A 144,179-nucleotide genomic window follows, 5' to 3' on the forward strand; every position below is an offset into this window, starting at 1 on the left:
TTTCCAAAGGTTTTTCTCAAAATTCAAATTGAAATTAGCTTACAAAAACCTTAATTTGCATCGTTTAGTTTGCATATCATTTATTAATTCCCAAAAATCCAAAAACATAGTTGTATTTTGCATAATCATTTCAAATTCCAAAATCCAAAACATTTGCATATCATATCCCATAGTTGTATACTTGCAAACATCATAATCCTCCGAAGTCCAAAATTCATTTAAAAACCAAGTCCAACTTTGACAAATTCCATAAATCTTTTTGAAATACCCCATAGCAACTTGCACAGTCCACCTTAATTCCAACTTGCGTTTTCCACAACTACTTGTATACCTAGCATACATTTTCACATCCATATCATCCAAAATTCAAGAAAATACTTTACATAGCCTAAGTCTAAATTACATTTCATTGTTGTTGTTCATTCAACTCTAAGAATTAAATCTCAATAAAATTTCTTAAATGCCTTATAAATATTTAAAAAATCTTCTTCAAAAATTACTTCCTAAAAATTTCAAAAAAAATTTAAAATAAAATACATAAATAAGAAAAATCCTATCCCAAAAATATTAATTGTTAAAAATAACTAAATATCAATAGTCTTTTTTATTTATTTTGATATTTCTCATTTTATTAAATTTTTTGAGTTAAACTTTAATATTTTTTCTTTATAATTTATTTTTATTTTCAATATTTCCCATTGCCTACCTCTTAAAAGTTGAATTTCAAAATTATTTTTTTTCCATTTTTTTTCGTATATATATATTTTTCTATACTCTCGTTCAAATAAGCTTTAATAATCATTTAACATTATTTTAATTCTATTTTCCAAACATTTAGACAAGAACTTTGCTGCATTTGGTTGGGATCGTTTTTTTGTGTGTAAAGGCGATGATGCGTGGGAGTCATTGAAAGCGGTTTATTCTTCCTTGAGTGTTCAACCTTCCAAAAGATCTAAAGACGGCACGAGGGCACTAGAGAATCTGAATAAGCAATCGCCCTTTTTTCGGCCGGGAAGAATTCTATCGTTACCATTGGGCGATCTTCTTCGACGGCATTGAAGTTTCTAGGCGCTGAATACACAGTGACTGGGACGAGATAAACTATCATTCTAGGCGCGAATTTCTGCCCCTTCCATTTCTACTGGAACGCCTGAGTGATTATTGTTCGAACAGGCCCAATATTGGGCGATTGCCTGTCACAAACCACTGTGCAGGGTTCTTGGGATAATGAAAAGTCATCGTTGAAGAACTTGGCGCGGAATTCCAACATACCTAATTCTGTTGCAGACATTGTTTAAGGACCTGAGCATTCCTTAACAGGTTATAAACATCATTAATATTGCAGGTTGATTCTATCACTTTTTGAAAGTCAATTTCTACAGGAGAGGCTTAAGGAACCGAGCTTGTTCTAAAGACTATCAAACACTCATTGCAGTTTTGGAATTTACACAGATTAAGGTCAGACATTTCAATATTTCAGTCTCAATTCTGTTACTGTCAAAGTATGAGAATTATTGCTGATGAAAAATGCAATCAGAAATTTTGAAATAACGACCCGAGTTTCATCTATCTGAATTAATTGAATTTTCTATTACAATATCCAATAAATCACTGTTATATCGTTATAGAGCTTTGATTGTTTATATATTTCTTTAAATACCAAATATGTTTATTGCAAACACACAAAATAAATATGCATATTTGAACTAATGTGAAACATATAACTCCGCAATCAAGAAAACCCTGTATTTTCATAGTGAGCAAAAGCTTTTGACGAATTGCATTGAAGGAAAGAGTTGAAATGTAGAAAAAGCCGCTCGTAAGGGATTTACATGGTTCATATTGGAAAAATAGTTGATATTGAGAGAACTTGGCTCTAAATATTTAATTTGGGGTCATGCTTTAGGGAGCATGGTTTATGTAATACCATTTAGCTCTTAAATGCAAACTTGTTTATATAGAAAACACATTTGAGGTTGGGGCGGGTAACCTTTGACTTGTTGGCTAAGATTGGATCGAGCATCACTTGTAAGTTGCCTATGTGGAAGCATGGATTGGGATGTGTGGCTACATGGTTTTGCACATGGAGAAATGCAGCTAAGCTGATTGATGCTTTAGAAACTTGCACACGGACCTTGTAAGTTTGTTGTAATTTTATTCCTCAAGACAACACATTGAGTTGTGTGGATATTTAAAGGTTGGATTTTTCTTTTGAGTGTTTTTCTAGGGTACATCCGGTGTTGTTTTGTGGTGTGTTTGTCATTCTTTTGCATTTTGGGATTTTGAATATGTTTTTGGCATATTGCCATAAAGCTTACTTTATGTCTTAGGTCAATTACGCCTAGTGTTGCTTCCCCATGTACATTAGGATGCTCAATATTGGTTCCATGTTGACTAGGCACATGCACTAGATATAAGTATTTGAATGATACAAACAAGCACAACTCATTAAAGAGCTTAAAAAGATCTTTTCAACCCTTTAAAAATAGGGTCAAATGAAATGTGGTATGAAAAACTAATGCTTTGTCAAAGTTTGTGAAAAATAATAACCATAAATAATGAAATCCTCAAAATTTAGCTCGAAAATAGGTAATCCTCCATGAACATTTGGAACTCTTAGTGTATGATAACCCCCCTCCCCCTTCCCCAAACAATAAAAAATATGAAGTTGATGTTGGTGACTGGTATACTGTAATATTGACGTGGGACAAGCACTTTATTTTCAGTAGCATTGGAGAAACATAATGACTATATAGGTGCAAATAGCAAAACACTTGGTTTCTGCAAACACTCAGACAACTGTTTACCATCTCAAGCTCAGCTGAATCAGAGAATGTCAGATATTTCTAGCATTGGTAATATGAACTGTCACATTGTACCCCTTGAAGTTGCCATGTCACAATAACCTTATTTTTACATTATGGCATAACACCTATAAGCTGCCATGTTATCACACATTAATGGCACTTGAAGACCAACTTAGTTACTATCTCAGTTCTAACTCAATTGCCATCTCTGTGCCATGTGATCACAAACCCCAGTTCCAATGCGTTTTAGGTCACCATGCGACCTAATCAACAAAGCACAGAAAATATTAAGATCAGGTGTTGAACATGTGATCTTGGCATGGCAAGGAAAATGCCTTGATCAAGCAAGATAAGCTTTGATTGAAGTGCAAATTAGTATAAGGACTCCAATGTTGAATTCGTCAAAACAAATCCCATACTTCCTTAGTGTGAAATTACAGTAATAGTTGTTGGTACATGCACTGAAATTATGTAAAGCAATTCTTAAAGGTGCATTCTAGAGTTGTGAACAGTATAGGATATGTTAAAGCATGTAACTATAAACAAAGAGCTTAAAAAATAGCTATACAATGAAAAATAACTGCAATATAACCTGCAGAAACCCAAAATGGTGTTAAAACACTTCTTCAAGCCAATATGGTGTGAGCGGGTAAAATAAGTTATGGCCTAAAACAAGGCCTTTAAGGACTTCTTGCTGCACGTGTAGTATCCCACATCATACAAGCTCTCCAATGCTTTCACTCTTCCCAATATCGTTGCAACAACTCTGTACAGCTCATGCCTTAGTTGTAAATAGGCCTTCAAAATCAACTTTTGTAATGTCCCCTAGTGAGTTGTCTATGAGTAAATCCCTTATGTATTATCTTTATGAGAAATATTTTAGAATTAATCTATTTGTGAATTAGAGAATTTAAGCTATCTTGATTATATTACTGAATCCCGAAGAATGTTGAGATATAGTGGATTGTGTGAAGTCAACATCAATAGCCTTCCTCAAGGTTTCTGGTGATCCAAGCCCTTAATCCCATCTTGGAATAACAAAGCAACTTAATCCCGTCTTGGTCAATCCTTAAGGCATCTTACAGGGATGCTGATCCTTACCCATCTCAGGGTGATCTATCAGTTGGATTAAACAGTTCTACACTATATCCTTGTTCTTTTAATTCAGAATGATAATGAGTATGATGTTATTCATCAAATTAATATTGATGACAGAGGGTGTGTGGGACACTTGCCTTAATATATTATGAGTGAATGGAGCATCTGCTGTGCAGTTTATTTTCTACTCTTAAGTTTGTCTGTTTATACCAGGCAGCGGTACTTATATTAGTTTGGGATCCTGCCGTTCATTGCAGTCTTAATGATCTGCACCACAACAATATTGCTCTTGAACTCGTTGATTCTATTTTTAGCACAGAACGGTATTTTATTGTTTTGTATTTCCTGTTTTCGATGTTTCCAATTATTCCCGTTTGTCCTAATATGTTTCTCGTGACTCCTGGAAAGAGTTGCACCTGTCCACCCAGGCCCGTTTGCTTGCTTTCTAATCACCTATTTGTCCATCGTGGACAGCCCAGGCAGCATTTGGTTATTGACGTCTGACTTTTGGGTTTGCCTGTCCACCTTAATAAGGTTTTATTATTTAATAGCTTGGTTTATTATTAATGAGATTTATTATATTTATTATTTTTTAAATAATTAAAATAGTGCAACTCATCTATTTGTTTTTTTAATTTAAATGTGAGATAGCAATGTGCAATGAAATATTAATCAATGGAATTTATTCAATTAATTATTAACTAGTAACTGTTTATCTAATTACTATGGGATATGCGTTTATCTCAATATATTATTTTAATTAATTATTTGATAAATTTATTTATTGTCAGATTTTAGGACTGGTACATCACAACTTTAGATAAACAATAAGGAAATTTTAGATGAATTCCTTCCAAAAGACCTCCCTTGGAGGGTTTTAACAAGAATGAGTCACAAGAAGAGTTGAGTAGGAAGCCTAAGCATCCATATAGCTATGAAGGAATCATTTAGACATGTTTCAAAGCCCTCTGACCTTTCAGGCCTTATTTCTATCTTCTTCTGCAATGTGTTTAACTGTAGTCAAACTAGTTGTCACATATAATTGTAATAGGACAGAATATTTTTTTTCGAACTTATAAGATTTTATTGGCCTTAGTTAACCCGTCACTATTGTCTCTAGAGTCTAATCCTTTGCCAGATTAAGTTTCTCTAAATGTTCAGGTCCATGAGTTCAGCTTTCTTTGTTTATTTTGACAGTCAGCTTCTACAGCTCAATTCACATGTCATCTTCCATGAATGGGCCTTGAAGTTGTTTTAGTATAAGGGATTAATTTCAATAGGAACATAATTTGACCAAGTTAGCCAACTCGACTAACTTTACTGCCCCAGTTTTGGATCGTTGCACACAATCACTATTTGTTGCTGTAAAAACTTATGGCTTAGCCACTAGGTCAATGCAAGTCCTCTCTTCACATGTTTTCTGCTGCTCTTCCTTGCCTGTGCACCTAACTGCTTTGCTGCATCAATTGGTGACAAACTTGCTGTTATAACCTTCAACAATAGGTCACTAAATAAATCAAATAATTACATAACTGCCTCAATCGGTAGAAAACATGTTGTTATGACCTCTCCAAACATGCACAATTCTGAGCTACTCATCTGAGTCTGTTGCCTTTGACTGCCTCTATATCCCACCAGGTGAGTCATGGTTGTAAAATTCTCTGAGGACCATTTACTTCTGTCAACAACACATTGACAATACAAATTTTTCAGTCTTGTGTTAAACACCACTGGATGCTGAGAGGTGTGGGAGAGGTGGGGAGGAATCAGCATAAACAATTGATTAATAATTCTGCCACAGTTCTCAGTTACTAATTATTGATCCAAATAATTAACAGCAGAAGGTATGGTAATGAATTCACACACACATGAACACCAGATTTATGTGGAAAACGCAATGTGGGAAACACAGTGGCGAGAATCTTACTATATGAAAATCAATTACAAAGTTTTAGACCAGAAGCCAAGTAATTCACTGTCCCTGATGTTTTAGGTACACTGCCAAGAATCTAACTAACGCTGAGAGAACTTTTCCAACAAATATAGATCTTCAAAATATTGCCAAAAGAGCACACAGCCTTCCAGCAGGCCGAGAGGAAAAATAGGATAAATAAAGGATCTCCTGATCTGCTTCTGTGAATTTTCTATCTAATTCAGCAACTTGCACTTTTGCTCCTTTATTTGTATTACTCAGTCTTCGCAATTGATCCAAATATATTTTGTAGTTATGTTGTACACACTCTTGCTCAACTCATTCATTTCCATTCATATATATAGTGAGTTGTCCATCAAAAACACCAACAAGGTTGGCCAAAAAGATATAAGCATTATTAATACAAAGTTAGCTGTCTGGAGCACAAATACTCAATGTGGTCCACCCCAGGAGATAAATGGGACCAAAATTCATCATAACAAGCCCTCTTCAAATGATATATTAACGCACACACATTGTAGCATCCTCCAAAATCAGACCCAAACATAATGTGTAGAAAAGCATTACAAACAGGTTACCAGCTGGCACAAAGACAGCCTCCAAAGCTGAACACATTTTGAAGCCCAGTACGTCACACCATGATCATTCTTGATCTCTCAACTCTTTTCTTAATCTATGTTCATACCATTAATGCTAAAATCCAGTTACCACAAAAAGTTGAGTTGGCTAGGTGCCAACACAGACATTATTATCGCACCTGTTACAACAAATCTCCACCTGTGGAGTAATTGATCAAAAGATATCTAAACTAAAACACTGCACTGACCATCTGACCATGTCCACCAAACCACATACCTTGAAATTTCAATGCGGAGCATTCTCCGTGTCTGTCTAGTTCTTTCCTGACAGCCTACCATAGTGTCAGCCAACAACACATCATATCTTTGTCAAAAGAATAGTTGGAGACCTGAAAACACAATAGTGCAATATTATTCACAGTTTCCAGTCATTGTTGCCAGAATTGTAAGGCACCATCATCTTATGCAGAGGAATGCAGAGGATTTTCCCATAAGGTCTTCAAATACTCTTTCTTCCATATTCCCGCCTGTTAGACTTCCATTTTCCGGATATACCTTATATCACCTTAGAATTAACATCAGAAAATCAATACCAATCACTTACTGTCCTTCAAGCACACATTCCATCATGTCATGCAAAATATACACTTTTCTGCAGAGCATTCTTTAAATCTTCTTCATCAATCAATCAATCCCTCCGATCCTCTTCATTAATCAATCAGTGATACATCTTTTATCAGCTTCTCTACCTCAGCAGCTTCCAGCTTAGTTTCCTAAGCAACTTCTCAGCCTCAGCAAGTTGACATAATGACATCACAAAGTATAATGCTAGCATCTTGTTGAGATTCAATAGTCATTCAACATGGACTTTACCTAAATAACTATAGTAACTATAGTACTTCATTATTCCAAAAATTTGAATTTCGTATTTCAAACTTTCTGGTGTTCAGCTCCTCTTGGTTAACTGTATTCCCAGATAGCACTATAGTCGTTGTCACTCACAAAGAATAATAGTAATACAAAATCTGTAGCCTCTATAGTCCCTCATGACATGTGACACATGCCTATAGTTTAATTTGCTTTATTCTTTTTAGGTATTCAAAGCAACCCATCATTGTAACAGCAATAAACAATTTTAGCCACATCTGTTCCATTATAAGACCAACATGTATTTCAAACCAAACTTAATTTGATGCAAGTCAAACATAGAAATGTTATCGTAAAACAAGAATCACACATCTGCATTCCCACCATATATATTCTAGTTGGATCCATATGTTTGTAACTTTGCATGCATATAGATGTGTGTGCGCGCACGTGTGTGCATGTATAAAAGTCCTTATATGAAGGAAGAATCTTGAAATAACAGCTCATGATTATATTGACCTATGTTCCATGCTACTAACATTAGACGATAATGCTTCTATGCTCTTGTGATATTACCTTTGAAGGATACCACAAGGTGCAATATCAATATATGTCTTTTTATATCCACACACAAAATGCAATCACCTTGGAGAATTTACATTATCTTTTATACTTCCAATTTTGTAATCAACAACAAAGTTTTTATGTCTTTCATTTTAGGATTGTATAGAAATGAAAATATGTAGGTGGTTTATCTATAGTATTATACTATGTTCCCCTGAGTTTCCAGTATGGGGACAGTGGGATGAGTTTTCGGGACGGCAATTTTTTTTGGCAATTTTGGGGACGGGGAATGGCAAATGGGGATGACTATATATATAGGGAAATTTTAAAATATACATTGAAATTTGCAAATATACATGTCATTCATATGAAACTAAGCACAAAGCATGTCATTTAAACATTATAGAACCACAACATATAACATTTGAATGCCATCTAGGAAATAATATCCGATTTTAGTACCCAATTGTCAAAATGCATATCAATATCAGTGAACACTAAACAATGAACATTAACAATATCATAATGATGAACATGATAAATCTGAAAATCAAAATCTAAATATGCCCAAAGCTATAGGCCCAAAGGCTAGAGGGCTGCCATAAAGTAATAAGTATCAATGTATCATAATCATGTTCACATTCAATATAAAAAACAAAACATAGAAAAATGAAGCAGACTGCTGCTCCTATTTTGCCTCTTCCGCTATGGCATCAAAATCAGAGTCCTCACTATCATCCTCCATAGGTAGCGTAGTTTCATCTAATGGAACCCCAACCAATCTTGGTGTTTTGTAACCCTCATCTATCTAGGCCACATCCTTAGGTTCAACATCCCACCACAAAGCTGATATCTGCCTATACTTTGGAGTCTGACGATCCGCAAGTCGAAGAGCATGATGCACTGTCACTAGCTTCTCCGCTCTTTTAGAGGTAAGTCTGTTCCTCTTGATAGAGTGGATATATGAATATGTGGACCAATTCCTCTCTGCAACTGAGGAACTAGCAACTTGTGCAAGGAGGCGATTGACAAGTATTTTTAACTCAGGTGTATCTCTCCCATGTCAGGTCCATCATCCAATAGGATCTCTCTGTGCCAAAACAACTCTATCCAATCTTGCTTTTGGCTTACCCAAGTTTGGGTCACAAATGTTGGTGAAGTCAAAGAATTGTGAACGAAGAGTAGAGGCATCTTGAGCTGAATACATCTTATCAATTGCTCTTGTGAAGCCATCCAATACCTCAGGATCATCACATGGGAGGCCTCTTCCGCCCAACGGTGCATACCATCTGGGTTTTAGAGCAAAGGCTGTCATATGAAGCGGGGTATTCATCATGTTCTACCTTTGCGTCACAGTAGGCCTAATATGCTCCTCATAAAATTGCAATTTAGGATCCTTTGCCGCAACAATTCTCTTCATCTTCCCCAACATGCTGTCAATAGTCTCATAGATCTCTCCCAAACTAGGGGAGTCAGTATCAGCATATCTAATGACATCTACAATGGGTACTATGATAGAGCAAATATCTCTACAAGATGCAAACAAAAATTAAAATCAAAATTAGAATTTTAAGATTTTTAAGACTGTTAGTAGGAAAATCAGCAAGCAAAAGACTAGCATTAAATTTAAAAATCAGCAACTTACCTCATTGTGGACCACCAACTCTCATCAAGGATCCTTTGCTTCACTGCTTTTCTTTTAGAGGATTTAGAATTAGACCATCGTCCCCACTTTGGATTCACCACCATCAATTGAAGGGCCTCATACACCTCAATCATCCTCTCCATCAAGATGAATTATGTGCAATACCTATAGCAACAATTATAAATTAAAATATTAATAAAGTTAAACTTAAACACTAATGATTAAAACTAAAAGCATCACATGTAAGTAAACTTATAAATATATATTTTTAAATAACTTAAAGTTAAAACAAACTAAAAGTAAACTATAATTAAAATTGACATACCTTGTCTCGGTTGGTTTGAGGAACTCCTTAGAGGACCTAAATAGAGCAAGTGAAGTGTGGTGATTGAAAATAAACATGTGCACTTCTTTAGCTTCTAGCACTGCTTGTTTTAGTCATTCAATCTTCCCTATGTCCTTCAATGCATTGTTCAAGGAATGAACACAACAAGGGGTCCAAAAGATGTGCCTATAAGCACCCTTTATCATCAAACCAACTGATTTGCACATAGGTACAAAATTTGTGATAACCTGTACAACATTAGACAACCCATTCTCCTCTACGACATCTCTCAAAATGGTGAACTGGAATTCTTCATCCTTCTTCTTTCCTGAGCAATCTATGGTTTTCAAAAAATAAGAGCCAGCAGGGGATGTGACAATGATATTGATGAGTGGCCGATGTCTAACATCGGTCTACCCATCCATCACAATAGAGCAACCCATCCTAACCCAAGTGCATTTCATATCCTCAATAACAAAGCAACCTTTGAGTACTCTTCATCTAGGATGGTGGTTTGTAGCTTATGCTCACCAAGGGGTACAAATGAGGAATTCACGCTCAAAATATCTTTCACCATTTGTTTATAATAAGTGGAATCGGATGCATTATATGGGATACCATTAGCAATAAAGAATCTACCAATGGATGCCTCACACTTTTCCTTTGCCTGTGCATTAAACATACTTTCCACCGAGCCCTTCTCACCACTACTTATCTTTTTATTCCCTCTAGACTTTGTAGGATTGCCACTAGTATCAATGGCGGATGACATATGCCTAGATGATTGTGAGGGAATAGATGGTGATGTCACTGTCAAATTGTGCCCCTCCATTTCAACTTCTAAGTGCAATCTTTGACATTTTAATTTTTGTTCATCAGTCAAGTTAGGACAAGCTTTGACTCCTTGGCATGAAAGACTTAAAAAGTGTGACTTCACCCTTGTATAGGTGCTCCTAAAATCATCAAGACAAACATGGCAATCCCACACCCTAGTCCCTCCTGAATTCTTTTTATCTTTTGCCCTAAGTGTGACATATTGGAGAAGAGGTTTTTTCCTATTGAAAGGACCTTTTGCAAAATCCTTCATAATGGTGGAAGGGCATGCAAACAAATCAGATTTAGGATCAGCTTTTTTCCTAGTCTCACTACTAGCAACATCAACCACAACCACATTTTCTTCATCACTACTACTATTAGTACCTAAGTACTCCCACTGCTGCTCATTGTGCTTTGTTTTGACTCTTTAGGTTTAAATATGCAATAGATATATGAGCTGAAACAATGAAAAAAAAATCAGACTTTGCAAGCTGCAAATGTATTTAAAAAATGATAGATGGAAGCATAAAGAGTTCCATACTTACTTGGTGCACAAAATAGAAGATCAAACCCTTGGTCAAGCTCTTGGAAGCAAAAATATCACCTCCTCTTCTTGCAAAATGAAAACTCCAGCCAGCTGCAACACAAAATGAAAACCAAACAAATGACAAAACAACTAAAATGTGGTGAGTTTAAACCTTTTAGGGCATTTGGAGGGGTGGGGCCCAGCTGGGCGACCTAGTTGGAGGCTTCAAAATGTTTATTTATGTTCACTTTTTTAATTTTATGCATACAAAAAAAGGGGGGTGACTGGTTGTACCCAGTACGGTTGGGGGACGTCCAGATATCCCCTTTTCGTACCGGGTACGGCTGGCTGTCCTCCTTTTTTCCTCAGGCGTCCTTGAGTTTTGGAGATGTCTCCTAGAAATTTTCCCTTTTTGGGGACGGTAGGGGGACATCCCATACCCGTCCCCCCGTCCCCGGGACGTCCTTGTTTTTGAAACTCCTATTTTTAGGCCGGGTACACGTCCCCAGGGAACGTAGGTATTATATAGAATGATAGTATGTTGGTGTTGATTAAATAATTTTGTAGTTGGTTATGTTTTGTTGGCATTAGGCAGTGTAATTTTCAATGTCAGGTGGTTGATGGTTGTATAACCAATAACCATATATATTGTGATTAAAAAGAAAGTCTATTATAGGGAAGCTATGCCGGTTTTGGGCCTTCCAGTACTTAACAATTGTAAAGACACTACCTTTATGAAAACAAATGCTTATTTGACATCTTGTATTCATTGTTACCACTGTTGGTTTTTATATTGCTGCGATCCAGTAGTTTAGAATTGGCAGCAAGCGTTCCAGCATTCTCAGTCTTCATAAACCTGGGTCATCAAATAGTGGGTTATGAAAAACTTAGTCAATAACTAGTGACAAAGACTAAAAGGATAGCAAAATAAATGGACCAGCTGATCAGTGAAGTGCTTGATGCAGACAATAACACTAGAACAGTGTTTCAAGGAACTCTAAATTATTGTGGGATCTTTTGTACTTGGAGGTAATGGAAGCCATTTTGATACAGTACTCGATCACCTATCCCAACTCCTTGCCTAACTTCACATCATATTAGAAGATCTTCATGCTGAATGAGATGTGAAGAACAATGGTAACATATCCTACAATGCCACAAAGAAAGGGGTTGCTGATGAAAGAAGAAAGATTAGAGCATCGATTTTGCCATTTGAAGATTAAATGTCATTGATCCCAAAGAAAAGCATGAGAATAGACAAATTGGTTTAGCTAATTATTTGAACAAGAAGATAGAAGACTAGGTCTATGAGAGGCATCCTCCCATAGGAAGTGAAGGCCACAAGTGGTAGACATTAGCAGAAGCTAAATTGTGAGTAGAAGCTAGCGCCAAAGCTGAAACAAGGAAATATTCAGCTAATAGTGGAACACTCTGCACCACCAGTAAGCGCTGAGTGGGTGGAGATTGCACTATAGTTGCCCCTTTAAAAGGAAGAATGTGTAGGTCGTTGTACCTGTACAAAAAATTGTATTGCATCAAGCTTCAAGTTGAAGTCATTGCCTTGAGTGGTCTAAAGTGAAAAAGTCTTTCATAACTTATCTTGTTTGCAATGTCTTGTTGTCCTTTGTCCTTATCTAATATTTGCAGGCTTGTAGATTTGAGCATTCTAAATTGGAAGGAGAATGTTCTTGGAAGAGAAAATTCGATAAAGGGTGCACTTGATCATGTGAAGTTTGTTTTATCATTGCAATTTACAACCATTCATAAATATGTATCTAGAGTTGAAGGCTTGGCGATGGATCTGCAACTTTATGACAATTTTTTATAGTAAAGAGTGATATTTAAGGATTTTGCATGCATGGGAGAATCTATACAAAGCATGACTTTGTAGCAATAGGTGCACAACATGAGTTGAGAGCATGCCTAACTAAAGAAATGTAGGAAAATGATGAAATTTTGCACCTAGGTGTGCATTGAGGACAATCTACCCATTTGAAGGTTGTATAATTACAAAAATTTGATGTTAATTCAATGGTGTGCATGAAGGGTTAGAGATATTCTTATGCAAGGTGTGTATGGCTTATAGGCAAGTGAGGAGATGTATAGCAATGCCTCAGTTAGAATTTTTTTTTGTAGTTTAGGAGGCCAATGCATATGGATGTGTCATCTTGAGGAAATTAATGTGTCAATATTACATTTAAACATATAGATGCACTTGGGAAAGTATGTGTTTATCATAAGGAAGTTAATGTGAGTCTAATCGCATTTTAATGTCTATGTGCATGTGTAAGCAGGAAGACACACCTCAAAGAAGGACAATCAACTTTTTAAAAACCTATTCAAGTCCATGCTTGAGTTTGAGGGTGCACATTGTAAAGGGAAAACATGATTGGTTTGCAAAAGCCCATATTAGGGGCTCACCTTTATAAAGAGGGTAAATTTGTCAAAATACATTATTTATTTGTAAGTTGAGTGTTTGAGCTGGGGGATGCACCTCATAAAGAAGGCAAATTCATTTTAAAGATTCAATGCCCAATGCCTAGGTGTGTGCTTTGGATGAGGGGCGCACTTCAACAAATGAAAATTCAAACCAAGTCCCATCATTAGGTGTTTGCTTGAGGGCGAGGACACACCTCAACAAATAAAAAAATCAGCACATATTAATGTTTGAAAATGCCACGGTGAAGTGAATGCATGGGTAGAGGGGTGCAACAATATAAAGGGAAAATCAGATATATTAAAGAAAAGCATACTTATTAGATGCACAATTGGTGATAAAGTGCACACTTATGTAGAGGAATCAAAATTGCAAGTATATAAGTGCATTTTATAATTTGTTGGTGTGTGTGCAAAGCAAAAATACATGCCTCAAACAGATTTATATCATCAAAGTGAAATTTAAAGTTTTTGTAAGAAGGCTAGCTATTATTAGGGGAAAAGTTATAGAATCATCAAAGTCATCCTAAGCTGCTTATCTAGAGGTCTACTTTTAGGCCACACTTAAATTACTTGTTTGTCATCTTTTTCAAAGAAAGAGAATATTTTGCTATTCAGTAGTAATTTTAAGTAGTCTCTGTTTTTACCATAATGAGCCTATACTAATTTTAGCCTTATGGTGGTGTTATTTATGTTTGCTATACATAACGGGGAGTCAATTATTTGTACATCATTTTGTAGAGTCAAAAATTGCATACCCCCATTTGCAATTCAGGCTACACTTTTGTAAACATTTTAGTATCCATTCCCTTGGCATTTGTGTAGGTCCATTTGAGTCCTTGCATCAACATTTGCTCTTTCAGGATGCTCATAGTTCTTATTAGTAGTTATCTTTCAAAGTCACCTTTGCATTATCCACATGTTTCCTTTGCCACTTGTTGCTTTTGAGTGTGATTTGTGACATCGTAGTGTTCAATGTCAGTCCTGTGCATGCTTTCCACTTGTAACTCACTTTTGTTGATGAAACGTCCTAGAATCTTCTAGAATGGCCTGAAAGCCTCCTTTTCCCTCCTATTCTTTTTTTAAATTGATATCTTTGCTTCATTCAAGCTCCCCAAAATTTCTATACTATATAATCTCTTTGAGTGATCTCTCTCTCTCTCTCTCTCTCTCTCTCGCATTGTCTTGGCTTTCACAACTCTCTTGCTCTCTTACTTGTTACAACAACAATCTCTTACAACACATTTGGTAACTATAATATCCTTCTATCTCACTTGTGTCTTTGAGATCTTGGGATTCATCATATCCGTTTCTATCAATATTAATTTATCTCATACAACAAGGGTTTTCCTCCATTAGCAGAGTTTGTTTCTATTTGCATATCTCATGTAATAGGGTTCTCCTCCATCTAGCAGGGTTTGCTTTACTACGTTTTCATTTATTTATGATTTTTCTTTGATTCAATATATCTATCCATCAGGCTATTGTGAAGGTGTTAACACCAAAGCAATTGCTTGATTGAGAGAGGTCTGCAAACAACCTATTGATGTGAGTTTTGTTCCACCACAACATGCAGAATCAAATACTTAATATTTTGAGGATAAACACCAAACTCTCAATCCTCTCTTGATATAAGGTCATCTTTCATGCTAAGCTTGCAAACTAAGATCATGAAATGACTTCAAGATTCCTTCTTAATTGAACACTTCACTCAGATTTATGATGTGATATGCTGGTTATGACAAAGGGACTTACGCTATTCATTCAATGGATATCAAATCTTGCAATTCTAAAGATTTTGCTTCATAATGTGCAATGGAAATGTAGTTTGATTTTCCAAATTTTCCACTTCAACTCCAACTTAAACATATAACTTCTATTTATACTTTTAATTGTGAGTGCAAGGAATCATGGATGGCTTGGAATCTACTAGATGTAATCTCACTAGTGGCTCCGCCCACCTAGTGCAAGCTTCTAAGGAACACTCAACTAGCTTTCGAATCACTATCTCCTCTCCAATCCCATTAAATGGATGCAAACTAAAGATTCAACATCAATTTAATTTAAGTGCATTCAATCATTGGCTTACCATGCAAGGCACCCTTACCATTAGCAAGAGGCTAGCGGCTCAGATTTGTTCGAGTCAAACAAGTAAACATCCACAACAACTTCCACTCAACTAAACTAATTCTACATGAAAATAGATCTAATCCAAATGAAAGATTGAGGAAACCATGCAATACTCCAAAGCAATAACAAGTAATTCACCATGACGAACTAACAATGAACTATCCATTACTTTGAAAGCATCATAGCAATAATTTGATCAAGTCTCTTGATTAGCTATCCTACTCTAGTCTAGCTCTCTAATCTCACCTTCTAAACTAATGAATTACAAATGAGAAGGCCTTGGCCTTTTATTGTGTTTTCCATTACAACAAAGGGCCAAGATCGATTCAAGATCAAGGGCCGAGATTCTGACCACAAACCCTAATTAGGGTTGCCAAATTTTGAACCAATTATACGAAGGCACCAATTCATGAGCCAATAAGAAAACTATAGTGATTTATCGAACCAATGAGAAAATAAGACACTTGGCATGTTGTGATTAATTGTGGTTGAAATTTAAATTTTCTAATTGGAGGAGACAAACAATTGCCACACCATCATTCTTATCCTATGCCTGGAGTCTTGGCTTGTAGAAGGTGTTTGTTAAAATGGCAAATATTTCTTGCTCGATTGTTAGAAAGTATCTCTAAACGTTTGAGATTTTGTCCATCCTTTGAAATTTCCTCATGCAATTGACTTGAATCACTTGCATCTTCGTGAACCTGTGCATTTGATCTTTCTTGATTCTCCTTGCATATGTCCTCATGTAGCTGGATCTTGTGTACTTTCCCAAATTTTATCTGGATTATGATGTGAATTTGCAGATTAATAGCTTGAAAATAGATCTATCCTTTTCACTTGAGTCCTTGGGCTTGCCTTGCCTTCTTTGTATTTTGGATTTGGTTCTAGACATGCTCCCACTTGCCACAACAAAATACAAAGTAGACTTTATTCTAAGGATCATAAAATAGACTAGGAATCGTAGAGCGTTGAAATGCTATTCAATTGTTGATGCTTTTGTGAAAATATGAGTCTTAGTTTCTTCCTTTCAAATAATTTTTTTTTATCTCCCTACACCTATCCTATGTTCTGAAGTAATTCAGATTCCCTTTTAAACCATCGAATGCTAGGCATTTGAGTGATTATAATGGCCAAAACTTACCCTATTAAGCTCTTTAAAATCTGAAAATGCTTACCCCCGAACTCAATCAGATCATGTCACTCTCTCCATGCTACAGGCAGAATTTGATGCTATAGGCAGAAGAAAAAACACTGCTATTCCTTGGGAAATTTGTTGCTAAACTCAGAGGAAAATCACTGCGAAACTGGGAGGGAATTCGCTGCAAAAATAATTCATGGCTGGGCAGTTTTGGCAATTTTATGGGTAAGAGTTGGCTGGTGGAAATCCTAAGGCTAGAGGATTTTCACCAAAGGAAAAAAACTCCTTTTAGATTTGCTCACTTGACTACAAAATTCCCTTCAATCAATCTGCCCATTCAATTTTGCCTTCCTTCTTGCACGAGAGAGGAAACATATGGTTGAAGGGGAAAAAGGGGTAAATTCCATGTTGGGAGGATTATTGTGGTGGAATTCCTTTGGAAAGAGTATTTCCACCACATATGATTTTGCCTTTTTCCATAGTTATTTCAAACTTTTCTCTTATTATCATTAAATCTTGCCATAAGCGGCATCCCCTATCTTCAACCTTTGTTTAGAATTAAAAAATGGAGTGGTGGATTTCTTGATGTTGGAGGATTCCATTGGTGAAAATCCTGAGCTCAGAGGATTTGCTCGGTAGGAATCCTCTAGTCGGAGGATTTCCACCAAATTTACTTAGCGCTTCATTTCCTTGCGTCCTTCCAAAACTTCATCGTTTCTTATCAATTCTGCTTAAACTTACCTTCCTTAACCCAAATGCTTGCTTGGAATCAATTTTGGTACAAAGTAAAAAAGTGGAAATTTTGGTTTGAGAGCATTAAGGCGGTGGGAATCTTTTGGTCAGAGGATTTCTGCTAAACATAATTTCCTCAAAAATTATCCCATTTTGATTTTCTTTGACAATTTCTTGCTTTATTTTTACTCATGATGTTGAGTTCATGCCTTAGATTGGATTGTAAATGCCTTAGAGGGTGGTGGAATTTCAGGCTTGGGAGGATTAACATGGTGGAAATCCTAAGCTCAGAGGATTTCCACCGGTGGGAATGCTCTGCAGAAAGGATTCCCACCAAACATGGTTTTGCCACTTAGACTCCCAAAAAACTTGTTATCTCACACCCTTATCCTAATTCTTTCACTTATAAACAAGGCATACGTTATCTCGCACCCTTATCCTAATTCTTTCACTTATATTCAAGTTACTATGCCTTAGCATGATTTCGCATCAATTTTGAGTTGATGAGAAGGTTGGGAATCCTAAGGAGAGAGCCTTTCCCCTGGTGAAATCTTCTAGTCAGAAGATTTCCACCACATATGACTGCGACAATTATCCTTAGGAAAATTACCATTTTTCCTTCTCTCCATCGTTTTAATATTGCATCAATTAGTTTGCTACCTTGGTAAGGATCTCTTACAATCAAATTTGCATCACATCCCTTTGTCCTAAGGTGAAATCTTGAGATTTCAAGGAGAAATTATAGCTCATGGAAATCTTGGAGTTAGAGGATTTCAATGGGGAAAATCCTCCGATCAGAGGATTTTTCACCACCTTTTGAATTTGCTCAGAATCCTCCTATCTCCCAAACATATAAACGTTTCTTGCTTAGACTAAAACTCTACCCTTCCACTAAGACTTAGGCTATGAAAATATCTCAAAAGGACATCAAAACCCTCACACAAACCCTAAACAAATATTACTTTCTAGCACGCAAACATTTCTCAAACTCACCCTCAGACTTGGAGACTTGAAAATGTTGCCAATTGAAACCCTAAGGCAACGACTCCTACTTGCTAAAGAAAAAAGAGGGGGTCCCCATTTGCAATGGGGCGATGGTGTGAAAACCTCAAAACACAACCTTGAACATTTTTCCTCTCTTGCGTGTGTATAGGTTTTTCAGGAGCTTTCAACTGCACAAAGGTTTGCTTATATTTAATTAGCTAGTTGATTTTCATCTTTTCTATATAATATTTTTTATTATATTTCTAATTCTAGGTTGTGTAGGCTATTTGAAGCGCACATTTAAGTTTTCTCCATGTTTTGAGCTTTTCTTGTCACGGTCTGTACGAGACTACAATGCGCTACATAGACATCTGCGCACCACGCTAATGTCCATAGCTGCGACACTTAGATTTGGACCAAAGGCTCTCATTGTTTGGTCTTCCCATTTCTGGAACCAAAATATTATTGTTAGGATTAACCTCAGAAAGAAATAACAGTTACATGCAAATCTAACCAATACCAGAAAATAGTAGATCGTATAAAAGAGAACACAAGACACCAAGATTTAACGTGGTTCACCCAATCCCTGGGCTACGTCCACCAACAACAAGTCCAATATTATTATTATCCAGTTATTACAACCTGATTACGATCCGTGATCCCTTACAGCTCAATAACGCCGCAAGAAGCTACAATATCACCATTACATTATGAAATCCCTAACCCTAAGCCTTTTTATACAAGCTTTTGCCGCTTTTAAAATTAGGGCTAGAATAATAGAAAAATACTAGCCGATGCCTTTTACAATATAAGGACATTTTTGGCTTTGGGGGCACTGCCTCTCGACCCCACCTTGTACCTGCGATAGGGAGTGCACTTGGGGCACTGCACCTTGACCCCATCTTGGGGGCGCTGCCCCCAAACCCTCGTAGAAATAATTTGGAGGAAAACCGTGCCGAATAAACCTCTAAGTCTGATTAGGCTCCACATCACAACAATTATTTCTTCTACTTATAATAGGATATTTCCACTGGTCTATCTAGTTGGAGATATCTGAATGTATGTTATGAACTTGGCTTTCAAGGAAAGATAAGTTTCCTTTGGCATGGGCAAATTTACTCCATTACACATCTATTATTAGACCCCTTTCCATGTGGGAGATTTGAGTGTCAAAATATAGCTTGTATCAAATCAAGCTACAACTTTAAGGTTGGATGGTGCTGGTTAGAATTAGTTGATAGGATTTTGTAATAAAAATTGTATTTCACACAATCAATTTTTCAACTTCTTAAGAGTATAAGTAATAGTAGCCTTTTATTTATTTTCATGCAAGGGATTTGTAAATATTATAATTAAGTGCTATATTGGATTTAGATTTGTAATGGTAATTTGGAACCATTCATTTTGGCGAAATTGTTGTTCAATGAGTATTTGTGATTATTAATCCAACATTCAATGTTAATTGTTCAATAGAACATTATGGTCATTTTTTAGGGAGTATATGTGAATATTAATCGGAAAATAAATGTTTATTTGTTCAATAGAATATGTAATGCCCATTTTTAGAGGGCTTGATTGATGATATTATTGTAAGAAATGAGGTCGACTATTGCATTTTATGCCATGAAGACTTAGTAATAGGTGTTTGAGCATTATAGGACAATATTAATCCATGCATCTTTTGGTACTTACATTAATCACCAATTAATAGTGTGTGAAATTGCCAAGTTGAGTTAAGCTGCTACTTATGATAAATATCTTTTGGTGTTCATAATAAAATTATAAATATTTTAATGACGGTCTCATCAAGACCACAACATTTTTGAAATCTCTGTGTGATGTTTTGTGTTTGTCATTTGAGAAGTACTCTACAGCTGCATCTATATTAGGGGACTTCAATGAAAAAGAACCTTAAAAGTGAGACAAGGTACGAAGGGGCTAAAATGGACTTGACGCATTTTGAGAGAGATTTTTGGCTGATGGTATTGCCCTAGGAGTTGAGGTCGACTATCACTTTCCATTCTCGGTTTTATATAGGTGTTTAATCATCATTGAACTAAAAACGTTCACCCATGCATTTTTGGGTACTTTAGTAACTACTATCTAAAAATAAAAATAAAATCTTAATGTGGTTACTATATTACAAAGCATGTCTAATCCCATTACATCAAATGGAAAATTCTCCTAGAAAATAGTTAAAAATCTATATTTCTAAATGTTTCACTGCCCATGCCCATAACAAAAAATAAATTCAATAGTAAATATGAAAATAGTAGTTTGCAAAAAAATTTATATCTTGTTGATAGAATTATTCTTGAACACTTCCAAATTTCCAAATACTAATAGAATTTCAAGCAGGCAACTCTACTTCTTTATTTTTTAAATAATCAGCATCAGTTTTGTGGAAACTGGTGGCTGTTCATTTGTTCATTTATCCAAACCCTGGAATTACAAAGCTTTACTCCAGACACCAAGTTACACACTACAGTAGCTTTTTCTGAAATGTGTATTATTGATTGAAGACTAGCATTCAAATGTCATTGTCAATTCTGCTGATAAACTGATGGGATTTAATTCAAGGAAATATTTGGCATTGGATAAACTCTTATCTCTAGATTGTACATTTGATGAGCAAATTTATATCTTTTGTCTAAGGTTTATTCAGGGACAGAGCCTTTCATTTAATAAATCCAGCATGGGATTTTACATAGAATTTTGAAATTTGAGTTGGAATTTGGCTTTTTGTTTTGTTTGACGGGGAGTAAAATCATTAAAGTTTGTTCGTTGCTATTTTCACTGTCTGAACTTGTCTGCTTTATGTAAATTGTACTGCCCAATTGTAAGCAAACTTGCCAAAAATCTACACCATATATTTGTAGCAGTGGCAAATGATAAAGAATATGGCTTTTATTTCACTGTAATTACAAACTATGTTTCTCTTTATGGAGATAATGGTCTTAAAATTTATATCCATAAAATAGAAAGACTTATTAGGAGAATATCACTCCACCTCTCAAACAAAAATTTTAATTGTAAAAAACTAAATAACACCTCTTATTACAGATAGTATATTATCATTGCTGTGATTGTCTATCAATATTTTGATTCCTTTATCTCATAATTAACCTTTTTGTTTGAAGTTAGATGTTCATCTTTTATGCTTTTAACTGTGTATTGTGGTATCAATATAAATTATTTAATTTGAATACTGTACATCTAATTATAAAAATGATGAATTCATTTAAATGATTGTTAAAATAATATATGTTTTAATAAGTGTTTATTAGGGCCATAGCATTTTAGGTCTCTCTCTTATCATGCATTGGAAGGGCATAATACCTGTTTCTAGTTGCTAGTTTACTGCCAGCTTTCAAACATTTAACACTTAAGGTTAGCCTATCAAGAATCTCTGGTTTGTTCTGGTATCTTTTAAATATGTGTAAATTTTGTAATGCAAGAAGTATATATTGTAATCACACATGGTTCTTCTTATGATCAGAGTGGCCACTTTCTATATGCTGTCTTGAGTGCACAAGTTATTGAAGGAAAGAAAGAGGAGCAACATGGGAGAGCCAAAGCAGGATGATGACACAATGCTTATTGAATTTTTATCATCACTCATGGATTACACACCAACAGTATTTTTCACTTGACTTCTTTCCAGTCTTCTCTTCGTGATATAGCATAGATATTCAATTTCTTATTGACTAAATGCATCTTTCTTTGTAGATCCCAGATGAATTGGCAGAGCATTACCTGACCAGGAGTGGATTTCAATGTCCAGATTTAAGAATGTATAAATTCCTTCTTCCTTGATTTCTTCTTTGATTGACAGTTGGTATCTAGTGGAATTTAATTTACTGAGTTCAATACATTTTATAAATCCGTGTGGGTTTGATATGGTTTTGGTAACAGCTGATGGTTAACATCTGGGTTGGTAAATTCATGGTTTCAATCAATCAAATGCTGCTTTTTATTCATGTAGAAACTTATTTGAACTTTATATCAACATGATAGATCATATGCCTATATTTTAGTACTAACCAAAGCTTATTAAAACTAAATGATGGAGTGCTTGTTATTTGTTTGAAATTGCTATTGTTTGTTTTATTTCCAAGATTGTCTGATTTTGACAGTAGTTGGGATCCCCGAAACAGCTTTTATTACTTCTTTGGGAATATCACTCAGTTTTCTGGTAGTTTTTAACATATTATGCATAATAGTTCTAATCACTTTTCTACGCTCTCTTAGATATGAAGGTGGAAATTAAAATTATCATGAATGATATCCCACAAAGACAAACTACATCACAAGTTGCCAATCCAAAGATTAAATCATAACTTGATTATAGATTTTCTGGCATTTTGTTTGAATGTGGAGATCTTAATAAAATTTCAATCTTCAGAAATTCCTTTACCACATTTTGAGATGCCAAGATAAATATGAGGAGACTTGCAGGAAATTTCTAGTTCGGAGAAGGTGATAATGTACTTGACATTTTTTCCCTCTTTTCACAGCCATGTATTGCTTTCCTCGAAGATTTCAAATGTTAAATATTGAGCAAAGACTCAAAAGACTACAAATGTTGCTCGTTTGAGCATCATGTTAACAAAACACCAAAATCAGCCACATTATGTGTTCATCAGACTATTAACCACAGTAGTATCCTGTGGCAGACCAAAAGAATAAGACCAGTTGCCTGCTTTCTGAAGTTCAGACATTAACAGCATATGAGGATATACAAGTTTGATGTCATTACACATTCTGTTATAGGACCGAGCAAAAACCATATATAGTCTGTGTAAAAAGAAATACCCTTGTTATGCATCCTTCTTGTTCTTGGCTTTGTTTTTAGCTTTCAACATTCTTGTCTTACAAGGAAATTGTTTCAGCAAGCTAGTCTTTGGGATGCTAGATCGTAAATTCAATATATACTTGAAGCCAGCCATGTGTGTACAGACTGCTACAATCTGAAAGGAATAGAGAGCAATGGAGAACTGACCTTCTAACCACAGTCAGAAGAGGTCTTTACAGAGGCAATAATGGAAAGAAAACGACAGTTGCAGAGTTTATGAGCATTTGCCATGGTTATGGGGAGACCTGTCTCCCCTCTAAAAGTTGCATCTTGGAGACTTTTTGTGTCTCTGGAGACCTCAAAAAATGTTGGAGACTTGGTGATGAAGTCTCCTGAAGTCTCCCAATCTCCTAATCCAAAAAGTGAAGTCTCCCTGAAGTCTTTTGATAAAATATAAATATAAAAATATAATATTAAATAATTTTATGTATTTTAGTCCTCATCTTAATGTTTTCAATGGAAAAATTAAGACCAATGAGATACAATATTGTGATTATGTGTGTTTTGAAATATTTGACTCTATAATGTGACATTACTATTATTATTTACTTTAGTCTTTTAGTTTTATAGTATTACTATTTTCAAGTTTTGTATTTAATATTAGACTTTTTAAACTATTAAAAAATAAATTTGTCGTCTCCAAGTACCCCTTTCTCCAATTTTTGAAAATTTGCCGTACTGGTACCAGTACCAGTACCGGAGATCTCCAAGTTTTCTCGTCTCCCTTTGCAATGCAGTCTTGCTTTGCAGTTGGTGCTAACTTTATGGGTTTGTGTCAGCCTGATCAAATAGGCAATTTGATGTTACTAGTGAGCTTAGATGGTTTAGTGGCGTTGTATGACACTTTCAAATGTTATTTTTGGCTCCCGGTTTGGTCTCCAAGAATCTTGGAGAGATCATCTATGAATGATAAGTTGCTTGGTTAGCTCCATTTGCCATTGTTTTTCATTAGTTTCACTCTAGTGGAATCTTAATTCAGTTCCAATTTATTTTGCCAATATTCACAAATTTGGTTCATTAATGACTTTTTTAAAATCTTTTTACTAAAGTTGCTAGAAATTTAGTGGGATAGCTTGCTAGAACCAGGGTGATTTTTTAAAAATCTGGGCTGCATAAAATAGGGAGCACTTTGAATTTTCATTAGTTTTATATAGAAGGTTTTTTTTGGAGCTAATAGTGAGTTTAAATTAATAAAGTGATTTTATAATGGAGTTTTCAGAAGGAAGCTTATACAGTGAATTTTGAGAGCTTATTTGGTATGTTGAAGATTTACGTTATTTCTATCAGGTGAAACCCTTGGTGGTTTGGGATTGAACTTGGTTCGATATAGTTTTTTTGGGGATGGAAATGCCCTTGGAGACGATTGACTTTGGTGATGGAAGATCTCCAGGCTAATGTTTTGGTAGCTTCACTCAAAATTCGCTGTTGGATTCAACGATGAAAGTTTGGATATTTGTGAAGTCTTGTTTGTTGCAGGGGCATCCTGAGTTCATACATTTTGTTTTCATTTTGGTGTTTAAGGTCCTGTTTTGTGTTGGTTTGGGTTCTTAGGGGCCCTTTGGGTCCATTTGATTTCTTTTAGATGGATGTTGAACTCTAGGAATTCAAGTCCTTGAGTTCCCGCCAAAACTCAAATTGGAATTTTTAGTGCTATTTTGGCTTGTACAACAGTGGATTTTGTTTTCTACGTTAGTTTTAAGTTGTTTTGTTTCAGTAAGGCCCTCTTGGGTGTAGGCCTCAGGTTGTGCAAAATTTGAGCAAGTTATAAAAATTGCAAAAAGAGTTGCAAACTTGTTATAACAAATGCAACTTTGGATGCAATTGATGGGAATCAGCTGGGGAAGTTAGAAAATGGTGGAAATTGATGTAAAAGGTCTGATATTCATGAGAAAGGCAGTTTTTTGAGAAGTTTGGAATGCAAGAAACTTGTTTTTGAAACTTGAACAATTTGTTTTTGTGTGTTTTCCTGCTCTCACATTCTGAAACTCAATATGTATGGTTTGTACAGATTAGGGGAAGCCCTGCACACAAGTTGAGTTGATAGTGCTTTGTCTTAGCTTTCATTTGCATTTGGTTTCACTAAATTTAATGGTGTTTTGAATAAGATATAACAATTTTTGTGTGCACTACTCCAAAGAGTCCAAACCCTACCTAGGAGTTTTAGTGAGCATGTTTATTTACAACTCTCGACCTTCCACCATCGGAAACCCTTGAAAATTGGTGGAAACTTGATGCTGGTTTGTTTGTAGAAGATATAAATGACTGCTATTCACATTGCAGGGTTGCAGGCCTAAAAAGAACCCAAGTCAAGGAGGGTTTTTATTTGTTGTGTTTTAGTTTGATCAGTGAGAGTCCCAGTTGTAGAGTCTCTAAACACATGATGTAACGCTTGAATAGGCCTAGCTTTATATGGGAAAAATTCAATTTGGAAAGGTATTGTTATTATGCCCGTGTATAGGCAATATTCTGACCTTGGCATTGAGGACTTGATATGTTGGTGCATATTTGGGTTGTTTAATGTGAGAAATGTCTTGGAATGTTGTCAAATGTAAAGGAGGAGGTTTGATCAGTCTAGATTGAATGGTATTGACTCTTGAGCATTGATAATCATAATGGGCTCCTAATAGGCCTAGTGACAAGGTGTCTAGGAAAGAGCACCTAGGATGCATCTAGTTGCATCAAATAGTCCATTGTGTCTGTGTATTTGTATGGTTTAAAGTCGTTCGTCTGCATCATTGTTCCACAACATTCACAGAGTTGTTTGCAGGGTACAGTGTTTTATTTATTACTATTATTTGGGTGCCCTCCTTGCTAAACTAAATCACATATTTCCATATGTTGTCAATGGGTGATTGGGCTTGAGTTGGGCATCTGGTTTATGCTTGTGTTGGCATAGAGTTTGGAATCTTGAATACCTTTTCTCGCTGGTCGATTTGAGATTGACTAATAAGTCACAGTTTAGGGATGTCTTGTTTGAATATTTGCTAAGCAATTTGGTTGAAAATTGAAACAAATAAAATATTGTTGGATCTTTCTTGTGGTATGAGAGCTTGAGTAACATAGCTGCCTCATTATTCTAGAGGATGTGAGCACCTTTTTGGAGCTAGGCATGGTTGTGTTGGTAGATGTTTGGTTCTACTTCAGCGCTTATCTCCTTTTTTCCAAGCTTGGGCTTTATTTATGCAAAACATGGTCCTTACTAGATAAGGACACCTTGTGGATAGAATCAACTTCCGAAGAGCTGGTTCTGTCTTCTAAAAACAGAAATTAATAGTTTAGCAAGCTGTTTACATTAGAAGGCATGGGCTCATACCTCTTTTCCGCTGTTAAACTCATTGTATGCTTTAGGGTTAGTAGTACTATTTCCGGAGCCGATTATATCATTTTTGGAAAATCCATATTACAGCTGTTCCTTGCTGGGTGCTAGGAGACATTGTGCATCTGTAAAGTGTGAATTTATTGAAGTCCTTATTTGCTGCCATACTCTTCAGATGGATGTATAACTTGCAGAGGAATATCACAAATTTACAAGAGATCAGATATATGTGTGTGTGTGTGTGAATATATATATGTATATATATGATTGTGTGGGTGTATATGTGTGTAAATATATATGATTGTGTGGGTGTATATGTGTGTAATTTTTATTGGCTATTGTGATAAAGGAAAAAATTTGAATTATGTGGGATAATATAAATTGCGACTATTCAGTCTATGTCTTCTTAGTTCTTTCTATCAGTTTGCACACTATCCATCATCACTGGACATCTGAAACAATATATTTCACTATCAAGCAAACTATTTGGCTCAATGCGTTCATAGCTGAGTTGGTGAAATAAGTGCGAAAAATTGATGCAAGAGTAGGGGCAGCATATTACGGTGGTATTAGAGCTAAAATTTCTGCCAACCTGTTAGCATTGCATCAAGAGACAGAGAATGGTGAGCATAAATACAATATGAAATTGGTAGTACACGCAATTTGAATTTTCAACCAAGAAATGTTGATTTAAAATATCTAAAAAGATAGAAGAGTGTTTGATCATTGTAGAGTAGTCATGTTGTGAGTTGATGCCAATAGCTCTTGCTCCTACAATGACTTCCTTGAGTCAATCCAAGTTAGCCAACTTGTTAGCCAAGCTCTTGGAACCTGGTGAGTTGGGGACATTGAAGTCTATCCTCCCCAAGATTGCTTGCCCCCAAGCAATCACAATCTTGGGTGCTGAAGTATATCCTTAGGCTCCCACGTGGCATCCTAATCTGGAAGACCTTGCCACTTTACCAAAGACTCTTTGATGATCTGCTGACGCAAGAGCCTCTCCCTAATATCCAATATTACCCTAGGGATTAACTGTAACCTCTTATCATCTACTGGAGATAAAGTAGATGGGACAACATGTCTACCTAGTACCTTTTTGAAGCGTGATACATGAAATACATTATGCACTCTTTGTCCTCTAGCAAATCAAGCTCATAGGCTGCCTCACCCATGCATCTAGCCATACAAAAGTGTTAGGATCAACCATAGACATAAATAACAATTACATGCAAATATAACCAATATCAAAAAATAATAAATCGTAGAGAAGAGAACACAAGACACAAAGATTTAACATGGTTCACCCAATCCTTGGGCTACGTCCACCAACAAGTCCAATATTATTATTATCTAGTTATTGCAATCCGCAATCTCTTACAGCTCAATACCGCTACAAGAAGCTACAATCTCATCATACATTATGAAATCCCTAACCCTAAGTCATTTTATACAAGCTTTTGCCGCTTACAAAATTAGGGTTGGAATAAGTCATCTAATAGAAAAATGATAGCCGACGCCTTTACAATAGTCAATTCATTTTTGGCTTCAGGGGTGCTGCCCCCCAAAACTCCCGTGGGGGCATTGCCCCTCGACCCCACCTTGTAGTGGGGTAGGGAGTGCGCTTGGGGTGCTGCCCGAGGACCCCGTCTTGGGGGCGCTACCCTCGAACCCTCGTAGTAATAATCTGGGGGGAAATTACGCCGAATAAAAGGGGAAAAATTAACCTCGGAGTCTGATTAGGCTACACAACACAACAAAAAGGGACCATAGTAGTGAGGTTGGAGCTTCTCAACTCCACTCTTCCTGATAGATGACTACGTGTAAGGTTGCAACATCATATATGCCATATCACCCACTTAGAAAGAGCGAGCAATCCTCTGCTGATCAGCATACTGCTTCTGCTGATTCTGAGCCTTCTGAATGTTGTCCTTCATAGTGCTCATAACATCTTGACTATCCTACATTGGCTGCCCTATTGCCATTGAATAACAAATCCATGAAGCTCGAGGGATCATACTTGTGCAAGAATCTAAAAGGGGACATCTGAATGGTCATCTGATGAGTAGAATTATGATAGTACACACAAAAGTATATCCACTTTACCCAGGTTCGCTGTTGTGTTGACACCGTTTTGTAGATAACTCTCCACCCAATTATTTACAATATCAGTTTGGCCATCAATTTGAGGGTGGTAACTAGTGCTCGGAGCCAACTTTGTCTTCCAGAATCTGAACAACTCTTGCCAGAAGTGACTCATAAATTGACTATTTTGGTCATTAACCATGCTCTGGGGTAAACCATGCAACCTAAAAACATCCTAGAAGAACAACTCGGCTATTTGTGTTGCTGAAATGTAGTGGTGATAGGAAAGAAGTCCCTATATTAGGTGAGATGATCCACTACTACAAAGATACAATCCTTGCCTTGGGCTTTTGACAAGCCCACAACAAAGTCCATAGATAAACACTCTCACTTCCTCTTAGGATTGGGAAGTGGCTGAAGTAAACCTTTTGAATAAGTATGCTCTTGTTTGTTTTGCTTATAAACAAAGCACTTTTTGACATACTGTTGAACATCTGACTTCAGGCCCTTCCATGCGAACTCTCTTGAACCTGTCTATAAGTCTTGAAGAACCCGAGATGTCTAGCCAATTAAGAATCATGAAAGGCTCGCAACACAATCTGCTTGACACTCGATCTTGGGACCAATAAAATCCTCCCCTTGTAAATGATCAACTCATTTACAAGTGTATACCAGCCATCCTAAGTATTGCCATCAACAATACTAGATGCCCATTGTTCCCTGCCATACTCAATAGTGACCAAGTGTCTCCAATCCTCAGATATCTCTATGGCAAAACATAAATGGGGCCTTCATGAGAGTGCATCAACAAGTACATTCTATGCACTCTTAATATATGAAATATCAAAGTCATATGACTGAAGCTTGCTGACCCACTTTTGCTGCCTCTTATTAAGATCCCGCTGTCCAAGGAAATGCTTCAGGTTATTATGGTCAGTTTTGATGCAAAACTTACTATTGAGTACCACCTAAACTTGGCCAAAGCATGGATAATTAATGGCCAAGATCTCCTTATCATACGCACTAAAAGCTCTCTCAGAACTCCTGACTCTCAAATACAACAGGGTGGCGATCTTGTGAAAGAACGACACCAATGCTCTCACCTAATTCATCACAATGCAACTCAAATGGCCTCAAAAAATCTGGCAATGCACATCGGGCATGATGTCATAATCTACTTGAACTTCTCAAAGCACTCCTGTGCTTGAGATGTCCACTCAAAAGCACCCTTATAGGTCAGATTAGTAAGGAGAGTTGCACGACGAGAGAAACTTGCCACAAATCTATAATAGAATGTACACAACCCAATAAAACCTCTCAGCTGTGTTAGGTTCTCCAGTGTAGGCTAGTCTAAAATAGCATAGACTTTATTAGGATCCATGTGAACTCATTGTGCACTAATAATATGCCCAAGATAAAGTAACTCTGTCATACCCAAGGCACATTTGGAGTCCTTGGCATACAAGGAAGCCCTATTTAGAATGTCCATCATTGTATCCAAATGCACCACATGATCATCCCACGTCTTATTATAAACAAGTATGTCATCGAAGAAAACTAGAACAAACCTCCTCAGGTGACTTTGGAAGACTCTAGTTCATGGTTGACTAGAATGTCAAACCAAAAGGCATGACTATGAACTCAAAGTGACCACAATGACACCCGAATGCTGTCTTCTCCACATCCTGCTCTCTGGGTTCGATTTGATGATACTTGAACCTCAAATCAATCTTGGAGAAGTAGCATGCCCCATATAGCTCATCAATCAACTCATCAAAATGTGGGATGGGATACCGATTCTTATTAGTCTTTCTGTTCAACATTTGGTAATCAATGCATGTTTGAATGTACAATCCTTTTTCTTCACCAAAACATTTGATGAAGCAAAAGGGGACTTACTCAGCTTAATATGTCCTAGAGTGGGCAGCCCCTAAGTAGTCTTCTCTATCTCACTTTTAGGTGCTTAGGGTGCGGGTAAGGAGTAATCAAGATGGGTTTAATGCCCTTCTCTATCTCAATGATGTGCTCTGTTAATTTTTTAGTCCTAACCATTGCTTAGATTTTTCGAAGTCATGAGAATTTTTTTAAACTTGCATAGGAGGAACTCTTAAGGCGTCATTTTCATCATGAGAAGAGTGGAAATATTTATGTTTGTTGGTATAATTAAATATTACTAATTACACATTACTTAAGTTCACTTACGATAATGCATTTTCATATTAGTTGTCATGTAGACACTTAAGGAGTTCTCTCTTTATTTGAGCGCATGTTGTCTCACACATCTCTTTGTGTGATACACCTTTGTATTTTTATCCTCTCATTGTTGCACATACTTTCATGCATAATGGAGGATAATCCACCTTTGGTGGACATGTGCTTAGTTGTTATGCTTATCATTTGCAGGACTCCTAGTTATTTTGCGTTGTCTATATATTGAGGCACATCTACATGTATTGAATCTAAATCTGAGAATCTGATTTGGGCATCCATTGGCCATTATTATTTTGATCATCAATAAATCAAGTCATTGAGCATCATATCATTTTGTCTCTATTGTGCTATCAATTGAGCTTCTAGATCTTGGTATTTCATTCTTTTCCTTAGGAAAATTCTTACATGGTATCAGAGCCAAAGGAGCGTATCATTGCATAGCCATTAGAGAGCGTTTTGCTTCATATTTTGGAGGGTCATGATTCAGATCTGGGATCAACATTCTTGTGGGAGCATCTAGAGCAAGATCGGACCTCACCATTGCGTTTGGGTGGTTGTTTCGGTGAATTTTGACTATAAATTTGCCTATGTTGGGAAAAAGTCAAATTTGAGGCCAATGGTTTTTGCAAATCGGACTGGGACAACCCAATTCCGAATTGGTGGTGCGAAATTCAAAGTTTTTTATTCAATTTTTTTTTTGAATTTTCGTTATTTTCCACTAATATTCATTTTTGCATATGACCTTTGTATGAATTGGTCAATGTGGAAAAGCGACACATATAACCCCACCATTTTAGGCGGCGGAAATTATTGGTCACAAGGTACACACAATCAACTTCAAATAAAAAGCCACACAAATTGGCTATTTGAAGACTTGCGTTACTAAAAGTGGAGAATGTGGGACTAAGTCGCACATCCTTTAGAGTGCCCACATTCTATGCTTCCACATGCATGGAACTTTACTAGCACAAACCTGACATTGTCGACATTGGAGTCTTAGATCTGCCCTCCATGTGAGCATCTCCGCTCAGCCCATGTGAAACCCTTTGTGTTGCGACCACCTATTCCTCAACACACATCCAACTGATAGTGGATCTGCATGCAAGCCAACATCCATTCAATTTGGAGCCTTTGTCATCCACGCGGCTCATGCCTCTGGCCCAACATTGCTAGCCGAGTTGCAAGGTCCCTCCGGATAGTTCATTTTTGATACCAAGCATGTGATCCACCCAACTATCATCTCAAATATTGGAGAATTGTGATTACGATATTCCTCGTCTAATCCTAAGATCGACATTCATCAACCATTGAAGCGCGACGAATTACTCTCACTTTGCCTACGAAAACTAGTCCAAACCAAATCAAACATCTTGGATATTGCATTCACAACAATATTGAACCACATAGATTTGGTGGTCAATGTGCATCTTGAACATGTTTGTGACATCCCTCATCAGGGGTCTTTTGCAACGTGAGCCACAAGCATCCGATTTGGACAAGAGCTCGAGCCACATTGGAAGTCAAGAAGGGCACGCTATTCTGACCTTTGTAGACATCGTGGTAGATCAGATCTGTAACAAGTTGCGCTGCGATTTGATCCTCGGGCCTTCAACCCTTGATTTGACATTGGATCAACAGAAACAGTGCCAAGGTGATTGCGCAAACCCAAGCTTGAGGGCTTGCGAGCATAGTTCGCCCTTCACCCAATAGTCTGACATAAGGTGACAACACACCATTTGAGTGTTTTTTTCCACTAGTTGGGCATTTGCACTTGGAAGCTTGATCCACATTCACTATTGATCATTGAACATTCACTATTGATCATTGGAGGCATTTGGATCTACATTTGATTCACTAATCTCAACAGGTGATTTGAGCTTCACAAAACTTGACATTGGCACATTGGCCAAAGCTCCTATGCCTGACTTTGCACTGAGTGATCTGAGTCAGATCATTAATTCTATTCTAGCAATTCAAACAGATCCTTTGTTTTTTGCATCTGTGAGCCAAAACATCAGATCTGACCAATCCACCGACCTTTTCCTGGCAAAATGCGGACTAACGTATTAGACTCTGCAACATCAATAGAGCCTAGTTAGTAGTCTAACCGCCCCTTTTTTGCTATGACTTCCAACTTGCCTTGGTAAAATTGATGGTTGTTTGAGCTTCAAACATGAGCATTTTTGTTTGCCATGACAGCCAAATAACGATCAAATTAAGACTTGCAGATGGCTGAAATCATCAGATGTTGACTTTTCTACCCCCTCTTCTTTTGCATTTTCGATTTGGTAGTCCAACTTTGCAGGGCTATATTTTGGTCATACTGACTCCAAATCAAATGCAATTTTTTTAACTTTGTTTTGGCCTAAATTTCCTATGTTACCCGGAAACGCGTTTCCACCTCTAAGACATAGGTTTCGAAAACGGGGACAGTTTCAGGGATGGGGGGACGGCAAGAAACGTTTCCAAGACGTCCCCACCTAGATAGGAAAATCGGAAATGCGTCCCCGAAACACAGGAAACGGTCAACGAGTTTCGGAAACTTGTTGACTGTCCTGGGGACTGCATTTTCGTTTCCTAGAGGTTTCCGAGACTTCTAAAAAAGTTTCTGATTTTTACCACAAAAATTAAATAAGCCACTTGTGGACCCTGCAACTTCAAATATATTAAAAAATAAAACTTTTAATGTTTTTTATATAGACTTAGGTTTGTTAATATAATAATAACTCAATGTTTTCATTTCCTATCTTAATGTTTTATTATATATAATCATAACCTTGCGTCCATTATTATATGTAATCATAACCTTGCGTCCATTAATAATAATAATAACTGTATACTTCTGCTGTTACATGATCCATTATCCCCATGGATATCATACAGATCTCTTTATCTTTTATGGTTTAATTTATATTACAGATCTAGTTTAATTTAAAAGTTTAATTGTTTAAGTCTTAACTTTTCAATGTTTTTATTTTGTTGAAAGTTGATGTTTTTCATTGTCTCATTTGATTCATTTCATGACTTACTAATGGTATTGTAAGTACTTAGATGATGATTGAAAGTGATTATTTGAATTTTCTTAGATAATTGAAAATGATGCTATTTAGAATTTTGATTTTCTATGACGACTCAATTAGATGCTGATTGCTATGCCATATGATCATTGATGAATCAATATTTGATGAATGGAATTGATAATTTTTAACTATGTTGCTGTGATGAATGTAGAATTGATGAATATTTTTGAAAATTCATATATATATATATATATATATATATATATATATATATATATATATATATATATATATATATATATATATATATAGCTGTCCCCTGCCGTCCCCTATTCCTGCAAAAAAAAAAAAAAAACGTCCCGGAAACCCGTTTCCCCGTCCCCCCATCCCCTCGTCCCGAAAACTTGGGTTAACATAGTAAATTTCCTAGTATTTTCAATGGTACAACTATTTTCTGATTTTGGTGGATAGAGTTTTCCAAATTTGTAGTGTTTGGCGATTGTACCTGTCCAATCCTTGATTTTACAACTTTAGAGGCTTCGTTCGTCCTCATACAAATACATTTTCATGTGTCATTTTTTTGAAAGTGCATAATTGTTAGAGAACAATCGAGATTTGCTATCATAGAATAGGCTTATTTGGATGGAAATATCACTTTCAAAATTTGGTCTATTTTGGCCTTTTGGGTACTTGTACTTTGTGGGCCCTTTAGAGATCTAGTGTCCTAATTGTATTGAGTCTTTTATTGCTTTATAGTTATTGTAATAATCACAATCAGAAGTCCACTTTGCCAGATTGAGCAAGCAGAAAATTGTACTCGCACTACATATAAAGTGCCAAAAGCATCTATTTAGGAGGGGAGGGGTTCTTTTATTTATTGCATTTTGGGAGTTACATTATTGATGTAATCATGATACTACATCTGATGCAGTGCAAGGCTGACGAATCCCCAAAGGAGATGTCCAAACCCCCAACAAATAACCACACAACAGAAACACAACAACAAGCAACAATAATGTAAGATCTGATACCAAATCACAACTCTTCATTCATAAAATAATTGATTACATGCAATATGCTCGGCTGTAAGGCCTTTCGGGTTAGGGCCAAATACAAACAACAATTACAATATCAGTTCTACAAGATCCAACTTACAACACAAAACCCAATCTTAGCTAGTCCAGATCCACAACTGGATAAGAATTCCAAGAAGAATCCACATGTGTACCCTTAGGTCCACCAAGCAATCCTCTGGTTCTCAAGCCACAACTGCTAGCTCTTCAAAGTTCGCATCTACCGTTCATCCTTTTCTCCAAGTTGGATGATAATAATAATCTTAAAGACTCCACAAAACCCCCTACTTATAACCAACCAAGCCACAAGTCAGTCTAGTTCATTACAAACTAAATTAAATCCCTTACATTAAATATATGTTGAGCCACAAGTCGGCTACAACACAAATTAAATGCCAAAATTCGGCTCATAGACAACTTGGCATCAACAGGAACCAAGACCAAGCCGAGTCTTAGAAAGACCAAACCGAGCATCAGCAAATTCCCAAGCAATGCCGAGCTCCCAGAGCTTGCTGAGCACCACAGTGCTTGTTGAGCTCCCAGTGCATGCTGAGCTCCATAGAGTATGCCGAGCTCCCAATGTCTGTCAAGCTCTATAGAGTATACTGAGCTCCCAGTGTCTATCAAGCTCCACAGCCAAAACTATGCCCAATAACGACTGAGCATCACTCCTTTGGTGACCGAGTCCACAACTTCACGCCAAAATCCCTCCAACATGCAGGATTGCCAACAAGCCTAAGATGCTCCTACATCAACATTCTACTGTTATAGAGTTAACTAGGTTTAATTATGCATTATGGGCAAAAGGCATCATCACACATTGTAGATGGTATAATGTCTTGCTTCGTCTTTATGGACTCATTCTCGAGCCAAAAACATATTGGAAGAGAGAAGCTTAAATGATTAAAAATGAACATATTAGAGGTGTGCTTGGTTTAACTCTCATGAATTGGAACATTTTAGAGATCTAGATATTCCTTCAGTACCAGCTGATCCAGTTGAATTTAGTCTCATTCCACTTAATGATGCAAATAATATTCCCTATGATGATGACACATTAGAGTACATCAAAGAACTTGTAAAATATGAGCGTCGTGCTGATCCAAATCCTCAAGTCGCATCTCCTACTTCTCCAGTTGAGATCACATCTATTATTGTTCATGATGATACTTGCATTCACACATCCATGGATTCAAGTGATTATGTGCAGAAGGACATTCCTTGTCTTCCAATTACACTCCTTGGGATGACTTCTTGATAGACATTGCAGGATTGTTTGTGGAGTCCTACATTAAGGATTTGGTAGACATCATTGTTGAGGATGATCCTTCTCAGTTGTTGCAAGGGAACACTTTGACCCTCATGATTCTCCACTTGTTCCTTCTTTTGAGTTTGACATGATTGTGGAAACTTTCTTATAGCATTTGGAGGTCTCTTTTACTTTAGAGAAGACAATTGAGTCTTTGGAGATTGGCATTCACGAGTCTCAAATTTCACTTGAGATGTCTCATTGCATAGTTGATAATACTCATGTGTTGGAGATTCCTATTTAGTTTCCTGAGACAACATACATCCTGAGCATTCTTCCTACTAATTGGGGAGGATTCTTTTAGACACCTATGGCACCGTATCTTCCTAGAGCGAAGAATATATTTAGTTTTCTTGGTGCAACTTCTACATTGATTTAGGAGCATCTATCATGGCTGTAGATTTTACATTGAGGGGAGGGCGAGAGGCTTCTTTGCTTCTCTTCTTTCTTCATCTTTTGAGGAGGCATCTTGGTCTTTGGAATTTGTATAATGTACCCATTTTTAGTAGGTTCCTATAGTTGTCTTGGTCAATTGACCATCACAACCCTCGTGAGCTGACAGTGGGATTTGAGGTTCTCAGTTGTGGGGTTACATGCTTTCCACCTGTGGTGTGTTTTGGCTCCGTTTTAGAGAGTTACTATTTATAGTAAGTCAATTATTGGTTTCGATGGGCTCTGTTGAGTTAGAGGAATTGAGTGATGCTCTCAGTTTTTATTTTGGGCTTTTGGTTTGGGCTCCAAGAGTCTTGTAGTAAGCTTCTATTTATATTAAGTCACCTCGTCATGTTCATTCATTGTCTTTCTTCATTATGATCACTTTGGTGTTGTCAGTTTTCGATTCTAATGCTTCTACAGTTGTTTTCGCAAGATGGTGAATTATTACTATTATTAATATAAATATGCCGAGGTTGCTATTTTTGTTGGTGTTTTATGTTGGTCACCTCAGTATCATAGCTTGTTGGAACCGGGTCGAAAAGATTTCAATTGTGGGCACAAGAAACAATGGCCTTGTGGGTCAAAATATTACGTTATGGTGGAAAAGGTCATTTTCGGAGCCAAAAACAATTAATAAATTATATTATCATGACACTTTATTATATTTTAATGTTGTGGAGCTTATTTGGGAAACTTGTGCCATTTCGAGATTATAAATATGAGCCCATTTGATGAGAAAAGCATCTGATCATTTGATTATCTTATTTTTCTTTGTTGTCTTTGTGACACTTCTAAAGTTCTAAATTTGTATGCCCTTGTTGAAGTATAAGGGTTTGGGATCTACAACTAAAGTATTGTAGATTCAATTTTTAAAATTATTCCGAAATTGCTTGACAAATTGTGTTGAGGTATATGATTTGTCATTCCTCCTAATTGTTGCTATTGTTTCTAAGGAGAGTATTTTAGTTGGCTGAATTTGTGAAGAAAATTGGAGGTATTATTGATACTTGCATCTGCTATATCTTGATTTTCTAAGGATCGCTGCAAATGTATTTGCACTACCACAATGTTTGGTATATAGTTTCCGAATGGCAACATCCTCTTGTATTTGTATGAGGAATAAACCAAGAGAAGAGACATGACCCTTCATGGGACATGTTTATTCATTAATATAATTAATATAATGGCAAACTTAATTAAAGTTGTGTGTGTGTGTGTGTATATATATATATATATATATATATATAGGAATCATTGTAATTATATTAATTTTTCTTTGATCTCATAGGTTTGTCCTACTAAAGCTACCAAAACATCACCACTCCCTCTTAGCCAGTGAGGATAAACATAGGGTACGTATTACACCGTTGGTAATATTAGGTATGACAAATTTTAAAGATATCTTTGATCAAAAGATATCCACGATTTTGATATCACATATGATATCAAAGTATTGGTCTTCAAAATATCAACATATGATATTCACCATTTTGATATCACATTTGAGTATTGGTCTCCAAAATAACAATATATGATATTCACCAAATACTCTTCGAGTAATGGCCTGCAAAATGTTGAGATGCAAGATATTCTCCAAGTACTGTGAGTAATGGTCTCCTGAACATCAAGTTGCCGATATTCACCAAGTACTCTGTGTAATGGCCTCTAGAACATCAATTTGCATTGCATTCACCATGTACTCAAAAAAAAGAAAGTCTATAAGGTACGTGCACACACATTCTCAAAATGCTTACCATATAAACATTCACCATGCAACGTATAATCTATCATGATCTGCATAGACATTGTAAGATATCCATCATAATAGAAACTTAAGTTATTGTAATATCGTCACCTTTCAATAACTTCTGCAAATACAAGTGACGATCATTTGGAAGTTGTCACTTCCTTATGATGTACACAAGGGATAGGCCCATTAAGGTCATATAGTCACATACAAAGACTTTTGAACTCCCTTTGAAGATCAATCATCTGAGTCCTCAACCAAAGTTACCTTTGATGAAGTGTCATACACTCCCTTTGAATTCGACAGTCAAGATCTTCAAAGATAAACTGATACATATCCTCTATGTGCTCATTCAGATGGATGTGTCAGATTCCCTCTTCCTGCAAGAACACACTCGAAGGAAGAGATCAAGGCAAATAGTTCTTGGTGGGATGTATAGAAATACAAATAAGAATGTTAATTAGGCTATTAGAAATTTAATTCTTGTCTATTACTAACAATAACATAAATGAGTGTAATATTTTTTTTATATTTTCAATAATAGAAGTAAGAACTTAATCTTTCATATTCCCATATTAGATCTCACAATCATTATATCAAATTATTAAATATCATTTTGAATAAATATTTGATTCAAATGCAAATACAATTACACACACACACACACACACACACACACACACACACACACACACACACACACACACACACACACACACACACATAATCTATTTGCTTGACCAAAAACATTCCACATAATCTTCATATAACTCATCATAGTACTACATCCATAAAAGTTAGTATTCATACCTTTTAATCTTTTAATTACATATCACCTTACATGTTCACAAGGATCGAATGCACCTCTGGCAAATTTAGGGCTCTAATGCTTCTCTTGGTTTCTATTAGATACATTAAGCATGGGCCCATCCATAACTATTTGATTAAGTTTCCATGCCATCCACGCCAACCCCTTAGTGAGTGACGAGCTTGTAATTATGAGTCAAGGAATATAATTAATTTTACGCATCGGGTTCATTTCCGCTATCGAACAATAAGGATCCACATTTCAGAGCGAGTGGATTGTTGTCGGCCTTGTCTGGCAATATTTTCCTTCAGCTGATGTCCTTGCATAAAAGGAGTAAGGTAAATTGATGCCGTTCATGTGGATTGGTGGTTGTGAGTGGAGATGTTGCACTAGATTAGAATGGGATCATGCTGAAAGGTTCCTCTGCTCATCTCTGCCTTTGATTATATCATTTTCTTATTTCTCTTCAGTACAATGGTTGACAGAGCGTCCACATTCCTTAGAGCATGATAATTGTCTATGTGCTTGTTGTAGTACACGTCTGTAAGTCTTGGTTCTTGCTAGTCAACCTTCTTAATTTAGGCCAACCCCTCGATAAGATTTCATGACATAGAAACTTCCCATGACCAATAGAGCATTAATATAGACTCTTATCTCCAAGAACTCTACAATAGGTGAATCTGGATACACAGACAGTCTTCCCCAATGAATTTGTTGCTATCAGGCTTATCCAATCTATGAGATTTGTACATTATAATAATATCCTTTAAAGCTCATCTATAAACCATTTTATTGTCTCTGCTACCCTAACACATCTGACTGGAATCCAGTTCATTACAATTGATATCAACTCAACCAATTATATTCATTTCCGTGAAAGTCTTCCCATGAAAATTGAAAATACCTTTCATATTCCTTATTCCTCACATATATATATAGTTTGTATTTCCTTCTAGACTGTATGTCTCACATGTTCCCCAGCCATGAATCGATTTGCCGTGAATAGAGAAGCCCAATGATATATATGTAATGCATAGTATGGTCTTTGATGACACAAGGGTGGGTTTTCAATATAATCTTGTTATTCAAATTAGTATCTCCCTCTGGATAATATTTCTACGACTATATAATTGAGCTGCGAGGATGCTTCAGATTCTTCTTACTGGTGACTCAATTTCCTTGCAGACTATTCCCCCATTTTGTCGATATTGTCCACATCATATCAATCCCCCGCTATTCTCAATTTGGTTGCTGTCATGATTCTTCTGATCACTGTCAGCTTTGTGTTTAATTGCTATAACTGAAGAACTGATGGCAATGTACTTTCTGAAACAAATGGAGAACATATGTTTCCCTTCTTATATCTCCAACTGTTACATGTGTTCTTGCATACAGACTACAACGCTGCAGCACCCAAATGGTATTTTGGAGGGATTGACATTTTTCCATCTATCATTCACTTATGGTGGATCTTGTGTTTTCAGCTTTCCAGTCTAGCGATGATGGTAACAGAGAACACATGAGGAGTTACTGTCATAAAAAATAGATCTGCTACTTCTGATTTTTATTATAGGATCCCTCTATGAATAATCTCATTATTCCATTCTGGCTTTTATACATCTGCAGTAGGCTCTGATACGATTTTGGTTTTATGAGGATCACTGCAAATGTATTTGCACTGCCATAAAGTTTGGTATGTACTTTCCAAATGGCAGCGTCCTTTTGTATTTGTATGAGGAATAAACGAAGATTTATTAATATAACTAATATAATGGCAAACTTAATTAAAGTTGTGTGTGTGTATATATATGAATCATGTTAATTATATTAATTTCTCTTTCATTGCATAGGTTTATCCTACTAAAGCTACCAAAACATCAACACTATATAGAGACACGTTTTGGGCATTTCACATCTCTGTTTTCTAGCGTCAATCTTTGCTGCATATTGGCATTGGGTTTTTTAGTTTCTGGTGATACATATTGGGCAGCGTTGGATAGCATTTGTGTCCTATTTTTTCCCATGCAACTGTAGCTTTCAGACGGCATTATTGGCACTTTCCCAAGCTGCTGCAATCGCAAATTTGGGTGTCTAGAAACTGATAGAGCATCTGATTTTAATGCCATTATCTCGGCATTTAAAGGGATGCAGTATTGGTGTTGTTGGTGACTACTGAAGATGTGGGCCTTTCCTATATAGGCTGTGATTGGTGTCATTTGAAGCTCAAGGTGGAATGTGTTCAGTTTGCTACAAATTGGAATTATATCAAACATTTCAGGTTCCCCTTATATTTAATTGTAATTTTCAATTTGTGAAGCAATAACTTTGCAAGTCATTAATTGCAAGGTTGTTCAAAATTTGATATTTGGCATTATTAGTTGTGAGTTATTTACTTGCATATTCCAGTATTTGATATACACCAAAACATTCATATATTCTGAGAAAAAACACAAATTGCAAGACATTTTAAAACAAAAACAATCTTATCCAGCATTACAGTAGTGTGAGCCAGTCGAGTTATTACAATGGTCTCAAAGCAGTTTCCTGCCATCCTGTGGGGTAGTAAATATATTATTATTTTAGATCTTCTGTTGTATATGGAGTGATCAACACTTGTTGTTTCCAGTTATGGACAAACACAGGAGGCCAAGTAGTTTTAGGAGTTGGTGGAGTAGTGAGGAAGGTAGCAGGAAACTAAATGCCTTGAGAGAGAGTATAGAGAAATTTAAGCTTCATCAACAAAGATGACATAGAATCAAAGAAACGTGAATCGGAATCGGATCGGAATCGGCAAGGTCGAATCGAATCGTGAATCGGCAATGAATCGGCGATGAATCGGCAAATTTGAAAAAACCCGTTAAATTTAAAGATTTTAACAATTTAAAACTTATTTCATGCACCCTTTATTGAATATAACTTAAGCACACTATAACATCATCAAATAGAAGTTAAAACTTAACATACATAAACATGAAACATAAAATCCATCACATACGTAACTATGTTATCTAAGATTCTAAAATGTAAATTGTAGGCTAGCTGAAGTAAATAGAAATCAAATGATCATAATGATTTAAATCATAGAATGTATGTAAGATGATCCATAAGACATCAAATCATAAATTTATGTAAGAATCTAAGATGAAGATCCATGAAAGTTTGAAACTTTGAAACATATGTCTATCAATGATTCAGTATCAATATCTGTAAACAAAATATAAAAACAAGGCTCCAGCTCAAGCCTCAGGCTCATAGTCATCATCATCCTCAACATCATCCTCAAGCTCGGCTACAGCCTCAGCCTCAGCCTCTGAGTATCCAGTCTGCCTAGTAGCAAGGCGTCTAATGTAGGTCCTAGAGGACTGTCGAGCCATATCTCCCGCATATAAGATGGGCTCACGAATGTCGCTAGGGCCTGTGTCTGTGCGTGCACGTGTGCGTCTACCAATGCCTGAAGAACGCGCTCTAGCTGCCTCAGCCTCTATATCCACCTGGTCAATCCACGCACGGTCTTCCTCAGTGAAGACTGGATCTACAACCTCTGTGAGCCACTCTGATTCTGGATCAATCTCCTCCAGAATGATCGGAGAGGAGTCAGTGCCCAAAATCTGTCTGATCCTAAGACGGAGGTTGTAATGAACGAAGACAAGATCATTCAACCTCTGCACTGTCAACCTGTTTCTCCTCTTCGAGTGGATGTGCTCGAACATGGACCAACTGCGCTCACATCCAGAAGCGCTGCTTGGCTGACTCAGAATACGAATGGCAATTTTTTGAAGTTTTGGGGTTGTGGCCCCAAACATTTGCCACCATCTATCTGAAATAAGGGAAAATAAAAATAATTAGTCTCATTTACAAATTACAAATTACAAGTTAACTCTAAAATTACATAATCAACTTTAAGTTTAGAATCTAGATTCATGAACATTGAATATATTATTTAATTTTTACCTGGCTGTATTGTTTCCCGAGCATCTATGGCTACCCTGCTAGAGAAAAGTGGCCCTTCTTTATTATTGAACTTATCAAGCTCAATAATTGCAGCACTGCTATCCTCATCAGTACTCAACCTCTGGATCACTGTATATAATCCGGTGAGAACCTCCTCATCCGCCTTGAAGTCAGGACGGAAACGAAATGCCGAATTCAAAAAGTAAGCTGCTGCATGGATGGGTCTGTGGAGCTGATTCTGCCATCTCCTATCAATGATGTCCCAAATAGGGGCATACTTCTCCTGCACTCCTGCATACTGAGCTTTAATGGCCTCCTTGGCCCTATCCATGCCCTCATATATGTAGCCCATAGAGGGCTTCTCCCCATCAGCAGTTCGTAGGAGAGATACAAGAGGCTCAGTGGCCTACATATAAAGTAAAACAAAAATTTGAGTCAAAACTTAAACATAGAATAATTCAATAATATAAGGTAAAACTAAATCATTAAACAATTAGCATAGTAAACTGTAAAATATTAAATGTTAAATTGCAATAAAATTACCTTAAGTATTTCTCTAGCAGGTTTCCAAAAACCATCATCATCAAATATGCAATCCACCACATCTATCCCTGCAGTGGTCGTAGCATACGAAGATGAAATCCACTCCCGCCCAACAAACATGCTCCTCAAATCATCCCTTGATGTCAACAAGGACTGCAAGGTGATGAAATTCGAGGCAAACCTCGTGATCCCTGGACGAGCTAACTCTTTGTCTCCTGTGTACTTCCTCATTGTGCTAAGGACAAATGAATGATTATAAATAAACTTACATATGTTTTTTGCCCTTTCCACACATGACTTGACCCACTCAAGTTTGCCAATTTCCTCCAACATGAGGTCAAGGCAGTGTGCTGCACAAGGGGACCAAAATATGGTGGGGTGCCTCTCCATCAAAAGTTTGCCTACAACAATTTTAAGATAATTAGAAATTCAAATTTCAAACATGTTAGAACTTAGAACTTAGGAAACTTAGAAATTCTAAGTTAGAATTAGAAAAAGTTCAAAATTCAAATAAATTTATTTTCAAAACTTAAAAAGTTAAAAGTTTACCTGCAGCAACATAACTTGCTGCATTATCCGTCACCACTTGCACCACATGTTGTTCCCCCACCTCTGCTATAACTTCCTCAATAACCTCACATAAGTATGTGGCGTTTTTTACATGAGCAGAAGCATCAATGGATTTGAGGAACATGGTATATCCTACAAGTAACAAAACAACGAATTATAATTACTATTAGCAATCAACAAATCAAAATTTGAAATAGTCAATCACGATTCAAAATTATGTATGTAGGAAAGTAGAATGATCAATCACCTCCACAGGATACAAGAAAATTGAGGAGTGTTCTTCCCCTCCTATCTGTCCAACCATCAGTCATGATGGTGCAACCCTTTTCGATCCACTCCTTTCGGTTGTCCTCAAGCTCATGCCTCATATCCTCAACCATTTCCTCCAGGAGGTATCCACTCAACTCAGCCTCAGTTGGGGCTTTAAACCCCGGACCACAAATGGCAACTGCATCTATCATGTTCTGCCAATAAGGAGTCCTGTCACAAATAGATAATGATATTGATTAGAAATTTAGATGTCAAAAACTAAAATCATAAAACAAGTAGATATAATTAAAGTTTTACTTTTACTTTTAACTTTAACTTTGAAGATAACAAAGAAAAAAGAATCAATTACCTGGCTGCAATAAATGGAATGTTGCAAAAGTACCAGAATTTGCAAATCTCTTTTCTGGCAGCATCATGAATCTCCTTGTTCAAACCCATGCCCTCAAGCGTGGGTTGGGAGCCAGGAGTAGTGCGGGGCACAAAGTAACTATCCATTCTGCTTTTCCGCACTCTAGGCCGCAATAGGTTGGTGTTGGACTCTGTCTCAGTATGAGACCGACTACCACTAACACTCACATGAGCACTAGCACTAGGATGAAAAGGAGGCCTAGAAGAACCCTCCCCAACACAACCTACGGATGCGGAAGCTGATGCAGATGTAGATGCGGTTGCGGATGTGGGAGCACGGGAGCCAATACCTCTTAACCCTTCAAGTTGCATTTTCTTAGTCAACTTGTCTTGTTCAATTTTTTCTAATGCCACTAAACAAGAGCGTTTTGCCTCAGCGGTTTGTTGAGTGCAAACTGTGCCATCATGGCCAGGTATGCCAGCAATGTGGTATTTCAATCTATAGATACCTCCCGAATTTATTTTTTCTTTGCAAAATATACATTTTGTTTGATATTTGGTTCTCCCAAGAAACTCTTCATTATATTTCCAGCATTCATCTTTTTTACCCATTGTGGAAATTGGAAAATGAAAGCAAAGGGCTGCTGCAATAAAAAAATTCATGTAAAAAATCAAAGTTTGCAACTAATAAACAAAAACTACAAAACAACAAACCCTAGTTTGCAATTTAGTAAAACTAAAAATAAAAAACATTCAAGATTTGCAAATGAACACTAAAAAAATTTAACAAAAAATGCATACTACACTAACATGCAAAAAAAAAACCAACACTTACCTCTTGCAAATGAGTTGAGGAGTGTTGATATTGACTCCTTAATGCTCCCAATGCAATTTATGGCCTCCCCAAATGGACTTCTGATCTCTTTGGTGCTCTTCCTTCTTGCCGGTTGGAAACCTATGGATTCTCTTTTCTCTTCTTCTCTCTCACTCTTCCTCTCTTCTACTCATACTAAGCAAATAGAAGGCTCTTTAGGGTTATAACAAAGAGGAAAGTCAACTTAGAAAGCAAATAAAACATGTGTTTTTTTAAAAAAATTGAACTTTCTATCCTTGCTGCCGCGGCCGATTTCTGGCGATACCCGATGGCGATTCTGGCGATTTTTTCCATGAATCGCCGATTTTGGCGATTCAGGCGATTCATGCGAAAAAATCGCCACCAGCGATTTCCGATTCCAAAAAAATCGGGAGCCATGAATCTTATCGCGATTTCGGCGATTTCATGGCGATTTTTGGAACTATGCATAGAATATAGTATGACACCCATCAGTCCTATTGAGCTTCTAGATCTTGGCATTTTCATTCTTTGCCTTAGGCAAATTCTTACGGTTCTCAATAGGAGGAATATCATTGGTAGGCATGTTGGTTACATCAAGATTCCTAAGAAACAAAGAGGACTTGGGATCAAAGGAAGTCATAAGTCTATGACTTTTCCTAACCAAAATGTTGTAAGACAGACTTAATCTAATAACACCCATGTACTAAAAGATGAAAAAGAGATTAATCTAATATAAATATTAACTTTGAAAGAGATAAGCAAACATCAATTAAGTACAATTAATGAAAATCACGTCTAACTATCGAATCAAATATGAAGTTTTAATGCATATAATGGAGTAAATGTAATGGATAAAAAAGAGATCTAGACCCCAAATTGGAAGTATATAAGAAAAGTTGGGTTTACCAAGATGTATAGTATGAATAGGGAAGCATTCCAAATAGGGAGATCACCTCTCCTTTTCAAGATTGCACATTTGGACGGAAGATGTTGCACTAGGCTTAAGAGGTGACTTAAGCGTTGCATTGGGTTGTGATCCTTCACTAAATATGTAATCTTGAAATAGGAAATGATAATGACATAAATGTAGATTAAGAAAGATTTATATGCACTTAAAGCAACAAATGAAGTAAGCTACTTTAGATCTAAATAACTCATAGAGAAAGTCTTGTAAGTATTGGTAACTAAGATCCCAACATTGTAACTTGTCTGCTAGTCAAGTTTGAGCATATTCTAGAGGGTATACAATGGCCGAGCCAATCTATACCCAGGTACTATACCTTGGGTTTCTACTCAATTTTCAAAGATGTTTTGACAGTTCTCGATCTACTTGGAAAAGTTTTGACAACTTTGTAGCTTGTTTCTGTACACAAAAAAATGGAGAAAAAAGCTGGGTAAAAAGGGCAAAAGGCAAAGCCCGGTGTAGCAATCAACCTTGAAAATGAAAGAAAATTGCATGAAGATAAATGTTTGATTCAGCTTGCATAAACTCTCATGGACAGATGTTGGAATAATTTATACCCGTGAAGATGCTAGAAACTAAGGAATCAAAGATGCCTTCACAATTCAGCGATCTACGTACACCACTCTTAGATTTTCAATGTAGACATGCTTGATAATTTCTTGCAATGAAGGAGAGATAAATACAGACAGAAGGAATAGTCCTCTTGCTTGATTGAGAATTCCTCTACTTGGGCATCGTGGGAGGAAACTTGCTTCAATGGAGAAGATTGCCTTGGAATTAACTTCAATGAATTGGAGAAACTAGATCTTGGATGGTTGCCTTCAAATCTTCAATCCAATTGCTCAATAGCTCTTAATTGCTTAAATGCTCTTGAAAAGTGAATTGCACAATTGCAGATCATGAAAGTATAATAATGGAAGCCAAAATGAGGAGAGATAGGGTGTTTATATACCTCATCCATCATTTCAGGATTCAAAATTAATCTAGGTCAACTACTGGTACTTCTTCTCCATTAACACCTCGACATAGGGCCCTTGGTCAATTTTGGGCCTACATCCTTGGGTGTAGAATGACTGAGTTGTTCTCTACATAGGATTTCGATCTTAAATTTGAACTGGGTGTCAAGATGGTGGAAAATAAGCAAGAAAAGAAGAATTAGGTTGCTAGATTGAGCATAACGAATAGTAGACTTCAAAATCACCAAATTGGGCCCTAATAGAGCATTCAACTATGGGTGCTAACTTTTTACGAGGGTATAGGTATAAATTAATATGCACACTTTAATAGGCACACATATATATTAATTTTTATATATTAATATGCATATACTAATAGTCATTTGTTTACTTATATATACTAATAGTTGTTTATGTATATAAAACTTAATGGTTTTGATGTTTTCTAGTATCATATTTATGTGAGTATGTGCATTTATGTTTTAGATTTTTTCCCTCTTTATTTTTGGGTTGCTTCTTTTTTTAATCTAATTGGTATTTAACTGTTTTGTTTCTTGTCCAATTCTCCTATTTACCTTTGTTATTTGTTATTTTTGGTCCTTTTAGTTGCCATTGTCTTGCTCTTTCTCTCTCCCCTTCCAATTCCCCCCCAATCTTTTAATAGGATTTAGGTCTGCAACTCTTCTATTTTTTTCCTTATGTTCTTTATCATCCCGATGAGGGATCATGGAGTGTAATGCCCACAATGCCCCCACAATTGAGTGCAGAAACATCAACTGGATATGTATAGATTAATTATTAATTATTAGTGGAACTATATGCACATTGACTTATAATTGTTTTCAATGTTAGGGTTTTCAATAACTATGCCCATTTTGAAGTGTAAAATGTATATACTTTTGGTTATTATTGATAGTTTTAAAAGGCTCTGAAATCTAGCTTTTGTATTATAAATATTTTGAGACATGTTGGAGCACTTCTCAATTTTTTTAAAGGAGGAGAGCCTTTAATAGATAGAGACTAATATGCATGTTACTAGACAACTGCTAATTGCGTACTTCAAGAAGGATGTTATGGAAGACTTTTGGACGTGCCAAGTTAAATAGTTGGACAAGGTAGGAACTAGTAGCAATTGCAATTTCTCTCTAATATATACCTCTTGATAAGGCCTCTGCATTTTTGCCTCTGCAAAGGATTCACAAATATTGAGGAACGAATAGAGAAAAAGTGACATTTTGGATTTTCTTGAAATGGGTTACTGGCTTTAATTGGGAAGATGTAATTGCTAACTAAAAAGTAAATTGACATTTTTTTCCGACAGAACTGTTTCCAAGAAATCATAGCTTGAAATTGAGATACATTTTGATGTAGTATTTTTTTTGGATTGCATATAAACTGAAAGGAATAAAACTCATTAAGCTCTTTTATGGAATTAATCTTAAGTGTTTTTTAGTTCTTTTTTCAATTTATCATAGTTGATTAAAAATATATAGGCAGTGTGATTCAGGATTTTGTTATTGCATATAAAACCTACATGATAAACAAATCTAATAGATTTTGTTTTTTGGCAGAACTAGGCTGGTGTCAATTGCCACACAGAAATTCATAGCAGAGATTGCAAGTGATGCTTTTCAGTATGTTCTTCAAGATTCCTTAGTTTGGGCTTCATCTTGATTTCCTTTAGATTTTTTCCAGTCACCTTCATTTGCTTGCATGGTATATTAGGATTCAGTTTATAGCACTATAATAACATTTATATAAAAAATTGTATTGGCAGCAATTAAAATTATGGTGTTGTCAATGTTATATTCCTTGCATTCTCCTGATATATTTTCTTGATGTTTTCTGTCCTATTTACTTTTTTTTTTCTATTAAATATAATCAAAGCCAAAATAAAAGATTAACATCAACTCGAGAGAGTATATCAGAGTATGAACAACAACATCGGAAATTGTATCTAGGATCTGGGCCTGTTCAGATACAACAACATCGGAAATTGTATCTAGGATCTGGGCCTGTTCAGATCATAACATTACTTAAACATCAGGCCATCAAACATCAAAAAGAGATGAAGCAAAAAGTAACAACCTAGAATGTCATTCTGCCATTGAGGCAGTCCAAGCTAAGGCTCGCTCTGACCAGCTGAACCTCAGCCCTCCTTGTCTGATGATATTGAATGGATTGTTGAGTATAGCTGCAATAGGAATTGGAATTGCAGGAGGCCTGGGAATTGGGCTGACTGTAATAATAGGTCTCCTTCCAGCTCTAATCTCAGAAGCATTCTGAACAGTAATCAGGGTATTCTCAGCTCTGTTGTTAGGGATCAACCTATTCATCACTTCTCCAATTGTGATATGATTTTGATCTCTGTTGTCTTCTGCTTTGATAATCTGTCTTGGTACCGTTTGCATAGGAGTAGCTGTTATTGGCTCCACATGTTCAGCAAGGGGTGCAAGGTTTGCCACTCTTTTCTTCACAATGATCTGTTTTAACATCCCCTGCAATGTACAGTCTGCCTCTTCTTCCCTTTTATCTTCAGATTGATGTCAACTGCTAGATCTTCTCTCTTGAAGATCTCTGTGCATTCCTTAATAACTTTGTGGTATTTCTGCTTCTTAACCCTGAAGCTAATGGAGACCTGCAAACACATATGTCTAATAATGAGTCTCTGCAGAGACCGAGTAAGAACCCTATGTCTACTCTTGAAGATATCCTCATTTCTAAGAATCCACAAATGTCAAACCAGTAAAGAAGAGAAAGTAGCCCAGATTGTGTTAGAATGTTTGGATAAGTCATGAATGTGACCAGAAATAACATGAAAGAGGAAAATGTGCTGACCAATACTAATACCAAACAGCTTCCAAACCCCTTCATCAAAGGAACATTCAGAACAGATATGTTCAACCGACTCAGGAAGGTGACAGACAGTGCATAAGTATGGATTACCATCAGCCATAGAAACAGGGATTTTATGTCGCAAGCCTGACCAACTAAAACAAATAATTTTGGGTTCCACTGATCTGTGCCAAAGAGAATGCAAACATTTAGTCCAAAAGGCTTGGTCAAGGTTGGAATTCCGTTTGCAATTGAGATGGTTAAAGATAACATCAGAATCAGACAACAGGCTGTAAATATATTTAGCTTTCGTTTTCACTATGGGGTAGCCATCTGGCCATTTCATATCAGTTAGCCTGTTATTGGTTTCTCCACAATCAAAGGGTAGTCTGGCTTGGGTCCAGGCTTCTCTCTTAAACATTTAATACTGCAGTTAAGTTTTACTTTATTGTGTGTGTTTGTATGAAAGCTAAACAGAAAATGCATTTTCTTTTCTTTGTTACTGATGTCTCTCTTTGTTCTTCCCTTCCTGTAATGTTAAAAGTTAACTGATTTCATGGAATTGTCATTGTCTAAACTGGTATATGTTTATATTAGAATTGGTGGTATTCTTTGGGGTGAGCAGACAGAGGCACTCCAGGAAACGTTTAGATACAGCTATTTGGCAGTTTATTTATTGAGGAGCAAGGCTAAAATTTTGCAGATTTCTTGTTAGCAGCCTATAGATTTACTTTCTTAGAGAAGACAAAGAAACAGTGATGTTTCTAACTTGGATAAATAATGAGCTGTACCATTTGTTAGAGTTTGTGTCAAAAAACGACTATGCCTAACTATTTGGCTTAGCACAAGTTGATTAATAGACCATTTATTCTTTTATATTGGCTTGAGATCATTGCATCCAGAGTAAAAGGTATATCAGGATGAGTGACATTGATCATTCAACTTAAAAGATTGAGGCTTTTCCAATACTACAAGCACCACCTCTAAGTTTCTCACAAGATTTGTAACAGTGATAAAAAACATAGTTTCCCATGTATTTTGGGTTTTACATTGCATGCCAATATATTGCAGCTAATTTATTCTGAGACTAAACCATGCATCCTCTTTTACATGAAGTTCCATAGCGTGTTCAAGTGATGAGAATATTATCTATATTGCAGAAGAATAGCCTATAAATCAATACGGTAAGCTTTTCAATAATGTTTAATCCACTCATTTTTGTCTAGATTTGATAAGATTCTATGCAATCTTGTATTCCTGCCTCAGCATTCTATGTGCTTTATCTCTGCGTTCTCATACTGATCCACAGTCATTATGAATAGGTATTAGGCGATATTTGTGACTAGTCATCTCTCTCCATTATTACTTTTATAAGTTTGTTATTATGTCATTTAATTATAGCAGTCTAATGCAATCTTGTATTTCTTAAGATAGGAATGTTTTGAAGATGCTTAGAAAAGTTCTAAATATTTTAATATTCTTATGGGGATTTTCTCACATAACTTTCTCCCCCTTTTATAAATAACTTTCCTTAGATAGACAAAACTCCACTCTACTTTTTAATGATAGAAAAATCAACAATTTGTTAATCTAATATATTTGCTAGTCTTACACTGGAAGTGTTGGATGCTCTTCTTAAATAGAAATATTGACAAGATGGGCATCCCCAACTGTCATATGATAATAATAAATTACTTTTACTCTGTCAAGAGTTGGAGAATTTCTCTGGAACAATATTTCTTGTCACCTTACAGAAGTTGTATCTGCTGCACAAATAAAATAATTTAGTATAATGTTGTTTTTGTAATAGAAAAGCATACCTGCAAATATCAACATGTTTATATATTCATTGATTATGATAATCATTTTCATATAAATAGTTTCAAGGAAAAACAAATACGTGTGTCAAGATCATAAAAAAATGCAAAAATTTAAGCAAAATAAAGATCAGTCATGTGTTACTAAGTGTTGGATTAATAATAGGATGTGTAACACTCTTAAGCAAGAATGCATAATAAGTTTGCTTGGGCTCTTTGACGTGCATCATGTACCTCTCTTGCTTGAAGTCTTTTACAGTGGCGTATTCACATAAGGTGGTGGCATATAGACGACTTCGCTCCTTTGGTGTTTTCTCATCTTTTCCCTCATGTTTCTTCATTAAAATGGCGATGAGACTGCGTTGGTGGTTTCATTATTTCTTGTTGTTAGTGAAATGACCATGCCACAATTGAAACTTATATTACAAAAATCAAACACACATTGAAACCAATAATGCTGAAGAGGAAACTCAGAGATAGAAATATTTGATTGATAATGAAATAAAGAGAGCCAAATATCTTATTAGAAATGCAACACAATAAACCTTAAACTAAACCCCAAAATAATAAGTGTACCTTAAGCTGCATTATGTTACCAAATTGACTTATTAGCAGTGTTACCCCAAGTTTCCGGGACAGGTATGACAGGGGACAGGGGGAGGAGTTTTTGGGGCAGCAAATTTTTTTTGCCAATTTTGGGGACGACTATATAACAACAGGGAAAATTAAAATATACAGAGAAATTTTAAATATTCATATGAAAACATGGAAAAAGCACGCACTTATACATAATAGAACCTTAAAATATAAGAATTGGCAGAATTCATATGCCAAATTTGTGTTAATTTGAGAGCCAAAGTCAAATTTGTTCTGGAAGTCATAGTCAAAGTGCTCTAGGCAGCCCCAGGGCCCAAGGGCATTTCCTGTTTGATGGCTGGAAAAACATGGGTAGCACTACTAATTAGTAAAAGTACCTAAAGTATGTATGGCTATTGGAAACAACTAAATGACCAGTATAACAATATGACACTAATTTCATATAATGTAAAGACCCCCTATCTGTAATAAGTATTTATTTAATAAATGAATAACTTAAGTAATTGATTTAAAAAAAGTATATTGAACATATTGATCAAGCATCAATGTGTTATTAAATAAATAATTTAAATTTACTGATCATTTGATAAATAATTGTCATTAATTAATAAACAAAAAAATAAAATAAATTTATATGATTAAATCCATGTATATACATGTGGATCATTCATATAAATAATGATTTTTAACCAATAAATAAATAATGATATATACGAGCTAGGAGATTTGACTCGTCAATGAGCAGTTGGACAAAAAGAGACTCTTGCCGATGAGTCATCTTGGACTAAGCCACGTAGGAAGGAGCATTTGGGAAGTGTGATTATTGTAAACAAGCAAATACCATTTATCAGGTGCTGACATTGATATAGTAAATAAATCATTGAAGACAATGATTAATTAATGACAATGCACATTTAAGGGAATATGGAGGAGACATGTCTCAAGCATCTCATCTTCTCAACCAATGAGAGATATAAATTAAACATTCACCAATGCTCCAAAGGGTATTGATCAAGGGGAGAGACTCATAATTGACCAAAGAGATAATAGAGAATATTAAATACTCACCTAGTGATAATAGATATAACACACATACCCTATATTATAGGGATAATACCATTTTGCAAGAAAAGCTGTTTTAGATTGTAAGTTTGAAACAAGTGGCAATAATAGTAGTTTATTAGACAAGACATAAACTACAACATCTATATATTTCTATATCAGGTATATACAGAAACCTGAAACTGTTGTTAAATAACTAATGAATATACTAAAGACATACAAATAAATAACTCTAATCATGTGCAACAACCTTATTGAATCCTTTTTACCATGGATTAAGAAGGGAAGGTTGTGATGTTTCCAAGGAGGGACTTGTCTAAATCCATGTAATGGCATCACTCCTAAGATGGGGTAGGGGTCAATATCCCAGAAGCTTTGAGTCCAAGTCCCAAGATAAGATACAAGCTTGGACTTGTAAACTTTGAGCGAGCCCATTGTAGTTGGTATTTGGGCAACTTGGATAACACCTACTCCTTCCTTTATTGACTTGTATTAGTAACAAGATTGGATATGGGGTATTAATGTTACATGTAGATAATTTAATCTAGTTAGATGAATAAATAATTTTTCTTACTACGAATGTCTTATCTCGAATCATTGCATCTTAGGACATACAATATAGAATGAGTTAAATGTGTAATAACTATGTTTAAACCTATCAGGGGACATTACAATTGGTATCAGAGCTTTCATCCTGCCATCCTGTTAATGCAACAAACCAAAGGGAGCAAAGAGCCTTGGGAGAGTAAGTGATGAACTGAGAATGTTCATGGAGATAACAACCAAAAGATTAATATAACAAAATGAAAGAGCCCAAGCCCTCATAAAAGCCTTGCAAAATATCAACAATCAATAAATGATCTTAGGGATCCTAGTGAGAAGAACATTAGTACAAATACCTTGGAATACATTAGTCAGATGTCCACACCCAAAGTTACGAAACCATCCTTCCTACCCAAACATGATATCTTGAGTGAGGAAGAGGGAAACAATCATGCCCCTAGCTATACAAAGGAACTAGCAGAGGCTTACACAAAATGAGTGCTGAAATATGGAGAAATAATCTTTCAGGGATTATTGTGAAGCAAAAAAATTAGAAGCTCTTAGGAGAGAAAGTGGGGTGGGGGGTACAACCTAATAAGCACTTTAAACAAAAGGTAAATAAGGTCATCATTATAAATTTTGATGGATATGACAGAATCATAGCCCATGGATGGTTGCAAAAATTAAACACTTACATGACCCTCTTTCCCATTACAAAAGAGGACACAATTCAATTTGCCATCATACACTTGGGAGACTCAACCCACGATTGGTGGTACCATGGTATCCTCACCCAAGGGTGGCAAAAGATAACCTCTTATGAAGAATTCTCATAGAAATTGATTAAAAGGTTCAAATGTAAACATCCCTAAAAGGATTTCAAAGAGTTGACTTAGCAAATACAAACAAGGACAGTGGATGAACACATTTGTAGGTTCCAAAGGACTTCAATATGAGTCATAGGGTTAGATGAGGAAAACCTAACCTATCTATTCATGGATAGGTTAAAAGAATCAATAAAGGGATTGGTGGCTGCTTTTAAACAAACTACTATAGACGATGCAATAGAAACAACCCTAAACATGGAAGCTTAATTCTCGGATAAAAAAGTTCCTAATGATCATACAAAGATTTTTCATGAGAAGGACAACCACTGTAAAGATTACCTAGACTAAGACCGCAAGGATGACCTAAAGAGAAAGGATTTATGTTTCACATGTCAAGAGCCATGGGAAAAAGGACACCACTGCCCTAAGAAAAAATCATGTCTAGATGCAAGGAAAGATGGGAACCTAATGCATCTAAAAGCCAGCCCACCAATTTAGAAACAACTTCCTAGGAAGCGAATGAAGAAAATCCCTACAAGAAGACCAAGTATAATGAGGGAAAGGTTGAGGAATAAGACCATTTTGGAATACCTAACCAAATGAAAATGTTTTGTCGAAGAAGATGGAACTTGAAAAGGAGCAGAAATTTTGAACACCCATAACCTTAAATTGCTTGAGGACAAACAAATTTAGGATGGGTGGATTGTAATGACTGCCTATCTGTAATAAGTGTTTATTTAATAAATAAATAAATCAAGTAATTGATTTAAAGAAGTATGTTGAACATATTGATAAAGTATCAATGCGTTATTAATTAAATAATTGAATATATATTGATCATTTAATTAAAAATATTATTAATAAGCAAATAAAATAAATAAATTTATATGATTAAATCATATACCATATATATGCATGTGGATCATTCATATAAATAATGGTGATTAACCAATAAATAAATAAGTAATGATATATATGAGCCAAGAGCATTGACTCCCATCAATGAGCAGTTAGACAAAAAGAGACTCATACCGACAAGTCATCCTGGACTTAAGCCACATAGGAAGGAGCATTTTGGAAAGTGCAATTATCATAAACAAACAAATACCATTTGTTAGGTGCTGACAGTTAGTATAATAACACAAGCATTCAAAACGACGATTAAATAATGACGATGTGCGTTTAAGGGAATATGAAGGAGACATGTCTCAAGCATTTGTTAGGATTAAACCTTAGACATAAATAACAATTACGTGCAAATAAAAACAATATCAGAAAATAATAGATCACACAGAAAAGAACACAAGACACGAAGATTTAACGTGGTTCACCCAAACCCTTGGCTATGTCCGCCAAACAACAATTCCAATATTATTACGATCTAGTGATTACAACCTGATTACAATCTGTAATCCCTTACAGCTTAATACCGCCTCAAGAAGCAATTTTCACATCACACCTTACGAAACAATCTCTAACTCTAAGCCCTTTTATGCAAGTATTTTTGCTGCTTTAGGGTTAAAACTAGTTACAACATGTCGGCCATAAATTGGCTAATATAAGCAATAGCCAATTGGTGAATATTAGCCATTGGCAAATAGTAGTCCTGAACCCCAAAGAATTTATGAAGTATGTATAGTACTTCCCTGATCAGTCACCACAAACTAACAACATTGCATCTCCTCCACCAATGGGAGATATAAATTAAGCATTCACCAATTCGTCCAAAGGGGATCAATTAGGAGGATAGACTCAAAATAGATCAAAGAGATAATAGAGAATATTAACTACTCACCAAGTGATAACTGATATAACATACACTATTTCAAGTATGTATAGGAATGTGAAAATTCTTGTTAAATGACTGATGAATATACTCAAGACATACAAATAAATTCCTATAATCATATTCAAAAACCATATTCAGTCCTATTTATTATTGGCTTAAGAAGGGAAGGTTGTGATATTTCCAAGGAGAGGCTTGTCTAAATCCAAGCAATGGCATCAGTCCTAAGACAAGGTAGGGGTTAGCATCTTTGAGGGAGCCCATTGTATTGGTCTAAGATAGCGAAGAAGCTAGTTGTTGTACATGGTGTTTTGTGTATCGTTGATCGCAAGACACGTGTAGAAAGAGAGCCCAACAACACGATGGGATATAGAGCCAGAGGACACATTTAAGATTGATAAGGATGAGATTGCAGCAGAATCAAATGTAGAGTTGGTGTTCCTTTGGTGGAACTTGAGTCTTAAGGAGTCCAATAGCTCCAGCGATGAGGACTTTGGCTTGGGAGATGATTAGAGGCTTCCCATTGTTTCAAAGCAGATGTGAGCTTCATTGCTACTAATCAGACATTGTGATGGCATGTATAGTTCATTATAATTGTAATACTTTCATTGTAAATGGACAGTTTGTCTAGAAGGTGGATTTGATCTTCACTCTCGAGTAAGTGTGCTCTCTTTTTGTTTTAACTCCTAACAGGGTTGCAAACCTCTATTAGGGTTGCAGACCTATAACAAGGCCTTGTCCTTTAATAGGGACCAATGTACTAAATGTTATGTAACGACTCCTAACAGGGTCAGATCTCCAAACAAAGATATTTTTAGACCAGTGCATCATCTTGTGGGTTCAATCCCCACCGGGGTTTCCCTTGCCTAGGGTTTCCTCGAGAACAAAATCTTGGTGTCATGAGTTCTCTTTTGATATATGCTTTACAAATATGCCTTGTGAGTTGTCAATGCTTATGGTTAAGTTATAAAGTGTTGAATTAGTTTAAAAGTGTTGCAACACTAATTCACCCCCCTTCTCAGTGTTGCATGATCCTAACAATTGGAATAAGAGATTGGTTCCTCGGAGGAAGTCTTACAGCTCGAGGCGGAACTTGATGGATACAAACAACTTATAGAGTAATTTTGATACAAGACTTGATGATCTGGATAAAGAGAACGTAGGTAAGGAAAAGTTGAAATTGAAGCTTAGAGATGCACAAAATTACATTAGAAAACTCAACGACCAGATTGATATTTCAAGAGTAAAGAGGAAGGAACTTGAACAAATCAGTGAGCCTAAGTTAGATGAGAACGAGTCAAATCTAGTGGAGAAACTTTAGAAGAAGAAAGAAGCACTTCGACATGGATTTGAGATTACCATTCTTTAGATGGCAAATGAGATTGAAGATGAAAAATAGAAAAAAGAAAAACTTGAATCAAATTTAAAGAAAAAAATAGATGAATGTCATGATTTGTGTACTCAGCTTGGACAAATGAAAATGGAACTTGAAGATTCAAGATCTAAGTATTAGAAACTTGAAAAGTATACCAATATTGATAAGGGTGAACTTTTTGAAGCAAAGTTACATCTTGAGAAACATTATTCAAGTAGTGATGAATTTGATGAGCAATTGGAGCAACAAAGACCTAAGGGCAACATGATTGGAATTGGTTACTATAATGGCGAAAGTTCTAAGGTAGTAGAAGAAAGACCAATATAAGATCCTATTTAGATATCTATTCAAATTGATAAGCCTAAAGAGCAGACCAAGAAGATCAAAGGATGGACACATAAAGAAAGATTGTAAAAGTAATACTGATACTAAACCTTTTACAAGTTATTGTTTCAATTGTTGGCTTTATGGACATAAGTCACATGAATGCAAAGATAAATCTAATCTGAGGACAAATGAGAGACCTAATCCTAGATCTAATGCTAGAAGACATCTTGGGAATAATTGTCATATCTATTGGAGTTACATGTTATGATTGCAACTTTGGACATATTGCTATAGATTCCAGACTAGAAGTAAATTAGAATGGACTAAGGTGTGGAAAGTCAATTGTTACATGTTTCAAATGTAATAATCTAGGGCATATAGCTAGAAATTGTAGATTTAATGAATTTGTGAACAATAGAAGAATGCCTAATGTCAAAAGGAACAATTATAATGGAAGAAGGAATAATGGATCAGATTTGTGAAGGAAAGCAAGAATGGAAACGAGAAAATATGGAAAGAGAAGGATTGGAATGTTTCATTAGATAAGGAGAGTCAGTGCCAAGCACCAAACCGTCTACATTAGCTTGAGTTGGCTAGCATGGCATTAGGGGAGCAATTGTGTAGAGAATATCTCACCCCGAATTCACAGAGTTAAGAGGTGCAAGCATGGTTTAAGGTGAATCAAGGATGAGAGATACAATATCTCTGATTGAAGGCCTTGATGTGTTGTTCTGAGATATTGCTATGAATTTTCATAGCTACTGTCTCCATAGTAGCTTTTTTAGGATGCGACTTAACACATGAATTGCAAAGCAATTTGTGATGATTTGATGGGTATATTGGAATCATTTGTCACTGTTTGCATTTCTAGAACTTGAGCATAGTGCATTAAAGGAGATTTGAGTAGTTGAGCAAAGGTTGTCAAAGCGTTTTTGCAAACCCTAGATGACCTAAAGTATTTAATCCAGTCTTGCAAGATTTGTTTTAGGTCGATTACTATTGGTTAATGCATTAAAGGAGATTTGAGCAATTGAGCAAAGGTTATCAAAGATTTTTTGCAAACCCTAGATGACATAAAGTATTTAATCTAGTCTTGCAAGCTTTGTTTAAGGTTGATTACAATTGGTTAAGCATGGATATACCTCAAGTTATGAAATTAAGGAAAGATTAAGGTATCATTTCAAGAAACACCCGTTTAAGTGTAGGGAGGATGATCCTGAGGGTGCATCCTCACAAATACCTCGACCGAAGACTTCATGTTGAAGATATTAGAGCGGACATGTATTGCAAATATGAAAGTGTTGGGAATATTGACATTTGGAATGATTTGAGGGACATATATAATGAGGGCAAAACCTATAAGACATAACTCAAATATTTAGAAACCCTCAATATGGTTCAAATTATGGATTTCAAAGAATTTGAGGAACTTTAGTGGATTAAGATTGTCTTGAGTCGAATTCATGATCAATTCTTCCGGTTAGGAGACTAGCCTGTGAAAATTAGTAAGGAGCTAGCTCATTTTGTAATTTGTTTTGATAATGCTAGTATCCTATCTATTGTGATGAAGCTAATAAAGAAGGAAGTCGAGAAAAACACATGATCTAAGTGGGACAAGCGTGCTATGGCGCTTACTGATATTAGGCAGAAAGATGTGATGTTTATTTCCAAGATCATGGGATATAAGATGCACTATAGCAGCAAGCACAATTTAGTTTCTGCAAGTATTATCCATACTGCTTATAAGATGGTAGTTGCAGATGAGATTCTAAGGAAACAATTGTTGGAGAACATAAGGAGGATTAAGCATGATAAATCACAAGTATTCAAGTTTGTGTCACTAATCTTACACATATTTCTCCATATTATTCATAAGTTTCCTAGCATGCATCCTCATGCATGGAGAGATGACATACCAACAACACTCCTTATCATTGAGCATTATAAAAAGCAAGATAGGAAGTAGATAGACGATAATTTGTTTGGACTATTCAAAGGATTTCAAAGAGAAATGAAGCAAAGAGTAAGGATTTCTAGGGGAATAGTAGAGAAGTATGCAAACACAATGTGTTTCATGGTGGAAACAGATAGCACTTGCATGGAAGTAGTTAAACCAAGGGTTCAATGGATCCCACCTATGGGACATGAAGTGAATCCATTCATAGTTGTACAACATGGAGATGCCATTCTTGTATATGGGAAGGAGAAGTATAGCAAGGTGAGAGAAGAGCTCACTAGAGGTTCCAAGAAGAGGAAAATGTAGAAGATTGTTGATAAGATTGTAGAAAAAGAAAGAATCACCAAGGAATAAATGGCTGCTCTAAGGAAAGAGAGCAAGGTAGCTAAGCAAACAATGATTGAAGTCTCTAGCCCTAAGAGACCAATAGAGGAAGAAAGCACTAATATACAACCACTTGAGGTGCCAGATATACCATCAGAAATCATCACAAAGTCTAAGGACACTCCTGTATCTTAGAGAGCCACAAGGAAATCTTCAAGGATAACTCCACTTGCCAAGGTAGATAAAGTTAAAGAAGAACCTACAACAAAGACTTCTAGGACTTCCAGACCCAAGGCTAAGGCTAAGGGACTTGGTTGAAGGAAGGCTAAAGTTACAAAGGCTAAGAAGGCAACTAAGGGAAATGAACCAACAAAGACAAAAGCACAATCAGAGGCAAAGAAAAATGATCAAAAGAAAAACTTGAAATCTGATATAAAAAGAGCAACAAGGAGGATTAAAAAGGATGGTTTGATCAATTAGTTGAACAAATACTATGACAGTTATGAGCCCGAAGATCAAAAAGTATTAGAAGAGTCTGTTATTTCTTATTTCTTGAACTTGAAGAGGAATTTGATAGAGATTTAGGGAAGCATCCTAGACAAGTTTTTTGAGAGGCTAGAAGTTAGAAGGCAAAGAGCATTAGAGGATGATCAAAGAATTAGAGAAAAGACACTTCATGATTTGTGTGCTCTAATTACTGATGAAGTGCATAATATTTTGAATAAGGAAAAAGGATAAAATAAGATAAAAAATGAGGATTATCAAGCTTATAGCAAGGATGTATGATGATATTGGCGAGGAAACAAATAGGGTGATCTCTAAGGTACTGATGGAGATTGATTATTAGGGTGTGCCAACACCCACAACTAATCCTAAGGGTATCACAATAAAAGAACAGACTGTTGTACTTGTAGATTAGAATACTAACACAAATGATGTTAAACAATTTTTTTAGTACAGTGCAACAATCAGACTTCTTTGTTTCAGGCATGCCAATAACCTTAGAACCTTCTAAGGAAGAGCAAGAGAAGAATACCAAATTTTATTTCCAATGAAGAAATTAAGGAAATCATGCTTGAAGCCCAAGATATGGCTTAGGAAGTAGAAGAAGGGGAAGAAAAAGAGAAAGAAAAGGAGTAGAAGGAACAAGAAGACATAATGACAAAAGTAGAGATTAGAGAGGTGATCAATGAAGGTAAACCTTAAATGATCACAATTGATGAAGCAAAAAAGGACAGTATTTAGTTGGAACATTCATCTCAGCAACATGTTAATCTTAACATTGACCCTACTTATAAGGGTAATGTTCTTGAGAACATTGAGATTACAATTGGTGAAATGGAAAGTCTCATGAGACTCCCACTACTTCAGATAGAACTTCATTGTTGCCAAGTGATCTTAGCAAGGCACTTGTGATTGTTGACAAGGAAGGTGACTTAAAGACATTTGATGAGGATCAACTAATGAAGATATCTATGATGGGTTTTGCTAAGGAAAATGAGAGATCTGAGAAGAAAAAAAGAGTCCTAAGTAGAGCACTTGATAGTTTTAACAAGACATTGCCTATACCTTATACATTTTAGGGAAGTGATGTGGTGGATAACTTGGATTAAGTACTTGGTGATACTCACTTTCAGTCATTGTGGCAAGCAGCTGAGGCGAAGACAAGCAAGGAATATAAAGCATAGAGATTCAATAAATTATGTGCCTCCATCACTAGTGATACTAAGTTAGTTGATGTGCATATCAAAGAAGTGAAAGTCTGTATTTCTGAAGGTAAACAGGTATATATTCATTGCATTAGATCAGCTAAGTATGTAGCTGATGTTAAGAAGATGATTAAGGAGGAAGAAGAATATTTAGATAAGTTGGCTACTGTATATGAGAAATCTAGTCGAGTAGCCACTGATTATGATAAAGAATTGAATAAAGTTATATATAAGATAAGTACTCTTTAGAGAGGGGAGGACAAATTTTTGAGAAGGTTTGCAAAGATGAGTAGTCTCATTATTCCCAAGATTGAGATCATGCAGAAGAAGCTGAAATTTCTTGGAACAACCCAAAAGTCTTATGCAATCTTCAAACCTATTGACCTAGAGGCAATTGAGATAGCAGCTGATGCTCTGTTTGAAGAGATTCAAGTTGCAGAGAGCTTGAAGAGGACTTGGGACACTGACTTTCAGGCATTGAAAGGCCATTTGCCAATATTCTGAGGTTTGTGTAGATAAAGTTTGCCTAGATGCAAAATTTTGATCATTGTACATAAGTTTTGGCATCTCACCTTCACCATTGATGTCATATGGGGATTGATACTATGAAAAATGGTACATGTATAATATATTGTAAGGGGGAGTATATTTTGAGGTTGGAATGATAAATCAAGCTATTAAGAGCATTTTGCTTTTGTCATTGACACAGTCATTTTTCACTAAGTGTTCCCATCAATGCCAAAGGGGGAGATTGTTGTAAAGTGAGTATGACTGAGAGTTCAGATGTTGTCATTGATGACAACACATCTCAGTCACATAGTTGCTTGGATTAACAATTAGTTTTAGTAAAGTTTGTATATGAAAAATGCCTAAGTCCAAAGAATACATACACAATACAATCATACAATTTTGGCTACAACTTTGGATAATGATATAAACAGTGTATATGGGCTTCTGGTACGATCACTTGTGTTCATATGATGGATAGCATGAGTCTTGGTGACACAAAGTGTAACAGGTTCAATATAGCAGAGTTATAGGATAGATTACATGATTGGGCAAATTTGGCCTAGCTAATTGAATTGTTTAAAGTTTTGACAGTTCAATTGCTTGGAAATAGAGGGGTGACTTCCAAGGACTTAACTCTCGGACAGTATGGTTCTATTTTGCATATTGATATGTGTGTGGACACATTTAGTGAAGTGTTATGTAAGCCGACAAAATACATTATTCTCAAGGGTATAAAGGAAGGATTTATTTGGAATGCGAGCATGGGATAAGTGATATGTGATGTATGTGATATATGATGTGCGCACTGATGCTGGATCAGAGCAGATGCGAGCTTCAATAGGACTAATCCGACTGATGTCTTTAAGGTCAAATTTTGGTTGAGAAACACAAATATGACTATTAGTTTGCCAAACTTCTACACCTAAATAGTTGTGTAGGAGGCGTAGATTTTCATGTCAAAAGTGGAACAAATTTTTTATTTTATTTGTTCAATTTCTTTGATGTTATTGTCTATAATGATGATGTCAGCAACATAAACTTCAATTACCACTTCGCCATCTGTGTGTTTGGTGTAGAGTACTCTTGAATTCTTGTTTTTTCAAGTACTTATAATAGTTATGTAACATGTAGTAGGTGTCTATTCTAGTCCATAAAAGGTATATCTTTGTGGTTGGTACATGTATACTTCTTCCAGAAATTTTTCATTTAGAAAGGCAAACTCCAAAACCAGAAACTCAACCAAAAACCAAGATTTCTCCTAAGTAGATACACTAGAATAAGGTACCACACAAAAGCAATTAAGATCTAACAATTTAGAGAGAAGATTTATATAGAAACCTGTTCAAGAGAAAAACTATGAAGAGGGTTTGCTTAGATCTACTATCCTAATCTAGCCGCAACGAAAACAATCTTAAAATATTTGTAGGAACAACCAACTGGAGACACTGATCCCCACTTATAGAATTTGCAGGCACAAACCTACTGGAGACTCCAATCGCCACAATTGAGCACCAATTCAACAAGAGACATCAATCTCTTTTTTTAAAAGGCACCAACCACTTCTGTGAAATTTCATCTTTTGGACGTTTCTTCTTCAATGCATGAACATTTTTTTTTTGCACTTTCACACTTACACAATTTGCACTCGGAAGTAAATCTGCTCTACTTCGTAGTCAAATGATAAAAGCTTTTCTCGCACATCATACTTACATACATACTTCACCTTTTATACCCCTTAGGCCCCATATAATTACATAAAACACAGTGGTCAACTCTACAAAATTCAATCATAATAGTAAAATTTAATGAGTCCACTTCCAATTACACATCCTTCAAAATAATAAGACTCAACGAGTCAGTCCAATTACATGAAATATTCCCACTCAAAGGATATCGCAAATATTAATCCAAAAAGGACTTACAGTCTTAATTCTAAATTTCAGAGTATTATAACTCTTTAACAACTACATGCTTCACAGGTTATAGAAAATCCACAAAAGGAAAGACAATTCGTTTTTCACATCCTCAAGTCTGATACAATAACACGGTCTGGCATGGAACAAATTTGCTTTTCATACAAAAACATTAAAAAACTGGACTCACAAATTCATACAATGAGGATGTGTATACACTGCTTCATGAACCTATCAGATGTGAGTCGATGTTACAAAGAAATCTTGCATTCAAAAGCACTAGCAGTAAAAGCCTGGAAACTTGTGATCTTCAAGGAGCCTCTTGCCTGCATCACTTCAACCTGATCAAAACCCTATATTTGCCCTGCCACTCGAATGGCAATAAGAGTATCTGACTTCTGCGACTGGAAAATGACTAGCTTCTTTGCTCCTGCTGCCATCTTGGACACGTAGGAGGAAGGCTCTTGTTCCTCTATGTGAAAGCTACTGCTGGAAAGCTCTTGGATTCTCCTCCAAGAAAAGCATTCATTTCAAGTGCCCAGGAATGAGAGACTCAGATAATGAATAGATGTTTGGCATCCTGTCCAATCTGAACCCCTGGATTAGTGTACATGAGCTCCATGCATTCATTTGATGCAACCAAAACTAAGTTTTTCACTTTGCACATATATTTATATACCAATCTAAACCATCACAACTTGGGCAAGGAGTGCTTGAGGGAATAACCACCAAAAGGGATTTTACCCAAGAAACTGATTTAATAAACTTAGCAGTTAAACTCTTGTTATAATTTTATAATTTATTTATTATTTAGATTAATTATTTATAAAGCACTAACAAATAAAAGGAAGCCTACCCTCCTCACCAGGGACATACATTACAACTCTTTCAAAACAGCAAAACTCCACGAGTGCCTCTTTAATTATTTATAAAACAAACACTAACAAATAAAAGGAAGCCTATGCTCCTAACAAGGGACATACATTACACCTCTTTCAAACACAAAACTCCACGAGTGCCTCCAATTAAAGAACACAACAAACAATCTCCCAAATTTTAACATCAAGCACCTTTGTCATCACTGACAGTATTTCCAACAATCTCTCTCTGACATGTATTACCATATTTCCAACAATCTCTCTTGAACAAAACACACTTTGACATTAGTGACCATCTCCAACAGCCATTATTTTTCTTTCCTAGAGGTAATTCTGTAAGAGCCCGAGATCTATTCTTTATTAAAGTCTCATTTTCAGCTTACATACCCTTTACCCACTCCGGTCTTCCTTTGTGTTAAACATATGCTTGATGTTCAAAAGAGTATTGCAAATTAGTTATTAAAGAACAATTTACTATTTCAGCTGATTTACTTCATTTGGGTCTTCCTTCTGCCCTCATAGCAGGCATTTCATCCCAATGAAAATAGTTACGTGTTGTACCATCATTTGGGTCTCTTCTTTTGTTTCTTTCTTGTTGAATCATAATTATAATCTTTCTGATTTTCATAGCGTGTAGTGGCAGCTCTGCTGTAGTGCCACCATTTTTGTGTCTCCTTAGTGCAAGTCTTCTAGCAGGATTGACCTCTTATCTGGGTTCACGTAGGCCAATGTATTGCTTAGGGAGCCCACCCAAGGGTTGCAGATTCACAGGACATCTTCTGATTGTATTTCAAGAGTTTATTTGATGTTGCCAGGGGTCAAAGGTAGTCTCCTAATGTTTAGGAGGGCCTCCTATTTTATAGGAGAGGGGCTAATTTTGTGGAGACTGCAAAAAGCTCTGTGAGCCATTTTGCCAAAATATGTTTGGGACCCACATTTATTACTTCTGCTAATGTTTACATCAGGGAAGCATGGATATAATTGCTAGGCTCAAAATATTGAAGTGCCAATGTAATAATTGGCGCACTTTGATGAAATTCAACTCCTCAGGCCTGGCACAAATTCATCAAGGTTCATATCAATAAAATCTATTCTGTTGGCAAGTCTCAATATTGCTTGAGCATCTATTTGCAAAGTTTCTACAGTTTGGATATGGTGTTTCATGGATTCTATATTCTTCATGCAATCTCAATTTGTACTTGTTAGATTTTTGTCATGAATGTTATTATCTCTTTCTTTCCGACTATTAGCATTCTCCATATGTTAATGTGTTGATCCTTGTTTTCCCTCTTTCCCATTTTTGGAATTCAATATTCTTAATACCTCATGAGTTGAATGGCTGAGACTCTTGAAAAGTAATATTATATTATTATGTTAATAAAACATTATATTAATATATATCATTGTATACTGATAAAAAAGATAAAATTATTGTATTAATTAATATTATATTATCATGTTAATAATAGATCATATTATTATATTGATGACAGATTAAATCATATTATTGTTATTTATTATTTATTATATTTATATTTAATTTAATTACTATTTTTATTGTGATCATACTAATTTATTATTAGTTTATTTATTTTCGTATTTTCATATTAATTTTATTATCGTTATTTATTTAATAATATATTATGTTTAAAATCTATTTGAAACGAGGACATGACATGCTAACAAATTGTTAGAGGAGAATGCTGGAAAATGGACCTTGAAGTGTTTGAGATTGATTTAGGGAGGTCTTTTAATGCTTCCTTTACCTTTCGCATAAGTGTTTTTTCTCCTTTACTTTACTGCTGTTGAAGAATTACAAGAACACTTGGAAAGTGCAGTATAGTGGAAAATTATACGCTGAGTTTGGGAAGAAAATAAGTTCTGAATCATAAACAAAATGTTTTTCTTCATAATTTAGCTCTTTGGTTCAAGTATAGAGCAGGACCTTTGAATGTAGGACATGTTGATTCCTTGCTTGCTCCCTTTGGAGTAGTGCTTTGCTTATGCAACTTGGTTGTTGTGATTACAGGTTGGATGTATGATGTATAGGCACTAAGGGTAGAATATTTTACTTGAACAGAATATTTTTCTCGTTTATGGGGGAACAGGCTACAATGTGCCCCTGAAAAATATGTATTGGTTGACCATGGTTTATTAATTTCTATTCAATTTTTAGTTCTGTGATGAGAGATATTTAGGGATTGAAATTAAATTTCTATTCAATTTTTCAGTTCTGTGAAGAGAGATATTTAGGGATTGAAATTAATTTTCTATTCACTTTTTCAGTTCTGTGAATAGAGATATTTGTGGATTGAAATTAAGTATATATTATTTATGAAATAACACTAATTAATGTTGCGCTCTAGCCTTCCATTGGAAACCTTGTTAACACTTTCTATAGGATGTAGCCAATTGATCCTGTTCTGGTTGGTAATGATTTTGTTTAATGAAATATCTCTGACTCATTCATTGCAGATCTTATTTCCTTTAGCCTCTAATTCTTTTACTTATAAGGGTTTTCAACTTTTGCCCTTTGTTTCAGACTCTGCAAAGCTAGGCAGGCAGGTGTATCGAAGGAAAAACGAGACAAGCAACAAAAGGTAAATCAGGCGATAAGAGGATAAATTTTTAACCAGCATGATAGATCATAGGAAAAAGATTTATTCATTCATGATATCTTCAAAGCATTTGTAGATTGCAGACATCAAGTGCAGACATAATTTTTTCAGTTATTGTGTATAAGTGACAAAAAAATGATGATAAAAACTTGAGTTCGTCTAGAACTTTTGTCTATATTTTATTGAATAGATCAGCTTTGCTTCGTTCTTTAGAGCTACCCTTCAGGTGTCCTTATTTTGAGTTTTTCCCTTCTTTTGTCTTTTTCTCTGTTTTTTCATTGTTGCAAAGTCCACGAGGGGCTACTTTGACTTAGCAGTACCATGGCAGATAGGTATTTGTTTCGAATAATTTGAATTTCACTCAGGATCTACCTCATCCATTTTACAAGAACTCTATTGATGTGAGTTTTAGGCCACTACATCATGTAGAATCAAATACTTAGCATTCCAAATGAAATACTAAATTTCCAACTCTCTCTTGAACAAACACACTACGTATGCTAAAGATTGCAAGGAAAGATCATAGAGGTGACTTTAAAGTTCCTTTTATTTATGGATACTCAGTCTGTTGTAATGATGTGATATGTTGGTATCAGAAATAGACTTTTAATTCACTAAGGCTTTGTCAACTTGACTTTTGTAATGTCCCCTTCTCTGCGCTAGCCTTAATGGCACCTAGTTGGTCTATCTTTCCATCCGGATAGGCTAATGACTTACATTTTAGGATGCCAGCTAGTCACAGGAGTTTGGGTTTCAGTTGAGGAGATTTAAATAGGAAATCCTAAGGTTTTAGTCACTTTATTTAATTGGATTGAAATTTAAAGTACTTTATTATTTAAAGTCACTTTAGGACAAATTGACTTAAGTGACTAAAAGACGAAATAGTCTTTTATCCCACATTGTTCAGTTGTTTGATAGGCTAATGACTTACATTTTAGGATGCCAGCTAGTCACAGGAGTTTGGGTTTCAGTTGAGGAGATTTAAATAGGAAATCCTAAGGTTTTAGTCACTTTATTTAATTGGATTGAAATGTAAAGTACTTTACTATTTAAAGTCACTTTAGGACAAATTGACTTAAGTGACTAAAAGACGAAATAGTCTTTTATCCCACATTGTTCAGTTGTTTGGATCTCCCCACACTTCGAGGTGATAAAAGGAAGCCTTTTGCATTGGGATTCACACAATGAATATGATAAATATTAAAGAATGTTTCAGGCGGTTGCTTTAATGTGACTGGTAACTTTGAGGATGAAACCCCTCGGGTTGTGTGAGGAAGTTGGACGTCACCCCAGCACCTCATTTTTGGGTTAGCATACAAATTCAGGCAGATATCGACAAGAACGAAGTAACAGCATCTAAGGAACTGGAAGTAAGTTATTTTGTCAGATTATACAGTGAAACCAAAGTCGGCTGTATCGGTCTTTCCTTCATACTGTTGCACGGCTGTTATAGTCGGCTAAGAGAGAATGGTAATGACCAGAACAGAATCCAGTGGGTATGGACTGAATGCATGACTTTACACTGGCAATCAGTTGGGTAATCTGTAGCAGAGCAAGAAGAGTGTCGAGTTGTAGCCACAGTCTAGCCGTCAATCCTGTGCCTAGCAATACACGGTATCCTCCCCTTACACCAGTGAAGATCGCTTGGAAGAGAGGGTGTAGTCTGCGAGTGTAGATTAACAGACGTTGTGGGTGTAGATTAACAGATGTGCAGGAGTTCCTCCGTTCGCAGTAGCAGCCATCGGGGTGGATCACTCATGGCAACAGTATCTCACGTCCACATCAAGCAAGAGGCCACGGGTTGCAGTCAAACAGTGTAGTCGGCATTATCTTGGTGATAGCAGGTCACGTGGACTGTCACTTTCAGCAACCAATCTCCAGGTTCTTTAGTTATTGTTTTGTAAGGTTATAATCAATTGTTGTAAGTACTGGTATTGAATTAATTCTACTGCCCTTGCCATACTTCAGTTATTCTGTTGTAAACAATAATAAACTGACTTCTTGTTCCTAGCATTGCTATTGTTATTGAACATCTTCTGAAGACTATTGGCATACATTATTGGAGTCAGTTTATTACCAATGGCCTCATAATGTAATACAACATGTGTACACCAACTGTTTGATAAAATTTCCTTCAGCACGAGTTTAAATTTCTGATCAGATTAGACATGGAACATTTCAATGGTATCAGAGCTTAATACCAAGATTACATTCCAACTGTTTGCCAAAATATCTCAAGTCAAGATTTAATTCATTTTGATCATATTAAGACCAGATCATTACAACTTTACAAATTCATGGCTTTATGAGTGCAAAGAATAATTCTGATATTCAACTTGCAAAATGAAATCCAAATGAACCTCTAGGTTGCAAGGGATTGTGAAAATCTTTGTGACTGTACTAGGCTTCGTCTTTTCATCAACTCAACCAAACTCAAAGGTGAATGAATGATTTTCACATTACTACCCCACCACTAACACCATCCACAGATGCATCAATGTTTAAGCAATAATTGAAGTTAAGCTCTTAATATGCCATTCAACCATGCAAGGAAAACTTATATGAACAAGTAGCTAGTGATTTGGTCTAAACAAGTTCAACAAAGAAACATCCACGATAACTTTTATCCAACTAAACTTCTTGAAGCAAATTCTAACACTGAGCACTTGAAATCAAATTCGCTATTCTAAATGAGGAATGTAAGGAACCATGCAATACTCCAAATGTCACAACATTCACCATGAAAACCAGCGATGAAGAAAGAAGAACTTTTGCAGTATTATAGCAACGATTCTCCAACAAATTTCTCTTACAAATGAGGAGAGCAAGTCTTATGTAGGCAGTTTTAGTACAATGAATGGCCAAGATTAAAACAAGATCAATGACCAAGATTAATCTGCTGAAGTCCAAATTAGGGTCTCTACAACTACCACTAATACATGTTAAATGCTAACACAATTACATCAAAGCACCACCTTGTGGGTCAATAGAAAAATTAAATTACTTTGAAGAGCTAGTAAGAAAATGGGTTAGGTAGGAACGTATAAAAGAAAGCATCAATCACTTGGCCAATGGTAAAATGCCACATTTGCTTACAATAAATCTTCTTTTAGAAGATAATTTTCTTTGACTTTTTCCCTTTTAGGCAAATTCAATGAATTTGGACACAATATTGTTCAGCTCTCCCATTGGGACACTTGCCACGTTCTGATTTGTTAAAGATGACTAGGAGCCACCTCAGCTTGTTTATCTTGTAGACTTGATAAATATCTCTTGATGCTCAACATTATCAAGCTTTCAGTTGCGATGGCTCATATTCTCAAAATTCTTCATGCATTCCTTCCTATCCCTTAGAATCCTTCACCTTGAAATCTCCTCATTGACATCACTTGAACTTGCTTGTTCTTGAATTCTTGATGTCATCTTTGATGTTCCGATCTTGATTTGACACTTGAAGAAGCGGTGAGGTCCTTCATACTTGAATTATTGTTCTTGATTCAATCAAAATTGGATTCACGAATGGAATTCAAGTTGATGATAATTCCTCTTTACTTGTAGATTTGCCCATTCCTAGTTTTTGTTGTCCATCCTTAGCTCCTGCCATATCTAACCTGCCATGCAACACAATCCTTTAGACATTTACATTTTAATCTTAGTGTTACTAGGGTTAGTACTTCAGGAATCAAACCTTCGATAGAAAGGTTCAATGATTTCCATGTCTTCAAAATTCAGAATTTATCTCAATTAATGAAGATTTCAGGCTTAAATACAGTGTTACATGGAGATTTGTCTCCCCCACTTGGAGATAGAGTCATGTCTCAGAGACTTTTAGCGTCTCCAGAGACCTCAAAAAAGGTTGGAGACTTCATGACGAAGTCTCTAAGTTTCCTAATCCAAAAAGTGAAGTCTCCTTGGAGTCTCTTGATTAAAAACTAAATTTAAAATATAATATTAAATTATTTTATGTATTTTGGCCCTAATAATTTTTAATGCAAAACCAATGGCAATATAAATGATTAAATGATTTCATTTATTTTAATATTTTATTTAATAACTTAGAAAACATTACAAACATTTTTCATTTTCATTCCATAAATCTTGAATCCAACCCAACCAACAATCATTAAAAATATTTTATTTTAATAAGTTAAAGGATAGTTGAAATATTTAATTTAATAAACATCATTCGTTATTTTCTAAGAAGCTAGATTTGTCCCTTGTTGCCCAGATTCGGGTCTGGGTTTGCACGGGTCCGGATTCGCCCTCAGGTTCGCTGCGGGTCTGGGTAGGATCCTTAGTTTGGACTTTGGGTTTGTCTGGGACCTTGCTGGAGTGAACCCGGACGAACCCACAACAATCCCGGGGCTTAAACAATTTTAAAGAGTGTGTTTTTTTAATTGTTTTCTTATGTAACTCTAAAAACAACTTAATAAAAAACATTTCACTCATCTAATCTCTTATGTTGAGGAGGAGGATGATATAGCAGCATATGGGACTAGTGGAACCAGCTTGGGTTCCAATGATGAGGATCTAGATATAGTTGCAATGGGGATGAAGCCATTGATCCCTCATTTTATGATGTTCCATTTGACCCTTGAAGGGCATTTGATACTATGATTATTGATAAACTACTACACACTTGTCATCTATCATCATGTTTCAAACTTTATTATTTGATAAACTAGTCTTTGTTTTGCAATTTTATTTTGCAATTTAGTAATTCAATGTATTATTCAATGAACTAGTCTATGTTTTGCAATTTCATTCTGCAATTTAGTAATTCAATGTATAATTTTCTTTACAATTATGAAGATAGATTAATGAGCGAGTATTTAATGTTTATTGTTGACATTTGGCATTGATCAATGATCAAGCAACAATTGTTCATATTGTGAAATGACTTTGTTTTGCAACTATGCATATTTTTCTTGTGTGTGTGTGTGTGTGTACTCTCATGAACCCATCCATGAACCCAAATGGGAAAAAAAAATCGCCTAAACCCACGAACCCGAACCCTGAGCCCAAATCCATCCCCGAACCCGAATCGGCAACTTAGATTATTTTTATTTTTATTCCCAACCCTACTAGTGAAGACAAACATTTGTGGAAATTTATTGAAACTTGTAATTTGTGGATCACAATCTTGTGGAGTAGACGATAGTGTCATCATCATACTAGATGCTAGATAGATTTCTGATTTTTGTTTACATTTCTAAGTTTTTTGTTTGCATATCAGCGATTCAACATCAAACTATATATTTATGAATTTAAAATTTGAATATGTAATGATTATCTCAGCGATTAGTAACCTGATATGATGACGATCATATGCGATATTCAGAAATCAGATCTATCATATGACTATGAGATATGTAATGTGAGTTTTGAACTATTTGACTCTATATTATTGTGACATTACTATTAGTGTTTACTTCAGTCTTTTAGTTGTACAATTTTACTAAATTGTATTTAGTAATAGATTCTTTCAACTACAAAAAAAAAAATACCATCTCCAAGTACCCCTCCTCCCGGTAACCTTGCTCAAATAGTTCTAAAATTTATTACAATCATAATATTCATTAGAAATCCTTATTGAAATGCACATACAACCTCTCATATCCATGGATTACCAAAGGGAATTATACCTACATCACTATGTATGAACAAATTCTGAGTCTTGATGCCTAAATCTGGAGTGTTCACTCTTAGAAAGATCTGCTTTTCACTCCTAGTTTGATTACTTCTGAATTTCAGATGTCAAATAACAAGATCTGGACTTGTCTTTGATGTCTTCTTCAACCTTTTAATGTCTCCAAGACTGCAATTAGAATTCGATGCCAAACAACCTTGATTTATCCAAAATAGCTTGTTACTGGTTTAAATTTGACCTGGTCTGTTGTGCAATGTCCTTGAAACCATCATTGTTTTCATTCAATTCTCTGCCCTTCTTGAAGAGTTTTCAGCTGCACTTACTTGATTTAGATCTGCAAGTGATTTGAATTGGGTGTTGAAGTGGCTTCAATACGCAATTATATGTATGCCACTATGATCAAGGGGTATGTGTCCTCAATGTAGACCGACCCAGTCTTTTGAAACAAAGTTAAAGTAATACACACCCTTTCCATTAAAATCATGGCTCCTGGTATTAAATTTGTGGCTCCTTGTTAAATTTGTGGACCTTGAAGTTTATTGGCAATTAAATAAAATCAATCATCATTAAATGTTTGATTGCAAATAGTTAAAACTTGCTTAGCGTTCAGTGATTCTAAATCTTCCAAGGCCGACTTCACTGAGCATCTTATCCATTGTCGTCGAATTATATGCCTTTTGGGAGTGGCAGAAATCCTAGTCTCATGTGGCAATTGCCAAGAATGATGTGTGGATATCTTATGTTCATTGGCAAGTGCCAAAAATGAAGTGTGTTCACGTGGCAATGCCAAAATAGCGGAAATTAGAGGTCCATGCGGCAAGTGGAAATAGGGACTCCATGTGTCAAGTAAAGTGTGGAAATCAAGCTCGGATGTGGCAATTATGACTGCAGAAATCAGGAGTCTATGTGTCAAGGTGGAGTCTGAAGCTCCATGTGGCAGGTGGAAATAGAGGCTTCATGTACCCTGTGGACTTGGCTCAGTCATAAGGCAGGTTCATTGAATCTGCCAAAGGGATGTGGCAAGTGCCACGAGATGCAATTCGGATTCTACAAGCTCATGTGGGCATTCCGTAAATGACTAAGTCAGGTTTCAACTGTGGTCTTTGCTTGGACTTTACAAACTTCTTGCTTTTCCCTTTTGTCATCATTATTCCAAGTGCTCCTCGATCAATCTCTCTAAGGCTTGGGTATTTCAAAGGCTCTTCCTAACCAATATTTTTAACTTCAAGAGACTTGCAAAACCTTAAACTACTGCCAATCTACTCTACCACCTAACCTACTAACAACAACTACGAAAAGAGGGGGTCCCCATACCCAATGAGGCAATGGTGTGAAGATCTCACAACAGGATCATTGGCTGGCTTTTGCACTGTCATTTCTTCCTGTGATTGTTTATAGCTTGCTGTTTAATTTAAGAGATGTCCATATGTTGGGATTCCTTTTATTGATATTTTTTAATTTTCTGGAGATGGGGCAATGATTTTCTGGATACATAATCTCTAGAACCATCTTATCCCTAAGAGAGGAGGACCAAAAAATGGAATTCCATTGCCATGATGTGTGCTTCCACAGTCTACAAACTGGAAGCATCTTGTAGCCTGCCATTTGTGTAAAACATCCCACAATCTAGTTTACGCTTGGAGTTGAAAAAGTTCTGCCTGGTTTATGCTGTCATCTAAATGCAAATAGGCACACATTAACAGAAAGAATATGCTCCTATACATAAGGAAATGAAACAATATAACATGAAGTATTATAATGGGATAAGTGGAATTCCATCCAATGGATCAATCTCTGACTTACAACTCGAGGTGTCAGCCTGTAGAAGTACCAGGTTGTACAATGGAAAGTTCATCAGTGGGAGAGGTGAATAGTTTATGAATCAGTTGATGATGGGATGATTGACCTAGAAGGATAGCAGAGATAAATCTGGAAAAATGAGAGGATGCATTTGATTCTGGGATCTCAGAACAGCTGTAGAAATAGAAGAACCAGTATAGATGGAGAGAGTGAAACCCAGTTTGTTATTGGAGAATAATTTCAGATGAATACGGAGCTGACTTACAAACAGATAGTGCTGAAGGGGATGAAAATCAAGCGTTTGATAGACTGTTAGAAATACCATAATTTGAGAAATGGCAGGTCTCCCATTTGCCACATTGAGGTGGAATTTTCACAAGTCAATTACCACATGAACATAAGATTTCCACACATCATCCTTGGCTATGGAAGATGTTAAATTATTTTAGAGGTAAGGAGAGAAACAGCACTTGTATTACATAAAACATACGACTTTGGAAATAAACATTGTCTTTATGTAGGCCAAGAAAATGACAGCATATCACAAGGATACCAAAGTTATTCTCATATTTCACAAGAGGGCATTACTACAGAAGATCAGCAATCGAAAAGTTTAGTGGTTGAAACATTTTGGGAAACAAGTTAATAACACAATCTAACCCATTTTTTAATTGATCCAGACCAGCTTTTATGCCAGCAGTAGTTGATGATAAGACTCCCAGGAATAAGCATTTGCAAAATAATGATGTCAATTTCTTATTGTTCACATTCAAATGAGATGATTTTATCTTGACTGAAATGCATCATGTCCTTCAAGGAACTTTCTGATTGGTGCAAACCCAGAGCTAGTGGGAGATAAGTGTATGATGGTTCAGGGTATTGTATTTCGAAGAAAATTTTGATGTTTTAAAACTTTTATAGACTTAATATGGTTTTAGAGATTCATCACAAAAGGGCTGTTGGCTATGCATCCCTTTGTTTTGCCTTTGGCCTTGTTTACATCAACGTTTAGCTGTTGATATCATTTATCACAGTCTATCTTATATTCTTTTTTTTGATTTCTTTTCAGCATGGATGGATATACCAGGTTACTTTTTTGAATCTTTCAAATTATTCTATACCATTAGAATGCTTGGAACTGAAGTTGCTCTACACCTAATGAACTCTAGTTAGGTCTTCACAGATGTGCTGTGCCTTAATTGTAATGATCCCGAGTCTGATTTTTACTTAAAATTCCTGAGTTCTTTGCATTGGCATTTCATCAAACACTTGATGTGGGGTTCACCACTTGAAATTTTTTATTGTGTTAGCTATGAAAGTATGTGTAAATGATAGAATCATATAACATTCACTTTGCATTGTGCAACTAAATTTCTACTTCAAGCATTCGTGAAACTTGAAAACATTATAAAAACACTTGCTATACATTACAAGGTCTATCATAAACCAATGAAGAATTTCACTATCTACTGTTCACAACTGCAAAGTACAGAATAAACACTCCTCCAATCTCTATAACAACAAATATTAACCTTCAGTGCTTGTTGGGTATGAATCACCCAACTATAATGTTCCCGTCATAAAATAAATGTACTTATTTAATCTTTGTAAGGGGCCGATTGATTTATTTTATCTCGGACCCATTTTTATTTAGTTTTTGTAGTTTGTGTCGCCGTTGGCTAACTTTGTACACTCTCGGAAAGCTTATTCTGATGGGTATTTAAGCGCGGCTTGTAGGTAGTCTGTAGGCATGCTTTTGGATTATATCTCTCTGTACTGTGGATTCCTGTTGGAGTTCGGCATTGTTTGCCATTTTGGAAGTGAAAGACCTTCCCTATTTGGCTTGCACGGTTTCGGTGGGATTCAACCCCTCACCCTATTCCGATGGTATTCTTGGTTTGTATCTGGCAAGTTGTGGACTTTAATTGCATATCTATTCCTGTTGGTGAATCAGTGAACTCTGCGTATGCAAATTGTGCAATTCTAAGTAACTTGTATTACTATTCAGCATTAGGCACTATAGACTCACCGTACGGTTTCATTGGCATCATCCCGGAGTAGTGTACGGCATTCAAATTTCCCATACGGCCATCTTACCCGCCTATTGTCTCACCCTCTATTCATATGGCCTGCCATCTATCTACCGTACGGCTTCCATTGTTACCTGTACAGGCTTCTATAGCTACCGTACGACCCTCTGCAAGTTACCGTACGACTTCAATTTGCTTGTCCGTACAGACCCCCCCATACATTTGTAGTACAGACTTCCACCGTACGGGCTTTCTGAATCCTCACCATCGTACGACGTACGGACTCTTGCTTGGTGGAATAGATTACTGATTCTACTGTTAGAAATGGAAAAAGAAATCTGTAAATAAACAATACTAGGAAAGAATCTAAGTGAGTAAATGCATGAAAAGATATTACCATAAAATAGGAGAGAGAAAGCTTCAAGCTCCAACACCATGAGACAAGATATTTGGAAAGGGGAAAGCAAAGAAAACCCCTTGTGATATTATGAATGAGGCATGAAAAGCCTAAGAAGAGAGAGAGAGAGAGATAGAGAGCAATGCTCATACAATAATTGAGAAGAGGAAGAAACCTCATTGTTAAATGAGAGAAGAAGGTCATCTCTTAAATAGAGATGAGAGAGAGGAGTTAGAATGTAACTCCCATGTCTATGAATGCCACCATTCATAAGTGTATGAGGCCAAGTGTGAGATTCCTCTTAAGGAGGAATAATCTAAAATTAGAAATTACAATATATATTTGTCCTTACATATTCCACTAGATGACAAAATAAGATGTAGTGGAAAAAGAACAAAAAAGAAATATATTAGGATACCTTGGCTTATATCCTAATATATTATAACAATAGAGAAAGGAGATCTAACCTTGGTTTATAAACACACCAAAGAAAGATTACAACTTCTAACACCCCCCTTTAATCTTTACTTGGGGTAATGACATCAAAGGGTATTAAACCCATAATTTACAAAAATCTGCAACTTAATCTTCAATATGAAGTAATTTGATTGTCTTCAATCCATATGGAACATTTGTAGATCCAAGAGAAGTACATGAGTCCTTTCAATGTGATCAAGTGGAAGCATAGAGACATCTTCATATGTGAAAAATTGAGAAGGTTCCTTGATGGACCACCTGAAAAAAAGAACAACAAGACAAATATCCACAAGTAGAATGCCATCATATATGCAAATTCGAAATCCTTTTGAATAAGGATAATAAAACTTTGATAGAGAAACAATGAGTAAAACATGTTACCAGAAAACAATGGAGATAACTTGATATCAAGATAAAGTATATGCTCAAAAAATTGTCAACAAGGACAAATTGAGTAAAAAATAAATGAATGTGTTCACCAACATGCACTGGAGTTAACATGATATCTAAAATAATTCATAAGCTCAAAAATGAGCATAATATGGGTCAAAATGACCAATCTTTATGCAATAAGTCTCTCATGAAAGAAACATACTAATGCACTAATGACCACAGACAAGGCCAACTAATGAAATCTGCATCAACATTGCGTCAATCACGTGGATATAGACAGTCCACTTAATGAATCATCTCACTGCAAGTTAATGGGGGCGTCCCTCCATAACATGCATGACTCATGATCTAAGCAATAAAGAATGCAAATCATTATCACATTAATATATGGAAATAACATAAAGGAGAGACATGCTGATCAAAAATAGAATTATCATGATTTGTTAAGATAATCAAAAGAATGGATTATGAGGATATAACAACATATTGCCTTCAAATTGGATCAAATCATCTGAATTTGGAGAGAAAACTCCAATAATAACATCCTCTTCATTGAGGAGCAAAAAAAATGGAACAATATGGAGGGAAACTCCATAAATATCAACTTTCAAAGTGGAACCAATAGAACCAAATGGAGGGAAACTCTATAAAGATATTATCCTATCAAAGTAGAATAGATAGGATCCAATGGAGGGAAACTCCGTAAAAAATGAGTGCATACCAATATAGGATGGAGGGATACTCCATGGGCCAGATAAGGAAACTATGTATCAGTTAGACTGAGGGGACCTACATAGTTAACCTTGAAAAAATTGGCTCCCTATGCAACTCAAAACAAATATCATATAAATCATGTATATCAATGGTATAAAACCATAAAGTGCCAACATGGGCATGGAACGATGCTATAAAAGCATAAAACTGCAACCATATGCAGATAGATCAATCAAATTAAATAATGAAGGCAATAGTGTAAGATTACTCATAATCCCATTAAGTAAATATGATTTAAGGAAGATCAACTAAATATAGACATCAGGTAAAATCTCCATGCAAGGTGAACACAAGTGAGAAGGTATAACGGATGGGCCCACCATCAAAGACAAGAATCCTCAAAAAGGAATTATAAATGAGGATATTTAAAAAAACTTAACTTTTTATGTTAAAAATAAAACTAAAATTTTGATTAGTTTTAATTTTTAATTCTAAGAAAATTTCTCAAAAAAAATCCTTAACTTCTCATTTTTTACTTAAAATCATGTAAAGGAGTAAGAGAGATTTAAAATAAAATATTGCACTTGTCTGACAATGAAAGATAAAATGCCAGAAATAGATTGACAAAAGGCAATGATAAAAGCAATGAATGATTACATGCCAAAAATAGGTTGACAAAAGGCAATAATAAAAATAAATGATACCTCTGTCAAGAGCTCAACAAAGAAAAAGAATCTTGCATGAAAAGACAGGTTGCCTAAATTTAGCATCCCCCATTAAATTCGTAACCTGTGCACGACCATGGTGTTAAAGCCAGATTTAATTACTGGTTTTAAAATGGAGGATAGTATGTTGTGTTATTAAGAACGCCTGCAAGTTAGACGTTAGTTTGGTAAAGAAATAAAAATTAAAAAATTGAGTATCTTGGTTCACATGCCATGCTGGAGAGAGGAACACAAAATTAGAAACTGCTGTGCAAATGGCCATAAATATCAAAACCGCGCTGACATTTTCCTTGCCAAGTTGCAGTGATGAGCCGCGCTGGTTTTGATTCGCTAAATTTGAATCGCATCATATTTTTTCAAATATTTTGAGCATTGAGGTTTGATTTCGACATAGCCAGAATATCGCTTCGATCGTGACTCTTTAACTCTATTCCATCACTTTTGTTACCAGCTCCTAGCAATGGCGATCGCAACCGTGATGCTGCAACTAAGTCTCCGAACCCACTTAAGAAACTTGAGTAGAATTAGCATTCCTTGTGCTCTTGTTATGCAGCACCAGATAAGCTTTAATCGCAGGAAAATGGGTTGATGCGAAGGATGGCATCAAGGTGATAGTTATATTCTGCATAGATGCAGTGATTACAAAAGAGGAGCATTCACACTTCTAGCTCAATAGAAGGATTATACCAGATGACGTAAACGTCCATCATTTGGATTATTTCTGTACCACTTAACTATATTTGTTTGAGGATTTGTGACATCATTTCAAGAAAGTTTCCCTTTCTCAATTGCATTATCCTGGAGGGGGTCTAATGAGACAGAAGATTGAGGTCCGCAACACTCTATTGTTTTCCAAAGGGTAATGTGGTACCAAGTATGAAGGCCGTAACTATTTTCAGGCTGGGAAAAATAAATATGGAAATATCAATTTTTTTAAAATAGATATATTTGAAACCCCATGCAAAAAACTTATGTGCTTCATGAATGTAGCCTCTGCATTCAAGTGAGGTATAGATATAAAAAAAAAAAAAAATTAAATTCAAGAAATGAAATGGATTAAAAATATTTTAAAATATGAGTAGACTAAGATATGAATTTGAAAAAGATAGGAAAACCCTTTGGCGGCAAGCCTTCCAAAGGGGGTTAGATGAAAAATAATAGAAAATAAGAAGTAACCTGCACAAATTAGAGCAAATAGAAGTTAATCGAGTTTGGTGGTAAACCAGCCAAACTCAAAAAAAAATAAAAAAATTCAATTTCTTCCATCTTAAGAAGATTAAAGAAGAAATTAGTGAAATCTCTCTCAAGAGTCTCCTTCGAATCATACCTTCATGCAAACACTCAAAACAAAGATTAAACTGCTCTGATACCATGTTAGAAATGGAAAAAGAAATCTATAAATAAACAATACCAGGAAAGAATCTAAGTGAGTAAATGCATGAAAAGATATTACCATAAAATAGGAGAGAGAAAGCTTCAAGCTCCAACACCATGAGACAAGATATTTGGAAAGGGGAAAGCAAAGAAAACCCCTTGTGATATTATGAATGAGGCATGAAAAGCCTAAGAAGAGAGAGAGAGAGATAGAGAGCAATGCTCATACAATAATTGAGAAGAGGAAGAAACCTCATTGTTAAATGAGAGAAGAGGGTCATCTCTTAAATAGAGATGAGAGAGAGGAGTTAGAATGTAACTCCCATGTCTATGAATGCCACCATTCATAAGTGTGTGAGGCCAAGTGTGAGATTCCTCTTAAGGAGGAATAATCTAAAATTAGAAATTACAATATATATTTGTCCTCACATATTCCACTAGATGACAAAATAAGATGTAGTGGAAAAAGAACAAAAAAGAAATATATTAGGATACCTTGGCTTATATCCTAATATATTATAACAATAGAGAAAGGAGATCTAACCTTGGTTTATAAACACACCAAGGAAAGATTACAACTTCTAACATCTACCATACAGTTTCTGTTCCACCTTTCCTACCACCATACACCCTCTGCAAATTCCTGATCCCATCGTATGGACGTCATCCTAGGGTATAATCGCAGTGGTTTTAAGTTGAAAATCTGTTCACCATAGTTCGGCACATTACACCAACACCCACAATGAATTCTGCTCCTCTATACTCCAAGTCTGTCCTTTCTGCTTGTCTGGAATTCCATAAGTCTGCACTAGCGGCAATTAAAGTCATCCCAGATTTCCACATCCCACCAATGCTTTTGATTAATCCTCTTACAATCCACATTCCACTGCTCAGCATAAGAGCAATCTGCAAATGGACTCTGTGGTTGACTAAAACTGCTGCAAAACACCATTCTAGCATTATAAAAGGCTAAGCAAACATGGATAATTACCCCACACAACATATACACTTGGAGAAACCTGTAAACAGGAAAGATTGCAGAAGAGAGACAACTTTTTAGTGCATTATATTATTGTCCTTACAAATGTGTCAATTCCCTAACGACTGATTAGAACTCATAGTATTAACGACACCGAACTCCAAGACTTGTAGATATCTCAACTACATGGCATTCCCTGTTCTCTACTGACAACAACATGATATAAATTGACATAAAGTTATATACATGATATATTCCCTTCACAAAGCTTTACATGTATTTGAAAATATCTCCATTCCTTAGTTGGGTGGTAATCTTTGCTCATAACATATGGGAGAGGAAGTGGCATTCTTTGCAACTGATGGTCTTCACCGTGGACAAAATGGGCAAAACTGTGACCTCATACAGATACATTACATAACTTTTGGGTTGAATATATAAGTACTGCCACAGTTTCGGGTACCACCCCCTCTGCTAACTGGCAGTTTCTTTACCAACTGCTAAATACTTAGTTTTGTCCAAATTTCTTTCATTTTGATTTCCCTGAGATGCTCCAGATCACCCCACAGACGTCTTCATCACCAAGCGATACTTGGTTGGCAAAAAACCATCGTATGCATAGGACATGGACTTTTGAACATCTTGATTGAGAGTGACAATATTTGTTGCTGTGAACAAGTATCTTGGCCCAACCTAAAGGTCAGGCATAGTTAATCAGCCTTGTTGAACATGTGTAAGCTTGAGTTAGGCTCTTAGATTGTTGTAGAAACTTATTACTATAGTAGACTCGTCGTGTTTATTATTGCATTGTTATCTTCCTTTTTGAAATTGAGTAGTCATTTGTCAAAGGCAGTTAGGCATGGTTGTTCATGAGTAATTGGCATTATCTAAATCAATAATAGTATGAGCCAAATGAAGCCTGCGGATTTTGGTTTCAATGAAGTTACCATCAAAATTAAGTCAATGTCAATCCTAACAAAAAATACGTCCATATCATACCTATTTCATGGTTTGACTATTCATCATGGGAAATTGGCTAATTTTTGAGCTATTAATTTGAACAAATCTTGGGAACTATCAATATGTTTTTTTTATCGAACTATTGATATAAACAATATCAACATTATTCAAATCATAGAGGCAATAATTATGACTTGCTTCCTAAGCTGACTTTTTTGTCAAAAGAATTGCAATATAAACCAAAACTCATGCCTCCTGATTTTTTCAGTAAAAAACCACGAGTTAACTGATTTAATCATATTCAAATTGTCAAAAATTTCCCAAACCAAAAAAATTTCAATTTTGACATTTATTGTATAATTCTTTGGAAACTCTAAGCCTCTTTTTGCAAGTTTTGCTGGATGCACAATTTTTAAGACGTTCATCTCTTAACCTGATTTTTTTGAAAAAATGCTTTTTTTTTGGTTTGCTTATTTTTCCTGCCTTGAAACTAGTCGATCATGGTCAGAGCGAAAGGAAACCTGCAATTTTGGACTGCAGTAATGGAAATTGAACGTATTTGTAACTGATTAAAGCTGGTTTTACATAAAATATGGGGTAAGGACTGTAGTGAAAAGGCTTGTTCTTGTGTGCTCTTGAAGCATCCTTTGTAAAGATGCAACCAGATCTCCTGATCCTCGACTTAGTATAAACTTAAATTACAAGTACCAATAGTTTGAACACCTTTGTTTGATTGCTTTTTACCATGTTAATGAAATATTCACATATCAACTTACCGCTGCAAAAGTAGAATGCAAATGATGCCAAGATTTTAATTCCTAGTTTACATGCTTTTTAGACAAAACTTTGAATGACAAGCTGCATCTTTTATCTATTATCTTTTTCTTTCAGGATAAACGACTTGTTTTGACAACTGAAGATCTTTCAATGGCATTGCGGGAGGTATACATTGGCCTGTGCATGTTTATTAAGCATCTCAGAAAGTAGAGTTACATTCCTTATTTATGTGGCTGTCTTTAGTACTTATCAAGCATCTATAGAAGACGTGACATTCTTTTTAATCCCATATAAGTGATTCTTGACTTGCAGCTTATTCTTTGGTTTTTCCTGGGCAATGGCTACTAAATTTTTTGAAAGAGGAATATTAATCTTAAACATCTTTCTCGATGACTCTAATTCATTTACGGATTTGCAGTATGGAGTCAACATGAAGCATCAAGAATATTTTGCAGACAGTACTTCTGCCGGGACAACTCCAACTTCAAAGGAGGAATTATAGTTCTTGTCAGGATGCACACCTCATTCTTGTAATGCTGTTCTAGGAGCATTGGAAGTTTAATTGCCTAGTTTTTGGTGCATAAGCATCACATTTAAAGGGGGTATAGCTTGGATCAGACTTGTTCATGCATATATCTTTGATAAAATATTAGCAGAATCTGGCAAGAAGTCACAGCCTTAAATGGTGTGGAAAGTGAAAATACTTGCTTTTCTTTTAGCTATGTTTGTGGTTAATTATGATTTATGATTCTGTGTTGATATATAATATATGGAGCTATTTTTTTCTGCTATTTCTTTTAATCTTTAGACTTTTTTGCTTAAAAAGGAAAACTATTGAATTAGCATCTTGTACAGAGAATACTAAAACTATTCCAAACCAAACCTAAGGTCCCTGATTAATTTTCCAACCTCACATTTCATGACTGATTTGTCTTAACTCATTATAGCTCATTGAATAAAGATGCTTTATCTTTGGGCTGGGTACACATGTTGCAGATAGAAAAATGTGTGTGTGATGTCTCTCCATTGCAAGAGGCCTCTTTGGCAGGCTTAGGGCATTCCCTGATATATCTTAGCACTAACCAAATTATCTCCTAACACAAATAAAAATAATAACAATATAGAAAATAAGTAAAATACCCTAAGCCTTAGAAAATCAAACGAGCATGTTGAAATCTTTTTCTTATTCAAACAAAGAAATTGTTATGAAATTTGGGGAACAAGCTTACATGTGAGCTTGTTTTTTAAGAAAGAGGATAGAGCATGTTTTTAAATATTGCAGGTTTGCACAGCCCTCACAAGAAACACTGACACGTAGCAGGGAATGGTTGAAAGGACGCCCAAATTTGCAAGTAGCTCCATCACATAGTAGGGGATAATGGAGAGGCCACAAAGATTTGACAAAGAACACAATCATAATATGATAATTGAGAGGAACTATGTTTTATTTTCATTTTTTTTTTGGATTCAATGTTATCATAATTCATTTTAATTCGCTACATTGTCTTTCATTTTGTCACCACAAAATGTAGGTAACAATACGAAACTTTTTCAACTTAGTTTCACATTTCTTTGAGTTTAATTCATTATTTAATTGATTAGTATGGATCAATCAATCAGTTCCAATTGATATAATGAATTTTTTTTACTGAAAGCTTTCGTCAAATTTTTTTAGTTTTTCTATTTGTCGAGCTTATGTTTGATTTTTGAAGTCTTCAACGTCTTTTTTCTCATTTTCGAGTGTGTTTGTTGGCTTTTGGTTCTTTAGTTTTACTCAGGGCATTGCTTTTAGTTTTCCCTTCGATTTGATCTATCTCATGGCTTAATCGGAGTTGGCAATCAAAATATATGATCATTTTAGTGCCCAAAAAGTGGACCTTTTGGGTGCAACTACACGAATTAAGATATCATGTATATTTTTTAGTTGACATTCACTTTTTGAAAAATATGGCATGAATTCATTTTATGTTATGTTTTAAAGTTACTTTATCATTTCAAATTTTCATTTAAGTGACTATTCTAACTATATAGTTTAATTTAATTTTCGAATTTTAAATTAGAACATTTTGATAAATATTACTTTTAAAATGATATTGTACATATTATATTAATTATATAGTGTAAATATTATTTATGACCCATTTGAGTAATATTTCTTCAAAAATTAAATTGACATGTGCTTAATTCATCACTTAAGTTGTGCATAACATGTCTACAAGCACATTTTTATCAAAATGTGCATTTGCACCCAAAAGATGTGATTTTGAATGAAAATGTCATTTGAAAACACATAAATCATGTCATTACATGTGTTATAAAATATGCAATGACTCCTAAAAGGTGAGACATGCATATTACATGTGTTTTTCAAAATATGCAATGACCACTAAAAGGTGCTTTTTTTAGCAGAGGTCATTTTTGGGCAAAATTCAAAACATGCAAAAGCACCCAAAAGGTGCAATTTTGCCTATAGACCCATTTTGAAGTTTTTAAAACATGCATTTGCACTTAAAAGGTGCGATTTTGATAAGAAAACCATTTTTGAAATTTTTAAAACATGTAATAGCACCCAAAATGTGCGATTTATCTCCAAATGCATGCATTTGTCTCCAAGAAACCTGTTTTTAAAGATTGAAGAGAAATTTGCATGCACTTGCTCTCCATGAACACGTTTTTTCTTGGAATCTCCAAATTTCTTCATTCCAAGTCAAAGAAATCTTCTACCTAGGCTCATTTTTGCATTTGAATGCATTTCGTTGCATTAAACGTTGAATCTCCATGCAATAAATGCCATTTTAAATTCCATTTTAGGGCACATTTTGACAAAAAAAAGCCCAAATTTGGCCATTCTTGGATCACGTTTTTGCATTTAGGAGAAACGTTTTGTGGTATTAATGCATTCCATAGCTATTGGAAGTCACATTTTTGACATTTAACTCCAAAATTGACTCATGTCATGGCAGATTGAAATCATGTTTTCCACTAGCTTGCATTTATTTAAAACGTTGGAGTTGAGAGGGATTTTAGAGCACTTTTTGGGCATTCTTATCCAAAAACACCTCATTGGATGCTCCTTTCGAATTCATCATTGCAAGGTTGAAGAGGTCCAAGTTTATTTGAGAATTTGTCAAACTTGGAACTTCATTCCCTTCATTCTTGGGACATTAATCTTCAAGTAAGTGGACATTTTCCATTTTGCTAATTAATTCATGCTTATCTTGCTGATTTGATGCATGCTTTAGCTTGATATTTCACATTTGTTGGTATAGATGCTATTAAAAGTGCATTTTCTCTTTAAAAATGATGAAAAGCCTAATTTTCATACTTGTTTTTTTCCCAAATTCCAAATTCGAATTTGCATGTTGAGGTATCTTGCTTGTTGAAATGTTTGAAGGTACATGTTTCTTTTGTGTTTCATTTCCGTTATTTGTTTGCTTGCTTTTCCATTTGGAAGAAGTTGCAAGCAAGAACTTGAGTACGTTTCACTTCATTTTGTCTTTCATCATCACATGCAAGTGCATCATTTCATTTCATGCCAATGCACATTGCATTCATTCCATTTCATATGCAATTACACTTCATGAGCAATTATATGTAGTTTCACTTTCCATGTCATGACAAGTTGCATCTCATTATCTACATGCAATTACATGTAAACTCACCTTCCATCCACATTTACATGCACCTCACTTTTCATTCCCAATCATATTTTACATATACATGTAATTCACTTTTCGTGCAATGACATCTTGAAAACCCGTTTTTGACTTAAAGTCACTTTTTAAAAGTCAAGATTTTTCATTTACACGCATTCATATGCATCCCAATTTGCATTTTTGACCATACCCATGAAAGCCCATCATTGCACACATGCAATCGTGACAGACTAATCTTTAGACAAAATGCACTAAAGACAAAAAAGTTAAAAACATTTTTTTTTTTTTTCTAAATTCACGAAAACGTAGTGATTTTTTTTACAATTTTTTTGGTTGTTTTCAAGTACAAACTATGCAGATCATGAAGATCAAATGCTGAAATTTTCTGAAAAATCCACCATGTTTTCAATTTTTTGAAAATTGGTCAATTGTACAGTTTGTAGGGAGGATAGCCTCATCCCATGCAATCCATCTTTCCAAGTTTGACATTAGCCCTTTTCATCCAAATACATATGCTTTCCGGTTCATTTCCAACCATCATATGTGTTTTATAAGTGTCTAATCCATACTTCGAATACTCACCCCTCATGGATTCGTTATTGTAACTCAAATCCCAAAGTTCTTAAAGATTCAATATCATTGGAAGATGTTATCATCTTCATGTTGCGGAACACACTTCAAGATATGTCAAAACTTCTTCAAAAAAAGGAGAGATATCCTATTAAGAATGAATGTTTTGATTCTCAAGAAGCAATAATTCATGTGATCTTCATTTTCCCAATGGTTGTCTAAGAACCTGAGTTCATGTGGGAATATGCCAAGCACTTCGTTTCAAAAAAGGTTTTCAAAGTGTCGGAGATTCTAGAATGTGTCAATCTACAAAGGAGAGTTTATGACAACTTGAACGAAAAAAAGCTTGATCACATCAAGATTTCAAATGACAACGAACAATTCATCAAAGAGAGTTAGAGGCTATCAAAAGATGTAACACCATGATTATCAAGGTGAATACAGTGGCACAAAATATATGAACTATCGATCTTGTTAATATCTGAGATTGCATCATCAAGTACAAGGCTTTTGCCGACAATTTACATGATTGATTAATTTAGAATCAACCATTTTAATTTTCTTTTGTCTTCTTCTTTCTTTAGTTTCCAAATTTGTAGATGAAGATGATGTATTGCATGAAATTGTGTAATTACATGTAATACGATTTACATGTGTAGTGACATGTAATACAATAATTTCTCTTATTCATTAGACTGGTCAAAGTTGGTTGAGTTGCTCCCACTTTTTTCTCCATCTTTTTCTTAAGTAGGAATGATATGGAATGTGCTGCCCGACTGCCCCTCCACTGAACATCTTGTTGATACATTTCCTAGGCATGCCGTCTCTCGAACTCTTTTCATTCACAACTCATCATTGTTCTCCTAGTATTTACCATTATCACCTATACCCATTTCTTTCTTTAATCTCTTTTTTCCAACAAGATTGTAACTCATTTACTTTTAATGAGTTTAGTGTTATATATATATATATATGACATACAATTTCAGTGGTTAGACTTAATTAATTTTGAATAAATTAAGAATTTATAGTTTCAATTAAGATACATGAAAAGTTATAATTTCTAAATATATTTTTTATATTTTAAATATAACTTATATGCAAATTAAACTAATTCATCTAATATAACATATTAAAATTCAAATAAATCACAATACCAATATTTTTTTATTTTTTTATTATAAATATATAATGATAGTTTGAAATGAACAAAATAGATGTTATAATTTGTACATTCTTTACACTAAAGTGAGGATGGTCATCAACAACGAAACCCATGGCTTAAACATCACACACTAAGGCTTGATTTCTATGCTAAAATTGTTAAATAGACAAAGTTATTAATTTTTCCACGTTTAATTTCTTCCTTTCTTTCTTTGTGTGTGATGTTTAAGGGTGGTTACAACTAAAGCCAATTGAAGCATGACTAGTGCTAAGAGACTCAACAAAGTAGTTAAAAGAAGAAGATGTATGGAGTTTTGCAATAGTCAAGTGATGCCAACAAAGATAATTTAAATAGGAAGAGTTCATCTAAAACAATTCTTTGCAAATAATCCTGTGCAAAGATGATTTATATTTAGATTTCAATAAAAACAAGTGTCATGTAGTGGCTAGTACTTGTCATTAATAGTAGAGATAATTTACAAGCTAGCAGTTGCATGTTTGTATACATGCAACAATAAGCCGATAGAAATATATACATGTCACACACTAAATATTGTTAAATAATAAATAGACTATTAATAAATTAAACATAAATTTCTATGATTTGTTATTAATAACTATTTTCTATTAAGAATAATATTTTATTTTATTTTTTTGCATAAATGTTTAACTAAAATAGTAATAAAATTATTAACATTTTAAAAAATAAGGTAGACTTCAATATAACTTATATAAATATGTTGGTTGTAATTTGAGAATTAAATTGGATCATCTAAGAAGAAAACATTTATTCATTTATTTATTTATTCATTTGTTGTATATTACTTATTAAATGCATTTTAAAAATATATGTTTTTATTAGAATTAGAGGTTTAGTAAATATATTAGAAATAAATAGGTAGTTTTTATTTATTTAAATATTTTGTTTATAATCAATTCTTTTTCTTAACTCTTTTGTTTATATAAAAAGTGCCCTCTTAGTGTAAAAATCATATTTTATTGTATGCAAGAGAGAAATCTAGAGAAATTGTGCAATAACTTTGATTGTGTAATGCCATTTTGAAAGAAAATTGAATACAAAGAATCAATTGAGACTGAACTTTAATCAAGTGAAATTGTTATTTGTGCAAGTTAAATTTTTTTACTATAATTTGCAGTTGTCATCTTTGATTCATGTGTTGTTTTGCATTTTTGATAATTAAATATAAAAAAAATTAGGAAGCAATTAGAGCCAAAGCTTTGATTGAGAGTAGTTGTAAACATATATAGATTAGAAGTTTTGTCTGTAGCTTATATCTTTTTCTTGATTCACAAAATAGTTAGGATATATTTACTTCTGGAAGTCTTCGTGCTCTAATAGTAGAGTTTATTCATCCTAATTAGTATATTTTCAGCTAGCATTTGAATTGGTGTTGATTTATTAGTATCATTGTTTTCAACTACTAAATAGAAGTGTAGTTAGAGATTTCATCTTACCCATTATTTGTTTTGTGGGTAAATGAATTCTTCTCTAAAGTTAAGAGGAAAGAATATTGGTAACATCCGTTATAAAATCTCTCAACTTCTTGCTTACCTTGAGTTGATCCAAAGAATGGTGAGAAAGGGGAGCTTTCTCTTTAAAGTAGGAGAGACTCTGTCTCACATGTTATGGTTGGTCATCTTATTTTGCAACTGGATCTTACCCAAAATTGTTAGTAGAAAAATATCCACCAACAAGTTGATAGGTTATATATGGTGAACTTTAATCAAAACGGAAAATATGTTGCCAACAGGAGAAAAAGTATTTAAAAACAGAACAGTCCAGTAATTGTTGCCCTCGGGAAAGATGAACGCTCGGTAATCCTTCAACCAAGTACATTTTAGGCTAGCCCGACAAGCAATGAATAAAAGAATTTAGATGAGGTAGGCTTTCAATAAAGGCTTCTTTTCACGACACTAGCATGCATTTCATTTTTGAATAATTTTTAATACAAAAATAAGACGATGCAATTTCGACGGAGGAATTAAAAAAACTTGCAATAAATGGTGAGTAAATTAAGTTTACAATTTCTAAACTGGATTGGTTGTGGCGATAAATATTTGGATAGGGCCAGCTATGCCCTGTGCCAACCCAACCAGATCTGGCAGTCCCTCACAGTCGATTTGTAATTGACTTGACTCAACCGCAACGCCAATGCTTTTAAAAAAACACTGGAGTCCCAAATTAATCGGCGGAGTGTGTACACATTTCTCAATCTAGAGTGCTTCGTTCTGTAGTATTGCTGATTTGAAACATACAAAGGTAGGTTTCAAAAAAGATTACAATTATACCTTTTAATTCATTTCATAAATTGTTACAAACGCTCCCACAATCCTTAAAAAGCATCTGAAATAGCAGCAGGAAAAATAATTTTTATTAGTGATTTTGTAAATCAAGGAGCTTAACTGATTCAAAATATGGAGTATCTGCTTGGACTCCAGTACTTTCCAGAATTATTAATTTTGTTATATTTTCTTACTCAAAAATGAAAGAAAATGCCAGAGAGCTTGTTGTCAAGAATCTACGAGACATATATTTGATATCAGTTTTGTAATTTGTATGTAGGTTTTGACATATTTAGAGTCCAAAAGTATGATTTTTGTGGTGTTTTGGAAATATTTGAAGTCCAAAGAATGATTGACGTATGATGAAAGTGCAGGAACCTGGCTTTAATGTAAGGTTAGGCCTAGAAATGTGGAACAATTATTAGATTTGAGATTTAATCTTTTTCTAAATTGGTATCACAATCATATTTTTGGGAATATTTCCAAGTTTTTTTTATGCATTTCCCGAGGTTTCGTATGTTTTTTTGATGGTTGTGGTACGCTTTGTTAACCCCCCGAAAAAATGATCACAGCCGTAATGATAATCACAAAGCTACATCCAACAATTCTGCTGTCTTGCATGGATCATTGGAAGATATATAGCAAACGATAATGATTTCTACAAGCACCGCCAAATTGAGGCAACATCCGAACTCCGAGTAAAATTGAACTTTTTATTTTCCATTTTAAACTTCTGATTGCATAAAAGAGGTTTCTTGTATAGGAGGAATAAGGGACAAAGAATATTCTCCATTAATCACACTTCACAAATTTGACATTTCTCGACAAATTGGAAAGTTTTGTCTCTATGACACAGTTCCCAATTATAATCAATAAAAAATTAATCTTCAGTATGAATTAAATTTTTATAACAATATGAAACATAAATGGAATTAACAAATAAGAACATAAACATTATTAAAAATTTAGTTTACTTTTAAATATGGTTTAGTTATTATACTAATTTTAGAACTTAAATATAAAATTATTGTCCACATTCAAAACAATAGATATGGTAATATTAAATTAATAGATTAAAATAAATTATGGTAAAAAAAAAATCAATATACTTTTAATCATCACATAACTAAAAATAAATTTTCATGCACGGGACAACGAAATCAAAGCTTACTTCAAAGAGGACAACAAAGTGATAACACAAGATATAATAGCAAGTAGCAAATGAGATTTATTTCAAGAAATGATACTTTTATATAATGTTATTTTTAAAATCATTAAATAATGTTCACTAAGATGTACAAAATTAGTTCTTTATATATTGTACCATCGACTTAACTATTGCACCTATTTCAGGTGCAAATGTTATTTTATTATCAGTTGTACATTTTATACTAAATCCTAATACTAAAAAGAACATGATTGTCTTGGGTATGTCCATATCCACAACACCAATACTATGCCCAAAACAACCGGAATTTGCTCATTTATAGTGCATACTCTCATAACAAGTTGTACTTGAGAATTGCCATCATTTTTTTTTCACTCTTTTTCGCAATATTTTCTTATTTTAATTCATATGACATTAACATTGTTTAGAATTGGTATTCACTTGGCGAATAGAAAGTACAAATGGACTTTGATTAGTTGGTAGATGTTTGGGAAATTAAAATAGTTGAGATATTAATACAATTAGGACAAAGAATCTATTTTTGTTATTTAATGCCAAATAAAGCATGACATAAAGTGAAACACAACAAGACTTGATGAAAGATACAATTATCAATTTTACTTATCACAATGTAGAGTGTGAAAAGTGAACTAATTTGAAGCATAACCATCCCCTGAGAGCTCAACTTCCTACACTACACCTGGACAAACTAAAGGCAATCACAACCTTTATGTTTATCCTATTAATCATAGGTTGAAATTGCAGACATCCCAAAATAGGACATAGACTTGCTACTAAGAAAAAATGAATATTGTAGTTTTACAAAAGAAGAAAAACAAATTAATGCATTTAGAGAACATAAGAGCCCTAATTCAAATATTCTAAAGAACCTACACTATTTACTATTATGTATGATAAGATAAATACATAGTATAATAGTAAAGATGGTCTGTGTACCTGATACTAGAGTAAAATACATCTTCATTCATTCATGAATAAAGGTTAATGATGAGAGTATAGAGAGTGACTCATTTTGTGCAAACTCAAAGTTGTAGTGTAATTTAAACATCTAGTAGGGGTTTTGGAGGCAGTGCCCCTAGTGAGGTCAATGGCAAGTGCCTAGGGGAGAAAAAGAAAGCATTTGAAAAAACCAAGAAAATGGGAGCTAACTCTATTTTTCCATTTTAAAGCAACACGAAGAGTCCATTGGGACTTGCAAATTCTAATAAAGGAATTGTGCGAGTCCTTCACAAAAACTCGTGAGTTGTGGTGAGTTTAACTAGAGCAAAGCTATGCCTATAAGTTTATACATCGAACATAAGGCCGAATTAAATTTCTTTGAATTTTTTTTTTTATTGGTCTTATCCTTCTAATTTGCTTCCTCTAAGCATCACCAAATCTTCTATTCTCTTCCACACATCTAATCCTCAACTTGACCTTATATTTATATCTTATACATTGTCATGTTGGCTTGAATACAACTTAGAATGAAAAATATTCATCTTCTCTATCAGCTAGAACCAACAGACAATTCAATTGAACTCAGTATGCCAAAGCAAGAAAATCCTTCGTTAGCTGACCCTACTCGATAGATACTAACACAAAGTGATTTTCTTGTGTTAATGAAGTGAACTTGATTAATACTGCATATTCACAAAGTTTCTTTGGTAAACGAGTGACTTCAGTTAACACTGGTTCCATCCAATATTCCTTTCATTAATTGAATGACCTTGGTTAACACTATACTTCTATAAACTTTCCTTTGTCGTTCGAGTGAATTCGATAGACACTAACTTCTGAACTAGGAAAACTCTGGAATGATCAACAAACATAGGAAACTATCTTCAGTGCCCAAGTGAGCTCAACATACACTGATTGGCAATGATATGACATTTTGTATAACATCAAAGGCAATACACAATTAATCAGTTGTTTCCAACAATCTCGTTCTTTGGCATTGATGGCAACGCATGTCATAATGCAATGAAATTTTAGAGCTAGAATAAAGTAAGGAGCATATCCTTAGTTTCATTATGTTTCTTATCCATGAGAACTCCCTCTATGAATGTGAACTCCCTCTACCTTTAGTTTCTCCCTCTGTCGACAAACTTATGCCTTCGATATCTCCCTCTCAAGAGATAAAATTTCTGTGAGATATGACAACAAACTTCCCCCTCTTTAACATCTTATGCCAAAGACAATATTTAGTGTATATCAATGTACCTTATGTACTAATTCATTTACAATGGGCCTTTGTCAATACTACATCAACTGATTGATCTTCAACATGCTCTGGTTGATGCATTACAAAACTTCCTTTAGTGAGCTTCAAAGAGGGGAATGACCCCTAACTTACTTCTTAGATATAGAAATGCATCCTTAGGTAATGGATTAGTGAATATGTCTACAATTTTCTCTTTATTATTCACATATTCCAATTTGACCTCTTTGTCTTATACTAATTCTCTCAAAAAATGATATTTTATAGCAATGTACTTGGTTTTAGTATGCATCACATGATTCTTTGATATATTGATTACACTGGTGTTATCATAGTATATAACTATTGGATCCTTGATCTCTATTTTCATACCTGCCAAGGGTTGTTTGAACCAAACAATATTAGAAAAATTAACTAATGTTGCCACATATTTGACATCGGCTATGGACTGAGAAATACAATTTTGTTTCTTACTTGTCCAAGACACTAGTCTTTTATCAAGAAACAATGCTCCACCACTGGTGCTCTTTTTGTCATCAACACTTCCTACCCAATTAACATCTATGAATACTTCTAAATCTAGATTGCCTCCTTTTTGTACCATAAACCATAGTCTTCAATACCTTTTAGATATCTCATGATTCTTTTGATTGCCATCTTGTGATTTTCTTTGGGATTTACTAAGAATCTTGCCACCATACTGACTACTAATGCAATATCAAGCCCTATATGCACTACATACTACAATTTTTCAATCATTGATCTGTATGTGGTCTGATCTACCTCATTGGAATCATCATTTTTGGAAAGTGATGAGAGCATTTAACGTTCCAAATCATACCATATTTTAGCCTTCATATAAGCCTTCACACTCATTTCAATCCCCATTTTATATTCCATTTTCTCCTTATAAGTTGCATATGATTTAATATTAATGAGTAATATTTAATCTAGTTATTAGATAGAATATGCGAATAAATAAGATGTGATTGTATATATCTAGCACATTGATTATGAGTTGCAAGTCTTCATGTAACCTACTATGTATCTTCTTGTTACTATAATTCAAAGCTCCATCAAGTTGTGAAAATCTCATACATAAGGAAGAACACCAATGACTGACAAGGATTGATGTTGGGAATGAGAAAAGTCAAGAGGGAATGATGAGCCAATGAATGGATTAGCGGATCAGTATGTTATCCAATTAATGGAGGAGCAAGAAATTTGGTAGTCATGGGCTATAAAAGTGATGGGAGGTCACCAAGTCAATGCACATATTATTTTCCATACTTGAGATTAGACACATTTGACTATGACCCATCGAATGATATTTACCCCAATTATTCTGAACACAAATGCATGTATGTGTGGAAAGGACGTGAAGGTAAGTTACATGCCAAAGGATATAAATAATCTTTGCCCAAAATTTAACAATTATTATTGCTAAGTATTTTGTATGTAATGGGTTTTAGGAAAAGAAATTATAATTGAGATTCATTTTAATGAATCATGTGGATAGAATACATGTCATTTTCTCTATATCTGTATTTTGTTACATCTGAACCTTTATCAAAAACATGGCTCAAAAATAGTGGATGGAGACAATATTATTTTATGAACTAATACAACAAATTGTCTATTTCTTTACAAGCTGCATAATTCTATTATAGATTTGCTATATAATAGCCATTATTTATATGGAATGTATATTAGAGTAGTTAATAAGTTGTTAAGGCTACATATATATAAACAGTATGAGATATAGTGTTGAAGATATGTACAGTCCTGTAGAACACACAACATTGTACACAGACTGTTATTATTATTCTGAAATATAAGTTTAGTATTTGCATGATTTCAGAGGTGTAAAACTATTATTTTTCTTCACCAAGTAGCTGAGGAGGAAGGGCCCACTCTAAAGTTACCCAGTGATTAATTTTTGTTAGTTATGTTTGGAGTGCATTAAAATTAGTTTTCATTTGTATGTTAATTAGCTTAGCATTACATAGTATCGATTTAATTGCAATATATTAGTTTATGTGTCTAATATCCATATTTGATTGTATAATAGTATTTTATATGAAATAGATTAGGAGTTGATAATTTCTTAAAAGTTGTAGTTATTTTTATTACAGATTAGTTTTGTTGAGTTATTTTTGTTTCTAATGTTCCTATCGCCAGGAAGTGATAGTTCTTGTTGCTGGAATTTCTTTAGTTTTTCATAGATTCAATTTTGTGTGCTTTAGCTGCATTCATAATCCATCATTTCACAACTATCATCACTTGATAGCATATTTCTCAGACGCCTTTCGCAAGCTTATGCTCTCAGATTGACACATATAGACCAGCCAAACTTCATCATAAAATTGTTAATTCTTCTCTTATTATTCATCCCAGTGTTGGCCTATCGGAAAGCTTATGTCTAGCAGACATAGGAGTTCCAACTAGTCTTGAGTCTTCCATTCCAAATTTCTTTAGTATCTCCTTGATATATTTATATTGAGTAATGTAGATACCATCTTTCTTCTATTGTATCTATAACCCAACAAAGAATTTTATTTCTCCAAACATAGACATCTCAAATTCTTTACTCATTTCTTCCAAAAATGCCTTGTACAAGTCATCATTTCCTATAAATAAAGTGTCATCCATGAATATTTCTGCCAACACAATCTTCTTGTCTAGTCTTCTTTGATCCATAGACTGTTGTTATCATTTCTTCTTTGAAAACCAATCTTTATCAATAAGTTATGAAGTCTTTCATACCAAGCTCTGGGAGCTTGCTTGAGACCATGCAAAGCTTTGTGTAATCTACATATCATATCTCTTTTGCTAGGATCTAATAAACCTTCAGGTTGTATAATGTAGACTTCCTCATCAAGAATTCCATTCAAGAATGCAAATTTTACATCCATTTTATATACTTTAAGTCCTTTGTGTGTTGCATATGCTAGTAAAGTTCTAACACCTTCTAATCTTGTAACAGGAGAAAAAATTTCACCATAATCAATACCTACTTCTTGAGAATAATCTTTACATACTAACCTTGCTTTATTTTTGGAAACTTCTCCATCTTCATTTAGCTTATTTCTAAATACCCACTCTGTGCCAATTACATTTTTATCCTTGGGTCTAGGAACAAGAGTCCAAGTTTTTTTCTTCTCTATCTATTCTATTTCCTCATTCATTGCTTCAATCCAACTTTCATTATCCAAAGCATCTTTAACATTTCTAGGTTCAAATTCAGCAATCAAACATGTACCTTTTAATTTGTTTCTTATTATTGTTCCATTTGACTTGTCTCTAATGATTTGATTGGGTGCATGATTCCTTCTGACATATCTTGCTAACACAAGTTCTTTTGATTTGGAGTTTGTTTCACTGATCTCTTCATGATCTTCTGTATAAAGCTCGAGTCCCACTGTCTATAACTTAGGTCCATCAGACTTAGTTTTCTCTCGCAATAGCTTAGTATCTTTTGAATGTGACTCAGGTCCTTCAGATTGTGACTCAGGTTGCATTGATTGCAACTTGGTAGCCCTTGGAGATTTTGGGGACTTGAGAGGTGAGACCTCTTGATTTCTAGATAGATTTGGCAAAGTATTAGGTTCATAGTAAACATTATCTTTGGTAATCCTCAGGTTCCTTATTGTTTTCTTCTTCAATCTTTTCTACAAAATCATCAAATTCTCACATGTGCACTTTCTATGATTTTATAAGTAGACAAATTCAAACATTTGTATGCTTTACTTCTATAGGAGTAACCTAGGAATATGACTTCATCACCTTTGACGCCAAATTTACCTTTCCTAGATTCTTTTAAGATATAATATTTGCTGCCAAATACTTTCAAGTAACTTACATTAGGTTTGTAGCCATACCATAGTTCATAGGCAGTTGATTTGAGTCTTTCTTCAACTGTACTTTTTTCAAGGTATGCACTGCAATATTGATTGCTTTCTTCTAGTATTTGATTGCAACATTCTTTTCTATCATCAATGTTCTTGGACAATCCATGATGGATCTGCTCCTTCTTTCAGCTATACCATTCTACTGAGGTGTACTAGGGGCTGATACCTGTCTCTTAATTCCTTTTTCAATGCAAAATTCATTGGAAATGAATTCACCACCTCTGTCTGATCTCAAACATTTCAGCTTCTTTCTAGTTTCTTTTTCTACTCTTGCTAGATACCACTTAAATTTTTGAAAAGCTTCATATTTTTCTTTTAGATACATTACTGTCATCATTCTAGAATAACCATCAACAAATAGAATGAAAAACTTATCTCCACTATAAATATCTCTTCCAATAGGTCCACATAAGTCTGTATGTACAAGCTCTAAGACTTCTTTAGAATGATAGTTTTTTCTTTTGAAACTAGTTTTTTCCATCCTACCAATTTGACAATTTTTGCATAGACCCATGTTAGGTTTCCTTAAGCTAGGAATAGCTCTTACTCTTATGTTTTTTCTTATCTTGACCAAGTTATCAAAGCTTAAATGACATAACTTTTTATGCCACAACCAACTTTATTCTACTTGAGCAATAAAACATGAACTTTCATTGAGATCTAGGTAGACTAGATTATCTTTTGTTTGTTTGCCAGACCCAACTAGATTTCCTTTTCCATCCAACAATTTGGCCTTCCCATTCATGAATTCTACCTTGAATCCAATGTTATTCAACTGTGCCACACTCAGTAGATAATGCTTTAATCCTTCAACCCAATAAGCATTGTCATATCTAAGTTCCTTGGTTAATGAGATACATCCTTTTCCCTTTATGCAACAAGGTTCATTATTTCCAAACCTCACACTGCTACCATCATAATGTTCAATGTGCTCAAACTTTTTTTTGTCTCTAGTCATGTGATGTGAGCAATCACTCTCAATAATCCATGTATCATTTTTTCTAACATGAGAGATAACTGCTATTCTATCTTCTTCATCATCATATTCATCTTTACAACAATATATACCATTTCATCTTCACTGTTATCAAAATCTTTAGCCATAAAACATGATTTCTTTCCTTTGTACTTATTTATTTTATTTTCATCCTTGTCTTCTATGTTTGGGCACCTCGCAGTAATGTGACCAACTTCTTCACAAGAAAAATAGATTAGTGAAATCTTACCTTTGTACTTTCCTCTACCTTTGGAATATTTCTTTGCAAGTAGGGCTTCAACAATTTCAAGATCACTGTCTAAACTTTATTCTTCTTTTTCACTTTCTGGTTGATTGGCTTTTGATTTCTTACCCCTTTTCTTAAGTGAAAGCTTGGCTTCAAATTTAGACTAAATACCTTTGGAACTAGGAACATAGATATCATAGTTATCCAACTCAAAGGCTATCAATCTTCCAACTAGAGCATCCAAAGTTATATTGCTATTTGGATCACATCTCATTTCTTGAATAGAAGATACTCTAATTGCATAGATAGGAAGAAGAGTTCTAAGTACCTTGCTTACAATTTTTTTGTCATGAATGTCTCCTCCAGATACCTTGATTGTGCTCACACTTTCTTTCATTTGTTCAACATATTTTGCAATGTTTTTATCTCTCTAAATTTCATCTGATCAAATTGTCCTCTGAGACTTTTGGATTTAGCTCTTTTTACATTATCATCTCCTCCATAGATGGATTTCAGTTTGATCCACATGTCATGAGCTGTAGTGCAATTTTTACTTCATCAAATTTAGCATAATTAAGAGCAGAAGCAATGTCAATCATCATGATGTTATGATTTTTCTTTTCATCAATAACTTCAACTAATAAAGTTCCAATAGGAGTCTTCTATTCATAATCAAGATATTTGCATCCTAAATTACTAATAATTTCCAAATGTATTCTCATAAGTCCCTGGCATGCTGCAAAGTTATCTTGGTTCAACTTGGGAATCTCTCTCCTGTAAGACATCCCGATCTTTAATTTTGGTCCTTAAAACCTCCTCTACAAACACCAAGAGCTTTGATACCAATTGATGGAAATCAATGAGGAGTAACTGAGAGAAGAGGGGTGAATCAATTACTCCAAAAATAAATATCAGATCCCTTAGATATCAATACAAATCAAAACTCAATGAAAATAGAACTCTGTTGTAACTCGACAAATACACAAGCACTCGGTTTACATTAAAAAATACTACAACTCAACAAATACTAAAATAACTTGACAAAAGCTTATCATGAAAACTTTAGATATTATATATGATTGATATTGCTTTAACTTAGTTGAAAAAATGTAAAGGAAATAGCATGAACACAATTGACACCAATATTTTAACATGGAAACCCAATTTGGGAAAAACCACCAATTGCAACTAGTTACTAATTTTCACTCTTCTGAAGTGAGCCCTATTAGGAGAAACACTATTAAAGGTTAAAAAACACACTGTTAGGTGTGAACTTCTTAGAGGATTTAATCACCCTATTAGGAGTGGCCTTGTTAGAGGTCTTTAGACAATTCAATAGAAATGCCACCTTGTTAGAGGATTTACGAATAGTTGTTAAGCCAACTCTATTAAAAGATTTAGATCACTGCTACAATGGTTAGAGACTAACAATGAGATGACTTAATTTTTGATGCAACTAATTTTTTTATTATAGATCTCAATTATGGCTTGTATACTTAATCCTTTTTTATGAAATGTATCTTTGCAACTTAGCGAGGATATTTTACTTATCCTTCTAATTTGATTCCTCTAAGCATCATCAAATCTTCTATTCTCTTACACACATTCAATCCTTAACTTGACCTTATATTTATATCTTACACATTGTCAAGTCGGCTTGAATACAACTTAGAATAATTAATATTCATCTTCTCAATTGACTAGAACCAACAAACAATTGAATTGAACTCAATATGCCAAAATAATAAAATCCTTCATGAGCCAACCCTGCTCGATAGATACTAACACAAATTGATTTTCCTATGTTAACCAAGTGAACTTAGTTAACACTGCATATTCATCAAGTTCCTTTGGTAACCAAGTGAGCTCAATTAATATTGGTTCCATCTAATATTTCCTTCATTAACTAAGTGAGCTCGGTTAACACTCTACTTCTATAAACTTTCCTTTGTCACTCGAGTGAACTCGGTAGACATTGTCTTCTGAACTAGGAAAACTCTAGAATGCTCAGTAGACACAACATACTATCTTCAATGCTTGAGTGAGCTCAACATACACTGACTGGAAATGATATGACATTTTGTGTAACATCAAAGACAATACACAACTGATCAATTGTTTCCAACAATAAACTCCTAATAGGGTCCACCCTCTAACAAGGAATATTTATATTAGTACATCATCTTTTGGGCATCATTCCCACTGGGGTTTTCCCTCTGATCAAGGGTTTCCCTAGTTAACATATATGGTGTAATTGTATATGTGCATCTTGTTACAGTTGTTGTTTTCTTTGGTTGAATGGATAAGATTGTTTAAGGTTGATAAATGTTTTAATTATTGGATAACCAATTCACCCTCCCCCCCCCCCCCCCGCCCCCCCCCCAGTTATCTCGGTGGACTATTGTTTCTAACAGAAATACCTTGTTAAAATTTGGAAGTGTTAATATAGACTTCTCTGTAACTTTTTGTTTCAATGGACTAAAACTCTTATCTTCTCCTACATTCTACTAAAATTCTTTCCTATCCCATCTCATTATTTTAGTCAAGGGTCCACAAATTCTCCTAAAATATTTAATAAAATTTCTATAAACACTAGCTAGTTCATGAAAAATATCTTACCTTACTCACACTCCACGGAGTAGGCCATTCAATGATAGCCTTCACTTTCTTAGTGTCTATTTTTAGACCTTTCAACCAACTCCTTCACAAAACCACACTTTTTTCAAATTTATCATCCATTTGACTTCCCTCAACTTATCAAACACCTTAAAAATATGCATCAAATGCTCCTCCAATGTCTTATAAAAGATCAAAATATCATCTAAGTAAATAATGATGAATTTTTCCAGAAACAACTTCAGTACCTCATTCATGAGCTGCATAAAAGTTCTTGGTGCATTGGTTAGCCTAAAAAGCATGACTAACCACTCGTACAATCCTTCCCTTGTCTTGAAGGTAGTCTCCCACTCATCTCCTTCTCTAATGTGAATCTAATGGTACCCACTCTTTAGATCTATCTTTATGAAATACATAGCTTTGCTCAAATAGTCCATAATATAATCCATATGTGGCAATAGAAACATGTACTTGATTGTGATCTTGTTAATAGCTCAAGAATTTATACACTTCCTCCATTCTCCATTCTTATTTGGTGCCAATACTTTTGGTACAACACATGGAATCAAACTCTCTCAAGTCAACCTCTTCTACAACAACTCATGCACTTGTTTTTTCAACTCTTTGCTTTCTGTTGGTGTCATTTTGTGTGTTGCCTTATTTAGAAAACTAGCTCTTGGAATCATGTTCATCTAGAGACTAATCCTCCTTAGTAGTGGTAATCCATCTAGTACATTATTAGATACAATATCCAGAAACTCTTCCAACAAATATGCAACTTCTATAGGTACCTCTATTACTTCTTCGTTACCATCTTTTCAAATTATAGCAAAACACATACGATCATGCCTGTTACCCTCTAGGAACTTCTTTCCATCAACAAAACATACTCTAGAAACACTACATACATTTTCAACTGTATCTTTCAATGGATTTAGCTTACCTTTCACTCCATCCTTTTGTCAGAGTGTAGGTATTTGTACACCCATCATGTACAATATGGTTTCCAAACTTCCATGGCCTACCCAATATCATATGCCATATGTCCATAGGTATGATATCACAAAGCACTTCATCCTAATAGCTTCCAATCTTGAACTTCACTAGGCACTGCTAATTGACCATGACCTTGTGGTCATCCTATACCCAAGGAATATGGTATGGACGTAGGTGTTTCTGCCTCGCCTACATTTTTAGAAGGTTGTCACAATATCGATGATATTGTTGAAGGCCAGACGGGCATCCATTAGAATGGATGTCACAATGAATTTAGCATCCAATGGTAACGCTATTGGAGCAAAGACCATACGTTGGTAGTTTCTATCGCAATTAATACAAAATACGATGGCAATGTTGTCCAACTGACAGCTACCCATCAGACAAGCCATCACAATTGTGATAGATTGTTGCATTATCAAAAAACAATAATATTTTAAAATGGTCCTATATGTTTGAATGGTCCTATCAAGAATCTTAAAGTAAATTCAATAGACAAATAGGGTATCAATTTCAAGAATAAAGCCTTAATGTAGTGAATTTATTTTTATAAACCCATCTTCCTAATCAAGTACATTTGAATTTAATAGTGGATGCATAAATAAATCCTTACAAACACAAATTGGGCATAAGTATTTGATAGATACTCCATTATAATTGAAGCTCCCACATCTTCTCTTTCTTGCAATACTCATCTAATCTACCTGCAAAATCAATTTCCTATTCTTCCTTTTAGGTAGTTTGGCTAGACATCACTCCTTTGGAAACATTGAAAAAATAATTGAAGTACACTCACTATGAAACATAACACTTCTTTAGGGCTTCTCCATTACTCAACTCATAACACTCACATGAAAACTTATTAAAATGTTGCAATTCAGCATTAAAATTACAACCATTCAACTTTTTAATGGTCAACATAAAAATTGTTATGCATAGAACTTGTAGGAAAAAAATTACAATTAAAAACCATCAATGGCCATATAAAACTATTGAAAATTAGAAGGCAGGTCAAAACAATTCAACGAAAAACAAAGACAAAAGGAAGGCTAAGCTGGAGCCATTGCAGCTATCTTTGGGTTTGCCAAATGTGTCACTAACTCTAGTTTCTCATACCATAAATGTGGCTCTAGCTTCTCCTTCTTAGGGAAGAAGTTATCAGTCCTTAAGTCATACTAGCCCATACAATTCATCCAACAAACATCAAAACAAATTCAGATGCATTTATTATGTCCATATCATTCTCAGGTTCTCATCCTTTTGTTCACTAAGGGAGTTACTAGAAGCTAAATGTTCACCAATCTAAGTAGGATATCTATGAGTCTACAACTAGCTATTCTTCCATAATTGTAGCTATTGTCATCATTGTCATCATTGTCGTTACTATTTTTTTGTTTTTATTGTATATGATTAACTTTCTGGACTATCAATTGATCTCGAGCGAAACAGGGATGAGGAAGATGTTTTCAATCATTTTTTCTTCCTTATGCTCTCTTACATTCTGATAAAAGATCTTATAATATGATAAGAAACATTATGAACTAGCTCATGGTCAGAATTTCTTTGTAAAGACAAACAACCCAGACTTTTTCCTCAAAATTTTCATCATAAAAAGAGATTAATAGTATCTTTAAACTTCACATAAAAGAGTAAAATTAGGATGACAAACTTTAACTGATAAAATATTTAGAATGTTTTGTATGTGCTTGTAGATTTCTACAATCTATATTTTTAATCAACATTTGGGATCACACTCACTGAAGCAGCATTAAAATAAAAGAACACTAGAAGATAAAAAATTATGGTTACAATCGAGTTCCAAATATTAAGTTAAAAAGTGCTCTGGATAAGTACACACAAAAGGCAAAGCTTGCTACATGGTGATGATATCTAAAATTGGTTCACAACCTCAGTGCGAAATTTAAACAACAAAGCAACTTGGTGACGATGGTAACTACAATTGGTTCACAAACTCAAAAGAAATAAATTCATTTCAGATTTCCATAAAGATATTTTTTACTTAAATCATTTTTTTTTTTGTTTTGAAATTGTGTACATAACAATGACACAAGGATTGTTTGATAGAAATAATGTGTGATAGATTTGCAACAATAAAAGTGCTAAAGCAATTAAATCTTGCTTGAATCTTGCAATGTAAAAGTTGCATTGGTCGTCGTTGCAACAAAAGTTCAACAATTCATTCAAATTTAACTAAATATTCAGTTGTGTATCCAATGCCAAAGTTGGAACCCTGCAAATACCAAACAAATCACTAAATGAGTCACAATTTTTTTAATAAATCAATCAAAGGAAAACCATAACTAAATTAGTGTAAACAATAGGTAAATTGATGAGGTGAGATATATTAGTTCTAGCTACATGTAAATTGCATGGATCTTGAAGTAATTCAATCTGTTCTATATATCCTAAACTGGAAGGGCCATATACAAAGTAAACAAGAACATTCTATATCACTAGAAAAATAAGATCATCTATATATGTTCATGCTAATAGTTCATAATTTTTGTTTGAGCATTTTGAAATATATTATGTGAGTTTTTTTTTTAGGAAGATTTTAATCAAATTCTATAATTTATTGTCATCATGAGTTATGAAATAAAATTCTACAATTTGATATCATCATGAGCTATTGAATAAAGAAATGAATTTAGGATCAAATGCTATGATTCAATGCCATAATAAGCTATCCAATAGTCAATTATAAATAGTTAAAAATGTAATACAAAATGTTGATAAAAGAAAAAAATCACATGATCTAATTTAAATATGTTCAAACTTGAACATTAACTATAGGAACAAAAATGTACTGAACATCAAAGTTTAGACAACAAACAAAAAACTGGTAGTTATTTATTCACATTGATCACTTTTTATTCTTATTGTTGTTTCATCTCATGGAGCATGTCATACCGTGTTTTTCAAAGCTACTTCAAACAAGAACATGAACCTTCTCAAAATAAGAAGATTGTGGATTACCTTGTAAGAGAAAGAAAATCAACACTATAAGCATAATTTTTTTTTATCTTGATGTATTTGGTGACTCTGCCAACCTTAAGTGGGAGAGCTCTTGACCATGAGAACCCTCTGCATAGTAGTAACATTTGATCTAACCCTTTTTTGTACTATGATCCATGCCCCCACATATGCATCTACAAATATATATTTATAATCCCAACAAATCACATTCAAAACATTCAAAATTAGACCTTCACTATCAATCATAATTTCATCACAATATATGATCATCACAAATTAGATAAAACTAGGCCTTGCACTCATGATAAACCATATTTTCATTAGAAAATTTAATCTCAACAATAGAATAACTTAGAGAGAAATAATTTGAGGCAATCCCATAAAAATCCATTCTTTCAAATACTTTATACACTACAACTAAATTTAATAAATCAATGATTTTGACTATGACATCCTTTTGCATTGCCTAAAACTAAGAGATTCACACATTTAGTTGTCATGCAATCATAGGTTAATGTTGAGCTTCACTTGGTATTCTCGCAAGGAGGGTGTGCCAATACATGCATGGTTACATCCTTGGCTTCAATTATTGGGCCATCATATGAAGCCTTTATATCCAACCATTTGTTATAAGTTGGGGAGTGCACTTCATGTCTGGCATGCAAGTGTTGGAATTCTTTAGAATAATTGAGAAGGAGGTGAATCAGTTATCCAAGGTCTAGATGTGCAAATAAAAAATTTCACAGCTTGGTGAACCCATATCCACAAAACACATTCATCATGCATGCATCCATTAGATCATACAATCACTTAAACTTGTAGGTTACTATCAAATCAACTTTGCAGAAATGTAAGCATGAAACATAATAGATTGAATAACACATTTGAAATAATGATTTTATGTGGAAACCCAATTTGTTAAAAACCACCAGTAACATGCTACTCATTCTCACTCTTTTGAAGTGATGCCTTGTGAAAGGCCAACCTAGTTAAAGGTTACAAAACACACTATTAAATGTGATCTGGTTAAATGATTTTAATCACCCTATTAGGAGTGAGCCTTTTTAGAGGACTTTAGATCATTCACTTGGAATGTCACCCAGTTAAAGGATTTGCAAATGACTATTAGGTCAACCTTAATCCAAAGGATTTACCCTAGACTAGTACAATGACTAGAAAGTAACAATAAGGCTTGATCTGATAACAACTTACAATTCACTTTGTAGATTACAGATCTCTGTTTCAGTCCTCCATTTTTCTTGGTGTTCACACACTTCATCTCTGATAGCTTGTTCACCCTTCAAGCATCCATATCCTTAAGCCTTCTTTCTTTTCTTGCCAATAGCAGTCTTTTCTATTTGGTCATTGAAGAAGCAATACCTTAGCCTTTCCTTGTCTTCCTTAGGTTTTTGCAAATGACAACCTTTTCTTCTGACCAACCACCTCTATAAATAGAAAAATAAGATCTTTTGTTGTTCAACCTCTATCGTCTACTTTAGGGTTAGGTAGGATTAGGTAGGATTCAATGAATCTAGCCATGTTTTCATTTTATTCCCTTCTAGAAACTTCTCCTTCAATCCTCTTTGAATTCACCTCAAAATGGTTCATTTTGAATTCTGTACCACCAACTCATCAAGCTTGTCTTTCACATGGTTCACATAATCTAAGAAATCAAACTTGTCAACTCAGATTCATCAAATTCATGATCTTTCTCATAATGAGTTATTACTTGACATTAACTTGCTTTTGATGCTTAGCACATACTGCATTTCTTGACATCCACTATCAAATCACTCGACATGAACTAAAGTTCATTAGTGCTTGACATCAACTAAACTTTACTTGGCTTACACTGTATCACTCGACATAAACTGAAATTTGACTTTGCTCGGCACTAACTGATTTTCTGCTCAGCTTGCACTAAAATTGCTCAACAGCTACTGTGTAGATTGTTAAGCTTAGCATACTCAATTTGTTTTACTTGTTCTTTTGAACTTAATCAGTGTATCCATCCTTTGCAACCTTAAGTAGATAATCAATGCACTATAACATCACTGTCTTAACTGATCTTTGTACTCTTTTTTCATACCATAACTCAACCTTCCCTCTAGGTGCTATTGTTATTTGATTTTATCAAAACCTCTTCATCAATCAAAGAAATGATAGTACTCAAATCATCTAGGCAATTGTCTTACCAACAAGTAGCAGGGTTGACATCAGTGATAAAATAATGATTGAAACACATTCTCATACTTGTATCAATATGTTTTCAATAGCAAGTGATGCATCTTCATATGTTATTTATCACTTTGAAAAACTATATTGATCCTACTAGCTAGGAACAACTAATTGTTTGTTTTATTGTACCTAATCTGATGACAGTTCTACAAGAATTTGTAATCAACCCAACTATTAACAACTTAAAAAATTTAACTAGGTTATGGCTTGTTTCTTTCTAAAAATATCTACTATGATATGTTTTTGTAAATTTTCTTATGAACTCTGCCCATTTTTTTGTGGTCTGCATTATTTTTGTGTAGGACCTTGAGCTAAGTCACTTAGCATGGGTTGAGTGAGTTTTTTTGTTTTATTATTTAGATTTTGGAACATGCATGTAGATGGATCAATTTTTTTGTTGTGCTAATATGTAATAAGAACCTACAAAAAGATCTCTATCTATATATAAAGACTACAAGTTGTGCAATTTTTTATGTATTGCATCTACATCTTCTTTGTCATTTCTTATGAGTGTTTCAAGGTTGGGAACCACTTCAACATACTTTGTACGGTTTAGAGGTAATGTCATTGTGGCAGAGGCTTTTGAAAGGGAATGAGCCTCATGATTATGGCATTTATAAAGAAGTAAAACTTGCTTCTTCAACTCCTTTTACTCAACTCTTCACTGAAGTTATTCTTCCAACAGTGAGAATAATCGCTACAAATTCCTAGGAGCCAAGGGACCTTGAACCAATGCTACATTTTCTAGAGACATGGAAGAAGTTACAACTAGATTCAATACTTCATAACATTTTGGATCATATAGGATGCTTGAATTAATTACACCAATAGATACTTGGGATCTTCGTAGGGAGAGTGTGCCAATACATGCATGGTTACATCCTTGACTTCCATTGTTGGGATAGTGTATGGAGCCTTTGTATCCAACCATTCATTATAAGTTGGGGAATGCACTTCATGCCTAACATTCAAGTGATGAATTTTCATATGCTATTTTATCATCTTGAAAATTGTATTTGATCCTACTAGCTAGGAACAACTAATTGTTTGTTTTATTGTACCTAATCTGATGACAGTTCTACAAGAATTGGTAAGCAACCCAAATAATTAGCAACTAGACCAATTTAACTAGGTTATGGCTTGTTTCTTTCTAAAAATATCAACTATGATATGTTTTTGTAAAATTTCTTGCGAACTCTGCCCATTTTTCGTGTTCTGCATTATTTTTATGCAGGATCTTGAGCTAAGTTACTTAGCATGGGTTGAGTGAGTTTTATTGTTTTATTATTTGGATTCTAGAATATGTATGTAACTGGATCAATTTTTCTGTTGTGCTAATATGTAATAAGCACCTTCAAAAAGATCTCTCTATATATGTAAAGACTAGGTAATGGCTTGTTTCTTTCTTAAAATATCTACTATGATATGCTTTTGTAAAATTTCTTGTGAACTCAACCCATTTTCATGGTTTACAATATTTTTGTGCATGATCTTGAGCTAAGCCATTTAGCACGGATTGAGTAAGTTTTATTGTTTTATTATTTGGATTATGGAATATGTATGCGACTAGATCAATTTTCTGTTGTGCTAATATGTAATAAGAACCTTCAAAAGGATCTCACTATATATATAAAGACTATGTTATGGCTTTTTTCTTTCTATAAATATCTGCTATGATATGTTTTTGCAAAATTTCTTGCAAACTCTGCCCATTTTTGTAGTCTGCATTATTTTTGTGCAGGATCTTGAGGTAAGTCATTTAGCATGGGTTGAGTGAGTTTTATTATTTTATTATTTAGATTCTGGAATATGTATGCAGCTAGATCTTTTTTTTTCTGTTGAGAGCTAATATGTTATAAGCACCTTAAAAAAGATCTCTCTAAATACATAAAGAGATACATGTTTAGAAGGAAATATAAAGACATGCATGTTTAGAAGGAAAAGAAAAGAATATATACATAGGTACCTCTTCTCACCCTTGAATAAAATCATAGAGCAAGGACACATAGATCACAAGGGCACAACATGTCAATGAAATCATAGAGCTACAAGGGCACTGTAATGAAATGTAGAGATCACAAGGGAACAATAATGAAAAGCACTAGTCAGAAGGGCACGACAATGTTAATAGTTCTCCACCCTCATTCGGAGCTCTCCACCTCTTTCATGCACAACTCTCCAAAATCAAAACAAATGCTCTCCACCTTGAAGAAAATCATAGAGCAAGGACACGACATGTCAATGAAATCATAGAGCTGCAAGGGCACCACAATGAAATGTAGAGATCACAAGGGCACAACAATTAAATGCATCGATCATAGCGGTACAACAACATTCATAGCTCTCTGACCTCATTTGGAGCTCTCCACCTCTTTCACACACAACTCTCCACAATCAAAAAAAATGTGGAATAATTTATGTCATACAAGGGCATGACATGGCAATGAAATTGTGGAACTGCAAGGGCACAACAATGAAATGCAGAGGTCAGAAGGGCACAACAACAAAATGCACCAATCACAAGAGCACAACAAAATTCATAGCTCTCCACCTCTTTCTCGTGCAGCTCTCCACAATTTAAAAAAATGGGGAATGATTTATGTCCTATTTTCTTTTTCTTTTTTGTTTATGCTCATGCAGGCATTGCAATTATGACATCAACGTCGGTATTGTGATGGTGTCGAGGACAATTGCAAAAAAAATATGAAAATGAGCACAAATTACACCGTTGTCATAATATGTCATTGCAATTTGACCCCAAATGTGTCTTCAGCTTTAATTTTGTAACCATCTCTTCTGACACTAGATTGTTAGTACTGCCACCATAAATGATCACATCACAACACTTATCTTCTCATTTGCATTTTGTGTGAAATAGGCTCCTCCTTTGATCATGTTCATTCTCACCACTCAACAAGACTCTTCTATTAACTAATACTTCTCTTTCAACATCTTTAGAATGTGATAATTTTGCATCCTCATCAACATCCACAACTCTGGCCTAGCCTTTAGTTCTCCTATCAGTCATTCCTTGACACTAAGGACATTCAAATGCCCCATGTTCTTCTTCTCCATAGTGAAAATAGGTTCCACAAAAAATCCTCTTCCAAATCCTTTCCCTCTTCCTCTTCCTTTCTAATATATTTTATTTTGATCATGGAAATGATTACAATTATTTCTCTTTTTTATTATGACTTCTACTGCTAGCCTCATCCTTCTTCTTCTGATCTTTATTTTGGCCTCTATAAGACCGTTTACTAGATCTTCCACCATGACCTCTACCACTATTCTTGTTATCAAACTTCTTGTTAATATTTTCTTCAACTCTTAGGGAAAACTGGTATGCCTCTTCAATAATGTTCATTCAGACCAGACTCAATTCTTCTTAAATACTTGGCCTCAACCCATTAAGATAATGAAAAAATTCCTCCTTGTTAGCTTTTGCATGGCCTATTCTGATGAGAACTCAGCATAACTCTTTTGTATACTCTTGAATAGATCTTCCCACTTGCTTCCACCCTTGCATTTTCTTCAATAGATCAAGCTCGTAATACATGGGAATGAATTGTTTCTTCAATTTAGCTATCATTCAAACCCATCTAGTGATTTTATCCTTCCCTCTTCTATTTCACTCTAATTAAATCTCCTACCACCAGATCTTCATGTGACATTTCAGCTTAGCCTTCACAAACTTGACCCTATCAGGATCTTAAATATCTTCATACTCAAAGTATTCTTCTAACTCATTAATCCAATAGATCAATTCCTCCAGGTTAAGATTTCCCAAAAATGTGGAAACCTCAAACTTAACACTTTTTCCAATCTTGGAAATAGCCTTAAAAAGGTTTTCTTCTTTTGGGTTCAAAACTTCCTCTTCTTTTTTTATCAATGTTTCCTCCTTCTTATCTTTCATCCCCACTCTCATCTCTTATGAAAAGATTCACGCCTCTATGCATTTGTTCTTACAATGTTTGTATTTGCCTCTTGAGGCCTCTAAAACCCTCAAATGTAACACCTCTAGCACTACACTCTCTTTGTGGAGGCATTTTTGCACTTCCACTAAAACCTTGGTTCAAACTACCTCACAATTGATGATCTACCTACATGCACAACCCAACCAAACACTTGGCAAAAAATCTCTCATAGTCAGCAATCTGTTTACACAGTCAAGGACTCCTACTCTAATACCACTTGATGAAGGATCTCCCCTTAATACCACGACACACGACAAAAAAAGAAAAATAATAAAAATTTGAGAGAACACAAGTATGGGCTTCATATTATCTCCACAAGTGTGAAATTGCATAATTCAGAATTACAATATGCAAACCCACATGGGTGCCTTCCTTACAATAGTTTGTAAGTTAGAGCTTTGATTATCACCCAAAACTGCCCTAGACAACCAACATCCCTTCCTTATCTAGGTATTTTTCGCCACCCAGGAAGGTTCTAGACACTAAGCCCTAACCCTTGAGGCTTACCAACCTCATATTATATTATTTTATTATATTTCATTACATAGGATCAAATCAAGACAATTTATAAATTATATTTTCAGATGGCCCACTTCTAGAGACCATAACTAATGAACTGTTGACCTGATGGACTATTATAACCCCATTCCAAAATCCTCAACTAATGTTCTACATTATTGGATAGTACAAGCACCTATTAGTCATGGGTTGACCTTGTATTGAAGTCATTTAGGCCTTCATCACTAAGTCAAAAGTTTGGATAGCCAAAATTCATACTAAAAACCTACAATAACTATACTAATACATATGATATTGATGTAGGAGCATCTAGTGGTGTAAGGGAAATCCTATATCACCCAAAAATATGCTTAGTTTTAGTTTTTGTTTAATGTGTTTTCATTTCTAGATACCCATTTGGGTCAAATAAAGATTCCAACTCTCATATTTCCACTATTGGTTTTTTGGGTTAGAGTTTTGAAGCACCTTCGGATACTTGCCAATGTTGAAAATAGGTTATTTTATAATTGAGCCATAATTATGATGAGTTAGAGGGTGTAAGTTGGAGGGATGATTATAATTGTAATTTAAAGCACTCCATAAAAAGAATCAGGTCAAAATGCTTTGTGGTTTGAAAGTTATTGCAATTTTAAGTTACTTGGAGACCCCTTAAGAGCACTTCAAAGTCAGATTTGAAGTACTAAATGGCCTCTTATGGTCCCAAAAAATGGGGGACAAAAAAATCTATTCCATTAGGCAATAGAGTGCTTGGAGAGCTTTCCAAAAATGTAAACGATTCGTCAATCAGAGTCCCAGATCAAAAGTTATGCCTCTCAGAAGTTGGACTACCATTTCTGGATTCTTCTAATTTTACACCGAATTTTGATGTGTTTTCTAGAACCTTTTTTTTTGTGGTGGATGCCAAATGACATATTCTAAAATGTATTCCTAACCCTAAACCTAATTTGGGTTACTTGAGGACAATTCTGGCATTGTAAAGGCAGTTTTCGGTGGAGTTCGGGAGAAAGTACTGGAGGAGAGTTTTTCTCCAAGATCGGACAACATTGTAAGCCCATAGGGCATGTCTTTGGTCTATTTTCATTGTACTAAACATAATAGATGATCACTTCTGATAATAATATTTCCCTTTTCCTGTTGTGTTCATTTTGTCTTAGGTTGTGTCCTCATTAGATATGGCAATGAAACTCATAAATGAAAGATGGATATGCCTAAGATGAACCTCCACATATGATATTAGGAAAATTTGAGCACGTAAGAAAAACTTACTAGAATTAGCAAGCTTCCACAAATAACAACTCTACATTGGAGTAACCCTTAATTGAAAACACAAAAATAGAAATAGAATTTTTTTTGGATGATGCAAGATTGCCCTTACAACCAGGATGCTCCTACATCACAATGTTTACATCAATGAAAAAATTCACGCCTTCATCTATTGACCACTTTCCAATACAAGAAAATCACCATGGACTCTCTCATGTAGTGTTTTCATAGTGTCACATACATGACATCCACCATGGACCATATTAGAGGGCCGTAATAAGGTCTTACCCCTTAAGTTTCTCATGAAGGATAATCAAGAGTTTATACTTAAAAAATATTTAAACAAAAGATACATTAGCATGCATATATAAATAAAAACAAATGAATGAAGTTGAGACTCAATTTGAATCAAGGCTCCATTATACACCATACCAAGCTTATCTTTATAGTACACAAACTTAATTATAGAGAGATGCTTGGTGAGAATGTCTATCATTTTTTCTTTGTTACTAATGTATCTCAATTGAATGGCATTCCTTTCCACCATGTCTCTAACATTGTGATACTTGATCTCCATGTTCTTTTTTCTATCATGAAACATAGGATTAATAGAAATACTTATAGAACTTTGATCATCACAATGAATATTTGCACAAGCTCCGAGAATTTTCTAAAATTGTTTGCAAGATACTTCTAGAGCCACACTGCTTCTTGAGCTCCCACACATGTTGCATTATATTTGTCTTCTTGGATGTTTATGCTACTGAAGACAGTTTCCTAATACACCAAGAAAGATCATAGCATAACCTAAGCTAAAACAACAACCATAGGTTTTATTTTATCAACAACACATTTGACTCAATCAAACTCATTGTATCTATGCAATTTCAACTTTATGTCAATATAATATCCAAGGCCAAATCCAATTGTTCCTTGCAAGTATCTCAAAATATTTTTTTCTACAACTAGATGTATTTTCTTTAGTTGACACTTGAACTAGCTAAGTACACTTATTGCATGATGAATATATGGTCTAGTGTTGACTAGGTATATCAAGAACACAATCATCTTCTTGTGTAGTGTAGAATTTTCCAACTTTGAATCAACCACAATTTTTTTTAACTTATGCAAATTTATTTCAATGGGTGTTGACATGGATTTAGAATCCATCATACCAAATCTCTTTTGAATGTCTTTGGTGTACTTTCCTTGTCTCAAGATGATCTCATCACATTTCTACCAAAATTATAACCCAAAAAAATAGTACAATAAACTAAAATTTTCATCTCAAATTTGAAGGTTGATTCCTTCTTACATTTGATAATAAGATGATATTATCCACTCATAAGTAAGTCATCAACATAAAGTACTAAAATTAATGTTTCCTAATTAATTACCTTAAATTATGAGTTTGAGTTTGTATCATTCTTGGAGAACCCCAAGGTCATCATGTAGTAGTCAACCCTTTCATACCAAGAACGTGGAGTCTATGTAAGGCCATACAATTTCTTCTTTAATTAGAAACATGAGTTTCCTTCTCATGTACCACAAATCTTTCACATTTTTTGACATATAATTCTTCCTTAATTATGTCATTTAGAAAATCTACTTTTATATTCATTTGACAAGTCTTCCATCCTATGGATGCTACAACAGTGAAAATAGTTCTAACTAAAGTGTATCAAGAAATAGCAGAACTTTTTTCCTCACAATCAATTCCTTTCTTGATAGAATCCTTTAGCCACAAACTTAGCACTTTATTTCTTAATACTTCTCGACAACATGTTTGATCTTAAAGAGACATTTAGAAGAAATAGAGGGTTTTCCTTATGGTTTGGATACAAATTCCCAAAAAATTTATTCTCTAGGACTAATTGACACTCTTTATTCATTACATCCTTCCATACTTTTTGATTATTGGCTTCCTCAACACTAGGAGGTAATGAGTTAATAATTTGACTCATTAATGCAACAACTAGAAAAGTTGTGTGAGATCTCACTTTCCCTAAATTTTCCTTTAGGATTTGCAAAGTTTTCAACCTCTTGTATTATTTTCCTTTCCCAAAGAGATATTTTATTATTATCTTACATCAATATCTCTAGGCTTGTCACTAGGATTCAATGGTTCATCATCTTCTTTAGGTTCACGATTCTAGCTCCTGATCTTAGGATTATGGTCTTCATTCATGTTTTATGAAAGTTCTTGATCTTCACTATCCTCTCAAAAGTACTCCTGGATTTTATAATCTTTTGATGTTTTACTATTGCCTAAAATTACTCCCTTCTTTAGAAGGTTCTAGCTTGATTGTTTTGTCTTTGGGTATATATGTATGTATGTATACTAAATAGACAAAGATTCTTAAATGACTTAATTGTGGTTTCTTTCCTATGAATTCTTCTTTGGGTGTCTTGTTGTCCAAAATACAATGAGGGCATCTATTTTGAACATAGATAACATTTCTAGAAGCTTAAGCCTAAAAGAGAATTTGAAGATTTTGATCATGAATCATCATTTTGGTTGCTTCCATATTCAAAGAGGAAAGGAGATTAGGTATCTAAATTACTAATATTATACATTTGATTATGATCTTCTTAAACATGCTTTGATACAATGTTGAATTTTAATTAAAGATATATAAAATTTAAATTTCACAAATTTACCTCTATAGTAATACCAAACTCAATGCATTTAATCTATATAGATGAATAGGTTTTTTTTGTGTGTGTAGTATGTAGATGATTTCAAATCAATCTTTGATAGCAAGTATTAGATTGATGTCCATTATTATTCGATCTTAGCCTATTTTTTCTTTTCAATATTTGATTAGTTAATGAAGAAGAAGGATTTTGATTAGTTATTGAGGCATAATATCACATTTCTATAAACTTGCTCCACATCTTGTTTCCCTTCCTCAGAATTGAAGTCAATCCTAGACATTATAGAGAGACTCACATGTGGGAACCAAATCAAATTTAATACTATTTCAGCTATATTAGTTAATAATAACATAATTAATAAATGTTTTTAGTAAAAATGATATATAAAATTGCTATTAAACAAATTAAAGGTGCTACTTTTAAATATAAATAAATATTTATAAATTAAATTTATTAAATATTTATATATTTGCAAAATATTCAAAGCATTACCTTTGATCTATATTATATAATTGTTACCCAGACATTTTACAGAGAGTTTTAATTTAATTAATTAATCAGAGAGAGAGAGAGAGAAATTAGTCATAAAGAAAAATCAAACTTTCTCTCTCCCCGTACCTCTCTCTCTCTCCACGTACTACAACTTTTAGAGAGAAGTATGGGGTTTGAGTTAGAGTTTCACTCCCCTTTTCACAATCCTCTCTCTCCACGTACTTTTCTCTCTCCACGTACTCCAATTTTTAGAGAGAAGTACGGGTTTTGGTTTTGGGTTTGGTTTTCACTCTCTCTCTCTTCAACTTTTCTCTCTCCACGTACTAGCCATACTCTCTCTCTCCCCGTACTCCAACTTTTTAACCTAATCCTAACCTGAACCTCCCAACCCAAATCTCAACTTGAAAACAACTATCGGCTGGAAATAAAAGTTCATAGATATAATCTGAAGACTGGTTTTATTCATAGAGAAGGCACTTGCAGGTCAGTCATGGTGATTTGCAGGTGATGTGACTTGCATTCATTATCAATGCACATTTCCACTAATGCTTGAAACTTCACGGCTGTGTGATGGGAAAGTGAAAGCATTCAAAATATTGCCAGAGAGTTTTCTGAAATTAGAACGGCCATGTCAGATAAAATCGTAGAAGAAAATGACTTCAAATTGACATCTTTCATGTCAGAATTAATTGGGTCGGATACATCTTTCATGTTGGATGAGATAGATTGCAACAAAGATTATCTATACGGCTAGAAGGAGTAGAGGAACAAGGGCAGTAAAAGAGATGATTAAATCATTTCAAAGAAGTCAAGATTCGGCAAGTACTTTTGTGTGGCATCATAGAAGAAATGTTAACTGGTGGTGTAAACCCTTCGTTGGCTATAATGAAGAGGAGGCTATCTGGCGTGAGCCATCAAATTATTGCCCTCTTTGCAAATCTGCAGCGTTGATCAAACATAGACCAAGCACGCAAGTTTCTTGAAGAAATGACAAATGTGAGAAGCGTGGAGAGATTTTGAATGATAATGGATACGTTGTTTGAAATATATAATACTCAATCAACCACGCAAGATAAGGCATATGAACTTTTAAGTTAAATATCTTCAAGTCATAAAAACCGTAGACATAGGCCAGGCACAGGGGCTGTTTAATCCAGTTTACATTCTTGGCTTTATCGTAACCAATGCACATATAAATTATATGCAAAAATGTGTCATCTCAAGCGATAAAGAGTCAATCACATGTAAGCAGCCAATCAAGATGAAATAATGTTTTCCTAACTCTCCCCCGAAGGTGATTGTGATTCATAGGGATTGGTAAACGAAGTGCAATATCTATTTGATGAATGAATTACATCGGATGATGACGAGTAGAGTTCAATATCATCCAAATGCATGTTGTGGAACGAGAAGAAGATAGTAAAATGAACTCAAACATTTTGAAATGGCTTGCAAACTAAGTTTTCAATTTCACGTATGAGTCCATTGCTCAAATATCAACATCGTTGTTACGGATTGAACCCAACTATTCAAAAACATGTCATATTCATTCCATGAATCTATGATCAATGGGCTCGGCTGGATTTCTCATTACATGTTTGACAAAATGAGCATGGTAAAGTTTGAATGACCACTCATCAAGCATCCAACGAAATCTAGTAGATCAAAGATATTCAGACATCATTTACTTAAAATAAAATGGACATCATTGTAAAGCCGAGCTTGATGGAATGATTACATCACTTGAAGAGTATGAATGTGCCAAGCAGAGGAGGCTATAGATATAGAATGAATGAGATCTAATCTGTCAACCTCTCAAGCTCACAATATCTTAGTATGAGAAGTGTGTGATCTACACATAGAAGTTCCATATAATCTTGTAACTCTCTGATCAATTTGTATGCAAGAAATGGTTAAACCCTAGCTCCATTCGTATAGAAATGAACTTGTTCAACTACCCAATAGAATGGGAATATGAACTCAGCAGCATGGTAACGACAAGGTGCACAGAAAGTTGATTCATCAACTTATTTAGTACTCTTTTGCGAGTTTGTAAAGTGAGAACCTCAAAGGAACACATAGATCATTGGATCGGTGCATGGTTGGAAGTACAGTTGTAGAGAAATTCATTAAACAAGTTGTCATTTCTTGAGGCCATTATTAATGATATTGGCATGATACCTCTTCTTCAAGTGGTTGCATATTAACCTATCTGTTTGGGCAGCAATGGGAAATTATATTGGAGATTGTCATAAAGTTGCTCAAGTGGATCGAAGGATCCTCATGAAAGGGTCATGCAATTTTCTATTAGTGCATTTCTAAAGAGGTTGGTTGTGGGCGAATTTACAATATTTTGTATTGAGAGATGAAGTGTGCGATTTAGCATAAATCAACTCTTCTATTTCTGCGCAAGATGCGTAGTCATATGTTACTTATTATGTAAAAGTGAACATGTCACTTATTGTAACTAGAGTTAGGATCTAGAGTTTTGCTACATATGAGTTGGAGTTAGAGTCAGTTTTCAAATGCATGCCAAATTTCAAACTCTAACTTTTTGGGTAGTTATGAACCCGAAAAGTTGGTTATTCTAGATTGGCTATAAATTCCTAGAAATCAATGTAATAAGGGACTTTTTGGGACTTGGATACATGGGAACACTTATGCTCTGATCATAAAGCAATTTTTGGAAAGTATGTACAATTGTTGGTTTTGTGTAATCAGTTATTCCTTTCTTTCTTGGTGCAAGAAATAAAAGGAAGTACATTTAGCGTTCTCTCTCCAAGGAATCTAGATTGTTAAAGTGTTGATTCATCTATGATTACTTTCATGGTATGATGTGAGTATTTGTGGATGGTTGAATTAGCATTGTGTTGGTGAAAGTTCTCAAGCGTAGTCCTTGATAGCTCTCATTAATAGTTTACATCATTTTTATGAAAATGTTGAAGGCGTGTGGTGCATTCGCTGTCAATGGTTTTCCTTCCTATTTTTTAAGTTCTTCTTATTTGTATTGAAAAATCTAAAATTTCATCTTACGAGGGAGCTGCCCCTCTAAACATAGAGGAAGGCCGGATACCAAGGGGAAGGCCAGATACCAAGGGCCTATCCAACTGCTGTGAACGGTTTGCCACACACTCCGTTGGGCATATTCTACAGTGACAAATCTGTGAACGGTTTGCCACACACTCCGCATATTCTACAATGACAAATCTGTGAACGGTTTGCCAAACACTCCGTTTACCAACAATAATTTAATTTTTTTCTTCACAATTAATAGTTACAATTTATGCAATGAATTAAATTTTGGTATAGGAAGTATAAATTTTACTTGATACCTCTTTTACTAAGAGCCAATGTGTAAAGGTTACCCATTCCACCAAAATCCACCTTTTATATATTGTATATTTGGTGGATGACATAATCAAGGAACATGTCATATTTTCTTTGGCTAATAAGAATAATGCTATACTTGCCATACTTGCCTCATTTTCATGTGATGCCTCTTGATCTTTGCATTCGATCTTTTTCATCTTTTTCTTCCATAAGGTGGGACTAAAGCTCTCTAGAGCTCTTGTTTTAGTTCAAATATACCATGTTCCATAAGAAGGGACTAAAGTTCTTTAGAGCTCTTGTTTTAGTTCAAATATATGCAATTCTCTACCATGGGTTTCATTTTCTAGCACATACATACATTATGATTATACATTCAACAATATTCATGTGCCAAATGATTTTTTTTAAAAAGATTTTTGAGATTATTGTTTTTACAATTTTGATGGATTAGAAATACTTTTTATTCATTAACTAATTTCCTTTTATTTGAGATTCCTCTCTTATTTGTTATCTTTTGTTAAAGACATTTTTTTACATGTGCTATTTTTATATTTAGTTTATATTCATAATTTAGTATAGTTTTGGATATTATTAGTTTATGAGGTAGTTGGGGGTTCTCTTAGCTTATATTCCTATAATTTGTATAATAAGTATATCAGAAAGGCATGGAAGGTCCCATCAAATATGACATTTTTTGTCCAACAAAATTTAAATATAAAAGTGTTGACTTCAAATGATTAATGCATCCACTTATAAGAATCCAACCATAAATAAAATAAAACCTTTGAAAATAGAATATGTATTTGCTTTACATTATTAAAGACTAAAGTTCTATTAAAATAATATCATTTATTATCTTTGATTTACATTAAAAGAATAAGTCCTATTAGAATAATATCATGTATTACAATTTCTAGATAATAGAGTTCAATACACATTTCATGTTCAAAATCATATTGACATTTTATTTAAAATCATGTTAAAAATAGTTACATTTTATAGAAGAACTTAGATCAAAATCAAAAAGAGGAAAATAATAGAGTTGCATTAAAGATACTAAATAGTGTAACCAATAAAAAATTAAAGAAAATTATGATAACAACATTAAAAACATTTCAATAAAGGATATTCCATTCATAGATGTAGCTAGATGTCAAATTTAACTTTAAGTGAAGAATATATATCAAATGGACGAAAAGATGGAATAATCAAAGGGTCATAATACAACTGTAGATAATACAGATAATACGATTAAATTATCACAGTAAATTTACTCAGGATTTATATATATCATGGGCTTCTTAAAAACTGAGAGCAGCGTCAATTGAGTCAAATTCACAGAAGGAGTAAAGGTGAAAATTACGGTGTGGATTCTATTGATCCGATTCAAAGCCAACAAACATGCTTAGCCTATTTTTAAAATTGACGCAATTTTGAAGTTTGTTCTGTAATAACTGCTTTTATTGAATCCAAAAATAAAAATAAATTAATTGCTTTTAGAACAAAATTCACGTTGAATTTAGATTCTCATTGACAGTCTGAAACAGGGGGAATATGCAGACATTTTCCGAAATAAGCACAAGAGCGTTTTATTAAAGAATCTGAGTCCCAACAATGGGCAGAAAATATACAAGGAAAGCAAAGAAGTCACAGAGATGAGCAATCACCTAGGCAATATTAAAATTACAGAGACTCTTCTCTACAAACCCTGTCTCTGAACAAATATGAATGAATGAAAGTCTCGCAGGGGAAAAAGCTGCGAATCTGAAAAATAGCAACATAAAATGACGACAATGCATCCGTCTAATTACACAAGGAAAGCGGCGCCTCCGAGCAGAGCAGCTCCAAAGATGGCAATTTGTTGTACGGCGGCGGCTGCAGAGGCGGCAGAAGGAGTGGAGCCATCTGTGGAAGGGGATGGAGATTGGGCAGAAACAGAAGGGGAGCCTGCAGGGGAAGAAACAGTTGTGGAGGAAGGGGCGGGGGCTTCTGAAGAAGGAGCCACGGCAGCAGGTGACGTGGCGGGGGATGAAGACGCAGGCGCAGGGGCGGAAGCCACAGGCGGGGGAGACGCCGATGGTGTCTTTGCCGGGGTTGGAACAGGCGACGTCGAGGGTGTTGCCGCTGGTGATTTTGCAGGCGAACTTGCTGGAGCCTGTGCAAATGAATGCCCCATCATCCCCAACACCAAAACGACGGCCATAACTGCAACGAATTTGCCCATCTTTTCTTCTTCACTGGTTCTAAAACAACCAAAAAGCTTGAATCTTTTCTTTTTCCTTCCGCCAAGAAAATAAGCTAAATGAAGCGGCAGAGGGAGGAGTTATTTGTAAGTAGGATGGTTGAGGGCGTGGAGAGAACATTTGGGTATGAGTATATATATAGAGAGAGAGAGAGAGAGAGCATTCAGCATAGCGTAAAGATGGTGGCGTGAGTAGGTGTTGTAACCGTTTCTGCTTTCCCGGAAACTCTCCTGAAATCTTCGCTGTTAAGGTTTCGGGGTTTCCTTTCTAATCGGAATATGGGGAACTTAACCTAACCTCTACCGTCAGTTGGGTTGGAAAAGCCCCCAGCTGGTGTGAGCTGGGTGGACGACCAGATCCGCTTTCTACTGAACAAACACGTGTGCGTCGCTGGCCTTTTCGTTTTTAACGATTTAATGAGCTGTTTTCTTCTTATTTAATTTAACTTAAAGATTAATTTTTTCTTATTTAATTTATGGCGGCTTACTTCCGACGACTTTGAGGCGAGTCGCTTTTCAATTAATTTTCCACCTTGGAGGTTTAACCGGTTTTACATTATACCCACGGCACCAAATTGAGAGGAGGCTTATTTGAAAATTTAATGGTAGTTAAATATTTGAAAGGTCCTCAAAGTGTCTACTATGGGTCAAGTTTCGTGCATATAAATGATTATTAAAAATTTAATATAAATTTATACTTTTACTAAAGCTCTTTCACTATGTTTAATGAGTTGGACTATATTTAAAAGGTTGAAAATAGAAAAAAACATGTGAATGGGTGTTTTGGGGTTCATCCCTTCCTCCTAGTGAAAATGACTTCAAGATGGTTGGTAGAAGTGTAACTTTGACAGAGCTTCTAAAGGGAACCTTGGCTCTTGTGGGACAGAGTTCATTATCAAAGATTCAAAAGAGGATCTTATTGCTTGTGGAGGCAAGAGTCGTATAAATGGCACAAATAATGTTGTAGAAGCTAAATCAACTCTCTTGACAATTAAAGCCTCAAGAAAAATAGGAGCCACAAAATTACACATTGAAGGTGACTCATAGACAGTTATAAATGACATTATCAAAGGTGATATAGAGGCATGTCATCTCCATAATTAATGATGAGTTGACATCCTTTGATGATTAATAAAAAGACTTGGGAACAGGGTGGCTAACACAATGTTGAATTGGGCATTAATTCTTAACCTTCTTGGAACTTCCATTTGAGAATTATTTTGATGTGAAATCAGAGGAATGAAAGTAACCTAACAATTATTCTTCTACTCATTAGGCTAGCCACTTTTCCCATCCCTTTAATGTGGCATATTGCCAATGGAGTTGAGGGGTTGTCATTTCTTTTAAAGTACTACTATGGATGTGAGAAGTATTAATTGCACTCCAACGATAATCACCTTAAGCAATCTAGGTGTGTGCCTGCAAACTTAAAAGCATTATAAATTGTAGAGAATTTGCAGATAAAAAAAGTGAGTCTATGAACAATGGAAACTTCATTCACTCTTCAATGTCGGAAACAACAAAACCCCTTCCATGGACACAATAAAAGAATTTGTTCGAAAAAAATGTTCAAATCTATTCTCCATAGGCTTGTAGATGCACTCGATTAGTTTCTTGGAGAGATGTTCTACTAGGTGGAAAACTTTCATCACACTAACACATGCATTTCTTCATAGATTAAGGCATGGGCTCTGTAATTGGGTGAAGGTAAATAAATTATTAGGTTTATGATGATTAAGTTGGTTCTTGTTGAAGCTTTATTACGTTTAGATAAAATTCTCGGTGCATTAATTCTTGGCATTGACATTAATTTGGGAGAGAAGCAATGGAATTGAAAAAACCCAAGGCACAAAGTACACTGCATTTTTATGGAGTTGATAAAAGGCTAAGGTATAAATGATTCAAGGAGGCAAGGACAGCTTGGCTTTCCCTAAAACTCTTAGTCATGCAATAGATAAATGATAAGAACATTGCACAAATGAAGGCTTGTGTGAGATGGTCTGCAGAAGACGAAGAATGATTGCAAGAGCTTAGGTGCGCAAGGGAGGAACCAATAAAGTTGAGGAAGACTGGTCTGAAACTTGAATTAGTAGCATGCCCAAAGCAAGGATCCAAAGCTTTTTTCCTCGTGCCCTTAGATGAAACTAGGTTGATCTTCCATCTACTTTTGATGCTCTGGTGTTGGATTTTGGTTCGATTAGTGTCTCCTGGCCAATTTTTTTGTTGTTGTTAAAATTATCAAATTACTATGGTATGTGGACTACTCTAGAATGCAAAAACAATCTAGTTTTTTTGGAGATTCTTCGTGGCAACACTTCTACTATAGATTGTTTGAATTTTCGAAGGGGTTGTGACTTTTCACAAAAGGACTTGTTAGTTGTAGGATGAGAACCCTTCTCCTTTTGGTTAAATACATAATGATGAACTAAAAAGCATCCATGTAATTTGAAAGTGTTGGAAATAAAATATTTGTAGATGTTTTCTTCATTGACATATTGTAATTATCAAGGGTGCTTTAGTGTGTTTTTTGTTGCTATAATGTTTTAATGAAGTGCTAATGCTTCTTTGAACACCTTTTGGTAAATTGATGTAAAATTATAAATCTATGTAATGATAGTGGTAATCTTGAAATGAGTTTGTAAGGTAGTTTAGCTACTAGGGTTTTCAGATTATTTTTCTAGTAATACATTTAGATTGCACTATTAATATTAGAAAGAAAACATGTAATTAGTCACATTTATACACAATTACTATTTTTTGTCTTTATCTATGATTTTTCTTTTAAAATTGTGTTCTTAATCTTTTCCTAATAACATGTCCATAATACATATAAAAATAAATGTCAATAAATTGAAATAATACATATAATTAGTCACACTTATAGAATTTTTATTTATTTTTCCCTCTTTTCTATTATTCTTTCAAATTTTGTTTCTTTATAATGACTCATCTATAATGCATAGAAAAATAATTGTTAATATGTAAATTAGACACATGTAAGAAATCACAATCATACATGATTAAATGTATTATTTTTGATCTTTTCCTATATATTTTTCTTTTGAAAGTTATCTCTTTATCTTTTTCCAATAATACATCTACACTAATGGTTATTACTTAGAGTAACAAGTTTTTTTGCTTGCAGCGATGAGCCGATAGGTGTTTACTTCAAGTAAAATAAAATTTAATTTTTTAATAAATCAAATAAATAATATTTATTTATTTAATGTAGCATATGCTAATAAATTATTGTCTAAAAAAAATTCCCATAAAAATCTATTATGAAAAACTAATAAGAAAATAATATGAAAAAAATCACACGTATAAAGTGGAGCAAACCATATAAACTAAAATTAATTATAAAAACTAAAAATTAAATTAAGGGAAGTCACAGTGCTTCACCTCTATGAGCATCACCTAGATCCAATGACTCCTAGGTGTCTATTTATTATCATGAGAAATGGGTTCCCGTAAATCAATACTCATTAAACATGAGTCACTTTAAAACTACATAATTAAACCCTGATAACATTATCACAATTTAACTTCTTGTGGAAAAAATATCTCCTTCTTATTAATTTAAAGTCTATTAGCTTAAATATATGAATAAAATTATTATAAATTAATTATAATTAAAATCTACCAACTTAAATATATGAAAAAATAATCATTTAAAAACAATCTTTGTAAATAAAACTATTATGAAAAATTAATATGAGAAATATTAGAAAATAACAACTCGCACAAATATCACATTAGCTAAACTAAAAATCAATATTTAAAAGAAAAATTATACTAATTTTAAAAATAAATTAAAATAGTTTAAAGACTAAAATTTTAATCATAAAAATATCTTAATCGCTAAACTCAAAATCAATATTTAAAGCGAAAAACTAAACTAATATAAAAAAATGAAACTTTACAAAATAATATAAAAACTAAAAACTGAACTAATTTAAAGTCTATTAGCTTAAATATATGAATAAAATAATTATATAAAAAAAATTCAAAAATTAATATTAAAATTTATATGATAAATATAAACAAATATAGTAAAAAAAAGGAACTCCTCCCACAAATATTGTAATGCTTCGCCAAGGGATCCAAAAGAACTAACCTAAAATTTTCACTAAGTTTGCCAAACAATTTTTTTTAAAGATAACATATAACAACAGTTATAAAATATCGGAAGCAATAACATACATGCATACATAAGCAACACATAAACAGATTACATTCCTTAAGAATCCCAAGACGTTGAATCACATTTAAATTTAAATATTAATAAATCTAATATATAACACATCCACATAAAAGATTAACTACAAGTTCAAATCCATTTAAATAATATACAATTGTTTCAAATGCCACTTGGCAACAATCAGAATGCACAATCATCCATTGTACACGTCACAGGGTATGAAGGGTTGAAAGCATATACATCATAAAATAGATTACATCGTCTCTTTAAGATCCATGAAATTAAAATACAATACAATGAGTATAACCATCCATCATAGTACACAAAGATAGAATGAAAGGAAATGCAGAACAAGGAAAAGTAAAAAGCACTACCACCAAGCCTTGTGGTAACCCAAAAAGGTCCACTCCCACCACTCTGAGGAGATAGTCTCAAGTCCCAAACAGGATAACAAACTCAAAAGTCAAATCCAACATCTAAGTCAAGGAAAACCTAAAAGAAATCTAACTCAATAGTACCAAGATATAAATGACATCTAAACCTAGAGGCTACAAAGACACGTAAGGAATCTATAATGCTAGTGGGCAAGTATCATTGCACTAGCCAACTCTAAGGTTACTTGGCTAGTCTTTTAATCCTCCCACCCCCTAGTGACTCTATGCGGCACTAGTATCCTTCCATATTGAGAAGACATACTAATGATGCATGGTCACAACTAAGCATCCTCTCTACTCCCATCCTAACCTGTACTAGCACTTAAGGCATGGGAAAGGAAAGGCAAAGACTCTTATTAGTTCATTTTAACCTCATTTAGTGTAGTGTTTTCACTTATTGAAATAACCTACAATGGGTTACGCATCAATCTCTTTAGGGCCTTGACCTCCATTGCAAGCCACTTCCCAACATAACATACATATTACCTACCCTAGGCTCATAAAAGTACAAATCAAAGAATCATAGTTTCCACCTCAACCCTATACAAGTGACTGGAAAGCATCAAAATATAATTCACAATAACACCTTGGCCCTTTACAAACAATTGGAAAGCATCCAAAAATAATTGATCGAAGACTTAAAGTGTAAATCAAATAGGTCACACCATTCACCTCATTTTCACACAAGAATACTAGAAAACGATAACAATCAATAGATCAAAACTCCTCATAGAGCATACAAGACACATTACCATGGTTAAGTATAAAAGATTGAGATCAAAAAGTTGTTGGAAGCATGAATGTTGATGATATTCCTATGGGGGAGTATTGTATATATGTTACTATGATGATATTTTACATTCATGATCAAGTTTGTCATTGATGTCAACATAACAGTTTTCTACAGTATCTGACAAAAGAACAATGGAAAGATCAAGTTGGTACAGATGAATAGTTGAGTATTCTAAATATTTGAGGTTATGGGAGATACTTCTAAGTATCTAGTATATGTAGTTAACATCAGAAGAAGAAATGATAAGTCTGGAAAAAGTTATGTAAGTTTTGGTGATGTCTGTTCTAAGATAGAGTTTATAGAGGCATGTTCTGGTAAACTTGTTATATCTCCTAGCAGAGTTGTTATTCTAAGAATTGAGGTTGAGGATGTGAAGAAGACATGTTGGTGATGATGTGGCTAATTTCTCTCATCATAATATTATGTGTACAAAAAGATATTCAAGTTGCGAGGTAGAAAATTAATGTTATTGCTAAGTGTAACATGTTCTTAATGTGGTCCTATAATGATTAATTGAGAAGGTCTAACAACGGACTCAGGGAACTATTTTGTGGACTCGATATAAAGGAAGGACATTTTCCTTTGTCATGTAAGAAGATAGACATGACATGGAGAAGTGATTATATGCAACAGTAAGAGCGAAATGCAAAGTTGAGCAGAGCAGAGTGGAAATGAAGGAAACTTCATTGCTGAGGTTTTGCTGAGAGATTTGAGGTTTGATATTTGGATCAAAGGTTCATGAATTGGTCCACAAGGTCTGATAGTGATTTTGTTTGGTTGATAGAACAAAGGAAAGAAGAACATGACAATAAATTTCATGTTTGAGCAGTGAACTCTTCTTGTAGTTGAAATTGCATGTTTGGGTAATGGGCTTATCTTGCATACATTGTACTAAAACTCCTAACAGGGTTGGCACAACTACTAACAGGGTTGGAATCTCCTAACAAGGATTCAAAGTCTCCTAATAGGGACTCATATATACTGAATGTTATAATAGACTCCTAACAGAGTCCATCCTCTAACAAGGAATATTTATATTAGTACATCATCTTGTAGGCATCATTCCCACCAAGGTTTTCCCTCTAATTAAGGGTTTCCTTAGTTAACATATATGGTGTAATTGTCTATGTGCATCTTATTATGGTTTTTGTTTACTTTGGTTGAATGGTTAATTTTTTTTAAAGAAGATAAATGTTTTCATTGTTGGATAACTGATTCACACTCCCCCCCCCCTAGTTATCTTGGTGGACTATTTTTCCTAACAACTGGTATCAGAGCATCAGGTCCTTGAAGATAAAGTTTAACAACATTGAGAGATCCATGGCGAGCATGTTCAGGAAAGATAGTCCAAAGTTCAATGGAACAAATTATGACAGCTGGAAAGAAAAGATGAAGACACATATGTTGTGTATGGGTCTGGGATATTGGATCTTGAAAAAATCAACAAAGACAATCATTGTTGAAAAGGATTTGGAAACTTGTACCATGGTAGAAAGAGATCTTTTTATGTGTGACATGAGAGCTAGAGAAGCATTATTGACTGCACTTCCTAAAATTGAATAGAATAAGGTAAAATTACTTGCTACTTCTCATTTGATTTGGAAAGCTTTGGAAAATAGTTTTGAGGGTGATGAACATTCTAGGAAATTGAGGCTGCAAAGTTGGATTTGTGCATTTCAAGATGCTAAAATAATGGAAGATGAATCTATAAGAACATTTGTAGGAAGAATATCAGAGATTATTGTAGGTATTAGATCTCAAGGAGGAACCAAAGAAGATGATGAGGTTATATGGAGATATTGAAGAGCTTAACACCACCATTTAAGCCAGTAGTTCAAATGATACAATTGTTGATATCTTGTACCAAAGATTTCACAAAGAGAACATTGCCTAGAATACTTGAAGTAGTTGAGAATGAGCTTAGATAGTCCGAGAAATTGACCAGAACAGAGACAACTTCTAGTGCCTTAAATATTTGACCTAGTTTACCAAGAAGTGCAAGTGCTAGAGGAGTCTTTGCTAGCAATAATAGATTTGGGGAGGACAGAAAGATTGAAGGAGTAGTCCTTCTAGTAAGAAGAGAGAAAGGAGGTAAGAAAATATTTAAATGTTGGACTTGTGATGAATATGGTCATTATGCATCTAAGTGTCCTAAAAGAGAGAAAAAGTATAAAGGAACTTACAAACCTAGAAAAGATAGAGAGTAATTGTATGGAAATGAAGTAAATAATTATGATGAACAAGTAGTGAGTGCTAGTGATGATGAAATAGGATTTGTGGAAATTAAAGAAGAAAGTCCAAAAAAAGTAGCATTGGTGTCACAAGTTGAAAAGAAATTTGATTGGATAATTGACAGTGGTTGTTGACATCATATGACTGGTGATATGAACAAGTTTGTTGACTTCAAAAGTCAGGATGGAGGCATTGTCAAAATTGGAAACAACGCAACATGCCAAGTTAAAGGTATTGGATCTATAACTCTTGATGGTAAAACTAATACTGAGGGTGTATATTTTGTTGATTTTTCGAAACACAATCTTTTGAGTGTTGGACAACTAGTGGACAAAGGTTATCAATTGCAGTTCATAGAGAAGATATGCATGATTAGAGACAAAGATGGAAAGGTAATTGGAATAGGAACCAGATCTAGAGGTAATGTATTTCAATTGAATCCTACTAAAATGGCATGTTTGGTTGCAAAGGTAGATGATATTTGGTTATGGCATAAGAGATTTTGTCATATAAACTTTGATAGTATAGTGAAGACTAGTAGTATGTTTGTAGTTAGAGATTTTCCTAAAATTGTAAAACCTACTAACACAATTTGCAAGGAATGTGTGTTGACAAAGAACAATGAAAATTCTTTTCCCTGCTACAACAATATTGGAGATTGTACACATAGATCTTAGTGGTCCCATGAAGACTAAAATATTCTATGGTGAAAGATATTTTATGATTCTAGTTGATACATTTTCTAGAATGACGTGGGTTACATTTCTTAAAGAGAAATCTAAGGCATTTGATAAGTTCAAGATATTCAAGAATAGAGTTTAGAATGAGTCTGGTATGAAGATTAAATGTTTAAGATTAGATGGTTCAAATGAGTTTAAGATGTTTTGTGAAGAAAATGGAATCAAAAGACAGTTATCAGCTCTGGGAACCCCTAAACAAAATTGTATTACAGAAAGAATGAATAGGTTAGTTACAGAAGCAACAAGAGCTATGTTAGCTGAAAATTATGTATTCAAGATGTTTTGGAGAGAAGCCGTGAATAAAACAATCTACACTATGAACAGAGTGCAAGTTAGGAAATACACAAACAAGACCCCTTATGAATTGTGGTTTGGTCACTTGCCTACAGTCAAGTATTTTAGAATTGTTAGAAGTAAGAGTTATATCAAAAGAGATGATGATATTGGTAAGTTTGATGCTAGAAGTGATGAAGGTATGTTTTTTGGTTATTCAATGAAAAGCAAGGCTTATAGATATTATAATTTGAGAACTAAGACTATTATGGAAAGTGCAAATGTGAGAATTGATGAGAAATTTAGGATACAAGAGAGAATAGTTGATTACAATCCAGATGATGATGTTGTTACTAAGCCAATGAATTATGAGATATTTCTTGATACTAATAATGATTTGCAAAATGAAGGAGAGCCAAGGTAGGAACAAAATTCAAAACCTTTAGTAAAGCCAAGAGTTTAGATAGCAACTCCTACTTTGAGAAAGAATATGATAAAGAATCACCCATTCGAGCAGATCATCGAAAGAAAAGATAAAGGTCTAATGACAAGAAGTAGAGTCAATGAAAAACTATGTTTGATATCTCAAGTTGAACCTAAGAATGTAGATGAAGAATGTAAAGGTGATTATTGGAAACAAGTTATGAAAGGGGAACTGGATCAAATAGTAAAGAATGAGACATGAGAATTGGTCCCCAGACCAGTAGACAAGAATGTGATAGGAACTAAATGAGTATTTAGAAACAAGATGAATGAACAAAGTGAATTTGTAAGGAAAAAAGCAAGATTGGTATGTAAAGGTTACTCATAGCAAGAAGGAATAGATTATGATGAGATCTATGCTCCAGTGGCTAGAATAGAAACAATGAGATTATTCTTAGCCTATGCAACACAAAAATAATTTTAAAGTGTATCAGATGGATGTAAAGTCGGCATTTCTAAATGGAGAACTTGAGGAAGAAGTGTACATTGAGTAGCCTGAAGGTTGTCCTTTGACAGATGATAAGGACATAGTATGCAAACTGAAGAAAGAATTGTATGGCTTGAAGTAAGCACCCAAAACCTGGTATGCAAGGTTGGACAAGCATTTGACAAAGTTTGGATATAGAAAAGGTATGTCAGATAGCAATATCTATTGGAAAGAAATTGATGATGGTTTGATGATTTTGGTAATATTTTTTGATGATTGTTGAAAATACAGATGGAGTAAATGAGGAGGGGGGGGGGGTGAATCAATTACCACAAAAATAAATCCACAAATCTCTTAGATGTTTCATAAAACTATTTACTGCTGTCACTCGGTAAACATACTTAAAATGTTGTAACTCAGTAAATGTAGTGTATGTTAACTTTAACAGATCTTAAACATTCATAGTGATTAACATGCAACCATAAAGGAAATAACATGAACATATGAGACACCAAATTTAACATGGAAACCCAATATAGGAAAAACCACCAAGTAACTAGCTAGTGATTTTCACTCTTATGAAGTGAGCCCTGTTAGGAGCCAACTTGGTTAAAGGTTACAAAACACACTATTAGGTGTGACCTTGTTAGAGGATTTAATCACCCTATTAGGAGTGGACTTGCAAGAGGTCTTTAGAACAATTCAATAGAACTGTCACCTTGTTAGAGGATTTACAAATGGCTATTAGACCAACTTGGCTAAGAGATTTTGGAATCACTGCTACAATGATAAGAAAGTAATAATGAAATGACCTCAATGAGATGCAACTGAATTGCTGATTATAGATATCTATTCTACTTCACTAGATCCTTCTTGATCAAATATAACTTTGCTACTCCTCAAGGATATCTAACCATCCTTCAAAGATTGCTCACACTTTCCTTCTTAAAAAATCAATACACTTGCATACTTGCTCATACTTTTCTTCTCAAACAATCGATACACTTGCATACTTGCTCGTACACTTTTAGATTTCTCAACTTGAACTTTCATATATACCATTCAGATTATCAAGTCCACTCATTTACAAGTTACAATCACTAATAATCATTACCTCAGTTGGCTGGAATTAATACTTGAAACAATTAAACTTTATTTCTCAAATCAACAAAATCCTTCATTGGTCGACCCTGCTTAGTAAACATTGATCCTGAAAAGATTTCCTGTGTTAACCAATAGAAGCTCGCTTAACACTATGAACCTTGTGAAATCCTTTGGAGACTGAGTGAACTCAGTAAACATAACTTTCCTTTTTTAACCATGAAAGCTCAGTTAACACTGCTTTCTGCCACATTTTCCTTCGACGCCTGAGTGAGCTTGGTAGACACTGTCTATGTAGAGTAATGTCCAGGAATGCTTGGTAGACACTGAAAATCATCTTGCTAGCCAACTGAGCTTTGTAGACACTGATTAATAACTAATATGACATTTATGTGACATCAAAGACAACACACAATTAGACAGTTGTATCCAACAATCTCTCTTTGGCATTGATGGCAACACAACATGTCATAGCATGATGAAATTTGAAAACAAGTCTTTCTTTGATAGAAAATTTTCTCCTTAGATTTTATGCCTTAAACTTCCCTTTAAATGCATTAATCTCCATCTATGAAGGAATTACATAGCTTCTTCTTCAAACAACAAACTCTCCCTCAAACAAATTTCAGAAAGATATGACAATAAACTCTCCCTCTTTGACAACACATGCCAAAAACAACACATACCAAATGAGTATCAATATACCTTGAGTACTAATTCATATGCAATAATCCCTTGACTATGCTACATCAACTGATAGATCTTCAACTTGGTTCCTATTGATGCATCACTAAAAATTTATTTTAGTGAGCTTCAGATAGGGGAATGACCCCTAACTTACCTCTTAGATACAAGAATGCATCCTTAGGTAATGGCTTGGTGAATATGTCTACAATCTGTTCTTTTGTATGGACATATTCTAATCTAATTTTCTTATCCTACAACAATTCTTTGACAAAGTGATATTTTATAGAAATGTGCTTGATTTTGGAATGCATCACTAGATTATTTGAAATGTTAATTGTACTTGTGTTATCACAAAACATGACAACTGGTTCTTTGATCTCAACCTTCATGCCTTCCAACAATTTTTTAAACCAAACAATATTAGAATAGTTCACTTTTGTAGCAACATACTCTACTTCTGCTGTAGATTGGAATGTGCAATTTTGTGTTTTACTTGTCCAAGATACCAACATTTTTCCAAGAAAGAATGCTCCACCACTTGTACTCTTTCTATCATCAATGTTTCCTACCCAATCAACATCAGTAAATACTTTTAAGTCCAAATTTCTTCCAAGTTTATACCACAAGCCATAGTCTTCAGTTCCTTTCAAGTATCTCAAGATTCTTTTGATTGCCATCATATGATTTTCTCTAGGTTTTGCTGAGAATATTGCTACTATACTAACTGCAAGAGCAATATTAGGCCTTGTATGAACTACATACTACAATTTTTAAATCATTAATCTATATAAGGTCTGATCTACCTCTTTTGAATCATCATCTTTGGTAAGATTTAGTCCAGTACACATGGGGGTTTCAATTGGTTTTGAATCTTCCATACCAAACTTCTTGAGTATCTCCTTGATATACTTAGACTGAGTGATGTAGATACCATTCTTGTTTTGCTGAATCTAAAGACCAACAAAGAACTTAATCTCATCAAACATAGACATTTCAAATTCTTTGCATTGATCATCATTCCCTATTAACAAAGTATCATCTACAAATATTTTTGCCAAAACAATCTTGTTATCTGGTCCTTCCTTGATGTACAAACTACTATTATCATTAGTTCTCTAAAAACCAATCTGAATAAGGTAGTTATGCAATATCTCATACCATGCTCTAGGGGCTTGTTTTAGACCATACAATGCTTTGTGTAACTTGCAGACCATATCCCTTTTGTCTGGATCAATAAAAATTTCAAGTTGCTCCATGTAGAATTCTTCATCAAAAATACCATTGAGAAATATAGATTTGACATCCATCTAATATACCTTAAATCCTTTATGTGTTGCATATGCAAGTAAGGTCCTGACACCTTCGAATATTATAATAGGAACAAAAGTCTCACCATAATCTATGCCTTCTTCTTGAGAATATCCTTTACGCACCAATCTAGCTTTGTTTCTTGATACCTTACCATCTCCATTCAACTTATTCCTGAATACCCATTTTGTTCCAATCACATTTTTATCTTTAGACCTAGGTACAAGAGTCTAGGTTTTGTTCTATTTCTTCATTCATAGCCTCAATCCAAATTTCATTTTCCAATGCATCTTTGACATTTCTAGGTTCAAAATTAGCAAGTCAACATGTACCTTTTAACTTACTTCTTGTCATAGTACCTTCTGATTTGTCTCCAATAATCTGATTTGGCGCATGATGCATCCTAACATACTTGGCCAATATAGGTTCCTTGTCTCTTATATGAATTACATTGTCATCCTTTTGAACTTCAACTTCAGGTTCTAGTTGCTTAGACTTGGTAGGCATTGGCTCGGTAGCTTTAGACTGAGACTCGAGTCCTTGTGAGTCAATTTGAACTTCTTGCAACTCGGTGACTAAGGAAGACTTGGGAGTAGAAGTTTTTTGATTGATAGATGTGTCTAGCAATGTATTAGGTTCAATGAAAACAAATCTCCTATAATCTTCTAGTTCCTTTTTGTTTTCTTCTTGAGTCCTTTCTGCAAACTCATCAATTTTCACATGTGCACTTTCTATGATTTTGTGAGTAGACAAATTCAAACATCTATATGCCTTACTCTTGCAAGAATATCCTTAAAATATACTTCATCACCTTTCACATCAATTTTTTTTTTCTAGATTCTTTCAAGATGTAACATTTACTTCCAAATACTTTCAAGTAATTTACATTGGGTTTATAGCCATACCATAACTCATAGGAGGTTTTAAATGAGTCCTTATTCAACTGTACTTGGTTTAAGGTATGAATTGCAATGCTAATAGCTTCCTTCCAGTATTTGATAGCAATGTTCTTTTCAATCATTAGAGTCCTTGCATAATCCATGATAGATCTGTTCCTTCTTTTAGCTATTCCATTCTGCTTGAGAGTTTTAGGAGCTAATACCTGTCTTTTGATTCCTCTTTCAATGCAAAAGTTATTGAATTCATGGGAGATGAATTCACCACCTCTGTCTAATCTCAAGCATTTCAATATTTTATTTGTTTCATTTTCTACTCTTTTGAAATACCATTTGAACTTCTCAAATGCTTTTGACTTCTCTCTTAGATACATAACAGTCATCATTCTAGAGTAGTCATCAACAAAAAGAATAAAGAATTTTCCTCTAGTATAGCTCTCAATTCCAATAGGTACACACAAATCAGTATGCACAATTTTCAAAATATCTTCAGACTAATAGTTTTTACTTTTAAAGCTAATCTTTCCCATTTTACCAATCTAATAATTCTTGCATAGACCAACATCAGATTTCTTCAAACTAGGAATGCCTCTTACTTTTTTGAATTTTCTTATTTTCACCATGTTATCAATATTTACATGACATAACCTTCTGTGCCATAACCAAATTTCTTTAACTTGAGCAATAAAACATAAGCACTCACCAAGATCAAGATAAAATAAGTTACCTTTTGTTTGTTTGCCTAATCTGATCAATTTTCCTTTGTCATCCAGTAGTCTTGCTTTTCCATGCATGAATTCCACCATGAATCCAATATTGATTAGTTGTGCCACACTCAACATATTATATTTTAGTCCTTCAACCCAATATGCATTATCACTTATAAGTTCTTTGGTTAACAAGATTCGTCCTCTTCCTTTTATGCAACAAGGTTAATTTTTTCCAATCCTTACACTACCACCACCATAGTCTTCAAAGTGTTCAAACTTTGTTTTGTCACCAATCATATGATGTGAAAATCTACTGTCTATGATCTATGTATCATTTTTTATCACATGAGAGATAAGTGCCATCTTATCTTCTTCATCATTATCAAATTCATCTTTCACAGTAATGTAGACAATTTCATCTTTACTATTATCAGAATCCTTAGAGTCTTTAGCCATAAAACATGTTTTTTTACCTTTATCTTTGAATGATTTGAAATCCTTCTTGCCATTGCACTTGTGACCTTTCTTCTCATCCTTGCTCTGCTTGTTTGGGCACTAGGCTACAATATGACCAATTTCTTCACATAAAAAACATATTAAGGAAACTTTACCTTTTTATTTTCCTCTACCTCTAGAATATTTCCTTGCAAATAGAGCTTCAACAACTTCAAAATCATTGTCAAAACTTGCCTCTAATTCTTCTTCACTTTTTAACTGAGTGTCGTTTATTTTCTTGCCTTTTTCCTTAACTGAAAGCTTGGCCTCAAATGCTGATTCAATATTCTTGGAAGTTGGAACATAATTGTCATAGTTATCTAGCTCAAAGGATGTCAATATTCCTACTAGGGTATCCAAAGTTATCTTATGATTTGTCTCACATCTTCTTTCTTGAATTGTAGATACTTTAATTGCATAGATTGAAAGCAATGTTCTAAGAACTTTACTTACAATAGTTTCTTCTTTGATCTCTCCTCCAGAAGTTTTGATTGCACTGACACTTGCTTTGATCCTTTTAACATATTTGACAATTTTTTCATCCTCTTTCATTCTCATCTAATCAAATTGTCCTCTTAGGCTTTCTACTTTGGTTCTCCTTACATTTTCATCACCATTGTAGATATCTTTTAGCTTGTTCCACATTTCAAAGGCAGTTTTGCATTCCTTGATATCGTCAAATTCCTCATAGCTTAGGGTAGATGCAATGTCTATCATCATGGTGTTATGAGTCTTCTTCTCAGTAATGTCATTAGCAGATATGTACCAGAAGGAGTTGTATATTATTCATCAAGGTATTTCAATCTTGTATCACCAATGGAAGCCAAATGAAGCCTCATGAGACCCTACCATGCTAAAAATTTATCTTTGTTAAGCCTTGGAATTTCTCTCATGTAAGACATCCTAATCTTTAGCTTAGGTCCTTGAAACCTTTCCTACAAGCACCAAAAGCTCTTATACCAATTGTTGGAAATATAGACGAAGTAATTGAGAGGGGAGGTGAATCAGTTACCACAAAAACAAATCCATAGATCCCTTAGATCTCTGATAAAACTATTTACTACTATCACTTAGTAAACATACTTAAAATGTTGTAACTCGATAAATGTAGTGTATATTAACTTTAATAGATCGTAAAAATTCATAGTGATTAACATGCAAGCATAAAGAAAATAACATGAACACATGAGATACCAGATTTAATGTGGAAACTCAATATGGGAAAAACCACCAAGTAACTAGCTACTGATTTTCACTCTTCTGAAGTGAGCCCTATTAGGAGCCAACCTAGTTAAAGGTTACAAAACACACTATTAGGTGTGACCTTGTTAGAGGATTTAATAACCCTATTAGGAGTGGCCATGCAAGAGGTCTTTAGAATAATTCAATAAAACTATCACCTTGTTAGAGGATTTACAAATGGCCGTTAGACCAACTCTACTAAGAGATTTTGGAATCATTGCTACAATGATAAGAAAGTAACAATGAAATGACCTAAATGAGATGCAACTGAATTGCTGATTACAGATCTCTATTTTGCTTCACTAGATCCTTCTTGATCAAATATAACTTTTTTCTCCTCAAGGATATCTAACCATCTTTAAAAGATCCCTCACACTTTCCTTCTCAAACAATCAATACACTTGCATACTCACTCATACTTTCCTTCTCAAACAATCAATACACTTGCATACTCACTCATACTTTCCTTCTCAAACAATCAATACACTTACATACTTGCTCATACACTTTTAGAATTCTCAACTTGACCTTGCATATATACCATTTACATTATCAAGTCAGATTATTTACAAGTTACAATCACTAATAATCATTACCTTAGTTAGCTCGAATTAATACTTGAAACAATTAAATTTTATTTCTCAAATAAACAAAATCCTTCATTGGCCGACCCTACTCAATAAACACTGATCCTGAAAAGATTTCCCGTGTTAACTAACATAATCTCGATTAACACTGCGAACCCTACAAAATCCTTTGGAGACTGAGTGAACTTGGTAGACACTGTCTATGTAGAGTGATGTCTAGGAATGCTTGGTAGACACTGAAAATCGTCTTGCTGAACAACTAAGCTTGGTAGACACTGACAGACAACTGATATGATATTTGTGTGACATCAAAGACAACACACAGTTAAACAATTGTATCCAACAGATGATATCATATTTGGAGGAAATGAAATATTTTCTAGGATTACAAATTATATAGAATAAAGAAAGAATCTTTATTTATCAGACTAAGTACTTGAAGGATTTACTAAAAAGGTTTGGTTTGGAAATATGCAAACCCGTTGGAACACCTATGGTAACTAGATACAAGTTATTTATAAAGGATGAGACACCTACTGTTGAGCAGAAGAAGTATAGATCTATAATTGGGGGATTGCATAGAAAGCCAGATACAGAAAATGCAATTGGAATTGTTACAAGATTCCAAGCTGATCCTAGAGAAGCACATTATGTAGTAGTCAAAAGGATATTTAGATATCTAAAAGGAACATATGAGTTCAGATTGTGGTATGATAGATCTAATAATTTTACTCTAAGTTCTTATAATGATTTTGATTGGGCAGGTAGTATGGATGACAGAAAGAGCACCAATGGTAGAGCCTTCTTTCTTGGAGGAAGATTAGTTTCTTGGCTACGCAAAAAGTAGGATTGTACATCACAAAGTATAGCAGAAGAAGAATATGTTGCAATAGAAAACAATTACAATCAAGTTGTTTGGATGAAGTAGATGTTGAAAGATATAAGGATAGAAATCAATGAACCTATTGTCATACATTGTGACAACACAAGTATAGTAAATATGTCTAAGAATCCAGTGTTGCATTTGAAGACTAAGAAAATTTCTATTAAGTATCACATGTTGAGAGAGAAAGTAGTAGAAAAGGAGATTAGATTGGAGTATCTGAGCACTAAAGAGCAGATTGTAGATATATTCACTAAGTCTCTTCTCAAAGAGACTTTTGAGTATTTGTCAGGTATGCTAGGGGTTATGCCCCTTCCTACATCAGAGTAGAAGATGCAAGAGTGCATCAGTCCAATGTAACAGAGCACCATTGTTGTCTAGACTGAATGCTAATGCTTCCTATATGGGGGAGTATTTGTGATGGACAAATTTATCTAGGACTATTGTTGGATGTTGTTTTAAACAGTGTCTTTGGACAATTGAGCTAGTAAGAATCAGTTGTTGTCGAAACCTTTGACATTGATGTCAATGGGGGAGAAGTTTAGCATGACAAACATCATGAGAGAAGATCATGAGGAAGAATATCTTGGGGAGAAGAAAAGACAAAAAAAATAGGTACAACATGTTCAGAAGAAGTACAACATAGAATGACAATTTGAGGTATATCAATGGGGGAGAATGATTGATGAAGAGGATTTGAAAAGTGCAGTCTTGTTGGTATTCTTGGAACTAGATGTTTTTCATCTATGTTGCCATCAATGACAAAGGGGAAGATTTTTTGAAGCATGAATGTTGATGATATTCCTATGGGGGAGTATTGTAGATATGTTACTATGATTATATGTTACACTCATGACTGAGTTTTTCATTGATGTCAACATAACAGTTTTCTATGGTATTTGACAAAAGAATAAAAAAAAGATCAAGTTGGTACGGACGACTAGTTGAGTATTCTAACTACTAGAGGTTATGGGAGATACTTCTAAGTATCTAGTCTATGTAGTTAATGTTAGAAGAAGAAATGATTAGTCTGGAAGAAGTTATGTAAGTTTTGGTGATATCTATTTTGAGATAGAGTTTACAGAGGCATGTTCTGGTAAACTTGTCATATCTCCTAGCAGAGTTGTTATTCTGAGAATCAAGGTTGAGGATGTGAAGAAGGCATGTTGGTGATGACATGGCTAATTTTTCTCATCATAATATTACATGTATGGAAAGATATTCAAGTTTCAAGGTAGAAGATTAATGTTATTGCTAAGTGTAATGTGTTCTTAATGTGGTCCTATAATGACTAATAGAGAATGTCTAACAACTGACTCAAGGAATTGTTTTATGGACTCAGTATAAAGGAAGGATATTTTCCTTTATCATGTAAGAAGATAGACATGACATGGAGAAGTGATTATAAGCAATAGTAAGAGTGAAATGTGAAGTTGAGCAGAGTAGAATGGAAGTGAAGGAAACTTCATTGCTAAGGTGTTTGTGACCTAGTCTACAAGGTTTGACAATGATTGGTTTGATTGATAGAACAAAGGAAAGAAGAACATAACAATAAATTACATGTTTGAACAATGAGCTCTTCTTGTAGTTGAAATTGTATGTTTGGGCAATGGGCTCATCTTGCATACATTGTACTACAACTCCTAACAGGGTTGGCACAAATCCTAATAGGGTTGGAATCTCCTAATAGGGATTCAAAGTCTCCTAATAGGGACTCATTTGTACTGAATTTTGTAATAGACTACTAATAGGGTCCATCATCTAACAAGAAATATTTATATCAATACATCATCTTGTAGGCATCATTCACACTGAGGTTTTCCCTCTGATCAAGGGTTTCCCTAATTAACATATCTGGTGTAATTTTCTATGTGCATCTTATTATGGTTGTTGTTTACTTTGGTTGAATGGTTAAGTTT

General features: G+C 34.6%; 3 protein-coding genes across 3 annotated transcripts; 1 reads left to right on the forward strand and 2 right to left on the reverse strand.

Annotated features, from left to right (window-relative positions):
• The first annotated feature begins 826 nt into the window (after positions 1-826).
• Positions 827-86,017, forward strand: TAFII15 (TBP-associated factor II 15). The gene is made up of 7 exons (XM_089807886.1): positions 827-1,458; positions 22,079-22,217; positions 22,309-22,373; positions 49,444-49,506; positions 68,875-68,932; positions 85,341-85,391; positions 85,645-86,017. Exons 2-7 carry the CDS (start codon positions 22,143-22,145, stop codon positions 85,726-85,728), a joined length of 396 nt encoding a protein of 131 aa, XP_089664012.1. The 5' UTR covers positions 827-1,458; positions 22,079-22,142; the 3' UTR covers positions 85,729-86,017.
• Positions 42,481-46,384, reverse strand: LOC149532507 (uncharacterized). Its single transcript, XM_089807885.1, has 7 exons — positions 45,953-46,384; positions 45,119-45,761; positions 44,747-44,979; positions 44,479-44,631; positions 43,930-44,330; positions 43,387-43,792; positions 42,481-43,252 (listed from the first exon to the last, which is right to left on the reverse strand). The coding sequence occupies exons 2-7, from the start codon at positions 45,727-45,729 to the stop codon at positions 42,672-42,674; spliced, it is 2,385 nt and encodes a 794-aa protein (XP_089664011.1). The 5' UTR covers positions 45,730-45,761; positions 45,953-46,384; the 3' UTR covers positions 42,481-42,671.
• Positions 86,018-124,089: 38,072 nt separating the features above from the next.
• On the reverse strand, positions 124,090-124,892 carry LOC149532508 (uncharacterized). Its single transcript, XM_089804374.1, has one exon. The coding sequence runs from the start codon at positions 124,748-124,750 to the stop codon at positions 124,334-124,336; it is 417 nt and encodes a 138-aa protein (XP_089660500.1). The 5' UTR covers positions 124,751-124,892; the 3' UTR covers positions 124,090-124,333.
• Positions 124,893-144,179: the final 19,287 nt, after the last annotated feature.

Source organism: Cupressus sempervirens, chromosome 10, assembly GCF_028749045.1.
Source record: "Cupressus sempervirens isolate cs-2001-9-10 chromosome 10, ASM2874904v1, whole genome shotgun sequence".
NCBI lineage: Eukaryota > Viridiplantae > Streptophyta > Pinopsida > Cupressales > Cupressaceae > Cupressus > Cupressus sempervirens.

Coding starts and splice junctions, on each gene's coding strand:
- LOC149532507 (XM_089807885.1), bottom strand. CDS start 45,729: ATGGGTAAAAAAGATGAATGCTGGAAATATAATGAAGAGTTTCTTGGG. Junction 44,632..44,746: donor TTTTCTTGTATCCTGTGGAG/GTGATTGATCAT, acceptor TGTTACTTGTAG/GATATACCATGTTCCTCAAA. Junction 43,793..43,929: donor CTGCTAGAGAAATACTTAAG/GTAATTTTATTG, acceptor CTTTATATGTAG/GCCACTGAGCCTCTTGTATC.
- LOC149532508 (XM_089804374.1), bottom strand. CDS start 124,750: ATGGGCAAATTCGTTGCAGTTATGGCCGTCGTTTTGGTGTTGGGGATG.
- TAFII15 (XM_089807886.1), top strand. CDS start 22,143: ATGGGAGAGCCAAAGCAGGATGATGACACAATGCTTATTGAATTTTTA. Junction 49,507..68,874: donor ATTGCAAGTGATGCTTTTCA/GTATGTTCTTCA, acceptor CCTTTGTTTCAG/ACTCTGCAAAGCTAGGCAGG. Junction 85,392..85,644: donor TTTCAATGGCATTGCGGGAG/GTATACATTGGC, acceptor ACGGATTTGCAG/TATGGAGTCAACATGAAGCA.